Source organism: Phodopus roborovskii, unplaced genomic scaffold (assembly GCF_943737965.1).
Source record: "Phodopus roborovskii unplaced genomic scaffold, PHOROB, whole genome shotgun sequence".
Taxonomy (NCBI): domain Eukaryota; kingdom Metazoa; phylum Chordata; class Mammalia; order Rodentia; family Cricetidae; genus Phodopus; species Phodopus roborovskii.
Window position 1 is genome coordinate 33,125,564 of NW_026126517.1, and position 144,179 is coordinate 33,269,742.

The 144,179-nt window shown below is 42.0% G+C and overlaps 1 protein-coding gene across 1 annotated transcript; it reads left to right on the forward strand.

Annotated features, from left to right (window-relative positions):
- Positions 1-17,644: 17,644 nt before the first annotated feature.
- Positions 17,645-89,665, forward strand: Hmg20a (high mobility group 20A). Its single transcript, XM_051197522.1, has 10 exons — positions 17,645-17,955; positions 61,944-62,036; positions 69,846-69,993; positions 72,240-72,452; positions 76,305-76,437; positions 77,329-77,360; positions 82,902-82,977; positions 83,551-83,766; positions 85,008-85,150; positions 89,307-89,665. The coding sequence occupies exons 2-9, from the start codon at positions 61,948-61,950 to the stop codon at positions 85,142-85,144; spliced, it is 1,044 nt and encodes a 347-aa protein (XP_051053479.1). The 5' UTR covers positions 17,645-17,955; positions 61,944-61,947; the 3' UTR covers positions 85,145-85,150; positions 89,307-89,665.
- The last annotated feature ends 54,514 nt before the right edge of the window (positions 89,666-144,179 follow it).

Here is a 144,179-nt window from a genome sequence, read left to right on the forward strand (position 1 = left end):
ATTTCTTCCAAGATGCTACAACCAAAAAGAATTTTGCCTCTGTAGGGATAAGCTCAAATGTTTGCTAGGTCTGGATATGTAGCACAGGCCTTTCATCCAAGCATTCTAGAAGCAGAGATGAATGGATCTCTGTGAATTTGAGGCCAGCCTGTTCTACATAGAAAGTTCTACACCAGCCAGAGATGTATCATGAGACTCTGTCTCAAGTTTAAAAAAAAAAAAAAGTAGTAGTAATAGAAGTAATAGCTAGGACTGTGATGCTTCCCAGGCCACATCCACTTCAGTTTAATGTCATAAGGATCTTAGATCCTCAACCCCGCAGGCTCAGAAGACTCATTTATGACATTTCTCCTTATCCTTGGGTAAACTAAGTAGTAAGGATCCTCTTGGTAGTAAGCCTTACAGCAAATGACACTGCTTTTGAGTTAGCCCAGTCCTGGGCTGTCAGCATGGGACTACATAAAATCAGTATGACATAAATATGGAAATATAATCTCTTGATCCTAAACAAGATCTGTGCATTAAAAATCCAACCCTCACATATCATTCATTTAACAGCATTTACTGAAAATGTAACTATATACCAGCACAATTTTCTTTTTAAAGACATTTTCAAGTACCTCAGGCTGGCCTTTAACTTGCTGTGTAGTCAAGGATAACCTTGAACTTCTGTGTGCCACTACACCTGGTGTTTGCAATGCCAGGGAATAAAGCCAGCACTTCTTGCATGGCAAGCAAGTACTCTACCAACTGAGCAATGGAATCCATTCTACTATTCAAATGATGAAAAACAAACACCTTTGAAGAAGAAGCATGAAGCTCCTAAATTCCAACAAGTCAGGAAAAAAAGCCCTTATATTTTGAAAATGCAGTGGTCATTGGAAGTAGGTTGAGCACTATAACACACTCTATAACTCATTTATAATATATTTTATAGATTAACAATTTACAGTAATATTCTTTTTTAATAGTTTATTTTTATTTTTATTGGTGTTTTGCCTACATGTATGTCTGTGTGAGAGAGTCAGATTTTGGAGTTACAGTTGTGAGCTGCCATGTGGGTGCTGGGAATTGAACCTGGGTCCTCTGGAAATGCAGCCAATGCTCTTAACCTCTGAACCATCTCTCCAGCACAAATTACAGTAATATTCTTAAACAACAAACAACTATTAATTCACTGTCAACTTGACAGAACTTAGAATCATCTTGTGTGATGGCTGTTCTTAGTTGTCAACTTGATTAAATCAGGAAAACCCAAACTATTAGGTATACCCATGAGGGATTTTTCTTGATTGGATAATTTGAATTGGAAAGACCCACCATAAGTCTGAGCCACAACTTCTGGTAGCCTATACAAGGAATTCTTGGTCTTTGACTGCTTGCCCTCACTCTCACTGGCAAGTTCATTCACTTGTCAGCATTAGAGCATACTTCTTCAGGATTCTGAGGGATACTAATGACCAGCTGAGACATCTAGTCTTGTGGCCTGAACAACTATTATATTATTGGATTTGAGAAACATTGTTGGAATAATCAGGCTACAGCCTGTAAGACACTCTACTAAGTACTATTTAGATAGATAGATGGACGGATGTGCAAGAAGGTGGGTGGAAGCATGGATGGATGTGTGGATGGATGGATGGAATGAATATTCATCCTAGCAGTTCTGTCTCTCTAGAGAACCCTGATTAATACATCATGGAAACAAACTCTGGTCATACCTATAGAGTTTCTATATTGGATTAATTGGGGTGGGAAAATTCATTCTAAATGCAGGGTGGGGGGGAGCTAGATTGAACTAAAATGAAAAAAAAAAAAAAAAAAAGCTGAGCACCAGCATTTACTTCTCTCTGCTTTCTGAATTGGGCACACTGACACTACTTTGTAAGATTTACTTCACTCAAGACAGGTAAAAGCAAGCCACTTTATTAATTTTTTTTAAATCACTAACAAATGAGACAGATTCGGATTTTCAATTGCTGCAGATGACTCAGTGAGTAGGCAGTTATAAACCCTTCTAGCTGATGCTAGAAAAAGCTAATGTTTTCATGAACACTTTCAAATGTTGGTCTGGGTGGATATTATTATTGGCTCTGCATTAGGCTGTTTTTTTACTTTAAAGTATTTCTTATATTTCTGGTTGTGAGCCTAGCCTTTAACGGCTGAACCATCTCTCCAGCCCACTTTAAAGTATTTCTGAAGTGCTGCATACCTCACAGAGGAAAAAGACCATGCTTCTCTCATTATTATAGAAATAAGAAAGCTAATTCATGTTTGTGGCCTTTCTGAAGACTAGAATTATATTCTGAGTACTTATAATACTGCTACTCCAAAAGGCCTCCAATGAGTTTGTATGTTCCCTATAATAGAACAAACCACAGTTTATCAATGTTATAGGATTTTTATGCAACAAATTAAAAATTAAAAGCAAAGATTGTTTAATGCTCCTCTCTTGCCAGAAATGATAATGCATGCCTGTGATCCCAGTACTTGAAAAACTGAGGGCAGTTTGCAAAACTTCAAATGCAGCTTGGGTTACACAACAAGACTATATCTAAGTAAGAAAAAAAGATTAAAATAAACAAATTCTTTTCCATTATGAAATGCAACAGACAACAAATTTCTTTATAATGCTGAATTCAGTTTAATTTTTATATTTATTTATTTATGTTTATGGGTATTTTGTCTACATGTCTGTCTGGGCATTATGTCCATGTCTGGTACTTTCAGAGGCCAGAAGACTGGGTGAAATCCCCTGACACTATAGTTATAGCTGGTTATGAATCACCATGTGGGTGCTGAGAATTGAACCTGGATCCTCTGGAAGAGCAGCCAGTGCTCTTAACTGCTGAGCCATGTCTCCAGCCCCACTCAATTCAGTTTTTAAAAGAGAATTAATTTTTGCTTTTTGAGACATGATTTCAACATAGCAGAGCATGATCCTGAGCTTCTAGTCTGACCTCCACCTTGTAAGTGCTGAGATCACAGGCATGTACAATGCAGGAATTCACACAGAACTCTACCATCTGACCTACATTTCTAGCTGTAGTTGTTATTCTTATGATTAATAAGACTATGATGTGTGTGCATATAGAACTATGAAGCATGTGTAATATGTGTATGTGTACATTTACTACTTATTCCATGAAGGAATCCCCTCCAATGAAGGAGCCACAGCATTTATTTTCCTAAGGTATCAGCTAAAGGTGTACTATCAAACTTAGTTATGTGAATTCCTTGAAACTGAAATTCTCCTTACAGAATATTCTGAAAATTATAAATAGAATTTCCATTTGGCTTTTAAACAACTGCAACTTTAACACAGATGTGTGACATGAAGTTCTACAAATATGCAAATGTAAAATTTTATTGAGGCAAAGCTTTAAAAAAACCTCTCATGAGACACAAAAATGAGCATTCAGCATCCACAGGGCAACTTGACTTTGCTATTTTACTCTTATATAATCCTCCAGAGTACCTGTGAAGTGATGGTTTATTGCATATTATAGGAAAAATTATATGTTCTAGAACTGTGCTAACAGTACCCAAATGTGGCTACTTGGTACTTAAAATGCAGTTACCCTGAACTAAGATGGGCTGTATTTGAAAATATACAACAGAAATTAAAATCAAAATGTGGAAAAATTTTTATTAAGATGCATCATAAGCCTTTTTTAACCCTAGCACTTGGGAGGTACAGGCTATTGGATCTCTGTGAGTTCAAGGCCAGCCTGATGTACAGAGAGAGCTCCAGGCTACACAGAAAACCATGTCTTGAAAAAAAACTAAAAAAATAAAATAATTTTAAAGGGCTACTATTTTTTTAATATGTGGTATAATATAATGTTAAACTACACTTCAGCTCTTCAGGCAAAAGAATGGAGAGAATCAGAGGGAGGTCTTTGTGTACAGCAAGACTCAATCTGGCCTGGTCAGATAGTAAGTCCATAAAAATAAAGACAATGAAGAGCCAGAGGAGATAAGAGAGGATTAGCATTCAGTCCTTTGTAAATCCCTGTAGTTTTCGTTTGCAAAAGAATATAAAACATATGTTTCTGATGACAAGATTCTTTTGCTAGACATTTGGAATACAGAACTAGGGGAAGAACTACAACTTGCAATTATAATAGGAGAAAAATTCTGCTTACATATGTTTCATTAAAAAATACATAAAGTAAAATTAAAGAATTGAAAAGTTCAAATCCCTAAATTAGAAATTACTGTATTTATAGACTATTTTTGTGCTGCTATTGGTGTGGTTTACAGACTCCTAGACACTACCATTCTACAAGCTTCATTTGTAAGGAAAGATGCACAAAGAAGCAATTTAAATATGTTCTTAGCAACACAGATCAGAAACGAGGACAGGATCCTCCTCTCTCCCTCTTATCGCTCATTTCCTTGTGCTAATTTCCTTGTGCAGTCTGGAAACCCACAAACTCCTTTAACTTAGAGATGAACAGTTCAATTACAACCCAGGATTTCTTTTTTTTTTTTTTAAATATTTGGTTGTAAAGTTTACCACCATGGTTACCACAGTCCCCAAAAGGTAGAGATAAGAAATGGGTGGGTGGCATTTGCAAAATGCTTTCTATTGCCTCACTAATACCTTGAGTCTTCCTTCCTTCACACAAACTCCTACAATTCCACCTGCTCCCAACTCAAATAAAACCCCAAGTACTGTCCCACACTTGTAAGGAAAGCAGGTTTTCATCCTTTCAGATGTCCATTACTCCAGTATTTAAGAGTTATATCATGCTCTTCCCTTGTTATATAAGGTAACCAAATCTACTTTGAAAATTAAAGTGGAAGTCCTACCTTTAAACAATGAAAAGTGCTACAGCCAACTACATGTGAATGAAAATGGAAATATACTGGAAAAACTACAAAGTACCATTTATAAGTATAATACTTATACCATGTTTTATGTTATTTAACAAATACATGATACTAACTATACTTCCAATGGCAGCTCATTAAAAACCCTCTTGGCCCTTGAGTGGCTGCAGAAAAATAATCAGGACACAAAAGAAAACTGAGAAAATCATTTTCCCAAGGGCAGCTTACAAACAACAGACATAAGAATCAAATCTTGGCAATCCAGGCCCAGAATTCATCCATCTATAGCCACAATGCTATGCTTCCAGAGGACTCAGAAGCTGACCATTCACCAAAGCCCAGGTAAGCATTTAATAACAATCTGTTAAGCAAATGAAAGGAAGAGAATGGCAAGAACAAAAAGAAGTTAAAAAAAAAAAAAAAAAAAAAAAAAAAAAAGCCGGCACCTATGAATCTAGCACATCACTGTAATTGTATTGGGATAGATAGTTCCTATCAGTGTTTTCTTCTGGTACACAAATAGGGTGTCTTTTCCTTTAACTTAGTATGTGATTTTCTAAAAAACTAAAAACTTCTAAATTATTAGTCTCACTATCCATAGTACCAGTTTAAGTAACTTACATTTCAAGTATCCATTTCTGTGCGAACATACATGTTAATTTCATTCACAACCCCTACTGTATAGATGTGAACATTGCCACCATCTTTCAAATGCAGAGACTGAAGCATTGCTAGGAAACTAAGTTAAAGTCACATAATTAGCAAATAGCTAACTAAATCCAGGCAGGTTGACCTCTAAAATTAGAATCCAGATAGTAATTGTGTGTTTACAGGACCTAAAATGAGGGAGTTAATGCAGATTTATTTTATTTTGACCCAAGTCTGACTTGCAACTAGAGTTTTTAATATCTCATATTTTCTTGAACAAGATAACTAGATCTTCGTGTCTAAGCCCATAGGGTCAAGTATCTTATGAGATTCCTTCATTCAACAAGTAGTTATCTACCAAGTGCTAGGGACTGAGCTAACAGTCTGCACTCCAAACAGAGAAGTTCATTGCAGTCAATGCAGAAGTATGCTTAGGTTTCTCACAACTAATAAATCCAACAAAGTGGGATATAAAAACGAACAACAGCTTTGCCAACCATCCAGTGGTAGAAATAAGAATGTAGTCCTGTAATTACCTGCCTTATCCTACAAAGTACTTACATCTCTCATTTTTCTTATAGTTCCTCAAGAGTGACACACCTAAATAATTACCGGGTAGGTACTATTACCTTGCTTCAGGTGATGCCTCCTTTTAACAGCTGTCAATGAAGCCTACCCATTTTTACTAGAAAGAAACTGAAATTGAGATGTTTTACTGTAACTCCAGTTTACTAGACTGCATGCTTAAATTACATTTACATTTAATTCACACATTGACTTTAATAATCCAATGATAACTGTGAATATCTATGACTATCTTTAAAAGAAGCTACAATTTTTTTTAAATAAATAAGCTCAAAAGTTAAGAGTACCTGCTGCTCTTCCAGAGGACTCAGGTTCAATTCCCAGAGCCCATTTGGCAGCTCACAATTGTCTAACTCCTGTTTCAGAGAATTCAACATCCTCTTCTAGCCTCCACCAACACCAAGCACACAAGAGCTGCACAAAGATAAATGCAAGCAAGATACGCATACATATAAAGTTAAAAAAAAAAAAAAAAAAAGGCAAATGCAACAGAAACACTCCTAACCAACACAGTGCAATGAGTCTTAATTGAAAGCCTCTGATTATAGGTACAGTTATCAAGACAAAGACCTTATAACAGAAATGGAAAACAGAGAAGGACCTCAGGAGCCAAAGGCAGAATGCTATGCACTTTTTGCTGGCTGATAATTGCTAGTATCTACATGAAACCTTGATATATTTCTAAACTAACACATGTTTACACCAATGTTCAAATGGTGTTTGAGTTCATCCATTTGTCCTTCCTTTCTTCCTTTCCTCCTTCCCTTCTTCTTTCCTTCTAGAGACAGGGACTGAAACTTCCATCTATAATTAACCCCAAATACATCTCAGTATCTTGAAGATACTGAATACTGGGTAAGTATTTATTGATGATGGAAATGACATTCATCCTATTATGACTACATAGAGTCAAATGGCTCCTCCTCATCTCTTTGACTGAAACAATTCATAGGTAAGTCTTTGAACCTCTTCTTTAGCTACACATATCTTAGGTGATCTAATCTATACTGAGAACGCCCAAGTATAGCAGGCTTAGAATATTCGACAGTGAATTAATTCAACTGCTGAATTGCCATCTCTAATAGAATGTCTACTAAGCATTCTAAACACTTAGGTAATGTATGCCTTTTATCCCAGCACTCAAAGGCAGAGAAAGGCAGATACCTATGAATTGGAATCCAGCCTGGTCTACACAGTATTTTCAGGCAGCCAAGGGTACATAGTGAGACCTTGTCTCAAAACAAAACAAAACAACAATGAAACCCTTAACTAATCTGCAACAAAATTCCTGGGCTCTCCATAGGAACCTCCTCTGTTCTGCTCTGCACCATTTTTAGTATGAACACATGCAAGTTTTTATAGACAGAAATAAAAACAGACGTGAGACTTTATGCCTAGAGTTAAGAAAACTGAGAAAGCCTAGATGGAGTGACAGAACAGTAGCAATAAGCATACCTACCATTCAGATCTTGACTTCAAAATACCATTCTCCAATAAAAAAAGAACCAGGGCTCATTGAACAAATGACTGATTCTAAGACTATGGAAGAAAAACAAGATGAGTTTGAACTATCTAGTAGTGCCAAATCACATTTGCAAAGGCTAGGGGCATCAACCTGAAAGAGCTCCCAATGATATTAAATTATAACTGTAAGTATAAAATACTCAATGAATTAAAAAATGATATATATGATAAAGGACAGATGAACAAACCATCCTTACAGAATCCAAGTTAATAAATGTAGGAAAAATGATGGGCTGGAGAGACAGCTCAGCAGTTAAGAGCGCTGGCTGATCTTCCAAAGGACCTGGGATTTAATTCCCAGCACCCACATGGCAGTATATAACTGTCTATAACTCCAGTTCCACAGTTCAAATATCCATCCAGTTCTGGCCTCTGCAGACACCAGACACACACGATGCAGAGACATACATGTAAGCAAAACACCCATACACATAAAATGAATAAAAGTATTTAAAAGTAATAAATACATGTAGGAAAAAAAAAATCAAAGAAAATTTTACAAATGTATCTTTAAAACAACACAGCAATAACTATTACAAGCAAGGTCTACTGAAGAATGTTAGAATCAGTGCAGAAATAAGATAGTCAAAAAGTTTCCAGTCTAATCATGAAACCTGAGCATGATGGCGCACATCTTTAATTCCAGCACTTGGAAGTCAGAAGCAGATCTCTGTGAGTTTGAGGCCAATGTGGTCTACATAGTGAGTTTCAGGCCACCTGGGAAGTCACAGTGAGTCCCTATCATACATTCATTAATTAATTACCAGTCTAAGTATGGTAGGGAGTATCATAATTCAGGACCAGCTGCCTCATCAAGTAAAGGCACTTAGGGCCAAGCCTTATAACCTCAGTTCAATACCACATGGATCCCACATGGTAGAAAGAACTAACTCTCAAAAGTTGTCCTCTGGTGCTAAAGAGACACATGGTTCAATGGTTTAGAGCACTTGTTGTTACAGTAGAGTACCCAGGTTCAATCCGCAGTACCCACATGGTGGCTCACAACCATCTACAACTCCAACTTCTTCTGGCCTCTGTAGGCACCAGACATGTACATGGTACACATACATGTATGTAGGAAAATATATTTTAAAAATAAAAGTTGACCTCTGACCTCATATGCAAAGTGTGACAATGCAATTGTAGGTGTACACATACCTACATACACACAAACACACAAAATAAATTAAGGTGTAATAATTTTTTTAAAAGGAAAAACAACAGCAAATGTGAATTGTGGAAATTCTTTTAAAATACCTGGCCAAAATTCTGTGTGTGTGTGTGTGTGTGTGTGTGTGTGTGTGTAGAACCCAGAATTCAACATCAGGTTGTCTTCCTCCATTGCTTCTCTGCTTTATTTTTTTATAATAAATGTATGATTTTATACAAAAGGTAGTAAAAGCACAGTCAATGAAAGTAATACTGAGGAGTTAGAGTTAAGCATTACTGAAATTAAATCTACTGCTATGTAAAATCCACTACCTAGGTGACAAGATAAGCAATAATCTGAGAAAAATATTAGTAAGATATAGCTTCTGATAAAGAACTTTTATCCAACAAAAACTTAAAATTCAACTAGAAAAGGAATAATTCAATTGAAAATGGACAAAATAATCTGTACAGACAATTCATAGAAGGTGACCCTTGTTTTTGAGACAAAGTCTCTCAATGATCCTGAAGTTCACCAATTGAAGCAGGCTGGCTCACCAATGAGCTCCAAGAATCTGTCTGCTTTGCCCTCTGCCCTCTTTGCCAGGGTTACAGAGCCACATGCAGACTGGGCATGCCTGCCTTTTATTTATGTGGGTTCTGGAGATCCACACTCAGGCCCTCACTCTTATACAACAAGCATCTTACCAACTGTGCCATCCTCCTAGCCCTGATCAGTATTCTTTATAAGTATCAAGGTCATAAAAGACCAAGAAACTGTCATACAATAAAAGAGATAAATAACTGATAACTACACAAGATAGTTGAGGCATCATACCAATGTTAATTTCTTGGCTTGATAAAGTATTCTCTGAGTGTTTAAGATGTTAACGTCAGAGGAAACTAGGTGATAACTTATTTGTCAGTGGTTCATAATGGGAACAATTTTATCCACTGTCTAGAGATATTTCTGATTGTCACAAGTTGGAGAGATGATACTAACATTTAGGGGAAGAAATCTGGGATGCTGCTTAGCTCCTAGAATATACAGGACAAAGAATTATCCAGTCCAAAATATCAATAGTGCTAAAGTTGGCAAACATTAATAAAAAGGAATGAATCCATTTCTAATCACCTTTCATTAATTCCCTGGTAAGAGTAAGACACCACCATCTCTTAATTATTCCCTTTTAAGCAGTGCTGGAGATCAAACCCAGGACCTTGCATATGCTAGGCAAGCACACTACTACTGAGCTGTACCTCAAGCCCCAGTCCAATTAAAATTATGCTTGTTTTTGAAACAGGTCTCATTATGTAGCCTGAAACTAACCAGGCTGGCCTGAAACTCACAAGAGATCCTCCTGCCCCTGTCTTACTAGTGTGTTGGGATTAAAGGTGTGTACCACCAAACCCAGCTCATTAACCACACTTTTTAAAGAAAGCCTCCTCCTAGTTGCTCTATTTTGTCTTGTTTAGATGCCTATCACCACAGTAATCAAACAGAAATATTTAAAAACAGTAAGTCTAGTACATCAATCCTCTGCTCAGAGCTGTGTAAAAATTCTAAATTCTTCCTCTCCGGAAAAAAAAAAAAAAAAAAACCAAAAAACCTGAAGTCCTTGTAATGTCCTGCAGGCTCCATATGCCCAGGATCTAGTTTCTCTGACTGTACTTAGCTGTACTCTTGGATTCACACGGCTCTCCTAGGATCCTCGGACACAGCCAGCATACTTCTCCTGCACAAAACATGCACATTTCTTTTACTCTTTTAAACATCCATTCACTGTCACTATTCATTCTCTTTCCCAGACGTTTCTAAAAATGTACTCTCAGTCAGGTGAGATGGCTCGGTGGGTAAAGGTGCTTGTCACCAAGCCTGACAATACAAGTTCAGTCCCTAAGGACCACATTAATTAATTTTAATTAACTAACTACAAGTTTTGAAATATTTATAATGTACTTTCAAACTAGGCATGGTGGTACATGTCTTTAGCCAGTAGTCAGGAGGGTCAAGCAGGAGACACCATGAGCTCAAAGTCAGCCGAAGCAACCTATCAAAATATTTTCTCAAAGAAAAAAGTAAAAGCCTGCTCTCTTTGGCATCCCTATATTCCTTCTTTGCTTTATTTTTCTCGTGCATAGCCATCTTCTAATATAACAACTTCTGTCTAGTTCATTGTTATAATCTTGGTAGCTAGAACAGTAACCAGCATACTCAATGCTCCACAGACATTTTATAATGATATACCTCAAAAGTCTCAAATTAAGTGCTTCAGTGTTTTCCCTCTACTTTCTATGCACTATTAGGTTTTCCCTCTTGTCCCTTTACTTCACAAGAACATGGTTTGGAGAATAATGAGGCAGTCTCTGAATACTGGTCCCATTACTTGACAGTTTGCATTGGACATGTCATCTAACCTCTCTAATGCTCAGTTTCTTCATCTAAGGCAACGGTTCTCAACCTGTGGTTTTCGTCCCCTGTTGGTGTCACGTATCAGATATCCTGCATTTCAGATATTTGCATTATGATTTATAACAGTAGCAAAATTTCAGTTATGAAGTAGCAATGAAAATAATTTTATGGTGGGGGGGGTCACCATAACATGGGGAACTGTATTAAAGGGTCAAAGCATTAAGAAACCTGAGAACCACCGATTTAAGGGAATGACAAAGGCAAGCATATAAGAATCATAATACACAGTGTGGTTAGAATTAGGATTAGAATGTAGTACTAAAGTATACAGCAGATAACAGCTACTCTTACTATGCCTCATTACTAACTCTTCAGCTTTATGTTCATTCTATGCTTTCAGTGATTGGATTTAGGCTATCTGCTCATAATCCATCATGGTCTTCATAACTCTTCATACAACTCACAGTTCTGAGTATGCTATCTGTCCTAACTATCTTTAGGTATCTCTACCAAACTGTTAGCTATAAAGCAGCTGGTAATAATCCAGGCTCTGAAAGTTACCAGTAAGGTTTGAACTCTCAGTGTGCATCTTACAAACAAGGAGTACAATGATAAGAGTCTCATGAATATTGAATAGATTCTCCAGATATGATCAGAAATCCAACAGCCATGTCAATAATTCCAAGGTCTACAACCTCCTTCAGTTCCCTGGCCAATTGTCTATCTGCCTCTCTGTTCTTCAGTCTCTCTTGTAAATTGTTTTAAACTCACATATCCTTTCCAAGCTCTGTTCTACCAATTCCCTTTCATTCTTAGTAGCTAATTGAAATCACATAAGGCATGCTGTCAATTCTTTCCCTTCTATCAGTTTCAAACTTACTTACCCTGCCATCCATCAATCTTTACCTCCTCTTTTGCTTGATGAAAACTAATTCTTTCCATTTGTGATGGCAACTCTTGGTTGCCAACTTGACTACATCTGAAACTACTAAAACCCAAACAGGCTGAACAAGCCAATAAGCAGCACTCTTTCATGGCCTCTGCATCAGCTTCCCACCTCCAGCTTCTGACCTTTTTGAGTTCCTTCAGTAATGAACAGTGATGTGGAAGAGTAAGCTAAATAAACACTTTATTCCCCAAATTGCTTTGGTCATGGTGTTTATCACAACAGAAACCCTAAGACACCCAAAACCAAATTCTCTACCTATCCCTAAGATGTCAATTTCCTTCCTTCCTCTCTCCTTCTTCATTCCTTCCTCCCATTTTCCCTCTATGCTGACCTCTCCTCCCTCCCTCCCCCAGTCTTTTCTCTCTCATTGATTCTTCCAGTTCCACATAAGCATGCCCAAGACACTTAATTTATAAAAACATTTTAAGACAAACTTCTTTAAATCCTCAGCATCTGGCTTCCTTACATTTCTTTCAGAGTCCTTGGTTACAAACACTGTACTTGCTTGGCTTGGTGACAAACACTGGTGGTAATCCAAGTCCTGGGGAGGCAGAGGCAAGACCAAGAGTTCAAGGTCAGCTTTGGCAACAAAGCTAGTAAAAAGCAAGCCTGGGCTCCATGATGTCCCAGTCAAGAAAGCCAAAAAGAAAAACACTGTATCCTTCTCAATTAGCTAAACTTTTAGCTGTCTTGTACTCTTCAACCTCCTCAGTGAATTACAATGTAGCTAACTGCTTTAAATTACTCAGAGACTTCATTCAAACCTTTATTACTTGCCCTTTTCTTGGTAGGACACAGGTTGACAACTCCTAGTCCTTCAAATAATCTCTTAGCTTTCTGACAAACCTTTTCAGTTTTTCTGTGTGTGTGTGTGTGTGTGTGTGTGTGTGTGTGTGTGTGTGTGTGTGTGTGTGTTGTGCGCGCGCGCGCGCATCCTTGGTCTATCTGGCATAGATAATTGACTTTCCCCCTTAGCTATTGGTCCTATCTACCTAACACAAACACAGAAATCATCTTTAATCTTTAATATTTGTTTATTTATGAGAGGCATTATCCCTGCACACATTTGGAGAATAGAGGATAATTTGTAGCAGTGGATTCTCTACTATGTGCATCCCAGGAATGAAACTAAGTTGACAGCAAGGACCTTTACCCACTAAACCACCTCATGGGACCCAATCTTTTTCTATTCTATAATCTATTTGTCTTATTCTACTGATAATACTCCACAAATCTCTCCTACATCTCCTCCTCCTCTACACTCCATGATATTCCTCACCAGGAATAGCTTTTTAACTAACTGGTCTTGCTTGTAGTTGTCCCCATACCTAACACAGCTTTCATTTCTCTGACAAAATGATAGGTCTAAGCCAGCTCTGATTGTATTGCAAGATGGTGGTAGGTTATTTTGTTTTTGTTGTTTATTTTATGTGTGTAGGTGTTTTGCCTTCCGGTGTCCTCTGACACCAGAGGAGAGTGTGAGATCCCCTGAAACTAGGGCACCGTATAAGTGCCCAGAATTGAACCCAGGTCCTCTGGAAGTGCCATCTCTCCAGCCCTGCTTTCATTTTTCAACTAAAATTTCACAGCCTTCATGGTGAGGTTAAAATTCCTAAGCTTGGTTTACAAATAGTGATTTTACTTCATTTTCCTGTTATAAAGCTGTGTTGTTGATGTACAGAAGCGGGGCTAATCTTAATTGAAATATGCTAAAGTGTAAAAATACCACCACATTCTGAAGACTTTGTATGAAAAGGAGAATGTTAAATATCTTAGTATTACTGCTTTATATTGATCACATGGTGAGATATTATTTTTAAATGCTGGATTAATTTATATTATGAATCTCAATTTTATTTTTTCTTAAGCACAGCTACTAGAAATTTCAAAGTACATACATGGTTTGTTTTTCAATACAACAGCACGAGGATAAAATATGTTTCTTCTTTTTGAACTTAGTTGATTCATATATTATTCAAGATTAGCTTGAGTAACTCACTAAGATTCCAGAACATCCCTCTGAGCCAAGAATCCAAGTCTTGAATCAACAAGCCTTCCTCTGTACTTTCTTCCCTCAGAGGCACCTGTGCACACACCTGTCATATATCACGCCATGTGGTAATTACCAGGTACCAGATAGCTCTCCTCCTAAAGTACAAGCTCCTGACAAAAAAAAAAAAAAAAAAAAAAAAAGGATCATTCTACATATACTCAGGTCCTACCACCCTGCCTAACACTTTGAAAGACACTCAAATACTTGTGTTTGTCCAAATGTGAATTTGGCCTGAAAGTTACAAGAACATTCGAACTCTCCAAGGAAAACCAGCCAGCTGGGAAGAACCCTGTTCTAGAAGCTCTAATGATGGAAGGAATAGGGCATAGGAATCACAGTAAAAGACAAAGGAGAAAATAAAGTTCACATCCACACTTGCCTCTTACAGTGAAAATGGGGATTTGCAAAAGTGATATGGAACCTTGAACTCACACTTGGCGTGCCAGGGACCACAGTTTGATTCCTAAATTGCTTTAACAATCCATCCAACAAAAGAGTATGACTTGGCAGGTTACAACACAAACAGCTAGAGCCCAGCACCTGTTCCTCTTAAACAGCACATCATTACAGTTAAAAACAACAACAAATCTCTCTCATGCAGCAAATGCTAATCTCATGATGCTTCACCATGGAGCAGTTTAGAAGAGTTATTATATGAAATGTGCCAAAGCCTGAATTTATGGTTGGTGCTTATTTGGCAAATATGGTTGGCACTGTTAGCTGTTAAAAGGCATGTATGCAAATAAGCAAATAAAAGTTTTTAAGCTCTCAGACTTAAATATTTACATTACTGTAAATGTAAAAAGATAAATGTTTATATGCATACACATATAATGTATTTCAGGAACAAACCTTTTAATGTGACTGTCAGAAAACAGTTACAAAGTGGCATTATTTCTTTATGGGCCTCAGGATAGACTCTTAAAATGAATTCTGACAGAATGTTAATGGGGTACAAATACCCCAGCAGAAGTTCCTCTGCTGTTACTAGACAAAATGAATAGTCAGCATGATAAAAACTCAGAATAAGCTTATCTTTTCCTCTCACCAAAACACTTCGCACAACACTGGAAACCAGCCAATCATAAATGTCCGTCCCTACACATAAGGTGGGAGAAAGGAGGGCTGCAAATCAAAAGGCTTTAAAGAAATTTCCCCCACAGAACACAGTCATGTTACTCTCTCCAAAATAGACATGATAAAATATTTTCTCATCTTCCCCTCTGACATCTATGGGAAGGGGATGTTTGTTTTTTCACATAGTTTGTGAGCTGGTCATTGCCAGAACTTACTGGCAATGGTATGAACTCTGCTTCCACTGTTAACTGTTAATCTCTCTGATAAGGCTACTAACTCCTATCTTGGAAGCCAAGGAAATGTATCTCACCTGCAATTACAGTTTACTGAAAAAGCCACCAAAAAAGTGCCAGGCCCTCTGGAAAGTAATTAGGGTAGCCAGTGAATTGAAAGACCTAAACTGCTCTTGAGATTACAAAAGAAGCCATCATGAAGTGAGTATTCCAAGATTGCTCATGGAAAGTTTTACCCTTGTGGATAATTCAAGTTTGGGCTTTCGGGGTTTTATTTTTATTTTTTCCACTTTGCAGAGAGCAGTATGTGTTCTCTTGACTACACACTTCATTTAGCAGGGGAGGTAAAGGAGAGACGCTGTGGATGAACAAAAAAAAAAAAAAAAAAAAAACCACCAGGCCGCCAAACAGAATACTCAAAGGAATTTCAATTCAGGTGAAAAGGCTGTTCATGTACATCATCCAGTAACCTAAAAATAGTCTTTTATGTAAGTCGCCAAGTATTTAATTGAAAGTGTAATCTTACCACATTCAACAGAGGCAAAGAAAAATGTACTGGGTTTTCTATAGTAAGGCCAATAAAGATGAAATCATAATTTTCCTCTAACTCATCTCTATCCATCAACGCCAGCCTTCCAATAACTCCATTCCACAGCTCTGATTCCTACATTTGAGTCCTTTAAAAAGCGAACTGCAGAAATGAGACTGGGGGGGAGGGAGGGACGAGGACTCCTCTTTTCTATTGCTCTCAGCAGTCAGTCATTGATGTAGTCCAAGAACGAAATCGAGCTCTCTCACTGACGGTGCATAAGATGGGGGAAAAAACGAGAAGGGGACCCAGTTCAAATGGCAAGTCATCTTCGAAGGAGAAAAGGAAAGTCTCAAGAATCCTTAAGTCAAAGGGGAAAAAAAAAAAAAAAAAAAAAAAACTGTCTAACCCAACCTCTCAAAATCCCAAACCCCTAAGCAACCCAGTAAGTCCGGGCGCGTTAGGGGTTCGCCAGCCAGAGCGTGAAGAGATCAGGCACAGAGACAACGATTCCGTCCTGACTGATGCTACAGGGCTGAGCCCTACCCTCCAAGGTCTGGGAGCTGGATGACCGTACAGACTTGGCAGAAGTCCTTCCTGCCCCAGCCTCTCGCGTCCAGCTCCTCTAAGGCTTCACTTTCCCCTGGAGCCAAGCAGCCCAGCCCCGGGAAGTCCCTAGCCGCCAGGTTCCAACTTTCCCTCCTCTTGGGGGCGCCGCGCTACCGGGACCATCTCAGCCAGGGTAACGAGGCCTGGGCCGACGGGGGGCACGAAAGGGCTCACGGCGCCCGCGGGGCGCGTGGGTGGCCGGGACGCAGCAGCCCGCGCCCTGCAGGACGCACCGGCTGCCGAGCCCCTGCGGCGCCGCCCAGTCCAGATTCCCCTAGGTCCGCGCGTCCTCACCTCGCGGCGACCCTGGCCCCATAAGCCAACGCGCGTGGGAAAGGGACCGGGGGTACGTGGGCAACCCTGCCCCCGTTACCTGAGCGGAGCACACGCCGTTGCAAAGATCATCATTGCCGCCCGTCCCGTCCGCTTTCTGGTGATCGCAGCCGCCGCCACCGAGCAACTGACACAACTAACTAACTACTCGCGGCCGCGGAGTCCACAGCGCGCTCCCGGCCGCTCGCCGTCCACTCAGCCTACTAGTCTGCTCGCTCCTCCCAACCCCGCACGCCGCCCCGCCGCGCGCACCCTCGACCGCTTCAGTTCTTGAGATAGCGCGCGCGCGCACCAAAGCTCGGCGTGTCGGAGCTCTCCTCTCAGCCCCATGGGAGGAGCTGCCAAGAGGCCACGCCTCTCGGCGTGCCAATATCCGGAGAACAAGACCTAGAGAAGGTCTGATTGGTCGGGGGGCGTGCCCAAAACTAGGGGGCGGGGCAGCCGGGACCTTGAGCCCACGTGATGAAGAATTTGGGTTCAATTAAACGCCAGTGAAAACTAACAGCGCGGTTTTGGACCTTTTCGGGGCCTAATCATCTTATGTCAACCAGTGGTCAAGTACAGAATAAGTGTTCTCAAAGGCTCCAGTATATAAAAATTGCCAATTTAAGTTCCACTATTTTTTGAGAGCCTTAGGTATGACAAAAACTACATTTCCCAAAAACCTTCGCGAAAGTGAGTCTCACCTTGCGTAGTCACGTAGTCCTTCGCCGCATTGGACAAAATAATCCCTTCATTTCTCTGAAAATATCGGGTATAATATTTCATGTCTCTCCTCACCGGAGCAATTCTAAATACCACCACGATAAGAGAAGTTACGTATCTGGAGGTGACTAAGTGATTAGGTAAAGAGTAAGAAAAGACACCAAAATAAAGTACTGCGGAGGAATTTCTGTCAAGCTGTGAGACGACGGAGTGAAGAGTGAAGGCGATTGAGAGGGGCTGAGGGAATTGTCCTCTGTGCGAGGGACTTTCATTAGTCCCCAGGCCCCTGCCTGCTCCTACCGTCAGCAGGTTAGTAAGCAAGACGAGCATGGGGGTGGCCACAGTCGAGATGTCCTTCCCCCTCTGAAGATCAACCCTCTTTTGCTGCTGCTGTTATTGGTTTGTCTTGGTTTGAGGCCCACTGAATGGGGGCGCCTCACTTCCGGTTGGGGGAAGGGAGACATGTTGTCATAGGGGAGGGGGAAATATAACTCACTTCCTGTGGGGTAGAATGATGTTTGGGGGGTGTCCAAGCCACTTCCCGTGCTGATGAGAGCCAGAAAAGGTGTCGGTTTGTGCCATTCTCAAAGACAGTTCCTACAGCCTTGGGTTGTTTTCAGGTCACAAGTTCGGTTCTTCCCCCAAGTTGTTATAATCACCAGGCCACGATCAGAATTTATGTGTTTTGTCTATGTATTATATGGAAAATTTCTGCCCAGCAAGATCTTCTTAATGCTTTCTCCAAAGAATTCAAAACAGCTTGTTAAAATTCTCTGCAAGACTTCGTACTTTGTTGTGTGACTCCTGTGGTGCCCACCCTTGCACCCTAGTCAGGTGTGTCCTTAACTGAGTAAAGTAGTGTGGTCTCTGCCTGGACGTGGAAGCAGGAACTTTTTTACCCACTCTTTTGAAGAGGTAATTTATTAGTTAGGGGACCGAATGCCTCACATAAATTGTGAGGCATTTTCATGTTTGCAAATGGAGAGAATACCTTTGTGCAGTACTCAAATTTAATGTTACATTAATAGATGTAGGTAGTCAGTATGTTACATACTTACATCTGTTAATTTAGGGCTCAATGATTTGCCTGGGAACAGCATCATCAACCTAAATACTGTTTTTATGTAGCTTGTATGTGGTGTTTGTAAAAGATGCATTTTATTGCGTTTCCCCCCCCCTTTGTAATTTAATCGAATTTGTCACAGATTTCAAACTGAAGTCTATTTATAGCTTTAAGACATGGCACAAGGATGATGGGTTCAGCTCACATGCTGAATAAGGAGGAAATAATTCACAAAGAACAAAAGGTGAATAAGACAGAATTTTCTGTTTTCCTTTTCTTTTTTTACAAGAAGCGGTATCTAAAGTGGAAATAAATAACAATTTTGATTCCTTGGCATCTCTTGCCAAGCAATACAGCATATGAGTGTATGCATGCTGGCAGAATCAGTCTATTTGTACTTAATTTTGTAAAAATCTCAACCTATTTTTAAACTTGGGATATCTTGAACCTAAAATTGCACTGTCCAATATTAAGATGAATGTTGCTGGGCGTTGGTGGCACAGGCCTTTAATCCTAGCACTCGGGAGGCAGAGGCAGGTGGATCTCTGTGAGTTCAAGGCCACCCTGCTCTACAAAGCTAGCTCCAGGACAGGCTCCAAAACAATACAGAGAAACCCTGTCCTGGAAAAAAAGGAAAATAAAGAAAGAAAACAGAAAAGGATGAATGGATTTTAAACTAAACATGGAAGTGTTTTTTTACCTTAATGGGGACATGAAAAAAAAATGATTTTTAGTCCTAGAAACATATATCTAGCACACATATGAACTCACAGAGACTGTGACAGCTTGAGCAGGGCCTGCACAGGTCTGCACTAGATGGGGTCCTAGAGCTAAAAAGAGAAGTGGATACATGCCCCCATCCCTCCACAAGCTTTTTCCAGTTGATAGCCTGTTACAAATGAAAAATTAATTTTCTCTAAAGGTGTGTCACTGGGGAAACTAACCACTCGTAAGGATAAGCTCCATGCCCAGTAGTAGATGGCCAAAATAAAATGCACTCAGTACGTATTTATAGATTCAGTGCTTCCCCCCCACCACCACCACCACCTTTATACCTTAGAGGTCCTTTGTGTATATGTATATGTTATGGCTTCCAGTTTCAAGATTTTATGGGATTCCTATGTGTGTGTCTATGAGTTACTTGTTTTTATCCCCAACCCTTTGGTTCTGTTTCTTATTTTGTCCTATTCTGATATGTTATTGTATTTTATTATTAAGGGGGTAGATTCCTATGGGAGGGGAGGAACTTAAAGGACTTGGGAGGGGGAGGGGAAGTAATCAATTATGTATTTTAAAAAAATATTTTCAATGAAAGAAACAAATTATTATTAGACTGGAAGTATTACTAAATGATAGACCACTTGCCCACTATATATAATATGAGCCCCTAGATTTGGGGTCCTATCACCAGTCCTGACAGGAAAAAAATAAAAATAAAATCAGCCTAGCCAGGTAGGTTGATGTATCCCTTTAATCTCAGCACTCAGGAGGCACAGACAGGCAGATCTCAGTTGAGTTCCAGGCCAGCTAGACATACCCAGTGAGACCCCATCTCAAGAGTAAATAATAAATAAATTGGTCTGATGGGCCAGGGATGTAGCTGAGTGGTAGAGCATTTGCCTCATATGAAAGGGCTTCCATTTCGTCCCCAGAGCCACCAATAAACAAAAATTCTGAGATTCTAAAATCAGTTAAAATATTACAAAATTTTGTAGTAGTTAATTTTTTAAAGATTAGGCAAAACGTTATCTATGGTTATTGATAGAAAGTTAGGGACATGTAACACTGCACCAAGTGGATATTAATTGAATAGAGAGAAAGTATTCATTGTCTTCTACATAAATGTAATAATATACTAGATGTAACCACCCTGAAAAATTAACCGTAGTGTTCAGAATTGAAATATGGAAGGATGTTAGAACTAAATGAGAAAGAGGAAAGCTAATGTCATAGTATTAATTGAGGTACAGTATTGGTATTGCCTTTTGGGAACCGCTTTGGAAAGCATGGGAGTTTATTAAATTGATCCTGAAGATATTCATAGAAGATATGCTGTGTAATAGAATGAGACAAATTGCAATGGAGAGACTTGTGCAGCTTGACGAACTGTCTGTTGAGAAGAAAGCAATATAGAAAGTACGTATCAGGAAGATGTTTTGTGATAAGTGACAGTTATTCGTTGGTCCTATCAAAGAAGAAATATTAGATACATTGGTGAAAAATAGAGAAGGAAGCCTGTGCAGCTCAGTCCTCCTCTTTTTAAAGAAGTGTTTCTGTGGAAAGGCTTATCATCTTCTGAGGGATTGTCCCCCTTAATGCCTAGTGTTGCTCTTCCCCCCCCCCCTTACATATTCCTAGTGTCAAAATTAGGAAAATAAAAACCATTTGTAAGCATAATGTTAATAAATTTTAGATTTTAATTTCACTACTTGCCACCTGTGATACAGAAGGTGTTGATTATTTTTAGAGTATTTGGAGTAAGTAACCATTTTCCTTTTCTTAAAGCAGTCATTGCATGCACTGCTTAGAGCATTTTGAAACATTACAATGGTAAGCCAGTATTCTCAAGTCCATCATACTGCAATTTGATCATCCTCAGAAATGCTACATAACACAAACCCTCTTTTCAGCCTTTTGGTTACCCTGTCCTGTAAAACTGATATTAGTGTTGTATAACAGGCAGCTTTACTTGATACCTTGGTGGTGGTGGTTTTTTTGTTTGTTTCTGCTTTGTAGTTGAAAGCTAAAGGGGACAGTCTAGCAGTTTAAATGGTTTTACATTTATTGCTTGGCTGCAATTTATTTCTCAACTTTTGCATATATCAAATGAGAATTCCTTTTACATGGATTCTTGTGATTTCAACAAAAACTGAATACTGCTGTGTATCAGTCATGTTCTAATTTCAAGTACAAGAAATACAAATACCCATATTCTCTTGGAGATTCCTTCCTGATTGATGGATCAAAGCTAGAATTTTGCTTACTTGGTGTTCTTGGGTGAGATATATATTATAATCACTGTTCAAACTGGATTAAGGTGCATTCCTAAATTTGATATCTCTTGATCTTGATTTCTAAGCCATTCTAAAATTTATTTTTAATATTTCCTTTATTGTTACATGTATCATGGTTTTTCTGTTTTAATTTGCTTTGTACTCATTGTGCATGAACAGTAGGGAAAACTGGAGATCAGACTGGCCTAGATCAGAGCTAGTAGTTTATTATGAAGCAGTTAGCTTCTGTGAGTCCCTGTTCCCCTAATCTAAATATGACTCCTTGATGAAAGGACTAGGTGTAGTCCTGGTGGTAAGAATTTGAAGAATGCTATTATGTAACCTAGTGATTCTCAACCTTCCTAATGCTTTGACCCTTTAATAGAGTTCTTCATTATTCTGTTGCTACATCATAACTGTAATTTTGCTACTGTTGCACAGGATCTCTAATATCTGATCCCAGAGGGTTCAAGACCTAGAGGTTGAGAACCACTGCTTTGACCCTCAGGCCCACTTCAGCTATGCTGGCTATTGGGATTCACCCATTTTTCACTTTTAAGCTCACATATAGAAAACAGGGGTAGGTTCATTGACATTCTGCCTTCTGTCAGCATGCTCACTAAGTAGTCAACGTTTGTTTATTCTGAGAATGAAAAATAACACTAATCTCAACTGTTTTCTGAAATGTACTTAATAAAGAATCAATAAAGTACTTTAAATTGTTTTTGGAAGACTATCAATTCATTTTCCCAGATACTGAGGCCCCTTACACTATGACCATGTCTTTCTTTACATTTGAAATGGGATGATGTCTGAGAGGGTTAAATTCTGTAATATACCCAGCCTTTCTCACTTTGCTCTTGTTGTCCTCTGACATACTTCCACTTTTCCTGGGAATTCCCATGTAGTAAAGTCTTGCCCTGTGTTCTTTCTAAGTACCTTCAAGAAATATTTTCTGATATCTGTCCTTGTCTCCCTCTACTCCCAAATCATCTGTGTTCTGTCTATTAATCCTCCAGAGTTTTCTGTGCCTTTATTATTCACTTAATATCCATGTTCCTGATGTTTACTTTAGTTATTATTATTACATAGAGAAATGTCCTCCCAGAGAAGGCTGAATAAACTATATCCTGTTCATCTCTGGGTTTGCTGTCATACCTGGAACAATGTCACTCACAGGCTTTGATTTAATATTTATGGAGTTCAACTGGCACTACGGTTGTAGTGAAATTAAGATGTAACTTTTATATACTGTTTATGCTCAGCGTGAAGGATTATGGCCAGTATATAGTAGATATCTTAGATGTGTGGCTAAATCATCATTCTCCCATTTGTAAGCTTTTTGTGATGTTACTATCATATACTAAACACCTGACATGTGTTCATAACTATGAGAATTGATCTCTGCATCCAATGTAATTGATAAAAAGTAATTTGTAACTTACATGTGAACTCATCTAAGTGAGTGATGGGAAGGTCAGCACACATGGTATTGGGAGAGATTACATGCATGAAACACATGCATGTAAACATTTTGATTATATTTTCCCCCATTACCTTCTATTATCCTTTCTCCTGATCCCCTACCTCTTCCCCTTTTTATTCCCTTTTTATTGTCATGTATTCTCCTCACCTAAAATCTACATATGAAAAAAAATATGTGATACTTGCCTTTCTGGGTCTTGGTTTTTTTGTTTAACATAATGATCTCCAAGGTAAGCAACATGATTCTGTTCTTCCTTATTAATAAGTAATATTTCATTATAGATACTTAGAGAGAGAGAGAACCCAGGAGTGGTGTAGCTGAATTGTGTGGCAGTTCTGTTTGGGGGGGGAGGGTGTTGTTTATTTGTTTCATTGTTGTTTTTGAGCCAAGGTCTCACCATGTAGACCAGGCTGGCCTTGAATTCACAGATATGTACCTGCCTCTGCTTCCCAAGTGCTAGAATTAAAGATGTGTCCCACCGTAACATGCCGTCTTTTTGTTGTTGTTGGTTGGTTGGGGGGTTTTGTTTGTTTTTTGTTTTTGCTTTCTTCAGGATGGCTTTGCTGAGAAGGATGACATGGAATTTCTTTTACATTTCCCTGATGACTGAAGAGTTGAAGAATTTTTAGCATTGCTCTGATTTTCTTTATGCCTGAATAAAATTCCATTGTGTATATATACCACATTGTCTTCATTCATCAGTTGATGGCCATCTAGATTGGCTCCATTGTTTAGCTATTGTACATAGTGCAGCAATAAACATGGATGTACAAGCATTTTAATTGCATACCCAAGAATGGTATGGCCAAGTTGTGAAGTTTTTTTTTTTATTTTGTGTGTGAGGGGGGTAGGTGTGTGTGTGTGTGTGTGTGTGTGTACCCAGTGTCCCATTTGTGCATTTGTAGAGCCAGAGGTCAATATCAAGTGACTTCCTTTACCATTCTCCATTGTAAGGAGTAAGGTTTTTTCTGCCCGCCGCCGAGTCTTGTCCCGCCGCCACGCCAGCCCCAAGTAACACACAGAGACCCTGTATATGATATAATTCTGTTGACCAGTTACTAGTTTCTTATCGGCTAGCTCTGTGTTAATTATTAACCCATTTCTATGTATTTCCACGTGGTCTTACCAGCAAGAGGCAGCTGGTGGGTCTAGTCTCTCCAGACTCTCCATGTTGGCTCCTCCTTCCTATTTCCTCCTTGTCTCCTAGTCCCTCCTATCTTCCTTTCCTATTGGCCAACAGTGCTTTTATTCATTAACCAGTATGAGAAACATATACAGAATGACATCTCCCATCACTCCATCCTTTTTTTTAACCTGTATTTTATTTGAGAAGGTCTCTTACCACACTAGAGCTAGCTCACTATTTCAGGTAGTCAGCATGCCCCTGACCCACCTTTTTATATTCTTCCTACAAGACCACCACACTGGGCTTTTATGTGGATGCTGAGATAAGAAATTCATGCTTGCTTATCAACCACTTTATCCACTGAGCTCTCTTTTAGCTGCGTCTTGGTTTGCTGTGATAAAATACTCTGACAAAAACAACTTAAGTGAGAAAGGGTTTATATCCTGTTCACAGTTCCAAGTGACAGTCCATCATGGAACTCACAGTGGCAGGAGTTTGATAAAACTGCTCATAGCACATCCACAGTCAAAAGTAGAGAACACAAGTTAACACAGGCATTCTAGTGTTTCGCTTTTTCCACTCATATGCAATCAAGAAACTGCTGCTAATGCAATGATGGAAGGAATGCTTCTTGACAGGTCATATGTGTCTATGAGTTTATTAATTCTTCTAGATCTTCTAATTCTGCGGAATATAAGTTTTGAACTATTTCCTGATAATCTCTGGATTTCATTGTAGTCTGTTTTAGCTCCTCTTTTTCATCTCTAATCTTATTAATTTGGAATTTTCTGTTTCTTTTGGTTAGTTTAGCTATGGATATGTTAATATCTTTTCAAAGAACCAACTTCTTTTGTTTAATACTTGGAATTTTTAAAATTCCTTCTCTGGTTTCTTCAGTGACCCACTGACCTTTCAAGAGTGTATTGTTCAGATGTATTTGTGTAGTTTCCAAAGTTTTACTTGCTATTGGTTTTTAGATTTATTCTACTATGATAAGATCACAAAAAGAAGTTTTCTTTTTGTTAAGGTTTGTTTTATGATCTAGAATGTAATATATTTTAGGGAAAGTTTCATGAGCTGCTGAGAAAAATGTATATTATTTATATTTTAGATAGAATATTTTTTATATTATCTGTAGAGTCTATTTGATCCATGCTATTAAGTTTTTGTTTGGGTGTTGGTTGGTTGTCTAATTGAGGTATCCTTGGCTTACCTCAAACTCCTTCTGTAGTTCAGGATGACCTTGTATTCCTGATCTTTCTGCCTCTACCTTCCAATTGCTGAAGTTAATAGGCATGTTTTCCCACACCTGGTTTATCATGTGATGTAACTATGAACTTTCTTCATTTGTTTTGAATGCAGGTGACCTATATAAAAATGGAGTGTTAGAAGCCAGGCAAAATGGTGCCTACCTGTATTTTAGCCCTCAATACAATAGCTGAGACTCAATGATTGCTCTAAGTTTGAGGCCAGCCAAAGCTATGAAGTAAGAACTTGTGTCAAAAAACGTAGGTAAGTAGATAGATGGTAGGTAGAAAGAGAAAGAGAGAAAGCACTTTTTTTTTCTATTAGGGCCTATTATGTGATCTGTTTTGCTCATTAATGTTTGTGTTTCTGAAATTGGGACACCAATTTCTTATTCAGTTAGACCCTTTTTTAAATATGTGATGGCCTTCATTATCTCTTGAGACTAATATTTATTTTAAATACACTTTTCCAGCTACACTATCAGAATAGCAATGCTAGCCTGTTTTCATCTTCCATTTGTTTGACATTGATTCCCATCCTTTGGCTCTCCTGACCCATGGGTGTCTTTGCCAGTGAGGTGTTTTTTGGAGACAGCAGGTAGTTAGATTTTGCACCTCACTACCTTAGCCAAGCTCCTGCTATATAAACACCTTCCAGTTTAGTATCTGGCCCACTGCTGTACCTGTCTCCTTGGGATGTCTCTTACCCTGAGGCTATGTCAGGTCAGACTCCCTGGCTTGTGCTTGTTCCCTGTTCTTAGGTCCACAGAAGAACTCGGTTTTGAGCAATAGATTCCCTCCGAAGATGGTGGGAGCAATACATACAGAGCAATAAAATGGAATCACTGTCTAACCCAAACCTGCAGCTGGATCTAAGGCTCCTGTTGTTTGTTCTGAGGGTAGCATGACCCATCTCTTCTCAGCAGGCTGCCTGGCTTACCTCCCCATAACCAGGGAGCCACAACTGCAGCTGGGTCCAGCAGGACTTTCCTTGGCCATTTTCAGTTGCCCTACCACTCACTACCTTTGTGAAATTCAGAAGCTTTTCCTTCATCTCTTCAGAAGAGAGTCTGATCCTATTACTGACCCTTCTTAAACTGTTTGCAGCTTCTGTCCTGCAATCTTATAAGAGGCTGAAGAAAAAAATGATTTGACTTTTTTTTTCTTAATTCTTCCAGTGCCTTCAGTGTTTTACTCATGGTTCAAAAATGTGCTTGTTCAGTCTTCATGTTTCTAGAGTTTCCCTTGCTATTGAAGATTTTAAGTTTTATTCCTTTATGATGTGGTATTATAGAAGAGATTATTTTGATATTTTATGTTTGGTAAAGTATGATCTACTTTGGAGAAAGATCCATAAGCTGCTGAAAAGAAAGTGTTCTGTAGTTGTTAGAAGGAAAATTCTGTAGATGTCTGTAAGTCTGTTGACCTATAATATGGTCTTTGTGTTCTGAAGTTTCTGTATTCATTTTTTTCCTCTAAATCACCCAAAGTCCCACTTTGTTTTGTAGTGTTTGTATTATAAAATCGATAGCTGCCATTCATGTATATTTACAGTTATCTCTGTTGTTTGTTTTATGAAACAGAGTATTTCTGTGTATCCCTGACTGGACTGGAACTCACAGACCTACCTGCCTCTGTTCCTGGATGCTGGGATTAAAGGTGTGCACTACCACACTCAGCTCAAAATATAATAATTTCTTGATACATTGTTTCCTTTATCAATATAAAATGACCTCCTCTATCTCTTCTGATTTTGACTTAGTCTGCTTTATCAAATACTCCCTGCTTCTGAATCCTATTGCTTAGGATATCATTTTCTATTCTTTCACTCTTAGTTTGTCTATCTTTGCCAGTGAGGAGTTTTCCTTATACAGAGTGAACAGATCTTTTTTAAAAAATACATTCATCAGGCATTGGTGGCACATACCTTTAATCCCAGCACTCAGGAGGCAGAGGCAGGCCATCTCTGAGTTTGAGGCCAGCCTGATCTACACACTGAGTTCCAAGACAGCAGAGAAACCTTGTATGGGGGGAGGGGGTAAATAAATACATAAATAAATCCATCCAACCTGTGTCTTTTAATTGGAGAAATAAAAATGCTTACATTCAGAATTATGATGGAAAAACATGTACTAATCCTGTCATCTCATTTTTCTAAAATTTGATTCTTTCCTGTGTCTTCTGCAATCTGGTTTAATGGTCATTCCTAGGTTTATTTCTCCTTTGTTTTGGAATGGTAACATTGCTGGATATAGCAGCAGTGTGTTCTTTGAGGGCTTGAAATACTTCATTGTGAGAGTTCTTGGCCTTTAGCATTTTGTTGAAAAATCTTAGTCTGGGGAGTTTCCTTTGTAAGTGAGGTGGTGTTTTTTTCTACAGTTTTCAGTATTTCTTTTGTATGTATTCTTTGCATCTTAACTATAAAATGGGGATTCTGAATACCTCCTGTTCCTGGAAATACATATTTTTTTATCACCAAGATTTTTGTTATGTTTCCAAAATCACATTTTTAAATGAATTTCACATCCATATCCTGTATTAATTTCTTTAATTTGTTCTGTTGTGTCTCTGTATTTTCCTGGAATTTGTTGGTCTTTCAAAAAAGACTATTCTTTACATTCTTTATGTAGCATTTTGTTTATGTCTGGAGGGAGATAGGAATGACCTGTGTGCAGTCCCTCACTGATGCTGCCTACTGTTGTTGTTATCTCTTTGCTGTACGAGTAGACCGCCAGCAGTAGGTAAAATGAGACATAAAAATGAGAAAATTAAATATAGAAGAAAACAAATAGAAAAACTGTCATAGTGCATATTTCTGAAAGTGATATTTTCTGTATTATAATATGAAAGTTATTGGTATCAGGAACTTATAGGGGCTTGAAAGATGGCTCAGTGGTTAAGAGCACTGACTGCTCTTCCAGGGATCCAGGTTCAATTCCCAGCATTCACATGGCCCCTTACAACTGTCTGTAACTCCAGTTCCAGGGTACCCACACCCTCACACAGATATACGTGCAAGCAAAATATCAGTGCACATAAAATAAAAATAAATAACAAATTTTTTAAAAAAACAGTATTACAGAAAGCACTGTTACTTAAAAATACTGTTCTAGAGTTATATCCTAGCTGTACACTTACTAGTATTTGATCTTACAAAGGAAAGAGGTAGTAGTGGAGAGACACCTCAGTGGTAAAAGTTACTTAACAATAAGCCTGATGACCAGGACTCGATTCCCAGGACCCATCTGGTGGGGAGAACTAACTCCCAAAGTTTCTCTTTGACCTCTCTACATGTGTGCATCTCCCTCACACATACCGAGAGAGAGAGAGAGAGAGAGAGAGAGAGAGAGAGAGAGAGAGAGAGAGAGAGAGAGAATAAATTTTAAGAAAAATAAGGAGGTAATACTATGTCTGCGTTAAATTAATCTGAAGTATCTGTGCATAGTAATCCCTCCATAGTTTTGTTACCAGCCATCTTACATTTAATTTTCTTGTTCTCAAGAACTTTATTAGGCTGTTATTTTTTAAATATTTTAAGTGTTTTGTCAGATTGACAGAGGGTCTTTGCTTGAGGCAAAGAAGCTCTAGGTCTTGTGGAGATGGTATATTAGTTATTTTTCTTGTTGCAACAAAACTGACTAAAGCAATTTAAGGAAGGAAGGAAGGCTTTGACTGGGCTCACAGCTCCAGGATAGAGTCCATCATTTTAGGGAAGTCCTGGTGGCTGGAGCTTGAGGCTATCCTCCGATTGCATCCACATCAGGAAACCAAGAGAGACTAAAAAAAGCAAAATTTTTAAGTCTGTCTAGGACTTCCACCCATAGAACATACCTCCAGCATTAGTATAGGTCTTCCCAGCTCAGTTAACCTAATCTGGAAATTCCTTCAGGGGCATGCTAGAGATTTGTCTCATGTGATTCTAGAGCCTGTCAACTTTCAATATTAACCATCAGATGGATGGACATACAATGTAATAGAATATTACTTTAACTAGGCAAAGATGTGTTACTTTTGTTTATGCTACATTTGTTTAATTATGTAAAGAGGTGTTGTTGTTTCTGCCTTGCCTACCTAAGGCGATTGATTGGTGATTTAATAAAAACCTGAACTGCCACGTAGCTAGGCAGTAGAGTGATAGACAGGATTGGTGGGCAGAGAGAAGAAATAGGAAGAAGAATATAGGAATGAGAGAGAAGAGAAAATGAGTGGGAGAGAAAGGGTCCTGGGCCAGAAGTCAGGTAACCCACAGACAGACCTAGAGGAAACAGGAAAGTAAGATACACAGAATGAAAGAAAGGTAAAAAGCCCCAAGGCAAAACATAGATAAAGAGAAACAGATTAAAACAAGAGCTAAGGCAAAACTGAGCATTCATAACTAATAACAAGTCTTTGTATCATTATTTGGGAGCTGGAAAGCCTGCTACAATATGGAGTTTGCAGAAGGAATCCCAGATAATAAGGATTTAGAGGTTGAGCTCCCACAGAAAAGCATAAGAAACCAATAGTCTAAATTTGTTTTCTCCTCAAAGTATTTGTTGCATAGGGTCCAGAGCTATAAGAAAATTAACTCATGTTACTTTAAGCTAATAGTCTTAAACGATTTGTTAAAGCAGCTATACAAAACTATTGCATAGGTATAGGGAAAATAATGGGAAAGTCTAGAATAAATGTTAGTTGAGGGAGGAGAAAATTAGAGCACACTTATAACTAAATGATAATGAAGATACAACACCTCAAGCAACATGTAAAGTAGTTAGAGCTATTAGTAGGAATTTACAGCCTTGAATGTATATATTAGAGAAGAAAAATGTCAAAAAATTGTTGATTTAATTATGTCATGCGGGGAGATAGCAAACCAAACCCAAAGAGGTCAAAGAAAGGAAATAGTAAAAAGTAGAAATAAATTAAATAGAAGACAATGTACAGTATGTTATATACAAACCAGAAGTTGGTTCTTTGAAAAGATTCAGGAAATGTATAGACCTCTAGCAATACCAATGAGGGGGAGATTAAATTACCATTATCAGGAAAGAAAAGGAAATCATCTTTGTTTTCAGTTGTTGAGACAAGCATCACTATACCTCTATCCATGATCCTCAGAATTATAGACATGAGCCATGGGCTACCATATCTGGCTGAAAAAAAAAATGATATTCTTTTACAGATACTATAGCTATTCAAAAGGGTAAAGAGATAGGAACATCCTCATAGATTTTAAATTTTAGGTGAAATGAACAATTTTTTAAACACATGTCACCCAAATTAGTCCATGAAAAAAAATAGAATATCTGAATACTTATTTTTATCTGTTAAATTTAATCCATTTAAATTTTTCTGAAAAAATTCCAGCCTATCAGTGATTTTCTTTTCTCTTTTCCTAGAGGCAGTTAGTACACTGTGGTGATGGCTATATCAGTAAATTCTTTTAAAATGTTTAGGCCAGGCATGACAGCACATGCCTTTAATCCCAGCACTTGGGAGGGCAGGGGCAGGCAGATTTCTGTTAGTTTGAGGACAGCAAGGGCTATATAATAAAAATTTGTCTCAAAAAGCAAACAAAACATGTTTTAAAGAGAAATGAACAACCAGGCATTGGTGGTGCTCACCTTTAGTCCTAGCACTCAGGAGGCAGAGGCAGATAGATTTCTGTGAGTTTGAGGCCAGCATGGTCTACCAGGGTAGGTTCCAAAACAATACAAAACCAAAAAAAGAGAGAGAGAAAGAGAAATGAGCCCAGCTTGTTTTATCAGATTGACAAAGCCTTGATGCCAAAACTGGGCAGTGATGTTTTCAAGAAAACATAGGCCAATCTATTTATTATTATTATTATATTACTTGGGGGTTCAGGTATCCAAAAGACTTTACAGACAATTAAGCCAGTGAAGAACTTTAAGCATCTTAGAAATAGATATAAAAGGCAATCAGATTTCAAAATGACAAAATATTTTAATAAGCACTCCACAAAAGAAACTATTTAAAGGTTTATAAAGATCATATTTGTATCAGATAAATGTAGAGGTAAACTACAATGTAAAACCATTGCATACCCATTATTATAATGACTAAAATTAAAAAGACTGGTAATAGCTCAGTATGCTGATATATACCTATAATTCTGCCACTTAGAGGCTGGGTCAAAGGGATCCTTCCAAATTTGGGACCATCCTGTTCTACATAGTGACAGCCATGTTATGGCTATATAGTGAGAACTTGTCTCAAAAATCACCAATAAAAATAGACTGACAATTTCAAGAACAAGTGATGTGAACCAAATGCAGCTCATGCTTCTATAGGTTCATGAACTGTTCCAACCCATGTGGAAATCAGTTTGGCTATATATTCTAAAAGTTAATGCTGTCCTCCAGCCTCACTATCTCTTAGTGTACTAGTCAACAGAACCTATGTATACATTCACCAAAAGACAGGAATGAACAGCAATGTTCATAGGAGCAGCCTAAATGCCATGAAGGTAGAATGGGTTAGAACATACCTTCTTTAACAAAGTAGATGATTATTATGTGTATATGTGTACAAAAGAACCCAGACAAAAAATAACTACATACCATATGAATTCAGTTCAAAAACAAGCACAAACAAATCTGTAGTGTTAGGTGTCAGATGCTTACTTCTGCAAAGATAATGCAGAGGAGGGGCTTGTGGTGGGGAATTTCTGCCTTGTAATATTCTGTTTATCCTGGTGTGGCTGTAGGTTATACTGCATACACTCAGTCAAACTAAGTATGATTTCAATTGCTTAAATTTATATAGGTTTATTTAACCCTCTAATTGCTCAAGTGACTTTAAAGATTATTTTTCTATGCATTCCCTACCCACAAACAAAATAAGCATGCTTCAGCTCCCATTGCTCCATCAACAGACTCTGCTCTTAGAGTGCTAGTAACCTTTGTGTTGTCCACCAACATAAGCAGGCATCTTGCACAGTCTCATGTACTTAGTCAGAATCACGTGGGTTTCCTCTTTTTGTTTTTCTCCATTGAAATTGTGTAGCACCATTTCCTGCTCATCTGCCTACCTCTGTTCATGTCCTCTAGTTCACCTTTATAAGCTTCTCATTTATCTAACTGTTGAGTTCCTCAAGACACAATCCTCTTTTTCTTAATATGACTTTCATAAGTCATGCCTCAAGTTCACAATTTAAAGTTCTACCTGTCACTCTTAATGAAAATGCCTAAATGTCTTTTATCTCAAACATTTTTCTGAGCTCCTGTAAATGACCTCCAACTTGAAATTTTGTCTTAGAGTCATCTTAAAATAAATATATCAGATCTTAAACTCCTGGTTTTTCCTTATATTTCTAACAGCTTAAGCAACTAATATCCCAGTTAAAAATCCCAGGATCGGAGTCCTGAGATAGCCCATCAGGCAAAGGTGGTTGCTGCCAAGCCTGGCAACCCAAGTTCACTCCCTAGGACCCATATTGTGGAAGGAGAGAACCAAATCCCACAAGTTGTTCTCTGACCTCCACATGCCTGCTGTCATAAACCCCATGACAGACAGACAGACAGATATATAACCTAAATAACTTTGACTTATTAATTTATTTTTATTTTATGTGTATGGATATTTTGCCTGCATATATGTCTGTTTACCACTTGGGTGCCTGGTGCTCATGGAGGCCAGAAGAGAGCATTTAATCCTCTGGGCCTGGAGTTACAGACAGTTGTGAACTGCTATGGGTTGTCTGTGAGAGTTACCAGTGCTCTTAACCAATGGCCCATCTCTCCAATCCTCAAGGGCAGGCACGCATACCCCATCCATACTGCTGCAGAGTCGTATTGCTTCTGCTTCCTGACTGTCTCAGATCCATCCTCCTCTGCTCCATCTTCACTGCCATTGTCCTATTCTAAGCCACTATTATACTGTGGTAGGTTATTGCGGCAGCTGCCTGATGGTCTGTCTACATTCATTCTTACTCATCCACTGTTGACACTGAAATCAAAATAATCCTCTGAAAAGCATAATTGCCATGGAATCCCTGTGAAGGTGAGATTTAAATGAGGCAAGATGCCACTACACCCTTGTATTGGCTCCGTGGGTAAAGGTGCCTGCCACCAAGCCTGCTTGCTACCTTGAGTTTGGTCCTCAGAACCATCGTGGTGAAAGAAGAGAATAAATACAGCTCTTTAACGTAGCTCCATGTGTGCATGACTTGGTTCCTGACTATCTGTCTTTGTTATTTGCCTCTCCTGTGCATTTTCTCTCCAGCCTTTCTCTGGAGCACCAAATTCCCTCCACGTCAAGTCTTTTGAAGTGTTGGTTTGTTAACATGGGGTCTAATAAGCTTGTTCCTCAGTGTGGAAAAAGACCTACTTAAGCATTTGGCTCTCCGTGGTATGTTACTTTCTTCAGATGGGCCTCATTTAAATGACATCTACTATTGCCCAATAGCTTTCTATTCTTTTTCTTAATAGGATTTTCACAATTTTAAAATAATTTATTGACATATGCATTCAGTATATTACACCTCAAGTTGAAAGGCAGGTACTATTACTATCGTGTTCCTGGCATCTTATCCATGATTTGGTATAAATTATGTGTTAAAAACACATGGTAAACAAGAAAATGTATCATGGCACATTAAAGTACACTTTGGGGGGCATTTTACAGTTGTGTCCTGTGCCCTGATCATAAAGAGATTATTTCCTCTGGTTCAATCCTTTCCAGGAGTGCTCTCTGAAAAAGACACTGAGTAATCATTGTGACGCCTGGAGACAGTTTTTGATGATCAGCCAGTCTTACCAGTGCAGAGCTACATTGACAGTGTGGGCAGGTTTTATTTAAGCCTCCACAAAGGAGCATACGCTTGCCTGCATTTCTTAGAGTGGAGCTCTTTAAAAACTAAGGGCAGAGTTGAAGTCTCAGTAGCAATGTTGGCTCACTGATTTGTCTTTCTTTTCTAGAATGCAGTTCTTTAGAAAACGTAACAGCCCCGAAAAGAAAGGTGATCTAATGTATTTGTTTGCCACTAATTTTGACAGTATTGTTTATGTTAAGATTATTATAAATATACCATGATGCTACCATTTTAATTACATGGCATATCTTTTCATGAGATTAAAGCAAAAGTGACTGCATTTCACAATGGTAATGTCTTCATATATTTGTATGATACACAATTTTTTATAAAATAGCCCGCATTTTCTTAGATACTTTGTGTTTACATTCACTCTTTTTATCTTAGAGCTTTTTCTTTATCAATTTAATTATCCCATTGACACTTTCATGTATTGTATCATTATACACACAGCCCACCTTCCCTATCTACTCTTCTCACTTTGGTGGTGCTTTCATATCATATATATTGCTTCCCTCTTTCTCCTCTCTCACAGCCCCCTTCTTTTGTGTACACACACACACACACACACACACACACACACACACACTCACATAGGTGTTTATAAATTTCAATCTCATTTTTCCTATGAGAGAAGCATGGAGTATTTCTGAACCTGATCAGTTTGCTTAATGACCTCCAACTGATATGCAAATACCATGATTTCACTCTTAATAATTGAATAAAATTCTATCATGTATATGTACCACATGTTCGTCATCTACCTGCTGGTGAGCATCTAAGCTGGTTCCATATCTTAGCTGTTGTGAATAGTGCAGAAATAAACATGTGTGCAAGTGTCTCTGTGGTGTGCAGACGACTTAGAGTTCTTTGAGCATATACCAAAGAATGCTAGAGCCTTATCTATGTTAGTTCTAGTTTTAGTTGTTTGGAGTTGGGGGTAAGGCTCAGAGGTGCCCCATACTGATTTCCATAGTAGCTGCACCAGATTACATTCCCTCCAGCAGTATATAAAGGTTTCTTTCTCCACATGCTCCACATTTGTTGTTTTCTTGATGATACCCCTAATTGGAGATGAGGTAGAATCTCAAAGCAGTTTTAATTTGCAATTCCCTGGCGAATAAGGTTGTTGAACACTTTCAAATATTTAATGACCGTTTACATTTCTTCCTTGAGAACCATTAGACTAGTTTTAAATTAAATTACTATTTTTAAAGCTGGTCTCAGTAAAATGGAATGCTTAATTGTACATATGATAGGAAATCATGAATATAACAGTTTGAAATAACTTTGTGGCTACTAGCATCTCTCAAAATCCTTGGGGAAAAAAGATCAGTTTACTACCAGGGTGTTATTATTATTAATTTTTATTATTTTTTGCATATATATCTGAATGTCCACCACATGCTTTCTTGGTGCTTGCAGAGGTCAGAAGAGGGCATTGGCTCCCTTGGAACTGGAGTTACAGAAGGTTTTGAACCACCAAGTAGGTTCTTGAGATTGAATCTGGGTCCTCTGCAAGACAACAAGTGCTGTTAGCCACTGTTGTCTCAACCCTACTATGTTTGAAATGAAGTAAATTTCATTTCAAGAGGAAATGTTTGTTTTTTACTATATGTTTACTATTTATCATATATCTTAATGAACACAAATATTATATTCTTATTTATTCCTGGAATCTAGTATTGTACTTGGAAGCTGTCTGTAAAGGAGAAAACATGATCAATACTCCCTGACTATGAGCAGGTTTCTGGCTCTGGTGGGGAAGGAGGTAGAATGACAAGAATAACAATTTTGAGTGCCTAGGAAAAACACAGCTTTCTAACTTTAATATTATTCATCCTACCTTTAACAAAATTATTCTTCTCTCTGAATGAAATATTTTTAACATTTCATGTATTTATTGATATTTTCAAATTTACACGAGATTCATAACTGTTCTCAGGTAAGTAAAATTGGAAGCCCCTGAGTTTATAAATACCTGCTGCTGGGTATGACTAAATGAGTTTCTGGAACTCATAATCCTCTGGTTGCTACTGCAGGCTCTTTCTTTGGGTTTTTAAAATGTAAAATATTGACTCTGGAGCTGGTGAAGTTACATCTCTAATACTGTAGCAGTATACAAATGTGATCCATTTGGATTCCAGAGGGAGTGGGGGCTTTAGTAGAAAGCACTCTGTCATAGTTTTAAAATCTCCTTAAGTCAGTTGCCAATTTAAGCAATGAAATAGAGTGCTTTTGTGACCATTTCAAAGAAAAAGCAATCTTATTTTGTCAGAAATACAATGTTAACTGCTGATCATTTATTTACTAGCAAAATAACTACTTGCATAGGTCTCATTTGCAGATTTCTTCTCCCTGGTGTTTAATTAATGTATGTATGTATGTATGTATGTATGTATGTATGTATGTATATCTACATATATATATATATGCAACACATGATACTGAGAGTAGTGTATAAATTTATTTATTGTACAAGGGAAGAGTTGGGTCAATTATTTCTAGCTTTAATTTCAGCCTTTACTAATGACATGTCTTGTTATATTTTTTTAGCAACTTTGTCTAACAGCACCCTTATTGACCAAGAATAGATGGGTGTTATAATCTTTCTGTAATTATGTTCACATCAATAGAGTTGTTTTCTTCCTATAAAGGGTTTAATGTTGAGCCAGGTGTGGTGGCACACATCTTTAATCCCAGCATTTGGGAGACAAAAGCAGGTGAACTCTGTGAGTTCAGCCTGGTCTACATAGTGAATTCCAGGGATATGTAAAGAGATCCTGTCTCCAAAACAAAAAAGAAATAGAGAAAGAGAAAATTTAATGTTTACTTAAGTAAGTAAAAGCTTATTACAGCAGAAATTGCTACTCAAGATTTTTAAATGTTTTTGGTACTGGGAATTGAGCCTAACTCTTCACACATACTACTAGGCAAATGCCAACGAACACATCATCAGCCCTTTTAAAATTTTGAGACAAAATCTCACTAAATTGTTCAAGCTGGCCTTGAATTTGTGATAGTTCTGCCTCAGCCTCTGAGTAGTTCAGATTATAGGCTGTACCCACAGACTCAGCTGCAATTCAATTTTTGGTTGTAGCTTAGTGTCTGTCCTGTAATAAAATCATACTGATGTAAGTGATCTCTGTTTATACCTTGCTGTGGAGGGCTGACCTCTAGATGAGATGACTGTTGGTATTCCAAAGTGAAAGACTGGGAAACAACTAGTGTAATTGCATCCTTGTCATTAAAATTTAGAGAACTCTGGGCTGGTAAGATGGCTTGGAGGATTAAGGCACTTGTCATCATTCAGGCTGAGGAGATGTCAAGGATTTAAAGTGCTTGCTGCACATATAGAGGGCCTGAGTTTGGCTCTCATAAAACCAGATAAAAACCAGGCACTGGAGGACAAAGATAGGTAGTTCTGTAGAACTCATTGGCCAGCCAGCCCAGCCTGCCTAGACTAGCCATGTCAGTGAGCTCCAGACCCAGTGAGAGGCTCTGTCTCAGAAAATAAGGTAGAGTAGTGATTGAGGAAGACGTCCCTATTGACTCTGGCTTACACATACCTGCGCACACACCTGTACAAATTGTACACATACACACACCAATTATGTGAAATTCCAGATAGTTTTCAAATCAAGTTAAGTCTGTATGTGGAGCATTGTTTTATAAAGCAGTACATTTAGTATAAAAATTGTGAGAGGTTTTTCCCCTGATAAACTTAAATTGTTTATTAATTTGATTTTGGTTTTGTTTCTTTTTTTCAAACTCAGCTCCTATAGTGAAAACGGGCTTGAGTTTCAGGTGGTATATGAATTCTAAGCAATATTCCTATTTGTTATCTAGTATTTTATATTTCTAATAAAGATAAATCACAGCTACTGCTCTGAAACTACCCAGCTATGACCTATCACTGTCTTTTGTGCATTGTTCTCTTTGTCTTCCAAGCAGAGCACATCTCCCAGAAGTTAGAGCCCTATTTACCCCCATAGTGCTAACATGTTTGGAAAGTTAGTGGGAAGAAGGTTGAAACGTAGCTGCACTGTGAGATCTCAGTGGGTTTTACAGCTTTTTGACCATACTTGGTGACGCACGTGTAATAGTTCTGAGTGGCACTTGCTCTCCAGAGCTTTAAAGCCAACTGCAACTGAAATGTGTTAGAGAAGGAAGATAGATGTTATAATTAAGAGGTTGTAAGGGGGATCAGAAATAACTGGTAGCTGATAACCTGCTAATGTGAAGGCCCAAAACATATTTAAGTATGATTCTGTGGAAAATAATGTTCCTGGTATGAAAATGTAGAGTAAATCTGATCATAAGTGACTATATAAATTGATACTTAAATCTTACAATACTTGTCTTCTTAATAGTTGGGTTATTTTCTGAACATAAGATATTTGATATATTTTATTCTTTAGTTAAAGGGGGATCCGGTTGCAGGTTCTTTTAAGAAGGGTTTTTAAATTACTTTGTTCAGTGCACGCGTGCATGCATGTATGTACCAAACATGAAGCAGTATGCAAGTAGAGGTCAGAGGACATCATCTTTTGGGAGTCAGTTCTCTCCTTCACTGTGTGTTTCAATCCCTGACTAGGTTTGAAGGCAGGCATCTTCGACTACTGAGTCATCTCACCTGCCCGGGGCTGCATTTTGGTTTTCTTCTCTCTCCCTCCTTCATTATACTTTTTATTATTTAAAACAATTTTTAAATTTAAATATATTTTAGTCATATTCTTCTACTCCTCCCAGTTGTCAACATCCCCTCCCCTCCCTACACACCCAACTTTAAGTTCTTTCTCAAAAAAATACAAACCCCCCCAAACCAATAAAACAATACCTAAAAAGAAAAAGAATCAACAACAAAATACTAACTATAACCAAATAAATCACACACACAAAAAAAAAAAAAAAAAAAAAAAACTGTGGAGTCCATCATGTTTGTCAGCTGCTGAACATGAGACCTTGTCTTGGAGTGATTGATACACACAGTATCACTCCATTGGAAAAAACTGATTTTCCCTCTCCCAGCAGGTATAAGTGACAGTTCAATTGTTAATCTTTACCCTAGTAGCTAGGTTTTCATTCCTTTGTTTATTAATCCATTCATTCATTTTTAATAGAACAAAAAATATATATAAAACAAAAATCTCCATAAACAGAAGGGAAAGGGAACAAGAGACAACACAAGAATCAGATACCCACTCATTCACACATGCAAACTGGAAGCCATAATGTATATACAAAGGACTTGGCGCAGACCTGTGCAGGCCCTGTGCTTGCTGCTTCAGACTCTGTAAGTTCATGTGAGCTTTGCTCATGTTGGTCTAGGGCCTTGTTTTCTTGGTGTCTTCCATCCCTTCTGGCCCTTACATTCCTTCTGCCTCTTGTTCAGTAGGGGTCTCTGATTGCTGAGGGGAGGAATTTGATGGAGACATCCCATTTAGAGCTGAGTGTTCAAGGTCTCTCACACTCTTTGTAATGTCTGCCTATGGGTCTCTATATATTTGTTCCCATCTGATGCAGGAGGAAGCTTCTCTGCTGATGGCTGAACAAGGCAGTGATCTATAAGTGTAGCAGAATAGCATTAGGAGTCATTTTATCACTATGGTTTTTTTGTTTTGTTTTGTTTTGTTTTCTGTTTTTGGGTTTTTTGTTTGTTTGTTTGTTTGTTTGTTTTAGATCAGTATTACTTTGTTTTCCCCTAGGTCCCTAGGCTGTTTAGTCTTAGGTTCTTGATCACCCAAACAGTGTTGGATATGGGTTCCATCTTGTAGAATGCACCTTAAGTCAAATCAGTTATTGGTTGATTACTTCCACAAGCTTTGCCACCTTGCAGGCAGTACACTGTTGTAGATAAAAGGTTTGTGGCTGGCTTGGTGTTTACATTTCTCTTTAGATAATGTGACAGATACCTTCCAGTACCAAACACACTGGAACATAAGGGTGAAGGCTCTATGTGGGTACCTGCTCGACATCTCCATATTCAGTGAGGTGGAGGTGTTGTCTTCAGCAAAGAGGAATTACTGTCAGTTTGTGAAGAGCAATCTATAGTCTTGGCAATAGCCTGAATTGTTTTGGGATTTCTGGGGGGCCCCTTTGGTCAACAGCTCAATTGGATGTAACCTAACCCAGGTTCTGGAAGTTTTGTTTTATTTGGTGACAAGTTATGTCCTGTTGGGGCTCTGTTCCCACCATTATTGGGCAATTTCATTTATATTGTCTTCATTTATGTCTATGTTTTAGGAAGTTTCTACTGTATTGAGTTTCCATATTACTGTCCCTTAATTCTAGCTGTCTCTTTCCATATTCCCTCCCACAGCTCCCTTCCCTCCTCCTCCCCTCTTGATACTGTCATTTCAACCTTCCGCATCCATCCATAATTATTTATTCTATTTCCCTTTTGTTAGTACTCAGGCATCTGTACTGGCCTGCCCTTGGGGTTCTGGCAAAATACGCCCTCAGCTGCAGCCACTAAGAGCACCACCTGTGCACATTCACTGTGTTCTCTTTTAAAGGGGCCCTGCCCACCTCCCCTCCTTCTCTCTTTTCTCTGCCTCTCTCTATCTGTTCCCCTTCTCTCTCTCTCTTCTCTCTCCCCTCTCTCCTCTCCTGCTGCTCCTGTCTCTGGAGACTGGTCTCCCCACTTCCCTTTCTCCTTTTTATGATCCCTTTCCGTAATAAAACACAAAACAAAACCCTCTGCTTGAATCCTGTCCCATGGTGTCTTCCTCCCGCTCACTGCTTTTCTTAACTTATAACACCTTTCCTAACAAAATCTATCTGTTCCTTCTAGTCCCTTATTCTGTGGTTCTGTAGATTGTAGATGGGTATTCTTGACTTAACAGCTAATATCCACACATAAGCTAATACATACCAGGTTTGTCTTTCTGGGTCTGAGATGATTTTTTTTTTTTTAATTATTCTAGTTCCCTTCATTTGCCTACAGATTTCATGATGTCATTTTTAACAGCTGAGTAATACTCCATCCTGTAAATGCACCACATTTTCTTTATCCATCATTCTATTGAGAGACATCTAGGTTGTTTCCAGGTTATGGATATTATGGATAGAGCAATAGTGAACATGGTTGAACATGATTGTCTCTGTGGTAGGATGAAGCATCCTTTGAGTATGTCCGAGAGTGGTATATAGCTGGATCTTGAGTTAAATCAATTCCCATCTTCCTGAGGGACTACCACACTAATTTCTATAGTGTCTGTACAAGTTTGAACTCCCACCAGCAATGTATGAATGTGCCTCTTACCCCACATCTATGCCAGCATGAGCTGTCACTTGTTTTGTTGATCTTACCCATTCTGACAGATGTAAAATAAAATCTCAGAGTAGTTTTGATTTGCATTTCCCTGGTAGCTAAGGATGTTGAACATTGCTTTAAGTGTTTCTCAGCCGTTTGAGTTTCCTCTTTTGAAAATTCTCTATTAAATCTATACCCCATTTTTAATTAGGTTATTTGTCTTCTTGATATCTATTTTCTTGAGTTTTTATATATTTTGGATCTTAGCCCTCCATCGGATATGTAGTTGGTGAAAATCTTTTCCCATTTTGCAGCCTGCCGCTTTATCCTTGAAAACGGTGTCCTTTGCCTTATAGAAGCTTTTCAGTTTCATGAGGTCCTATTTATTCACTGTTGATCTGTCTATGCTAAGTGTCTTGTTTAGAAATTCTTTCCCTATGTCAACGAGTTCAAGGCTATCCCCCACTTTCTATCAGGTTCGGTGTATCTGATTTTATGTTGAGATCAATTTGGAGTTGAGTTTTGTGCAGGATGATAAATATGGATCTATTTGTTTTCTTGTGCATGCAGACATACAATTTGACCAGCATCATTTGTTGAAGCTGCTGTCTTTTTTTTTTTTTTTTTTTTTTTCAATGTTTATTTATGGTCTCGTTATCAAAAATCAGGTGTCCATAGCTGTGTGGATTTATATTTGAGTTTTTAATTTGATTCCATTTGATCATTGTGTCTGTTTTTATGCCAACACCATGCTGTTTTTATTACTATAGCTTTGTAATACAATTTAAAATCAGGGATGGTGATACTTCCAGCAGTTCTTTTAGTATTGAAGATTGTTTTTGATATCCTGGGATTTTTGTGTTTCCATATGAAGTTGAAAATTGTCATTTCAAGATCTGTAAAGAATTGTATTGGAATTTTAATGAGAATTTCATTGAATTTCTTTTAATAGGATGGTCATTTTTACTATACTTATTAGTAAACCAGCCAGATAGTACTTCCCAAAGGGATAGATTTGTGAGATTTTTTTACTCAAGAACAGATACAGGATACTGTAACGAGTATGGTTTTTCTGCCTGCTGCCCGGTCTTGTCCTGCTACCATGCCACCAGCCCCAAATAACACACAGAGACTCTGTATTTGATACAATACTGTTGGCCCGGTTACTTGTTACTTATCGGCTAGCTCTGCCTTTAATTATTAACCCATTTCTATGTATCTTCACATGGCCTTCTCTTACCGGGGAGGCGGCTGGCATCCAGCACTCTCCAGACTCTCCATCTTGACTCCTCCTTACTACTTCCTATTTCCTCCTTGTCTCCTAGTCCCTCCTATCTTCCTTTCCTATTGGCCAACAGTGCTTTATTATTAACCAGTATGAGAAACATATATACATAATGGCATCTCCCATCATCTCCTCTTTTCTGTTTAAATAAAAAGGGTTTTAACCTTAACATAGCAAAATAAATCACATAACAGTTATCAAATAAGAATCACAGTTAACACTATTTAGTCCATTAACATTTAGCAAGATTTGAAGAAAATATTCCATCATCTATCCTATCTTTGTGTGTCTAAAGTAACTTATCTTTAATACTAAGGAAAACTATAACTATAACTATCTGTCTTCAACTCCTTCAAAGACCACAGAAGGATAATATATAAGCTCTAGAAATGACAGAGACATCTTGCCTTTTCAGTCACCCGAAGTTCTTCTGTAATCTTCCATCTTCAGCCCATAGGCCATAGTGTGTCTGGCAGACTCTTTAGCAACACAGGAAACTTTAAACTGTCTTCTTGTATTGGCAGTTTGTCAGTCACTTTTCTCTGTGTCCTGCATACTGTCTCGAAGACTCTTCCATGAAGCAGGATCTCTGTAGCAATTCCATCTTGAATCAGCAGTCACTTTTCTGTGGGTCCTGCATGTCCAGTATATACAGCATAAAGTCAAACAGTCCAGACAAGAGCAGTATCTTGTCCAAATGGCTAGTCTTGCCATATTGGAAGTAAACTCCATAATGAGTTTCTTTAATGTCCATCTTCATCTTCCTTTCTGACGCATGTGGTGTTGCCAAGAGCAATTATGTCTCACTGTCACGAAAACACTAAACCATTTTAAATGCCATATTCTGTAGGTCTTTGAAAGGTTTGAAGAATGCCTATCTATCTCAAATACATCTCTGTTTATCTTGAAAACCTAACTAACTTAACTCTAAGCTTTGACTATCATAGGTAATTATCTATAATCTGTACTACATTATACATTACATTCCTAAATGAGCTATATAAACACAATACCTAAACAAGAAGAGAAATATACATATCACAACATTGACCTTAAATTGTATCAGTAAATGAAAATCCATTCCAATACAAAGTATCCATATCTATACCATAATTCCCTTTTTACCTTTAAAAAGAATATTGGTTGTGATCATTAACCATTTATAACCAAGTCCATTTAAATGAAAACAAACATTTATAAACAATATTTGGGAATTTGGGCGTCGTTCTTTCCAAACTACTTCCTGCTGACAGGGGGTGCTGTCATGGGGGATCCTGAGAAGACGCAGAAATCTTGGCTGTAGTCTGCAAGGCTGCTTTGTTCAGCAGTTTTGAATGTAGGATCACCAGCGACTCTGTTTCAGGGGGTCTGGCTTGATCAAACCACATTAGTATGGAAGGAATCCACAGCTTTTTATTTTCTGTGGAAACAAAAATAGAAATCCTTTTCCCCAGTAACTTGTCCTTGAACTTAAATGTTTGAGTCAAAGCATTTTTAAAATATATAAATTGAATTAATGTATCAGCATTTCCTTTATCCGTTGTTGTTATTTTCTCAGCAGTCAAACAATGCAGAGACAACACAATAGCATACAGTAACCAGATTCTCTCTGAGCTTTTCATCTTTATGTGGCTTTATTACTCTGTTTATTTTACTTTTATTTTTTTATTTTTTGACATAGGGTTTCACTGTGTAACTCTTATCTGTCCTGGAATTTACTCTGCATACCAGGTTTACTTTGCAAATCACAGAGATCTGCTTGCCTCTGTCTCCTGAGTGCTGGGATAAAGGCGTGTGCTACAACACCCAGTTCTTCTTTGTCTCTTTAAAACCATTTTTTTTTTCATGTCTACGTATATTTTAAAACACACTGTAAACCTTTAGAGGTTTTTCTTAATATGAATCTGTCTTTACTGTAAATATTTATCTTTGTCTGGCCACAAGTCTTTTATCTGGTAAACAACAACATTGCTAAAATGAAAGTCATAGCTGTGTCAGCCGCGGTTTACCAAAGATGGTGGCGGGTATTTTACCGCCAGCACGGAAAGCTGTGCTCACTGCCCTAGTCAATGCTGCCATCCAGCCGCATGTGCCGGCTTGGAGATGTGGTCACTGCCATTGCCATCTCTCATACATACCAATAAATTGTTAGCAGAGTTATTTAAAAGCTGTGCGGTTTTTTGCCCTTTATGCTGTCAGGAACCTTCCCTTAAAGGAGCCGCGCGAATATCTGCTTGTCTCTAGCAAGTCAGAGTCCAACCGAGAAAAGTGCTGTTACCAAGAAACCTTGCTTATTTCTGTTCTTTTGTTTCTAAAACCCTTTTTGAAGCTTTTGTTAAATTTTAAGTGGAAGTTCTTATTAACCACATGGGCGCCATTTGTAACGAGTATGGTTTTTCTGCCTGCTGCCCGGTCTTGTCCTGCTACCATGCCACCAGCCCCAAATAACACACAGAGACTCTGTATTTGATACAATACTGTTGGCCCGGTTACTTGTTACTTATCGGCTAGCTCTGCCTTTAATTATTAACCCATTTCTATGTATCTTCACATGGCCTTCTCTTACCGGGGAGGCGGCTGGCATCCAGCACTCTCCAGACTCTCCATCTTGACTCCTCCTTACTACTTCCTATTTCCTCCTTGTCTCCTAGTCCCTCCTATCTTCCTTTCCTATTGGCCAACAGTGCTTTATTATTAACCAGTATGAGAAACATATATACATAATGGCATCTCCCATCAGGATACCAAAGATGTGAATGTAGCAAGAGAAGATTTAGTTGTTGTTAATGTATTGCTTTAAACTTTTTATGCCAAGATTTCTTTTCTTTCTTTCCTTTTTTTTTAAATTATTTTTCTTGGTTCCAAAACTAATTTAAAGTTTCATAGGACCAAGTTAATATGGGACCAAGTTTGATTGATTATTCAAATGATAAAATAATACTTTAAAACATTCATACTTTAAACATTTTTAAAAAGCATAACATTTATGTTTTTAAACAGAGAAGTTTCAAAAGAAAGAGTAAAACTCTCACATAGGAAGCTAGACAGTTACTCTGGAAGCAAAGACAGGAAGATAGCACTTAGTGAGAGCCTTTCTCAAAAAGTAGGCAAAACAAAACAAAAGGGCTAGGAATTAATGTAACTCGGATATAGAGCATTTACCTAGCACATAAAGGCCCTCAGTTCAATACCCAGTATCAAAAAAAAAAGAAAAGAAAAGAAAAAAAAATATGATGGCAATTGATACTGGAATTAATACTAGAATGATTTTAAACAAGGAACCCTTGTTTTAATCATGGCATCCGTGATTACATTTGTATTTTAATATGGTCATTGAATGCTCTGTGGAAACAAATTAGAGGCAGGTAGGAGGCTGTTAGAGTAATCAGGGCAAGAAAAGGCTTTAAATATGACAATAGTGAGACCTAAAAGAGAAGGTCAATCATGAGGGTAGAGGGCTTGGTGAGTGATTGTTTATGATGGAAAGCTGAAGAAGTGTTGAAAAGGACTTCTGGGTTTCTTACCCTGAATAAAAGAAAGTACTCTCTAGAAGACATGGGCACTGGAACAGATTTGAACAGAAAGAATATGGGCTCCATTTTTTGTATGTTCATTGTGAGTTTCTGTAATACATCAAAGCTATACAATCCATTTCAATTTTTTTTTCCTCAGAATTTAAGAGATGGATTTACACATTAGCAATATAAGTTGCCGTCACTAGGAAAACATACAGAGAGAGATCAGAAAGGCTGAAATAATACTTAGAGAAGGGAACAAGCATGTTGATAAAAAGTATATAGGAGGGGACTGGAGAGATGGGTTAGTGGTTAAGAGCACTGTCTGCTCTTGGCAAAGGACCAGGGTTCAATTCCCAGCACCCACATGGCAGCTCGCAACTGTTTGTAGCTCTAGTTCCAGGGGATCCAACACCTTCACACAGACATTTATGCAAGCAAAACACCAATGCACATTAAAAAGGAGAAGTATATAGGAAATGTAAGTATACAAGAAATGGTGGGAAATGAATTTGAAGAGTCATTTACAACATCAAATGCCATTTAGACACTAGAGTAAAAGTTAAGTCTCATTGGACTAGGGAGATTAACTCACTTGGTACTGTACTAACTTGCAAGCATAAGGACCTAAGTTTGATACCCAGAATCCACAAAATTACAAAAGGGGTTGAGGGGACATAGAAGTGTAATCTTAGCTCTGGGGAAGCAACAATGGATTTCCTGGGGCTCACTGGATAGCCAGCCTAACAGTTTATTGGTGAATTCCAGCCCAGTAAGTGACCCTGTCTCAAAAATCAGAGGAATAGAAGCGTGCACTGGGGAAGTGACTCAGTCTCTTAAGTATGTTTCATCAAGAATAAAGACTGGAAAACGGATCCCCAGAACTCAAATAAAGTTAGATGAGGTAGAATTCATCTGTCATCCCATTTTGCCTACAACAAGATAGGAGGCAGAGACAGAAAAATCTTGGACACTAGTAGACCAGCTAGTTTGGTTTATGCACTGGTGATCAAGATACAGTGATTCAAATGAGGTGGGAAGTAAAGACTGACGCCCAAAATTGTCCTGTAATCTCCACATGCATGCACCATACTCGTATATACAAGTTCTTACACAAATGAATATGCATATATACACAACACAAATACACACCAACATACATTAAAAGAGTGTGATGGGATATGTCATTCTGTGAATATGTTTCTCTTATTGGTTAATGAATCAAGCACTGTTGGCAAATAGCAAAGCAAGATAGGCAGGACTAGGAGACAAGGAGGATTCTGGGAGATGTAGTAGGGGATTCAAGATGTAGAGACTTGAGAGAGCAGAGGTCCAAACCCTCTATCCAGTAAGATAAGACCACTTGGAAATACAGAGATGGGTTAATATTTAAGACAGAGCTAGCCAATAAGAAATGCTAGTAACTGGCCAACAACTTTATATCTAATACTATATATCTAATAATGTGTGTTATTTGGGGCTGACAGCGGCTGTGGGACCAGGCTAGTGGGAAAACTGCTCGTAACAAGAGTGTGCTGGGGAAATAGTTCAGGGATTAGGAACACTTGCTGCTCTTGCAAAGGACCAGGATTTGATTCCTAGCAGCCACTTGACAGCTCACAATCATTTAAAACTCCAGTTTCAGGAGGATCTGACTCTTCTTCTGGCCACAATGGGCAACATAGGTACATTGTGTACTTATATACATACAGGCAAAACACTCATATACATAAAATAAATAATTGATTTTTAATTATGTGTATATGTTTGTGTCTGTGTATATGAGTACAGGTGCCTGTGGAGGTCAGAGATATAGGATCCCCTAGAGCTAGAGTTACAGAGCTGTGAACCATCTAACATGAAAGCCAAACTTGGTTTCTGAGGAAGAGCAGCAAGTGCTCTTAACCTCTGAGCCATCACTCCACCCCCAAAATAAATAATCACAAAAAAGTAGACAGCACCTAAGGATTGTCCACACCCAGGTTTGTCCTCTGGCCTCCCCAGACACAGGCTGACATATGTATGCACACACAGGTGTCCATAGAAAGAAGCACTTCAGAGAATAACAGTACTTGAGACTATTCCATAAAGCCAGAAATAGAAACCTGGTCATTGTAGGTTTCAGATTGGATAGAAGCAATGCCTTTTTTTTTTTTTTTTAGTTTTTTTCCGTGTATGTGGGTGGGTGTGTACATGTGCATGCACGTGCAGGTACTTAGGGGGCCAGAAGAGGACAACAAATTCCCTGGAGCTGGAATAAAAGGTTGCTGTGACCTCAGCTTTTAGGAGATGGAAACAGAGCTCAGGTCCTCTGGAAAAGTAGCCAGTGTTTTTAACTTCTGAGTCATCTTAGTAAAAACGTAAAGGAGGAATTTTAGTTGTATGTTTATTCTTGAGATTTGATTTTGTTTGATTTGGGTGAAGCAGGGACATGGTGAGGCAGGGACTTGATATGTAGCTTGGGGTGACCTGAAACTAAATCTTTCTACCTCTGTGTCCTGTTTATGTCCATATTTCTAAGTGTATTTTCATAATGAATATGAAATTAAATTTTAATTTTAAAAATAATAATGCTTGGAGCTAGGGATTTAGCCCAGTTAGTGGTGTATTTGCCTAGTGTGCATGAAACCCTGACTCTGAACCCCAACACTACAAACTAATCACAGTGGTACACACTTATAAATGTGAAATATTAATGCATATTTACCAACCTTAGCTATGTTATAATTTTCAAAATTAAATATTTTAAGCAAATGCCAAATTCATTGTCATGGCCTGGTTTTCCATAATTGATTTTCTCCAAATTTTGAATTTTGGTATTTCCCAAACCTATAGTATGCTTTACTTTTCTCCCTGGCAATGGTAGGCAACCAGGCGAGGAACTGCTAATGAGCCATACCACCTGCTGTGACCTGTGATTCAAGGCCAGAATGTTTACTAGATTAAATGCACTGACTATAGTTTTTCTTTTAGGAAACACTGTTTCCCGTTGCCTTTTGTATTTGTTTGTTTGTATTGTTTGAGAATTTCATATTTCCATTTTGGTCAAATCCACCTAGATGGATTTTTTTTTTTTTAAACAGGATAATTTCAGTATATTTTCACTAGGGAGGAAGGCAGGAGAATCAAAAGTTCAAAATCTTATTAACTACATAATGAGTTGAAGACAAGCCTGCAGTATCCATGTGACCCCCATCTCAATAAATAAATAAATGAAGTCTCTAACTGTGATGGTAGTGTCAATCTTTCAATTTGCCGTTGAGTCGGGGTTCCTTCCTATAGCCCAGATTGACTTGAACTCAAAGCAGTCACTCAGCTGTAGCCTCCAGTTTGTTAGGATGACAAGCATGAACCATCTTAATTAACAACAGTAGTTCTGAAGATTAGAACATTAAAGACTGGAAATTAATTATTCATAATTCTGTCACCTAATTTAACTTGTTGGGAACATTCTGGTGCTTGTTCTGATCTTTTTTCTTATGTATCTTTAAGTAGTTTTTGTGTTCTTGTTTACAGAACATATGAACTATTTTATTTCATTTTCACAACATCCCTTTGAGGACAATAGCCCGTTTTACATTTGGGGGTGAGAGACACAGATAGTCCTCTGTAAATCCTCTCTTTGAAACCACAGTAGATTTCAATTTGTGGCAAAAAGACATGTTAACACAAGCAAATGGTATGTTTAATGTAGAAAGAAGAGCTAGACAAACCATTCTGCTGCCTCCAGTCCTGGTTAGACAACTCCAAAAATACATATTCTATCAGATTTTAGTAAATATGGAAATATGAAGAATCCTGAAGTAACCAAATTAGTCCTGTTATTCTTTTGTTAGAGTTAAAGCTAATGTGGTTTTAATCTTTTTCCTAAAATCCATATCTTATAAACCAGAGAGATTCCATCTATGGGAAAAGTGAGGCCTCAGGACAGGCAAACAAATATTCTAGGGAACTGGTCCCTAGATTTGAATTTTGTCTCTATTTAGTCACTTGTCTTTTTAGGATTTGAAAGCAAAAAAACTAGCAGAAGTAATTGAGGGCATTTCTACCTGTTTATGCTATTAAATACATTGCATTTGTGCCTGTTTGGTGTTTTGGGTTTTGTTGTTGTTGTTATTGTTTGGGTGTTTTTCTTTCTATCTTTTTTTGTTTGTTTTTTGTTTTTGTTTTTCAAGGCAGGGTTTCTCTGTATGGCTTTGGAACCTGTCCTGGAACTAGCTCTGTAGACCAGGCTGGCCTTGAACTCAGAGATCCACCTGCCCATGCCTCCCGAGTGCTGGGACTAAAGGCCTAAGCCACCAATGCGGGGTGGGCCTGTTTGGTTTTGAAAAAAAAAAAAAAAAAAAAAAAAAAAAACCTTTTTATTATAGTGGTATTGAACACAGTTACTGTTGCCTCCTTGTTGCTAAGTTTGTTTCTTTATCTTTTGGCTGAGGAAATCCATATTACCTACCCCATGTCCTCTAGAATGTTTTTTAGGTTGTTGTTTTGTTTTGTGACAGAGTTTTGTGTATCCCAGGCTGGCCTCAAAACTCACTATGTAGACAAGAATTACCATGAACTTCTGCTTCTTGTGTAGCTATTACTAAATGCTGGGATTACAGGCATAAACTGGCACACCCGGTTATGAAGTGCCTGAGATTGAATCAAGAGGTTCACGCATGCTCGACAGTCACTCTACCAGCTGAGCCATATTCCCAGCCCTGAATTGGCTTTTGAAAGAGGAAAAGCATTAGAATTCCCTGTCTATACAAGAGACATTTTCCTGCTCTTCATTTCAGTTTTCACAGCTCCAGAGCTAAGCTGGTGAGTGTAGGCCTAGACAGAAGACAGAGGAGCATGCTCTTTGCACCTGCCAACACCTTAGCCTAGAACTCCGGCGGTTTTTACTCGGACCTGTGTTGCTTCTGCTTTCTTGGGTGTTGCCTTCCTAAGACCCCAGCCTTGAACCATATTGTTTGTTTTGGTGCTATCTACCTTAGCACAACTGGATTTCTTGATAATTAAGTGCTCCAGGCTAACTATTCCTTGTCAGATAGTTTGCTTAGTTATTCTTCATATTCTTCAACTTTTCAGTGCATCCGTAAATGCACTGTGATAATTAAAGGTCACCTTAGCTATTTACCTTAGTCATTGGATTCATCTACATCTCTATATCTTATCCCTGCTATGCTTGTATACTTAAAAATATACCTTTCCATACATGAGCTGCTAACACCTTTCCACATACTTTTTAGCTATTTGCCTATCTCTAAATTATGAAGTAAACTATAAAAAGACATGTTTGTTAGTATTTTTATTGTATTTACCTCTGCCATGTTACAGTATATGCTAGCTGTGACCAAATATCTGAGAAAATCGAATGTAAAGTAGAATGATTTTTTTTCTTATGGTTTTGGAGGATCATGGTTGCTTTAGCTCCATCACTTGGGGCTGAGATAAGCTGGGTTTAATGGTAGAGAACGTGAGTAAAGCACAGCTGCTCACCAAAGAAGACAAGGATGAGGACCAGGAAGAGAAGAAAAAGAACCAGGGAAAAATGCCCTCTCAGGTTATACCCTCAATAACTAGGCCTCGCCTGGTAATGTTCCCTGCCACAAACCAGTCCTTCAGCCTATGAGTTTTTGGTGGAATATTCCAGACCCAACCATAGTGCCAAACAGTGAGATATGATAAACTACGACACTATTTTATAGCTTTTTACAGATCTTATCATATTCCCTTTTGATAATTATAAATGCCCCCTCCTGTTTTAAATTGAGTTTCTGTAGACAGAGGTTCTGTCCCTCCAGACCCCATAGTCCTTTAGTCCCAAATGAATACACAAAAGCCTCAAACCCACTATGTAACTTATCTTCGACCCTCTTCCTCCTAAATGCTAGAGTTACAGATGTGTACCATGCTCAACTTTAGACACCCTGATTCTGATAAACCTTCCTTAAGAACCACCAAGAAGAGGGGCTGAAGAGATAGATGACTCAAAGGTGAGGAGTTCTTGCTGCTCTTCTAGAGGTCCCAGGTTTAATTTGCAGCATCTACAGGACAGCTCAAACATCTGTAACTACAGTTCCAGGGGTCCTGTACCTTCTGCTGCCTCTGCTGGCACTACACACATGGCACAGCACCCATGCATATAAAATACAAATAAATATTTTTAAAAATGAAAAATATTAAGAAGGGAGTGAAAATACACATAGCTTCACCAAATAAAAATATTGAATTTTTGTGCTTTGTGTAATTAAAAGGTTTGTTCTTTTTTTTTTTTTTTCTGAATCTAAAATCAAATATCACTGAAAATGTTGTACATAGGTATTTAGTTACTTGTGGCTCAAACACAGTGTTTGCCTAGCATTGATGAAGCCCTGGTTTAATCCCCACCTCTACCAAAGAGGCAGAAAAGGTAGGTGTGTGTGTGTGTGTGTGTGAGAGAGAGAGAGAGAGAGAGAGAGAGAGAGAGAGAGAGAGAGAGAGATATCACATGATCTTCTATAGGCAATATGGCTTTACCAGCATCCTCCTCCTCCTCCTTTCCTTTTTTTTTTTTCTTCCTCATTTTTCTAGGGTTGTTTGTTTAGTTCCTTGGTTTGGGGGCTTTTAATTTTTTTGTTTTGAGATAGTGTTTCATGTAATCTTGGCTAGCCTTGAACTTGCTGTGTTTACAGACAAGAGTGACCTTGAGTTTCTAATCTACCTACCTCCACCTCCCAAGTGCTGAGATTATACCCTCCTGTGCTCAGTTTATGTATGGTAAATTCTAGACCAGAACTCTATGCATGCTAAGTAACCAGTGTCTCAACTGAGCTACATCCTGCCCTCACATTACCTTTTTACTGCTTTAGTATACCAGGAAATAAGGAAGGTACTCCACACTGAGGGAGGGATGCCAAGTTTTACCGGATTACTGTGAGTCCAATTGGTCTTGGGCATTTACTTCCTTGTTTACTGCTAATAAAAGCAGTATTTAGATAGGCTGTGTAGGCAGTGCAATTTGAGACTAACAGAAACCATAAAACAAACAGACAAATGGACCATAACCTCCAAAGACAATAGCATGTTATAAATGATAAATTTTGCTTTGACAGAGGAAAGTGGTAATTTTATTTACTCTGTTATCACAGTGCCTTACATAAAACTGATACAAAACACTGCTTCTTTACTTTTGTGGGGTTATTTTTTCTTCTAGTACAATTTTGTGTCTTAATAGTAACAAGGTTTCACTAAAGAGGGTTCATGTTCATGTACAGGAATTCACCTGTCTAAAAAGAAACTGAGAGTGTGGAGTTTCTTATGATTATGTAGTACCTTCATAGTTTTTTAGAAAATATTTGATTCCTACATTGGCAAAACTGTTACTTCATAAACATCCTAAACAAGATGGCAGCTTTATATTTGTTTCTAACTCTGGCCCCTTATTTCCCTTTTTTGATTTTAAAGAACAACATCTCTAACCTGAGAGAGACTGTATAGTGTAAAATGCTGTAAAGCAGAGCTGCCTGCTGTTGGCAGCAAGCACAGTCTTGATCTGGTAGTGAATAGATGCAACACAGGCTTGTAAATGCATGAGCTACAGGCATTGTAGATGGCAACTGAGTTGTTTCTTTTGTAGCAAAATACCTGGTCTGCCTTCAGAAACATTATAAGTAATGTATTTTCAGTACAGCCCACTCTTTATCAGACCATGGTTAATGTATATACAGGTCACAGTTTATAGATTTTATTCCTAATTGGTTTGGGTTTGTTTTAAATTTCCAGGCTGGCTGCACCTTCACAATATGTCAAGAATCTTAACCACTGCACACCTATACTAATATTTCCTTGTAAGTCTCTATTACCTTTCTGGATCTTCTAGAAGCTTCCTACATGATCTCTACCCCTTTCCCTCCACCTACCCACAGCCAGTGTGATCCCATAAAAACATTAGATCTCATGCCCCATTTACTTATAGTAGCTTCCTTTCTCAGAATAAAAGCCAAAGCTTTTAATATAACCTTCACAGCTTGGTATTAGTTAGCTCTCAAACTACTGCTTCTTGCCTCTGGCTCAATTCAGCCCTGACTGGAATTCTAGAAATAAAGAACCCTATTTTTTTTTTTTTTTTTTTTTTTAACCTGTTCTACCCACCCTCCATCTTTTTGTTGTAGGCTTTGGTTTGGTTTGGTTTGGTTTTGGTTTCTCAAGACATAGTTTCTCTGTGTAACAGTCCTGGCTATCCTGGAACTTGCTTTGTAGACCAGGCTGGCCTTGAACTCATAGAGATCCACCTACCTCTGTCTCCTGAGTGCTGGGATTAAAGGTGTATGCTGATGACAGAGTTTCTGTCCCACCCAGTCCCGTAGCCATTTAGTCCCAAATAAACACAGAGGCTTATATTAATTATAAACTATTTGGTCAATTGCTCAGGCTTCTTATTACCTAGCTCTCTCTTAATTATTAACCCATTTCTATTAAATTGTATATTACCATAAGACTGTGTCTTACCCATAATGTTCCAGCATGTTGCTCCTTTGGTGGCTACATGGCATTTCTCTACAAGCTCCCTCTCTGCATTCCCAGAATTCTCCTAGTCTGGTAGCCCCACCTATGTATACTTCCTGCCTGGCTACATCCTTCCTGTCCATTGGGCAAAACAGCTTTATTCATCAACCAATAAGAGAAAAGTCTTATATGTAACTTACTTTTCATCATAACTAAGGAAAACCATAATCATAACTATCTGTCTTAAGGACCTCCTCCATCAATGCACTACTACACCCAGTTTATTTTAATTTTTTTGAGGCAAGATCTCTCTGTGCAGCTCAAACTACATATATAGCTGAGGTTGGCCTTGAACTATTGGTCCTACAGCTGCCACCTCCCAATTTCTGAGAGGTGTAGTACACCTGTCTCTGTTTTGTGAGTTTTTGTTTTATTTTTGTTTGTTTTAATGTTTGTGAGTGTTATATGTCTGTTCACCATATATGTATGCCTGGTGCCCACAGAGGTCAGAAGAGGGCATCAGATCCTCTGGTGCTGAATTATAGATATTGTAAGCTGCAGTATGGGTGCTAGGAATCAAACCTGGATCCTCTGCAAACAAGTGCTCTTAACCACTGAGCCATCTCTCTAGCACACCCTCCTCCCCCAGCCTCTCAAGTGCTGGGATTAGCAGCATGTCCACCACACCTAATTATGCCATCTCACTCTTTCTCTGTCCTTTTTTCTCTTTTTAACTCAGGGCCTTTGATATTCTCAGCAAACCATCACCTACTGAGGTCCAAGGCCTGCTATGCATAGCTCTCAGAGCATCATTTCAGCACTTTACATACCGATTGCCTCCTTCACCTTGCCCCTGCCCCAGACTATCTATTCCTATCTTTTTTTCTTCTCATCTTCATTTAAAAGCCCACAATAAAAGAGTTCTTTACTGAATTTCATTTAACTCAGCCCCAGTTAACTTGCAAGTAGGATTAGCAGTGTTCTCATCTCCACCATAAAACATACTGATTAATGCCTACAGCCTACTGAATGTTCCTAGCTAAATGCTCACAGCTGGTAGAGGATGCTGTAGCAAGCCTTTGTAATTTCACTTCCACTTAAATGTGTATGCATACAAAGTCAGTTGTATTTATGCCCAACCTGGTTATGTGCCAAAAAAATATATAAATTATGTAATTGTTAAATACAGTATTTTTTTAAATGAATGAACTTTTTTTTTAAGCAGCTTTAGGCCTACAGGAAAGATGAGACAAGTAGAATTCTATGTACTCACTATCCCCATACATCCACAGCTAACCCCACTGTCACCATCCTGCTCAGAATGGCACATTTGTTGCAATCAGTCCCAAATTAGCACATCACCCTAGTTCACACCAAGGTTACTTTTGGTGGTATGCATTCTGCGAGTTTTGACAGATGTATAATGATATTCCCCCACCACCACCACCACCACTGAATTACCCTACAGGATAGTCTCAAATCCCTAAAAGTCCTTTGCATTCATTGTTTCCCACACCAAACCCCGGCAGCAACTACTTGTTTTTACTTCATAAGGTATCAGTAGGTAGACTCATGCAGTATGTATGTATGTAGCCTTTTCATAGTAATATGTATTGTTTCCTCCCCACCTTGTTATGGCTTGCTAGCTCATTCTGTTTCCTTTTGATTTTTTTTTTTTTTTTTTTTTTTTTTTTTGAGACAAGGTTTCTCTGTGTAGGCCTAGCTGTCCTGGAACTCACTATGTAGACCAGGCTGGTCTTGAACTCAGAGATCCACCTGCCTCTGCCTCCTGAGTGCTGGAATAAAGGCATTAGCCACCATGCCCAGCCTCATGCTTTATATTATTGAATAATGTGCTGTTGTCTAGCTACACAATGCTTTTTACCAACTGAAGGACATTTTGATTATATCCAGGCTTGGCAGCTGTAAATAAAGCTACTGTAAATATGCCCATGTCTAACAGGTTATGTATGGACATAGTTTTTAATTCAATTAGCCAAATACCAAAGATCATAAATGCAGGATCATATAGTAAGGGTATATTTACTTTTGTAAAAAAACTTAAATTTTCTTCCAAGTCTACCATTTTACATTCCCATTAACAATTGAAGTTATTGCTCCATGTTCTTGCCAGCACTTAGTTTAGTCTGCGCTTTGGATTGTGGCCACTAATATTTAGTAGTAGTTTTAATTTGCAGTTATTTAATGACATATGACATTGAATAACATATGTACTTATTTGACATCTGTCTATCTTCTTTGATAAGGTTCTATTCTGACAGTTTTGGTCCATTTTTAAATGTTCTTTTATTTTTGTTTTTTACAATGTGTGTTTTTGCAAATATTTACAAATTTCTCTCAATTTAAAACCTGCTTTTCATTCCTTTGGCATTTTCTTTTGCAGAGCAAACATTTTTAATCTAGAATTATTATTGTTACTTCTGCTTCCTTTTGATCACTGTTAGCATGGTTTATCTTTCTCTACTCCTTTCATTTTATATGTCTCTTTATATTTGAAGTGGTTTTCTTTGAAGGTAATACATAGTTGAGATTTTTTTTTCTTTTTTATTATATGTGTTTCTTTAGGAACAGTGAGGATATGGATATGAGTACATGTGTAGAAGTCACAGAACAACTTTTGAAGTTTGCACTTTCCATCTTATGAGACAGTCTCACATTGTTTCAGCCACCCTGCATACTCCTGGTTAGCTAGCCAATAAGCTTCCAGGGATTTCTGCTTCTCCATCTCCCATCTATCTTTGTGAAGGAATGCTGGGGTTATGGATGTACAGCAATGGGTCTGGCTTTTTGTGGGTTCTGGGAAATCTAACCCAGGTCATCAATGCTGTGTGAACCCTCACTTTTGCCCTTCTGGTGCATATGTTCACATCATGCATGTGGAAGTCAGAGAACAACCTTAAGGAGTTCTGCAGGGGCAGTTCTGTCTTTCCCATGGGTTCTAGGATTGAACTCATGTCATCAGAGTTGCTTGGCAAGTACTGTTAAATGCTGAGCCTCTCCCAGGTCCAAGGAACATTTTTAAAACTTCACCCAATTTCCTTTGTTGCTGTCCTTTATTACCAAAGCCACATTGCTCTTACTATTGTGTGTGGTGTGGTGTGGTGTGGTGTTTTGTCGTGTGGTGTTTGTGCCTGATTGCATGTGTGTGTAAGTGTCCATGTACATGTGGAAGCCTAAACTTGACTTTAGGTGCTTGCTCGTGCTCGCTCTCTCTCTCTCTCTCTCTCTCTCTCTCTCTCTCTCTCTCTCTCTCTCTCTCTCTCTCTAAATTGAGACAGACAGTGTCAGTTAAACCAGATCTCACTGTTTGAATTAGTCTCAGCTTCAGCTTGCCCCAGGAATCTGTCTCTTCCTCCCAAGTGCTGGGACTACAGGCAGCTGCCACATCTGCTAGCTTTTTATATAGATCCTCACTCTTGGTGGGAAAAGTGCTATATCCCCTAAGTTATAAAAGGATGAAGAAATAGATAGGCATGGTGGAGCACTGGAGAGGTAGAGGCAGGCGGATCTCTGTAAGTTCAAGGCCATCCTGGTCTACAGAATGAGCTCCAGGACAGCCAGGTCTGTTAACACAGAGAAACCAGATGCCCCCAAACCATGTTTTCATTATGACTTGATTCCCCAACTTATTACACAGAGAGAATGTGTATTTTGGTTAGTTAGTATGATTGATATAATTGTATATCAGTTATTAAGAATATCTTAAATTAGCTCTTGGCTAAGTAAGTAGTGTTATAGAGAAATTTTAGCCTTCCAATGCTAAGGTGCAGACTTAGTTCAAAGCATAAACCTCAAAATAATAGTTTTTAGGACTAGAGCCAGAAGACTTGGGTAGGTCCAGTCCCTCTGCCAGGAAGTATCTTGCATGATATTTATGTAAACTTCAGCAAAGAAGCAAATTCATGTATTTACTTTGCCTTTGTATACAGTTCCTTCTCCTTCCAGAGTAGCATTCATTAAATGTCTCAAATGTCTTGCATGGGATTTTAAAGTTCACTGTGACCTCTGTACTGGTCCATTATCAGGCACAGATGATGCATGCACTTGAAGCGCTTTTGGCATTGAGTGTCTTAGTGGCCATGATTCAGTTTGAGTCACCCCCTCCCTCATGGACCAGATGAAAGCTCATTCCCATGGGATCTGAGCCATGTTCTTGAGAATCATTTTATTTTCTAACTTACTGAAGTACTTTAGAGACCTCTGGGTTTCTCTGGGCTTTTCTTCATTTCCTTCTTTTGTTGATCTTGGCCCCTTTATCTTCCACCCACTTTATTACTCATTTCTTAGGGGCCTGACTGCTCAGGCTTCATAAAATGCATCTGAAGCCATATGGGTTGAGTAATTCAAACTTAAGTGAGTGGGGGGAAAAGAAGAAATGTGTGTTCTCTGAACTTCCTTTGTTTATGTGGTCTGTTTATATGTTGTTAAGGTTGTGTTATCCAGCTGTCTCCCTACATTTCAAAAATGGCTAAAGATAACTGGTGAACACTCTTAAGAGGGCCATGTTGACATAGTGAACGAAAAAACACTTCATTTGTTCCCTACCAAATAACAACTCTCCTTTTGAGATGAGGGAACAAATGCCAAAAGCTTCAGATGCCCACTTTCAAAGTTGAGAGGTCAATGACTTCTAGGGACACTTTTAGAAATAAAAGTTGGTTGGAGGCTATGTGATTGTTCAGTACAGCTAGGCTGTGGTATCTAACTCTCTTTTTGTGGGGAAGGAACCAGATAAAATGAGCATTAACATTGGTGTTAGTAACCCTGAAAGCCCATGCTCTCAGCTGGTCTCATATGAGTTAAAATTTAAGTACATTTGAGTTAGGATCATTCTAGAAAACAAGTGGAATGCTATAGTATGTGTGTCAGAACCATTCCACTTTAAGTACTTTGTCTTGAAGAAGCTGAAAATGGTTCTCAAGCCTTCCTGCACATTCCATGAGTGAAGAAGGCCTTCCTGGCCCTCCATACCATACGTAATTCAGTAATTCATAAGATAAACACAGAGAGATTTTTTGTTTGTTTGTTTGATTTTGGGGTTTTTTTTTTGTCACATTCAACTATTTATGGATCTTGGTTTGCTAAATAATAAACTTAGAAGTGAATTTAGAAGTGAAAGTAAATAAGAACAAAAATAAAGCATTGGTTTTAGTGTAAACTATTGAACATTGAGAATGCAGGTCTGTGTCGCCTGCAGTTTCTTCCTGTTTCCTCCTGAGCGGGATGAACACTGGCTCACTATGGCTGCTGTGCTGGCCTTTAATGGCCCCTCACTAGAGCCCCTTAACAGCAGCACTGAGAGGACTGCCAAGGGCCTCCTCAGTGAATTCGCATCATTTACTTCTCAATTCACCCACTGATTGAGGCCTTCTCTCTTGAGTGCTTTGCAGTTCCACTTAAGTGGCTGGTGTTTGGGGTCACTATTGAATGTTTTGTGTGAATATCACTTTCATGATGAATTGGCTGCTGCTGCTTTTAGCTGTATGGGGTGAAGCCCTTGGTGGTAAACCTTGAAAGGGAAAAATCCTTCTCTGTAGAGATATGCTAAATAAAATTACTCTCTTTATCACTTTGTCCTTTTATCCTTGCAGTCCGATAACCTCGGGTTCCTGTGATTTATTTGTTTTCTTCAATTAAGCTGAGCTGTTTCCTGTACCCAGGTGCATGCTCTTTATGTTGTGGGTTACTACAGAGAAGTGGTGCATGTTTCTGACCTGGAAGTGTGGTTTCTTTGACTCAGAACCACCTCAGTATGCCTTCCATCCTCTACTTCCTTTGCACTATTTCCTTTTCGAAGGGCTTGGTTTGGCACCATTTAATCCAAACACGATATAATGTATAAATAGTAATACTCAAAACACTTTCTGTCATAGCCTTTCTCTGTTTATGAAGTACTTTCAGCTTACTCCCTCTCAATAACCCTGTAAGTCAATCAGTTTTGTCTGTGTCTGTGCTGATGAAATTTTAGCTTGAAGTGGCTAATTAAATATCTTGCTCAAGGTTGCATTGCTTCTGGGTCACTCCACCTAAAATTCCCCACAGGAAACGAATACTTTTGATGGGCTGGGGAGATGGTGCAGTTGATATAAGTACTTGCTGTGCAGGTCTTACAGTTGACCCACAGTGGAAGGAGAGCTTCTGACCTCCACATGCAAACCATGGCATGTGCGCACGTGCTCATGCACACATAATAACAATAAATTAAAAGTTGTTTTACAGCCAGGTGGTGGTGATACCTGCCTTTAATCCCAGCACTTGGGAGGCAGAGACAGGTGGATCTCTGTGATTTTGAGGCCTGCCTGGTCTACTGAGTGAGTTCCAGGACAGCCTCCAAAGCTACAAAGAAACCCTGTCTCAGGGGGGGAAAAATTGTTTTACTTTCTTAAAGAACACTTTAGAGGATGAATAAAAGGTTTTCCAAAGCATGTTCGGTTTGTTAAAACTGGACTTGTTTTTATTTTGTATGTGTACTGTATGTATGTGTGGGGTATACATATTTATATGCATGTACACACCATATTTGCATGCAGAGACCAGAGAAGACCATCAGGTGTCCAATTCTGTCACTTTCTAACATATTCCATTATAAGACAGGGCTTTTCACTGAACCTGGAGCTCACTGTTTCAGCTAGTGTGGCAGACCAGTAAGCCCTGTGACTTTCCTGCCTGCCCCCTCTCCCAACACTAGGTTTATAGGTACACCGCTGGACCGTACCTAGCCCTGTACGTGAGTGCTAAAGGTTAAACACTGGTCCTCTTACTTACCCACTGAGCCATTTTCATAGCCCCCCCAACTTGTTTCTAGTCTGGTTAGTTGATAAAGACAGAGGTTAAAACCCCATTAACCACAGAGTTTAAATTGATGTGTCCAAGTCAGGAAAACAAACGTTTAGGTCATTTTCTATTCTGTTGCTGATGTAATAAAGCTAAGAAAGGCAGGCCCTTAAATTAGTGGAACTTGAACCATAAGTAATTAAACCATTAATTTTTTTATGATTATCTTTTCCTTTCAGGGAGATGGAAAGCTTGATGACTAGTTCTACCCTGCCGTCCCTTTTTGCAGATGAAGATGGCTCCAAGGAGAGTAATGATCTGGCTGCAACTGGGTAAGCAGCTGTTCTGGGACATTGGACTTTTGCAGAGGCTTCAAAACAGTTTCTGACAAAGTATGAAGTGCTAACGAGGCAGTTTCATTCCATAAGAGTAGAGGGTGCATTTATTGGGCTTTTCAGAGAGAGCTGTTATAAACCACTTTGTAACGTGCCTTCAGCTGCCTGCCAGTGCTTGGATCCCTGTATACTGGTGCAGCAGCGCTGTGGGCCTAGTGCAGGGAATACCTATCCCAGGGACACGCCAAAAGTCAAATGTGCTTTCTCTGTCAGCTGCCACATTTACTATTTTTTTTCCTCAGAGATTAGTCTTGTGTGTGGTTTGTGCATGCATGTGAGTGGGTGGAAGTGAGGGGTGCATGGGCTTTTGTTCTAGGGAGTTCACCAGCAAGCCCCAGTGATCTTCCTGGCGCCACTTCCTCCAGTGCTGGGGTCACAGGTCTGCGCAGGGCTGTTCCCAGCATCTACATGGTCCTCAAGCATCATAACCACTGAGCAATCTCTTCAGCCCAAGTTCTAGCTCTTTAATAGGATTCTTTGTTCAAGGTGTTTAGAAACTGAGGCAGGAAAGGTGGCTTACTGGCCAAGAGCACTGGCTGCTCCTTCTGAACACCTGGGTTCAGTTCCCAGCACTTGCATTCCCAGCACAACCACCTTCTGCAACTCCAGCTCCAGCAGGTCTTTGCCTTCTTCTGGCCTCAGATGCATTATGTATATGTGGTACACAGACATACATATAGGCACAGCCACCCAGTCACATAAAAATAAATAATTAATTAAAAAAAAAAAAAAAAGATGCTCCTCCCTGTTAGCCAACTTCTTCTTGTTTCTCCTATCACTTTTTCATGGAACTGTTGAACAAACCTGTAAAGGAATTTAGAGAAGTTAATAGCAGCACCTACCACTTACCTTGAAATTCTGTTCTACTGGGGCAGGGGAGGGGAGCGTGTTTTGTTTTGATTTGGGTTTTTTTGGTTTTTGATTTTTGGATTATTTGGCTGGTTGGTTTGGATTTTCAAGACAGGGTCACTCTATGTAGCCATGGCTATCCTGGAACTCACTATGTAGACCAGGCTGACCTCAAATTCAGATCCACCTGCCTTTGTCTCTTGAGTGCTGGGATCAAAGGTGCATGCCACCAATCCTGGCTTTACTTGAGATTTTTTTTTTTTTTATTATTAATGTTTAGAAGCTGTTTGCCAAAGAAGAAATATATTCACTTCTAGATTCAAGTGCTAGCTAATCTCTAAGATGAATTATTTTAATATTCTTTAAAGCCTTTTAAAAAGTAACCCCTATTATATAACTCTGTTTTCATCCTTCACATTAATTCTCAACCTTATTAATATCTCTGCTTTTTGATCTCACTGCTTAAATGAAATTGTTCCCCAGGACTTTTCTAAAGGCTTCCTGGTTACTAGATTGTTCATTTAGGAAAAGTGTTCAGTGTGGCCAGGCAAGGTTGTGCATGCCTTTAAGGTCAACATTGGGAGGCCAAGGCAGGCAGAGCTCTGTGAATTCAGCAAGGGCTACATAGTGAGATCATGTCTTAGAACCACAGCATTTTCCCCCAGTTGTATACCAAAGGTCAAAAGAAACAACAAACTTAGTCTTTTCATTTTATTTTTTACTTTGGATTGACAGTATCTCACTCCAGGCTAGCCTGGAACTCACTCTGTACACCAGGCTATCCTCAAACTTGAGGCACTGTTTCTGCCTCCTGGGTGCTGGAATTACAAGCATGGGCCACTTTTTTTTTTTTTTTTTTTTTTTTTTTTTTAGTTTGGTTTGGTTTGGTTTTTGGAGACAGGGTTTCTCTGTATTAACAGCTCTGGTTGTCATGGGACTCACTCTGTAAACCAGGCTAGCATTAAACTCAGAGAGATTTGCCTGCTCTGCCTCCCGAGTGCTGAGATTAAAGGCGTGCACCACCATGACCGTCTGTTTCTTCATCCTTTTATAGCTCAAATTTTGACAGAAAAATGGTATACTAAACAGGATAAGTCAGTAGAATGCCTGTCATGTGGATAGGAACTATGGATTGAGAAATAAAGTAGGAAGGAGCAACTAGGAAGATTTAGAGGTGCAGTTTTAGACAGTAGCCAAGAAAGCACTTAATGAGAACGTGACTTGAAAAATGTGCTCCCTCCCCAAAAGAAGTCAGGTCACTCCAGTGTTATTATCTAGGGGAAGAATTTTATGGACAGAGGAAGCAATCAAGGCAAAAGCCTGGAAGTAAGGATGTCTCTTGCTTTGCAGACATGCCCAGAAAGACAGTGTGACTAAAGCAGCAGATTGAAGGGTGAGGGGAAGCAGAGGACTCTGTGGGTGCTTCTTTAATGTACCAGTGAATTGCCTAGACATCCCATTAAAGTGCAGATTCTCATTTAGAAAATCTAGGTAGGGCAGAGGTTCTGTTTCTAACAAGCTTGCAGGTAATGCTGTAGACACTGACAGGCCCGTATTCTGGGTGGGAAGGACTGTAAGGTCCTGAAACCTCCTGAACACTGGAGGTTTGATTGAACAGAATGGTAAGATCTGACTGATTCTTAATAATCTGACTGTTGTGCTGCCAGTGGGCAGAAGGGAGCTGGAGCAAGGAGACATGAGGACCTGAGAAGCATCACTCGTAGCCTTTAATCCCAGCACTTGGGAGGCAGAGGCAGGTGGAGCTCCATGAGTTTGAGGCCAGCCTGATCTACAGAGCAAGTGCCAGGAGAGGCTTCAAAGCCACACAGAGAAACTCTGTCTTGGGGTGGGGGGAACCACACATTGTGGGAATGGAGCTAGTGAGAAGTATAGAATTCTATATGTATTTTGATAGTAAACCAAACAGGATTTAGCTATGAGACCAGAGGAGTAATGTGAAAAGAGAGAAAAGAACAAAGACAGTTTCAAAGTTTTGGCATCACCTAGCTGGAAAGATGGAGTCACCGCTTACTGAGCGGTGGGGGAACTAACAGTTAGTGAAAGGAAACTTAATCAAGAAACTATAAAATGGAGATGCTTGTTAGAACTCTTAAGCTGGGATGTCAGTCGGGCAGTGTCATGCCAAGTTCTGATGTTGTAGGAGGTTTAGGCCAGAAAGTAAAAGTTGAGATTATCAGTGTCTAGCTAGTGTTAATGCCATGAGACTAGATAAAATCACCAAAGGAATGCTCACTGTGCGGAAAAGGGAGGAGGAAAACACCTAAAGAGCCTGAGCTCTGGGAGACTCTAACACTTAAAGGCAAACAGAGAAGGAACAGCCAAAATCACAGTGAGAGCTGAGAGGCAGCAGAATAATATTACAGACACACAAGGGGCCTAGAAACTGATGGCTGTCCCAGTTCCTTCTGGTAGGTTGGATGAGGACTGAGAAATGACATTGGATTTCACAGGATGTTTACTGGTGGCCTAGATAAGGATTGTAAACTTGCATCTCCTCTGAAATGCATTTCAGAGAGGATGGGAGAAAATTTAATTCAGCAAGTATGACCTGCTCTTTCTAGGGTGTTAGCTGTTTTTTTGTCTTTTTTGTTTGTTTGTTTTTGTTTTTGAGACAGGGTTTCTCTGTATTGCTTTGGAGCCTGTCCTGGAACTAGCTCTGTAGACCAGGCTGGCCTTGAAGTCACAGAGATCCTCCTGCCTCTGCCTCCTGAGAGCTGGGATTAAAGGCATGTGCTCCCAACACCCAGCTGGGTGTTAGCTGTTGATAGCAGGAACAGATGAAGACCTTCACTGGGAGTTATGTAGAGACTGTCTTTGTTTTGTTTCCTTTTGCTTTAAGAACTATACAAGCATATTCTCAACAGAGTATTCCAATTGTATAGAAAGAACTGGTGATGTCACACAGGGTAGAACTGCTGAAAATCTGGCCTTGAGTAGCCAGGGGAGTGAGGTCAAGGGTGAAGGCTCGTTGGCTATAGCTAGGAGTATGCACAGTGGGCACCTGTGACTACTCCCTTCAAATAGCTGCCCATGTCTGTCATGAATGTGTGTAACTGTTATTCTTTCCCAACCTGAATTGTATATTTTGCTGAAAGAAAAATGTTTGAAACTTAGGAAGCTTTAAACTGTTGATGTTTGAAATGAGTGATGGTTAAAGCAAGAGCAGCCTAAAACAGCCAGGTTAATTGAAATATTTGCAAAATAATGCCTACTGGGATCAGACTAGATCTCAGGAATACTTCTTCTTCTTCTTATGTATATATTTCATGTGTATAAGTGTTTTGACTACATGTATGTAAGTGCACCACATGCATGCTTGGTGCCTGGGGAGATCAGAAGAGGGCATTTAATACCCTGAAACTGGAGTTAAGCATGATTATGAGCCACCATGTTGTTGCTGGTAATTGAACCTGGGTCCTCTGTAAAAGCACAAGTGTTCTAAACCACTGGGCCATCTCTCCAGCCCTAGGGGCACTGCATTTTAAGGAGCAGTTAATATTGACTTCATAGCTGCTTGTTTAACATACACTAATTAAAGGACCTCAGCAGTCTAGAAACCTCCTATATAAATCATTGGTATGTCCTAGAAAAAGTCAGAAAAGTATCGTTTCTTTCAACTACAGTAGTCTGCCTCTGTTTTCTTTCATTGTTCCATCCACTATAATCGATATTTGTTCCCTTAATTCCACTGAAACTATATTCCCCTAAAGCTACCTAACCTTTAAGGATCCAAATTTAGCAGACTGTTTTTAGCATATCTATTTGTTGGTTTCTTTATTTTGTTTTCTTAACAGTGTCTTAATTGGTAGCCTGGCTGACTTAGAACTTTCTATTATAGACCAGACTGGCCTTGAACTCACAGAAATCCACTTGCCTTGTCTCCCAAGTGCTGGGATTAAAGTCATGCCCCTCCTCACCAGCTAGCCTATCTTATTTGACCTTAACACTTTTTTTTTTTTTTTCCTTTCTTTCTTTTCTTAATTTTTTTTTTTTTTTTGGTTTGGTTTGGTTTGGTTTTTCAAGATAGTGTTTCTCTCTGGCTTTGGAAATTGTCCTGGAACTAGCTCTTGTAGACCAGGCTGGTCTCGAACGCACAGAGATCTGCCTGCCTCTGCCTCCTGAGTGCTGGGACTAAAGGCATATGCCACCATTGCCCAGTTTAACACCTTTTTTCTTGGTTTCTGTTCTTTCTTTTTTAAAGTCTCCCTGTCCTTTCTCGAGTAGCATTCACCTAATTCTTGAGTCTCCTTTCCTAATATTTCTAACACTTGCTTTTAAAATGCTATCATCTTGACCATGTTCTATGGAACCTCTCTTCTCAGTGCCTTTTTGGAGAATACCTAGCAATCATTTCCCTAGACGGCTGCCTTCCAGCTCTTGTATCTTTTATATATATTGTTCTTTCATACACTACATCCCAACCACAGTTTCCCCTCATCCACTCCTTCCAGCGCCCAACCCCCAACACACACACACACACACACACACACACACACACACACACACACACACTTATCCACTATTCCTCCATTTCCCTTCAGAAAAGAGAAGGCTTTCCAGGGATATTAAGCGAACATACAAGTTACAAAAAGACCAGACACAAACTTTCATGTCAAGGCTGGACAAGGCAATCCAGTAAGAGAAAATGGGTCCCAAGAGCAGGAAAAAGATTCATAGACACACCCACTCTCACTGTTAGGGGTCCCACAAAAACACCAAGCTACACAACCATAATATATGCAGAGGACATAGCTCAGACCCTTACAGGCTTCATGATTGTCCATTCAGATTCAGTGAGTCATGTTCTTCTGGTGTCCTCCTTCCCCTCTTCTGTAGGGTTCCCCAAGGTCCACCTAATGTTTGGCTGTGGGTCTCTGCATCTGCTCCCATCAGTTGCTGGATGGATTCTCTCTGACAATGATTGGACTAAGTTCTGATCTTTACGTATAACAGAATATTGTTAGGAATCTTTTTTTTTTTTAACCAGTTATGTTTAGGTCTAGCCTAGGTCCCTGGGCCATCCAGTTAGTGTCAGGCATGGGCTCCCTCTCGTAGTGTGGGCCTCAAATTGGACCAGTCATTTGTTGGCAACTCCCACACATTCTATGGCCACTATTACCCCATTATATCTTGCAGCAAGACAAACTGAAAGTCAAAGGAGGATGCTACAAGTTGTTTTCCGGCCAGCCTGGCCCCAGAGCCACTGTCAGCCCCAAATAACACAGAGACACTGTATTAGATATAAAACTGTTGACCTGTTACTAGCATTTCTTATTGGCTAGCTCTGTCTTAAATATTAACCCATTTCTATCAATCTAAGTGTTTCCATGTGGTCTTATCTTACTGGAGAGAGGGTCTGGACCTCTGCTCTCTGGGTCCTTCATGTTGACTCTCCTCCTACCTCTCCCCGAATCCTCCTTGTCTCCTAGTCCCACCTATCTTGCTTTCCTATTGGCCAACAGTACTTTATTCATTAACCAATACGAGAAATATATGTACAGAATGATATCTCACATTAGGAGGGTTTTATGGCTTGGTTGGTGTCCCAATCTCACCTTGTCTGGTTACAGAAAGATGGCCAGTGCAGGCTCTGTGTCCTTACTTCTGTATCTCAGGTAGTGAATTCAGTGGTCCATTGGAGCTCTCCACTTAATTATCATCTCATTCATATACCCTGTTTTGTCCATAATTAATAGTAATTCCTAATCCCCTGCTGGAAGCCTCAGAATTACCTTGGACTATTAATTTTCCTTTACTGTTTATGCTCATTCATTCATTAAGTTCTCTCCAGTTTCCACCTTTTGTGTCTCTTAGCTTTTGCTCCTCTGTTCTTTGTTCTGCTTGTGTTTACTTTCCTCCATGTGTTGCATAGCTCTTAATTGGACTTTCTTCTTTTAGACCTTGTTCTTTCTGCATAGGATGATGATGTCTACCTGATCAGTGCCTATTCATCTTTTAAGACCTCCTTTGTGAAATCTTTCTTAGCAGCCTCTCCACATACAGAAAATTCATTTGACCCTCTCCATTGCCTCTTAGAACACTTTTTGTAAACATCGATTGCAGTACTTGCATTGCATTACAATTAGTGCTGATTGTCTTGTGGGGTGCATATTCTTTCAGAGTAATAATAAAATATTACTCTATTGTCCATTTTCCTGCCTCTCTTACCTTTCCAGTACCCCTTTAAAAAAGAAATAAATAACTTACTAGTTCATGCAAATCTCAACCATCTGTACCTCCTTGTCTACTTCTTAGAAGAATTTACTAGGCATGGATTATTGGAAGGAGAATAGTGTACCTGCCTGACTAACAATTTATACTTGGACTATGGTTGTAGCTCATCACAGAACACTTGTCTAGCATGTGTAAGGCTCTGGCCTTGATCTCCAACACTTTGCAAAAAAGTGTATTTAAACTTACTGTACTACATAGTCAAGTAATCAGGTTGTTACTCAATATATAATCTTAAGAAATTATAGCCTATATTATATTCCATAAGAGTTATTCCTACGCTCTTTAAGAAATGGCTGTTTTATGGTAGGGTCGAAGTACCTGGACAGCTCCTACTCCTATTCATCTGGTCCATTACTAGTGTTTCCTCCATCCCACTGCAAACACATGAAAGGTAACATATAATAGCCAAGCTCTGTAGCATGCTAAGAGCTAAAGAGAGATCATTGTTTTGGACAGAAATTAGAGTTGGTTTTGCTAGGAAATGTCTACGAAAACATCATTATATTTTATAGAGATTGTGGTGCTGGAAGTACTTCAAGTACTGATATGTGCTTTTGCTGGTAGGAAAGTTTGCCTTCAGCTTGATAAGAGAAGCTTTGCTACTGTCCATACTAAACTTCTATACTTCTGCCTATTACTCAGGTTAACACATCCTGAGGGTCCATACGGCAGCACAGCCACATCATCCACCAACAACCCAGAATTTGTGGAAGACCTCTCCCAAGGCCAACTGCTCCAGAGTGAGTCTTCCACTGCTGTGGAAGGCAATGAGCAGAGGCATGAAGATGAGGTAAGCTAAAACCCCCTGTCACAGTCCTAAAACTTCCAAAGCAGCAGGCACACAAGGGGTTGTTGAGTGAAGTGACTGGGCTGACACTTGCCCAGTTTTCTCACATCTGTCTTTAGTTATTCTAGAAGTTTTTCTAGAAGTTATTCTAGAAGTTTTTATCCGTGGTTTTAATGACACAGAGACAAATGACTGTGTCCTCAATCTAACTAGCTACCTTTTATGAAATGGTCCACAGTGTGCAGGAGTTGTTTTGTTATTTTTGTTTTTAATTTATTGCTGTTATTGCTGTTTTAATACAGGGTCTCAGGTCAGCCAAGCTGCATGCTAGTAATACATATGTGCCCACCATGCTCAGCCTTGACAGATACTTGTTTTGTGAATGAATGATTTAATTAGTAACTACTGAGAGGTCTTCATGCCCTTGGTCATGGCTATACTCTGCTCACAAGCCCTAGAGCACAAAGTCACATGAGCCAAAGGATTCATTCCATTTAATGACACCGTCTCCCTCCCATAGGGTCCGTCTCTCTCTGAATCACACAAAGGTTCAGTATGGGCATGAGCAGTCATGTCCTTGTTGAACCTCCAGACTTCCTTATAGATAACTGATCACATTGTACTTTTTAAGACAAAAAAGAATAGCGTCACCGATTTTTGTCTTTTATGTGAAATAACTAGTTTGTTCATTTACCCCATTAGCATTCTTAAAGATAATAATGAATGTTAGCAGCTTTTCATTGACTGATGTATTTGTTGTGGGTGTAGGTGTGTAATGCTGGGGGCTCATGCTAAGCATATTCTCACTGAGCTACATCTCTTGGCTCCTTAGTAGCTTCTTGTTCCTAGGTTTCCAAAAAATAAACAAAACTGGATACCTAATCTCTAATATACTATTTGCCAAATGGAGGACTATCACTATTCACATATATTTGGAGGAGTACAGTACTATAATTAATACATAGATGTTTTATTTCATTTTTGAATCTTGTTTACCTTTTTCTTCTCTTGAAATAAGAATTCCTGTAACCATAATACATTAACTGATAGACTATATGTTTACTGAATTACGGAGCAAAAATATGATAGGCTTAGGTCTCATTTAGAAGGCCAAGAAGAAAGGCTGTGGTAAAATATCAGTGATACTGCAGTATTGTTTTTTTTTTTTCTTTTTAAGCATTTCAAAAGTTGGTTTGATCTAAACTCAGTACATAAAGACTTCTATCTCAAAAAAAAAAAAATAACAACAACAAAAAGCCTTACAACTTTATAAAACATACATTTAAGGAACAAATCATCAGGCCAAAGAACTTGTCTTCACTTTGGATATGTTACTGATATTGTCCTGGGACCTAAATATTAATTTGAATATCTGTATGCTGTTTGCTATGGGAAATTAACTGGTGACAGGGAGGAACACTTTCATGAATTATTTTTAATCCCCTTATTGCAGCTCTTCTTTCGCTTGGTGCATGTGACATCTTATTCTGGTCTCCTGTGACAGCGTCTGCTTCTCTGGCACAGTGCTGAGTGTGTTGCTGAATTTCTCATGTAGAAATCCCTGTCAGGATGCGTAGAATAAGGCCAAAGCTTGCATGATCACAGTACCCCATTCTCATCTTCTGGGATTAGCACAAAGAATGGTGATGCATGCCTAAAATCCCAGCACTCAAGAGGCTGAGGCAGTAGGATCACCATGAATTTGAGGGTGCCCTACATACATAATGAGTTTGAGGCCAGCTTATGCTACCTAGAGAAACCCTGTTTTCAAAAATTTTAATAACTCTTTCTTTTCCTAGTTTGTAGCATGATGCCTTAAAGCAATGGTTCCCAACTTTCCTAATCCTGTAACACTCTAACACAGCTCCTCATGTCATGGTGACCCCAACCATAAAATTATTTTCATTGTTATTTCATAACTGTAATGTTGCTACTGTAAACATCTGATATGCAGGCTATCTGTTATGCCATCCCTGTGAAAAAGTTCTTCGACTTCCAGAAGGGACTCTCCCCACAGATTGAGAACTGCTGCCTTAAAGGGTCTATAGTTGAAACATGTGAAACTCCTTACTTAACTTTGTAGTCTTGTACCTTACTGATCTGGGGAGCTTTGAATATCCAGGGCTTTATAGGAAAATGCACCTCAGATCCGGATCCTCTTTTGATGTTGGTGTTTGTTATTATGGTTGGTGGGTTACTGGAGTGATTACTGTTTGGGTTTTGTTTTACATTTTTGCTTTGTTTTATAGCAAAGAAGTAAACGAGGAGGTTGGTCCAAAGGGAGAAAAAGGAAGAAACCTCTCCGAGACAGCAATGCACCCAAATCCCCCCTTACAGGCTATGTTCGATTCATGAATGAGCGTAGGGAACAGCTTCGGGCAAAGAGACCAGAGGTCCCATTTCCAGAAATCACAAGGATGTTGGGCAATGAGTGGAGTAAACTTCCTCCTGAGGAAAAGCAGGTGATTGTTCTTGCTTTTGGTCCTTTGCTTGTTTTTATTATATCTCAGAAACAATTTGGAGGCTGGAAAGATGGTGCAGTGGTTAAGGAAGATATTGAAACCTAGAGTAGTAAAGCAGGTTAAACAGTGCCACGTGCTGGCCTCATGTACTGGGGTTGAGAGAATGTACCCAAAAAAATATGTCGGCAGTCTCAGAACAGGGCCTTTGCAAATGTAATTAACTAAGGATATGTCAGACTGGTTCAGATTGGACCTGACCCAGTGACATGTTCATAGAGGGAGAGAATGAAGACAGGCATCCATGGAGAGGGCCATATAAAGAAGGAGGCAGAAATAGGAATTAAGTTTCTATAAAGCCAGGAACAACAAAACCACCAGAAACTCAATGGGGAAGGAGAAGAAGACCAGAATAGCAGAATCCTTGTGGTTCTTCTTTCTAGTTCAGTGAGTAGATTTATTGGAGGGTTATTAGCTAAAAGGACTCTAGAATCCACCCCCAACTAAAGCAACTACATTTTATTTAATGTGTTTACTGAGTTCACAGAAGAATGTTTTGAAAGTGGTTCAATATTAAGAAATTAAGAAATCTATCAAAGTAATGTATTCCATTGAGCTAAATGAAAATAATGAATAAAAATGAGGGAAAAAATCATTTGCCAAAATTCTTCAATTCACATAAGAATTTTATCTAAGAAAAAGATCTTATTGCTTTACCGATTGTTTTAACTAGAGTTCTAGCAAATTTAACCGCTACAGAAAATAAAGCAGAACTACTTGATCTCTCTCCTCTAAGACAGAAACTAACTGTATTGCTAAAGTGAAATGAGAGTCCCTTTGTTAGAGAGAGTGGAGGGGAGTTAAGCATAAGATGGCCATGCACTGTGTGAAAGGCCACTGCAACAAGGGATGATGGTCACTGAGGCTGACGGGCTTTGCACTAAAAGCCCCACTTCCCAGCATCTGAAAGATCTATATTTCTTTTATGTCTTAAACTCTTTTATGGCTTGCACTCTTTAAAATGGATTCCAGAAAGACTAAAACTAAATTGAAAAAAAAAAAAAACTATCTTGGGAATTAATTGAATTCAAAATTTTTCAAAGAAATGAGATTAAATTTTAATTTGAAGCCTTGTGTTTGTGGTAAGCAAGCTAATTAGGAAACAGTTTGTAACAAGGGAATCATCAGCTGGACATGCCAGGTTATTATTTTCTTTTTTTATCTTTATTTCAAAGTTAATACATGCTCAAGGTTCATTTTTTCTGTTAATAGCAAGTGTGTAAACAGAAAGCAGAAGTAACAGTAGTTCTCTCATGATAATCACTGCTGGCTGATTAGGACAAGGTTTTGTATGTGTTTGATCAACTTTTTATTTTTAAATAGTTTCAAATACACAAAAAATTACAAATACAGAAATAGTACAAAGAACATCCAGAAATCCTAAAACAGCTTCTCCTGTTGCTAACACATTGTATTGTGTCCCTTTTCTCCATTAACATGTATTTGCTCTTTAATACACACACACACTACACACAATTTTTTTCCTAAATCATTTAAAGTTAAATTACATATATCCTGACCCTTATCCCTAGAATGCTTTTGTACTTCCTAATAATAGAGATCCTCTGTTACATAGCTGATAAAGTCATCAAGTTCATAATTTTGTGTTAACATATTGCCATACTGTACACTCAGATACTAAAGTGATGCTGTTCCTGCTAACAACATTCCTTCATACAGATGTTAAGCTAACAACAAGCTGTGTTTATTTGTAATTTTTTTCAGGCTGTTGCCACAGCATTGCTTTGCCTTCCTAAGTTATGCTTTGATGTTCTTAGAGACTATGAACTTTCTCTCTCCCCAAATCAGACCCCTCCTTTCCCCATACCCCATGTGTGGTTTTTGTTTGTTTGCCTGTTTGTTACTTTTGAGGAAACATTCTTCATTTTCTGCTTGTCTGGTATTTCCTTGTGATTAGGATGATGTTCTGCATTTTTTTGTCAGAATAGATGATATGTACTACTCAGAGTATCACGTATGTAGGCATACCATGCCGTTTATTACTTGTTTATAATGCTAATCTTATTGTCTTGGTGAATATTTCATTACCAGTCTATGGAAAGATATTTTAAAGACAAGAGTAATTTGTTTCACATCAAAAAAATTCCATATTGCTAGAATTGGAAGCCTTTAATCCCAGCACTCAGGCAAGTGGTGCTCTTAAAAGTTCAGAACCATCTACATAGTGAATTCCAGGCCAGCAAGGCTACACAGTGAGACCTTGTCTCAAAAAAGAAAAGAAAAGGAAGCTGGGCGGTAGTGCACGCCTTTAATCCCAGCACTCAGGAGGCAGAGGCAGGGGGATCTCTGTGAGTTCAAGGCCAACCTGGGCTTCAAAGCTACACAGAAAAACCTTGTCTTGAAAAAAAAAAAAAAAGAAGAAGAAGGAAAAAGAAGAAAAGAAAAGGAGAAAGATCTATATGATCTGAAGAGAAACCAGAGCCAGGCATGGTGGTATATGCCTTTAATTCCAGCACTTGGGAAGCAGAGGCAGGAGGATCTCTGTGTATTCAAGCCCAGCTTGGTTTACATAATGAGTTCTAGAATACCCAAGTCTATGTAAAAAGACCCTGTCTCAAGAAAAAAAAAGAAAAGCATTTCCCCTATACTTAATATCTACAGATAAGTTTCACCTTATCTAATCTTTATCATTATGCTTACAAAATGATAATTTTCCCCACTCTAACACTCCTCACAGTTACAAATTGACCCTCAGCTTTCCAATCTATGCAGGGGCCTTATTCTTCCCTCCTCTTAACACTTGCTTATATCGTTTGTTATTGGTATGATCATAAATAATTCATATAATCAACTTATGGTATAAATGTCTTTTTTCTAGCAGTTTATAATTTATTACCATATTTAATTATTTGTTCCTTAAATCACCCCAGATTTGGCCAGTCCCTTATATCTGCTGTTGGGGGGCAAGAGTTCTAACCTCTGAATCTGGTTTGTTCATTTGCAGGCAGCACCTTTTATACTTTTTTCTACCTAATTTGATGAATGAAATGGACAAGGCATTAAGCAAAACAATTCTGGAGATCAATGGACTTGTTTAAATAATTAATAGCACAAAATGATTAAAGCATACAGCTAAAGCTCTCTTAGAGTAGTCTCTTTTAGGCCGTAGTATGAGATCATTCTTTTCATGTTCTCCAGCTTTAGTGTTCCACTCATCTGGCTTTTTAAAAGGCCAATGGATGTATGAGATCATTCCCTCAAAGTGAGCTGATAGTACAAAAACACACTAATATTCCTTCCCTTCCCCTGGGAACATGTGCCTATATGGGGTTCAGACCTCTGAAGAACTCTAGTGGCCATGTTGAAATTCTATCTGTAAGGCTAGGGAGATTGTTGACTGTAATCTTCATGAATGTTTTATGATGGTGCTCTCGATAGATCCTACCTTCATTAAACTAGGAAAGGCAACACACAGTCTAGAAATTCAATCACTCATTTATTCTCTAAATGTTGTATTTTGTTTATTTTATGTGTGCAAAGTCAGGACAACTTTCAGACACTAGTTGTTTCCATCAACCAGGTGGGTTCCTGGGATCAAACTGAAGTTGTCAGGATGGCAGCAATCATCTTTACCTAATGATCTACCTCAACAGCCCTTGTTCATTTTATGATTGAAAATTTTTATTCTATACTATGACTGCTTTCAGATTCTCCTACAACATACTGACTGTATACTTTTTTTCATGTTTTAGTTGATCCTTTTCTTTAAAAGGCTAATTGATATTTCACCTAACATCTCAGTTTCTTGAAAATAATCCCACACTTCTTTCCTAGCGCTACCTTGATGAAGCAGACAGAGATAAGGAACGTTACATGAAGGAACTGGAGCAGTATCAGAAGACCGAGGCCTACAAGGTCTTCAGTAGGAAAACCCAGGACCGTCAGAAAGGCAAATCTCATAGGCAAGGTATCAGAACCAAGTGCATACATGGTGGAATGTTATGAATCCAACTGTTGAGGTGGCAAATATGAAAGATATGTTTCTGTCATCTATTATCCTGTATTCACTTAACAGATGTCACCCTAGAATTTTACCAAAATCACATCATTCTCCTTTTCCATATCTGAGATCAACAGATTGTTGATCTGTTTCATGGTCCACAACTATTACTACCTACCTGCCTTTCTTTGTGTAGTTTCCAAGTTAGGCATTTCTCTACTTTAAATGTCTGTCTGCTACACCATGCAACTAACTTGTCCTAAGACTTTTCTGTGCTATTCCTCTCGGCCTCCATGATCCCCTTCATTCAATAATTTATTCATGCATGAATTCAAAAGGAGATCTATTGAGCTTCTGTTAAGTGCCAGACTCTCTTCTAGGCATTGAGGGAATGATAGTGAATGAGACGGCATCTATGTCTTCACGGGATCTTTTTTCTCTGTTGAAATCGTACATCACATCCTCACCAGTCTTGCTCCAGTTCCCCTCTCCAGGAAACACTGCCAAAGGCATACCACCCACACTGGTCTGTCATCCCTTAGCCACAGCATCTTCTCCACACTTGCACATCTAGGCTGCTAAAACCTTTGGCATGTGTTTCCTACCTACTCTCACACCCTCTTCTCTCAAAGGTAAGAACTGTCTGCTGTTTTCTTGTGCTAATTGTGTGATCTGTAGATGTGGGGTTCCATTTAGCTTTTGTTGACTGACAGTTCATAATGTCATGAATAAAAATATCATATGTTGTGAAAGTCCGCAGATACCAGCAAGCTTTGTGGTTGGCACAGTCATATACTCGGGCTTTGCTACTGTTTTCTTTTTCAATTTAATGTTTTCTTTATTCTTTCATATTTTTAGATGCAGCCCGACAGGCCACTCATGATCATGAGGTAATTGCCTTTTATCTGCATTCACATATATATTTATAGTAATATTGCTGTTTGAAATGCTGTTATTTCTTTTTTTCTTTTCATGAATGGTAGTTTTTTTTTTTTTTTTTTTTTTTTTTTTATCCCATAATTCAGACTAAGTTGCTTTGGCTCATGGGTTCTTAACATATGGTAGACACTTATGTCATGAATCTGCCTTTGAACTACAGTCCCTAACCCCAATCTGTTCCTGTAGTCTAAGAATTTTATTAGTTTTAAATGCCAAGAAATGGCTGGAATTCATAGTTAGACACAGAAATGGAAGCCAGCTAGGGGCTGCAACTTGGGCGAGTTTATCATCAACAAATGCTGCCGTCCCACTTCAGAAAGGTGATACTTGAGAACTCCAGCATTTGGTTAAAATGATCCTCAGTGTCACACAGCTGACTGACGCTCAGTACCTGGACATCCTTCCCTGTCCTCACCTCATGGGCATGTGCTTGTTTATTGACCTTTGCCCTCTAATTTGCTTTAACCCTGACAGTAGGATTTAAGCCTGTGTTTTGTGTGTGTGTGTCTAATACATAAGCTTGTATGTTTGACTATGCTGCTTTTATATGTTTCAGATGTAGATCTAGGCTGTTAAATGTGGTTACAAAAAAAAAAAAATCTTTGGTCATTCTGTGCTTTAAAATGTCAGGGACTCAAAATAATTAATTAATTAATTAAAATAAATAAATAAATAAAATGTCAGGGACTCATCTTTGCTCACCAAATCATATTCAAACACAGCAGTCAGGGTCATCCTTAGTCCCAGCTTCTCATTCAAACACCTTAAAATACTTACTGCTCACCACCCTCCAGGTGCTGTTTGTTCTCCTTTGCCTTCTGTCTGTCTTCCGCCTGTTCTCTTCACAAGATAATCTCCTTCTTATACTCTCCATCTTCCTATTTCTGCTTCTCAAAGTTAAAGGCATCCTTCAAGCCCTATTGAGTCTCATTTCCTCCTTGGCTCCTTTTATTTTTTCCAGCTTGCTTTAACCTTTAAAGTTGCTATACTTCTCCCGTATTGTTAGATGAGCTGGCCTGGTCTAGACTCTACCAAGCACTTCTCTTGTTCACATTCTGGATTAGGTATGGTCTCCCTGAGAGGGCATACCTGATCTAGTTTCTACCTTTCTACCCAATGCCATGCCACCTAGCGTGATGCTCTTGCATGGAGAAGGTGTTCTGTAAAAACTTATTTTCCCATGAGAATTCAAAAATGATTGAAAAGCAGTGGGAATTTAAAAAACAAAAAACAAGAAAATGGGTTTTCAAACTAGGAGATGGCTGGGTCCGTAAAGTACTCACATGCAAACATGAGGGCCTGAGTCAGATCCCCAGCACCCTTGTCAAACACTGTCAAGTGGAGATAGGGGAGGTAGAGATGGATGGATCTCTGGGTAATGATAGCCACCGAGCCTAACCTAATTGGAAGTCCCAAGCCAAAGAGAAGCGTGCCTTTAATCCCAGAGACTCGGGAGGCGGAGACAAGCAGATTTCTGTGAGTTTGAGGCTGACCTGGTCTACTTAGTGAGTTCCAGGACAGGCTTCAAAGCTACAGAGAAACCCTGTCTCAAAAAACCAAAACAAACAAAACACAAAACAACAACAACAAAAAAAAAATGTAGTAACTGGCAACATTAGGAATAACACCCAAGGTTGGCCTCTGGCATTCACATGTGCTATGGTATTTGGAATATTTCAGCAGATGTATGAGTGAGTTAATTAAAAAAAAAAAAAAAAGAAAAAGATTATATCTTATAAAATACCTAAAACAGCCAGGCGGTGGTGGCACACGCCTTTGATCCCAGCACTTGGGAGGCAGAGACAAGTGGATCTCTGTGAGTTCGAGACCAGCCTGGTCTACAAGAGCTAGTTCCAGGACAGCCTCTAAAACCACAGAGAAACCTTGTCTCGAAAAACAAAAAACAAAACAAAATAAAATAGCTAAAACATCATGGATTCTAAATACGTACTTATTTCTCTTATGAGGAGTGTAATAGTGTAATTCCAGTAGAACAAGCTTCCAGTCTGTCCTAGAATACTGAGATCTCAGACATATTCTCTGGTGCCCCATTTTGCCAGTAAGGGGGGTGACTTGCCTACAATAAGAGAGTTTATTCAACTTAAGTTAGAAGGGGTGGAGGGATGGCTCAGCAATAAGAGCACTGGATGCTCTTGCAGAGGGCCTGGCTTCAATTCCCAGCACCTACATGGCTACATGGCAGCTCACAACTGTCTGTAACTCTGGTCCCAGAAGAGCCCTCCTCTGGCCTCTGTAGATCCCAGGCACACATGTAGCACACAGCATACATGTAAGAAAAACCACCCGTACACATAAAAATAAACTAAATTTAAAGAAATAAAAATTTAAGTTAGAGGCAGTAGAGTAGCTTCTGCATCCCAGTTAGCCAATACTGACAACACAGTGGCATGCTACATGTTGAAAGTAAACACTGTTGAAAGTAAACCTGGGATGTCAGTCTGATGCTACTGAAGACAGATTTACCAGTTTCCATATAGTAAAGAAGCTGATTTTATTTCTGAATTGACTGAGATTCCCTAAGTCATTGTTGCCTGGACAGAAGCAACAGAGTACATCTGAGAGCTGACAAATGCACTCCTGGAAGCCATTCTGCATAGCAGAAGGCACTGCATTCAGGCTCATGAGAATAAGAATGGTCCTCAAGTAAAACGCACTTGAGAGATGTGTGGCATATTCTCTGTAGTCCTGGCCCTAAGTCACCTTTTCCTTTCACTCTGAGTGTACAGAATGGAAATCCAAAGAGAAGAACATTCTTGTCTTCTCAGTTCAAAAACCAGTGGTGGCACACACCTTTGATCCCAGTACTCAGGAGGCAGAGGCTGGTGGATCTCTGAGTTTGGGGCTAGCTGGGTCTACAGAACTAGCTGTAGGACAGACAGGGCTACACAGAGAAACCCTCTGTCTTGAAAAAAAAAAAAAAAAAAAAAAAAAAAGGCCCACTAGGTATAGGAGACAGTGAGCTTTACTCTCTAAAAAATGTCTTCATCTTATATGAATACTGAGCTAGAAACAATAATTTTGTTTAATTTATGAAAAATGACAAAATGACACTCAGCATGAACAAATTAGACCCTTCAATAAGGAGGTAATCAAATCCTTATGCTTTTAATCCCTTGAGCAATCCTTAGAGCGCTAAGTATATCCAAGCCCCCAGGAGGAGCCTCTCAGTGCCGAGTAATGTACTCAGTAATGGAGGAGTGCTGGTGGTTTTTATTACCACTCTTCCTTTAAGTAGAATGTCTCTGTTGCATTCAGAGACTGAACAGTTTTGTTTAATTTCTTTAATGTTTCTTATTTTGTACTCTAAGAATCTCTACCAAGAGGCAGTGGATATTGCACCTGACTGCTGCTAGCCTCTGCCCTTATATAATGAGTTAGTTTGGACTGTTCAGGCAAGGAATAGAATGGAATTACCATTCTGGGGAAAGTAAAGACCTTGAGAAAGGCGTTTTGTGCCCTAGTCATGGGAACCAAGCAACCCCTTATCATTCTGAATGGCAAATACTGGGACCCATGGTGAGGTCACTGTGCAACTGAGTAGGAAATTGAACAAGGTAAGAGAACTAAAGTTACAAGGCTCTGTTCTAAGGCGCTTATAGATTTAGAATTGGACCTATGGGACTGTGTGCATGTTGGGACTGTGTGTGATGCATTTCTTGTCACAACCAGGTAATAAAGTTAAAGCATACAGTAAGCCTGCAGTCTGTAGATAGCTACTGGAAATGTGGCTAAGATCCCTTTAGGAACCAATCTCTTTTGACCATACATTAATTAGTTCTCATTGGAATCCATTGGGAACTGTCTTGGGGGAGAGGTGTGCATGTCACAATGTGTCACTTTTGATGGTAACCCTGCTGTTTATTTTTAAATTGTTGTAGGAAAAGTTGCTTTCCTCCATGAGGAAAACAAAAGAATGTGGTAAAAAAAAAAAAATTAAGTACTCTGAAGTGAAATGTTCCTCAAGTAAAGACATAATTTTTCAGATTTCCATCCATTTTTTTAGAAAGATCTCACAAATGCTGTGATTACCTATCTTGGTCAGTTCCCATCAATAGGCAGTTCCTCCAGTCAGTCCCCTTCCTAGGCAAACACCAATGGGAGACAGGATCTCTGCTCTCAGCTTTCCTCCCAACTGAACTGCTTAGCTTTTCTGCTGGGCATCAAGTCATTTCTTTATTTAAAGATAAAAGTTATTGATAACAAGTAGAAACATTTTTTTTTTTTTTTTTTTTTGGTATTTTTGTAGACAGGTTATAAAGCCCCAACTGGCCTGGAACTCAGAAATCCACCAGAGCCACCACACCTAGCAAAAGGATACACTTTATCCTTTATTTTATACATTTTACCTTTTACCTTAACATGTTTTTATAGAAATAAATTCTGGGCTTTTCTTTACTGCTTTCTTATTGAGAGGTTTTAGAATCTTCAGATTTCACAATAGTTTCCTCATTTCCTACTCTTTATGTTATGCAGTATTTGCATATAAAATATCTATAGTTTATATGTCAGCCAAAAGAAGTTGAAATATTGGCTCTGTTATTTTGATGTTGTTCTTTTTAATTATTTATTTTTATTTTATATACATTGATGTTTTACCTACATGTATGTCTGTGTGAGGGTGTCGGATCCCCTCAATAGGAGTTGCAGACAGCTGTGAGCTACCATGTCGGTGCTGGGTATTGAACCTGGGCCCTCTGGAAGTGTAGCCAGTGCTCTTAACCACTGAGCCATCTCTCCAGCCTCTTGACTCTGTTCTTAAGGCTCGTGGCTAAATATATTGTACAGTAGTTTATGATTCTTAATGGTTTGTAGGTGGATTAATTGTGGCTTTGTTTCCATTTCTGTCTCACATAATCTTTAGATTTCTTATTTGTAGAGACTGATTATTTCTGGCTTCTTGGGTTTGTTTGTTTTTCCTGTGTCTTAAAGAAAAGTCTACAGGAGCCCCAAATATAAACTTCCCCTTCATAAATAGATAGAAGTACCAGCAGAATGCCATTATTATTGTTCATTGCTGGCACATAGATCTCTGCTTAGAATTTCTATTCTCCATTCATCAAATTTTGATTGCATACTCCCATCTCACATAGTGTTTAAATACATAGCCAATAAGAACAACTAAAATACCCTTTTTCAATTCCTGACCCAGGCATATTCACAACTCTCTACTATAGACTATTCAAAGCCCAGTGCTAGGAATGGGCTTTTCTTGTCTTCATTAATGAAATGCATGTGGGTTTGTTTTAAAGTCTTTCACTACCTAGTAGTCATATACCTAAGAGATCTGATATTAATTGCTCCAGTTCTGAAGTTCATTTTAATGAGTGAATATATACCTTCCCCCCCCCACCCCCAGGCCCTCCTGGTATGACTTCTGCTCACTGTTTCTCTGAGGAAGACATGATCCTTGTGCCTTGGGCACTATTATTTAATTTAACTTCTAAGAACTAACTTTTGTTCTTGATTCATAGAAAGAAACAGAAGTAAAGGAACGCTCTGTTTTTGACATCCCTATATTTACAGAAGAATTCCTGAACCACAGCAAAGGTGATTACTGAAGTGTTTTTCTATGTACCTTGGGTCTTTGACAGAGGATTTAGTTCTCAGGAGTTCATAGCTCATTGCTAACAGCCCTCCTTAGGACTGGAAAGGACTCTGCTGCAAAGAATGTCTGTTTTGAGAGAGAGAGAGAGAGAGAGAGAGAGAGAGAGAGAGAGAGAGAGAGAGAGAGAGAGAGAGGACAAGAAAAGAAAAGAAATTACAAAGCTGATCCCATTGCGGGACAGATGGGTATCCATAGCCAGTCTTCCTGGATACCCCTGTGAAGACCTTCAGGCTTCCTCACTGCACAATTTTAAAAGCAGATTTTAGCAAAATGATGGGAATTGCCAGTTTGTTGCAATCTTGTATATAGAATGTGTTGCTTTAAGAATTAAAATAGCTCTGGGGAGCCAGGCGTTTCATTGCTGAAATTGCTATCTGGAGTGTCATAAAGAGAATTGGGAGCCGAGAAGGGAGCTAATGAGAGACAGCTAAGCAGAACTTCCTTAGGAGCGTTACCGAGGCTCCTCAGAGGCGCCTTCTCTTAGCACATGTGTTCTGGGGTGCATGTGTCCTCAGCTCGTGAGGCAGAGCTGCGGCAGCTTCGTAAATCCAACATGGAGTTTGAAGAAAGGAATGCAGCCCTACAAAAGCATGTGGAGAGCATGCGCACAGCAGTGGAGAAGCTGGAGGTGGATGTGATTCAGGAGCGCAGCCGTAACACTGTCCTTCAGCAGCACCTGGAGACCCTGCGACAGATGCTGACCAGCAGCTTTGCCAGCATGCCCTTGCCTGGTAATGTCATCCTCTCCATACTCTTCCCATGGCAGGGAGAGTGGGTCGGTGTGGGGATGGGGAAGACTTTCTTTTTATTTACCCCTCCAGACAGGGTTTGTCTGTGTAATAGCCCTGACTGTTCTGGAACTCACTCTATATAGACCAGGCTTGCTTGGAACTCAGAGGTGTCTGCCTGTGCTACCCAAGGATCAATGGAAGATAGGCAGGGCATGGTGATTCACACCTCTAATCTTAACACTTGGGAAGCAGAGGCAGGAGGATCTCTGTGAGTTCAAAGCCAACCTGATCTACATAGTGAGTTCTGGGATACCTAGGGCTACATAGTGAGACCCTGTCTCCAAAAAAAGTAGTATTTGTAGTATTTCTTACCTACACTCTCATTTTAATTATGGTCATGGCAAAAATCATAGTATTATTGTCATTCCTGCTTCATAACTGTATTTTTGCTACTGTTGAGTCATAATGTAAATATCAGTGTTTTTCAATGATCTTAGGTGACCTCTGTGAAAGAACCAAAGAATCAAAACCCATAGGTTGAAAACCACTGGTTTAGAATATGTATTAGTTGTTTGTTGCTGTGATAAAACATCATGACCAAAAGAGACTTACAGAAGAAATAGCTTATTTTGGCTTATGGTTCCAGAGGGGTTAGAGTCCATCTTGTTGGGGAAGTGTGGCAGTGGATGGCAGGCAAAGTAGCCAGAGCAGGAAGCTGAGAGATGGCATCTTCTACCAAAAACGCCAGGCAGAGAGAGCTCACCGGAAGTGGGACACAGCTGTAGACTCACAAAGCCCTCCAACTAGCCTCTACCTGGTTCCATGCCCTCCCAAAACAGTGCCATCAACCAGGAACCAAGTGCTGACATATGTAAGTGCTGGGTGGTGGTGGCTCTTTAATCCTAGCTCTTGGGAAGCAGAGGCAGGTGGAGCTCAGAGAGTTCATGGCCAACCTCTACAAATCAAGTTCCAGGACAGCCAGTGCTGTTGCACAGAGAAACCCTGCCTTGGGAGTAAAAATAATAATAAGCCTATATTTCTCATCTAAATCACCACAGACTATGAAGATTAGCATCCTATCTTTGAGGTCTAAAAGTCTCTCCTATGCAATTAAAATCTGTCTCTTTAAGCAAACCACATTAGTGTCAAGATTTTTTTTTTTTTTTTAACATGGATTTGTTAAATGTCATGTAGCCAAACTGCATGGGGAAAGTTTTCTTTGTCTTTTTATCTCACTTCAGGAAGTGGAGAAATGCCAACAGTGGACACCATTGACTCATATATGAACAGACTGCACAGTATAATTTTAGCTAATCCCCAAGACAATGAAAACTTCATTGCTACAGTCCGAGAGGTTGTGAACAGGCTTGATCGTTAAGCACTGGTGAGTGCACCCTGATAGGATACTTGCATGCCAGCCAATCTTCAAAAGTGGGTTGTCCTCAGACATCAAGATTGCTAAAATATGGAACTGCACTAAGTGACCGATATAGAAACTTGATTTAGGTTCCCTTTGTGTAATTGAGATATCTTTCTCACTAATATAAAAACAGACTCAAGATGGTTTCTCATATATGTGTAATGCTTGCTTAATGGAAGCAACATGGTTTTCTTGTTGGAACTCAGCTCTAGCCTTACCGCTTACTACATCCAAAAGGGTCTTGAAGACTCTGGGAAAGTTTAATGGAAATCACCCACAAAATAGTTCTCAGAACAAAATAAATAGCATTTGTCTGGTTATCTGTCTTTTCCATGATGAATATTAGTGCTAATTTATAAGTTAATAGGAACTTGTATATTTAATCCTATAGAAGTAAGAATTGTTCTTATTCACCACTCAGTAATAGTGTGACTGTTATATGTTATATATTGATATAAACTAAACTTCAGTGAAGCAGTTTATGTCTTAATTTTAAAAAAAGTTTTAATAAAAGCAAGACAGTAGCACACACCTGAGGTCCCAGCCCTTGTGAGGCTGAGGCAGGAGGATTGTGAGTTCAAGATCAACATGGTAGATGGTTCCTGAGAAATGACAGCCTTGAATGTCCTCTAGTCTGCATGTGCATTTGCACAAACACCCACATACTCACATGTATACACACATACAATAAAACAAAAAAGCTAGGCATGTAATCCCAGCACTTAGGAGATAAAAGCAGGAGAGTCAGCGTTCCAGATCACCTGATCTTCATAGTAAGTTCCAAGGCTAACATACCAAGACCCCCATCTTTTAAAAAAATTTAAAAGGTGGCTCATGCCTTTAATCCCAGCAGAGACAGGGGAATTTCTGTGAGTTCAAGGCCAGCCTGGTCTACATAGTGAATTCCAGGATACCAGGATTACATAGAAAGACCCTGTCTCAAAAAAAAGTAGAGGGGGGTGGGGAGGATAACTAGGAAGATGACTCAGTAGTTAAGAGTACTTGATATTCTCCAGAGGACCCAAGTTCAGTTCCCATCACCCACATGGCAGCTCACGACTGCCTATAACTCAAGCTCCAAGGGATCTGATGTCCTCTTCTGGCCTCTGTGAACATGTACATACATGCACACACACACACACACACACGCACACGCACACACGCACGCACGCACGCACTTGTATATGAATGAAAAGTCAACAAATGAGTAGCAGCAAGTGTTCTATCCTGTTGGGGGGGGGCCAGAAAGTACATTTCCAAAAGAAAACTGCCCATGCCCATGAAGACTTTTTGGAACTAATGGGCTGTCATCAGATACCATTGCTTTCTAAGACAGAGTCTCAGTGTTTAGCCCTTGCTGATTCAGGACTTGCAATGTAAACCAGGCTAGCCTCAAATTCATAGAGCACCTCCTGCCTCTAATTCCCAAATGTTTAGATTAAAGTTGTCTTGTATTGCTACATCTGGCCAGATAATATTTCTTAAATGAAAGTGTGTTTTGTTTTCCTTGATAGGGTATTCTTGTAACATACCATCTCCTGGTGTGTTGATTAAATTGTTTCTTACCTACCTACTATAATCCGGGTGGACATTTTAGGGTTGGACCACATAGTAATATAGCCATGTATTAAAACACAAGTGAATAGCAGAATGCTCCCTAGGAGTAGCATGAGTTCGAATCTCTGTCCTCCAGGTACAGGAGCCCCTTCATCTGCATAACCTGGACTCTGGCTTGGTTTAGAGTTTGAGCAACACATGTGAGACTACCTAAGGCCTCTATTTCTCTATCTAATGAGGCAGCATTTGCTAGCAGAAACAAAGACATTAGTCTTTATCCATCTTGTTTGAGCCTCTGAATGGCAACCGTAAAAGACAATTCATTATACTTTAGCTTTGGTCATGCTTAGATGAGAACAAGATTATCGTCCTAGCGAGCAGCCAGATGGAATGGACTTACTTGTAAGAGATGGCTGGACTCCCTACAGGATGAAGAAGTGGCATGGCTGCCGCTTATGAAGGGAACAGCTTGTAAATCTAGGCCTGGGATTCTCAGGAGCTCATCTTCCTTCTCACATAGTGTTTTCAATTAGCACTCTTGTAGGCTTAAAAAGAGAGAGCTGGGAGACTCAGCATGGAAGATTACGAAAGAAATCAGTAATTGATAACATGGAGTCTCCTCACCTAAGGAGAGGGCAATGAATTCGGGTATGAAGCCAAAAGTGGCTTTTTACTTTGAGCATATGCCAGTGAGGCTCTCCTAAAGCTGTCTACCATAAGGCTATAAACTGTAGTGGCTCCTCTCTGAAGAGTCTTTGAGAAACCTAGGCCATTACCAGTCTACTTGATTTTAACCAAAAATATTTTGTCCTTGAAGGAAAAAAAGAAAGAAGAAGAAAAAAAAAAAAAAAAAAGCCTGAAAATGTGAACTGTTCTATTACTACAGATTCTTACAATTTGGTTATGCAAGCATAACCAAGCCCCACCCCACGCCCAAGGCTGTCAAATAAAACAATTAGAACGACTGTGATTAATACTGGCTAAGTCTCATTATACAGATATGTATAGACAGACAGCTAAGCCTGATGTCCCCGGCACTCATGGTACAATTAATTACTCTGACACGAACTTGGCAAAGGCTACATTCCACTGTCAGGAGCCAGAGAATAAAGTGAAGCTAGTAGCCACAAGTTTACAAGTTTTTAGAGAACATATCACATATCAGAGCTAGAAAAGACCTTTAGAACTCCAACTCTGTGTGTGTGTGTGTGTGTGTGTGTGTGTGTGTGTGTGTGTGTGTGTGTGTGTGTTATGGATATATGTGCACTCTTCTATGTGTGCACATGTGATAGCCACAGATCAGTACCTGGGATCATCCTGTCACCCTAGATTATTAGCAGGCCAGTGAGCTGTAACAGTCTACCTGTCTCTGGTTCAGCAGCACTGGGGTTGTACATGTGTACCACCATATCCAGCTTTTTATGTGGGTCCTAGGAATCCAAATTCCTATCCTTATGCCTGCAGAGCAAGAACTTTATCTGCTGGGCCGTTTCCCCATCTCAGAAACCCAGCATTTTGTTGTACAGAAACTGGACCCTAAAGAGGTGAATTGTAGCATTTGACGATACCTGAGTAAATGACTTCAGAAGCCAGAGCTAAACATGGCTGTCTGAACTGTCATTCAAGGGCTTCGGAAGTATAGCCCTAAGGTGACAAGGCTGGAAGCTGGGCTAAGGTACTCAAAACTTACAACAAAGCATTAAGGTAAATACAGTGATTATGATGTTAGTGACTTTTGACCAGCCATTTTGAATTTCTTTTATAGATATACAATAGAAAAGTTACCCTAGCTGTCACCTTTCTGTGGCTAACTAGCACCTAGAGACAAAAGTGAAACCAGGAGGATGTTCCTGTTCGGAGTTGATCACTTTTGTGACTGTCAATCTGTGTATTGCCCAGTTTCTATTGAACTACATAACTTGGCTGTTTGAAGATTGAAAATATTTTTTTAATGTATTGCATTTTCTTTACATTTGTGTGTGTCTATCTGTGTGTATGCTTGTGAACGTATACATGCCACACTGGGTGTGGAGATTAGAAAACAACTTATGGGAACTGGTTCTCCCACTATGTGGATCCTAGAAATTGAACTCAGGTCACTGGGCTTGACAGCCTTACCCACTGAGCCATCTTGCTGGGCCAATGACTGTATTTTTAATCAGTAAAAACAAAAACAAACAAAAAAAAGTGTTGATAGAATACATAAACACATTTCCTGCACAGGCAGATATCCTTGGTTTTATTCTTAAAGAAAACTAGTTTTTGTTAGCCTCACATTCTGTGGACTAAAATAAGTCGCTAGTCACTAATTTCCCTCATGGATTTGTCTGCTTGTTGCTTTTTGATGACAGCTGCTGGATCTAGGACTAGTGCAGGCCATATTTCTCATTGAAATGTTATCTGGAACATCTCACTAATGCCTGCCTGCAGCTTTATGAATACTGTGTTTCATATTTTCCCTGTTATAACCCTCTCAAAAATCAAAGTATTTTAAGTCTGTAACCCTGACTCCTTCTGATCAGCAGTTTCCTTTTTGGTGTCCCTTCCTACCCCCATTCTACAGATCTTAGTGCTCCAAGATGCAGTGTTTGCACTTGTGCAGAATGAGAAGCCATCCATGAACATTTGAACTACAGATCCCTCCCTGTGAAAGAATTGTCATTTAAGTGAAATGCCTTCACCCCAGGAAGCTGTGTGAGGAGCAGCAAAGACGGAAGTGTGAACTCTATAGAAACCACGCCCTGTGTGAAGCTTTGAGAGTGTACAGCCCCTCACCGACTTCCAGCTCTTCTTAGATTCCTCTCATTTCCATTTCTGCTGAAGTGGATCTGCATACATTCCTCTGACAGTGGTGACCCTGAAACTGACACCTTCCTTCCCTCTGCAGCAGAAAGGAAGATTTCTCATTGTTACAATTCCACTCCACTTTTCTTACCTAGATATCACTTTAAAAAAAAAAAAAAAAAAAAAAAAAAAAAAAAAAAACTCTCTGGGGCTTCCCTTCACTCCCACCAGGTTATACATCTCCATTTTCTGACCTCTGGGCTTTGTTGCTCAGCAGGGCTCTGGAAGAGAATTCTCATTGGATGGGCCCGGTCTTCTCCCATCACTGCCCTACTGTGACTCGAAAGAAGGGAGCTTCTTGTTGACGGTACCCTGTGGAGTGAGGCTGTGTTTCACACCCCACATGGTGCTCAGTAGGTGCCAGCCCTCAGCAGGCTCTGTGATTGCTGCCCTGAAGGACAACGCTGGCTCCTTCCTTCCTGGACCTGCCTGCTGTTCTCTGAGCATCGCTCCTGCTTAGACTTGGAGTCCCAGCCCCAGCAAGGCTCTTCAGTCCCATCTGCTGACAGTGTCTTGTGGAGCCCTTTGGCTGAGGAAAAGGTCACTGGTAAAGAGGGAGGAAGGGAAAGGAGCACACGGTTGGAAAGCAGCCCGTTTAACTAAGTGGAAACTTTGCAACTCTGCCTTCATTGTACAGATCCTGTGCATTAAGCTGATGGAAACTTCTTTGGAAGTAGTCTCTTGAGCTAACAAAAGGGCACAGTGGAATCCTCTTGTGTTTTGTCTTCCTTCTATAGCCGCTAACTGCCAAATCCATGGAGTCTATGTGGAAAAGACAGACTTCCTTCCTTCCCTCTCCTTAGTAAGGGATTTTTGTTTAACTGAAAAAAACAAACAGGTTCTGTTTCTCTCCTCAGGGTTGGTTTTGAATTTGGGGTTTTGCTTTGGTTTAGTCTTTGGTTTTTCTTTTATGCTCTAGAGCACAAGGCTAAAAGTGGCAGCTGAGATCTCTGGAAGCAAAGCAGTGTGCACACTGAGCCCATTCTGCAAGAACTCCAAAGGCAGGGGTGAAGGGTGGGCTCTCACAGAGAGAGCACCCAGCCTGTGGCTGCACCATCCTGTCCTCTCGGCACTATGTTCTCGTCTGTGTGCTTTATTATTAGACAGTCCAAAGGAAACAGCAGTAGTAACAGTAGTGAGTTGTGTGAACATATCAACCTTATGCACTGAAGCCCACATACCACTCCTTTAGGAAAAGATCCTTTCATTATTGCTGCACAGCCCACCAGCTCTGCTGCCCGTGTGCTATCCTGGTTCCCTGCCCTCATCTCCTGTTTTTGCCATTTAGATTTCTTGCCTACTAAGCCCATGTGGAAATCACTGTCTGTGGCAGAAGGACAGCAAGCTGGTTCTGGAAGTTTGTGTCTGCCTTCTGCCAGATGCTTCCTGTCCTTTCTTCCTTCCTTCTCATATTGCTGTTTCTCTTTGTGTGCAGTTCTGTACCGCTCCCATAGCACTGATTTTATGGCCAGATAAGGCTATGACTTGGTCCAAAGATCATCATTCCCATCTTACTAGATGTGATACCTCATCTTGTCTAGACACATTTGCATAACCAGAATTCAAGAGGACAGCAAGAGAATCTACTGGATGGGATCCCTGTCAAAGCAGTAGCTTGCTTTCAAATACTGCCTCTCCCAGTCGCTTGACACCTGCCTGGAGGGTGGCTGGGGTTCAGTCGGTTTGTGTAGAGCTGGCCTGTGCTACCTTCTCTCACCTCTAGGCTCAACACAGAGGAGGTGGGAAAGGTGTAGGGTGGCACAAGGATTTATTTTCCAGTAGGTTCATAGTTGATTCTGCACCTACATGTCCTCCTCCAGAAATAAGCAGTTACCTATTGAGTGTTACACATTTCCTTCTTGCTTTTTATTAAAACACAGGAGCAGCTGGGGAGGGGAGATGAGGGGTTTTATTTCTGACGAGTTTTAGAAAAATATTGTGTACATGTGTTTGGAATTGTTGAATTGCCAGGTTTCTGTACAAGTGTTTTGTAATTAAACTTTTAGATTTTCTTTAAGAAATTGATATGCTTGCTTGACATTTGTCTCATTAAAACTTTTCTATGTTGAATCCATGTGACCAGTTTGCTTGGATCATAACAAAAAAGTTCTACTTCTGCCTTTCCTCTGAAAGACTTCGTCAACTCTCCATTAATCAAGGCTGCTAGGCTTTTAGAACAGTCACACATTCATTTCACTAATTGCTTATTCAGAAAATGTCTTCACCTGTTTGACAGTGCAGCTCTTTCAATGTGCATTAGAACAATACAGTGAGTTCTAATTCATTGTATATGGCAGTAGCATTCTGGAGACAACTTGAAGGATGTTTTTAAGTCAGTGACTCTGAAGTCCCTTGTTAGTTGATCTTTTGACTGAAGAAATGTTGTGCTTAAATTCCTGGCTTTTAAAAATAACCACACTTACCAATCAAAATATTTTCAAAGGAGATTTGTGAATTTCTACCATGCTTTTGAAATCTTCAGGATGAGGCAGCCATGGCTTCCAGAGCCCACCCTCCTCCCGGGGCCCAGGCGGGTGGGTGTGGCACTGGGCAAGTCTTGAATTGTGTTACCTCAGGTTTACCCTCCTGACATCACAGTGCTTCTGCTTTCTTACAGTGTCTTTAGAAGGCAAGAATTAGGTAAGAGAAATCACCACCATACTTTGAAAAGTGCCAAGGCTCCTCACAGCATCAGAGTTAGGACTGGGTTGGTTACATTTAACAGAATCCCAAGTCAACGGTGGCTTAAATAGAAGTGTGTATCTCTCATAAAGCAGTATGCCAAAAGAAGCCAGCCCAAGACTGACAACAGAGGTTCCTGTCTGTACCACAACATAGTGTATCTCTCAAGGTCACCTTGTGTTCCAGCATAGCTGCTTGGCCAGCAGCCATCCCTTTGAAATTCTTGGCAGCGTGAGGAGGGAGGCAAGGACAAACCAGCAAGCCTGATTTCCCCATCTTCCCTGGAAATCACACTCCACACTTCCAGTCACATCATTATAGCTGGCTATTAAAGAATCCTAGCAATGCCATCACTTTGTGGACGTTATTGCTCGATGATAGGAATTTTAGTAAGGGAGAAGAAGAAATGAACATAATAGAGTGAACAACAAATTCATATATTAATAGAGGATACATTGTTTGTCCTTTGTTTCTTCACTACTAGAAAATAACAGTAGACTTCTTAGAACTGTATTGGTTTTTCTAAACAGCTGGGAAACAAACATTTCACTGTGAGTGGGCATTTCCTGTTCACACCTTAGCTTCTCTCCCAGCTTCAGCAGCTGGTGGCCATGCTTGGTAAAAGTCAACAGACACAGGTGGTAATGCTTGTCCAGATAGAACACTTCTCTAACTGCTCTGCACCAGGATGTTGGCTCCCTGAGGGTGGGGATAATGAAGAATTGTTTGGTGGAAAAGCTAGAACTACTTCCTGCTCTCTGAAATATTTCCTGCTGTACCACCAGGACTTCCAAGTTGGGGCCTTTTTCTTTGAGTTGTTTTCCTTTTTCACAAAACCTGCACTCAGATGTAAACTTTAAAATGCCTACAGATATAAACATTAGCTCACATGCCAGCTCGTGGAAGAGGGACTGAGAGTCAGAATTATCAGATGAACACGAACTAGAAATGCTCTCATGGGAACACGTGTCTGTGGAGAGACTATGGCCAGAAACAGGAATGACAGTTCCGAAGAGGAGCCGAGGACATAGGTATGGAAATTAAGAGCAGACAGTGCAGATTCCTGAAGATTTTTCTGAATGTCTGCAATGCTGGATCAATGGGAAGCTGTGAAACTGTTATGACTGTTCTACATGTGACCCAAACACTACATCCAACTCACAAGAGCATCTCCCCACTTGACTTTAATTTATTGTGTAGGGCTACAGAAGTGTTCGTAAGGTGTGCTTCTGGGCTTGGAAAGATGGCTCAGTGGTTAATAGCACACACTTGCTGCTCTTCCAGAAGGGTTAGATTCCTAGCACCCACACACCACACAGTGGCTTACATCTATCTGTAACCCCAGTTCCAGGTGACCTGACATCTGGCTTCCTCAACACAAGGCATTCAAGTAGTACACAGATATACATGCAGGTGAAACACATGGTCACATAATAAAAATTAAAATAGATGTCTACATGTATGTGTGGTAAAGACTAGTACTTAAGTAGCTCTGCATAGGGCATCTCAAATTAAGAGTTTCAAATGAAGTAACTGTGTGTGTGTGTGTGTGAGAGAGAGAGAGAGAGAGAGAGAGAGAGAGAGAGAGAGAAGACCAGAGGTCCTCTACTGCTTTCTATCTTTTTCTTTCTTGCTTTTTTTTTTTTTTTAATAGGACCTATCTCTTCCTGAGCCCAGAACTCACTAATTGGTTGGTTGGTTGGATTGGATTGGATTCAACAAAATGAAGTCAACAGTGACTTAAATAAGATAGATGTGTGTGTCTGATTTAAAAAGAGAGGGAGAGAAAAGTATTCCAAAAGAAGCCAGTCCAAGGCAGACATGGAAGCCCTGTCTATATCACAATTTACTGTCTTTCTCAGGATCATGCTGGGTTCCAACATAGCAGCTTGGCCAGCATGCTCTGAATATACTTGTTTTTCCCCTCTTCCCAAAGCTAAGGTCCCAGACATGCCCATCACACCAGTGCTTGTACATGGTGCTAGGAATGTGGGCACAGGTCCTCATGCAGGTATTTTACCAACTGAAACATCTCCCCAGCCCTGAGATAACTATTCACCTTTAAACTCTCAGACCATTTAGAGAGATAGATCAGTGGCAAAGAGCATTGGCTGCTTTTCCATAAGACCCTAGTTTAGCTCCCAACACCCACATGGTGGCTCACAACCACCTATCACTCTAGTCTCAGGGAATCTGACACCTTCTGATCTTGAGCAACAGCCATGGAGCTGATGCAGAGACATACATGGAGAGAAAACATCTGTACACAAGAAATTGATTTTTTTTTCTTTTTTGGTTTTTTTGAGGCAGGATTTCTCTGTATTGCTTTGGAACCTGTCCTGGAACTCACTCTGTGGACAAGGCTGACCTCGAACTTACAGAGATCCACCTGCCTCTGCCTCCCAAGTGCTGGGACTAAAGGTGTGCACCACCACCACCTAGCAAGTAATTGATTTCTTCTTTGAAAATTGTATATAAATCTAGAATACAATTCAGTCACTTTCACCCGGATGCACTCTCATCCCTCCCACTCACTCTTCTTCCTGAACCTGTTCTTCTCAACATGTCCCCTCTCAGGCACACTAGACTAACCTTTACTGCTGAGCTGCCTCTCAGCCTCGTGTTTATTTTCTTTGCTTGTTGTGGAATGATTTTCAAGTTTCTGTGTCACCCCTTGCACAGGGGCCCTACTCTCGATGTTCTGTTCCCATTATAATATACGTGCTGCTAACATGTAAACCGTAGAGTTTTTATGTGGGTTAAACTAGTTATCCATATACAACATTTAGAATAGGGCCTGTCATAGAATACAGGACACTCAGGCAAAAGAGAAACAGCAGCTAGACACACTATAAGCAAAGTAAGCAGTCTGTTCCACTTTCCATATGAATTTTATCATTTAATTCCTACCACAATTTTATATTATAGCCATTTTATAGTTAAGTAAATGAAGACTGGGGGGTTGGGATAATAAGTTATTTGCATAGTTGTGCAACTAGAATTAAGGTTTTTTTTTTTTTTTTTTTTTTTTTTTTTTTGTTATTTTTGTAGGGGTTTTTTGTTTTGAGACAGAATCTCATTATATAGCCTTGAATTTACCTGCCTCCTGAGTGCTGGGATTCCAGGCCTGTGCAGCCACATCAGCCCAAGTCTTTTGTTTTGTCACAGGGTTTCTCTGTGTAGCCTTGGACATCCTGGAACTTGCTCTGTAGACCAGGCTGGCCTCATACTTAGATATTGACCTATTTCTGCCTCTACTTCCAACATTCAAGTTGTGAGGTTTTTTTTTTTTTTTAATGACTTAAATAGGAGTTTATACATATTTAATTCTAACTCCACATTCCACCATACCCACACTGTTACTGAGATTTTTTTTTTAAGTGTTTTTTTAGGGGGTTAGTTTGTTTTGAGTCAGAGTGTCATGTAGCCCAGGCTGCCTAGCAAGGGTGATCCTAGGCTGCCTAGCAAGGGTGATCCTAGGCTTATGAGAACTGGAACTGTAGGGGTTCCACCATGCTGGACTGTTCCAGAGATACTTAATGAGAACAGCATGAATTCAGGGCAGCATCAGAGCCTGCTGGATCTGAGAACTGGACATGATGTTGCATGTTTGTGTCACCAGTTGTTCCAGGTCCCAGACCCCTGGGTTTATCTGCCACTGGGAGGAGAGGTCTGTAAAGTACCCAGCCACGGGCCAAGGATGAGAAGTGATAGGAACTATGGGAGAGGAAAAGTCTCAAAAACTGTCTTCTGGAGAAAAACTGATTTTGAAGGAGCCAGTAAGACTGTGAGAATCAAAAGGCCCCAATTCTGAGACAGGAAAGAAGAAGGAAAGAAGCAGTTTGGCTGGGTCAGTCGGTGTGAGGCACATTGACTGTGGAGCCCACAGTCGTGCAGAAACCCGTGAGGAGAGGCTAAGACCTTCAACTTGAATGTAAGCATCATGAGGCCAGATTTCAGCACGCATGAGGAGCCGATGTATTTTTAAGGGTTCTTCACTGTTGTGAGGAGAATTTCAAGGAAGCAAGGGAAGAATCAGGAGCCTAGTTAGAAAACCCACACAGAGACGGGAAGTAGCAGTACACACCCTTCTTTATTCCCAGCCCTTGGAAGCCAGCATGGTCTACAGAGTGAGTTATAGAACAGTCTGAGCTATTTAGTGAAATCCTGTCTCAAAAAGAGAAAGGGAAAGAAAACTGGCACAGAAGTCCATCAGCTATGGCACTGGAGGTGGACAAGAGTCAATGGATTGAATTTAGCTTAGAATTATAATGGACCAAAGGTGCTAAGTAATTGTATATAAATTAAAAAAAAAAAAGAAAAAAGAAAAAAGAAAGTATTCCATGGGTGTGACTCAGTAGTAAAGTATTTGCTTAACATGCACAAGCCCTGAGTTTGAACCCCAGCAATACCCATATATACATGCACATGTGTATTTGTCACACACACACACACACACACACACACACACACACACACACAAATTCATAACTTTGGGGTTTTAGCAGTCAGGCCAAGGACAGGGTGCTATTGCCTGAGATGGGGCAGCCTTAGAGACAAAATACTGTGGAGGAAAGATCAAGAATTCTGTTTTGAGACTAGGGGTGTAGCTCAGTTGGTTGAGCACTTGCCTAGTGCATGAAGTTCTGGGCTCCATCCCAGCACCACATAAACTGTAATCCCAGCTCTCTGCATGTTGTAGCAAAAGGACCAGAGTTCAAGGTCATCCTTGACTAGAAAGAGTTTGAGGTCAGCCTGGTAAATTATATAGTGAGACACTGTTTTTAAAACAAAACAAAAAAGTTTGTTTTAGACTAGCTAAACTTGAGATTAGTCCTGAGCAGCTGGCTTAAATCTCTGCTATCAGTTGAAAAAAATTCCTTTCAGCTCTTACAAGCCTGTGGTTTCCCTGAGCTTCTAGCTTCAGGTCACTATTTGCTAGCATTCCTTCCATGCTCAGTACCAACAGGCACGTAGGCTCACTTGAGCTGCTCACTGAACTATGAAATTAAGGAATGGTCTCCTTTTTAATTCCTCAAGCTCCTTAGGAAAAGAAATTTTAAAACCTTGCGTCTGCCTTTGTTTAAGATTGGCCAAAAGCAGCTGAGTGTTGTAGGATATAAAAACCATACCATAAGCTGATGGCTAGAAAAGGCTGGGAAGCGTGTGCCAGGGAGACTGGCCAGAAATATATTTGGCATTATTGAAAGAAGGGTAATACGAGAAGACATGGGTGTGCAGCCCAGAGCAAATGGCTGCTGAGATCAGTGGAATGTGAGATGATAACCTATTTGTCTCCAGGCTGGTGGATGCTGTAAGTAGCCTTCTATTTATGAAAAGAAGTTCTCCTTTTTTTTTTTTTTTTGTTTTGTTTTGTTTATTTGATTTTTTGATTTTTTGTTTATTTGTTTGTTTGTTTTGGCAGACTAACATGGATTTCACTCACCACTTGGGACAACGAATGATTTAGGTAGTCATTCATTCATTCCAACATTTCTCTGTGCTCTGGGTGAAAAGTGGAGGAAGTCCCTCTCCTCTGGGAGCTAGTTCATAGTACAACAATAAATTAAGGAAAAAGAGAAAGAAGAAAGAAAGGCCAAGGCTAACTACAATGGGGTCCTATAAGTGATCAAACAGCTGTGAACCAAGCTTTCTGAAAAATACAAAGGAAGGGTTCAATGGTTGTCCAAAAAATACCAGTGTAAGAACTTTAAGCTGGGTACTACAGCAAGATAGTTTTATTGTTCTTGTTTTTAAAGAAACTAGAAACAGCCAGGTAGCTCTGTGATAGAGCACTTGCATAGCACTGTGCAAGGCCCTGAGTACTTCCCAGGTACTGCAGACAGTGAAGTGTTGGCAAGTAGGTTGTAATGAGCATCAGATGCCATGCTAAGGGACTTGACTTTTAATTTGTAGCAGGGGAAAAACAACCACAGCTGTTTTTGCAAAGCAGTAACATCAGAAGATAATAAACTTCCGGTGAAGGCTATGAAGCAGCCCTTCTAAAAAAAAAAAAAAAAAAAAAAAAAAAAAAAAAAACAGCCAGGCATGGTAGCATGTCTTTAATCCCAGCGCTCACTCAGGAGGCAGAGGCAAGCAGATCTTTCTGAGTTTGAGGCCAGTCTGGCTTACAAAGTGAGTTTCCAGCCTGCCAGGGCTACATACATAGTAAGACCCTGTCTCAAAACAACAACAAGAAGTTAAGAAATCCACTATATAGAAATATTGCTATCAAAATACTAAAAATGTGTAATACAGACATGATTGTACTTCCTAACAAAGCCCTAAATAACATGATTAAGACGGTCATAGTGGAGAATGCCTGTAATCCCAAATAAAAGTAAAGGAAGAACAAAATGGAGCATGAGTTAGATGTGGGAGAGATGGAAAAAGACACTTTGACGGGTAGGGTCCACCTGTGGAGCTGGAAAGCTTAGAGGAAGGCAGGGTGGGTCAGGTGGAAGTGGCTGGAAGTGAGGAGTCTTTGTGCATGTTAAGGAGGCATCTCTGTTAATGGACTAGAGCTGGAAAGGTAAGTTGGGACATGGGATGACATGCGGTTGACTTAGACAAAGCTTAGGCAAAATCACCTACAAAGATTTCATGTTCTATGCTTTGCCTTGCTGCCAACCTTGACTATTTCCCCCTTTTCTTGACTCCAGAAGAGCATGTGGACCAAGGCAGCTTTTCTACTTTAGGCTTAAATCAGCCGGCATCTCTGCAGTGGTTACAGAATGTACTTGCATAGGTTTCCTGCCAAAGATTGAGCAAGGGAACCGTGCATCTAGAAAGAACACACTAGACTTCCTTCTGGCATGGCAGTATCTGTTCAATCTTGACTGATTTTATAGAAAATATGATTGGGATATTTACTGTTGGTCTGTAACAACTTGATGAAAAGCTGGGCATGGTGGCACAGGTTTTAATGCCAACATTTAAGAGGCAGAAGCAGGATGATCTCTGAGTTCAAAGCCAACCTGGTCTCCATAATGAGTTCTAGGCCAGCAGGACTACAGAGTGAGACCCTGTCTCAGAATAGAAAAGGACTAGATGAATATAACAGGACAAACCAAGCACACTGCAACAACTAAACACTAACAACACAGAGGAAAGGCTAGAGACTACAAAGCAGATTATCAACTGTGGACCTGCAAAGAGGGGTCCCACTCTCTGAGGACTTGACCCTTAACTAAATGGGGCCAAGATTAATCATTCCTTAATCTTCCCTCTAAACCAAAGGATATTTCCTGATGATCATGCCTATTAAGGCACTAAAGACTGCTGCAGGATATGCGGTAATGAGCTCCAGGTATTTAACCAGAGGCAAGTACTGTTGCTGCAAGCACAAGCATTCACTGCCTCATCTGAAAACGAAGAGCACCAGCTTGCTCTGCAAAAGGAGGCCCCATTGAGTCCTCACATTGAAGAGGGTGGAGAGGAAGCTCCCATTTTGAGATTCTGTGTTGCTGGGAAACACAAAATCTTCTGGGAAAGGCCTTTGCTTTTGTTTTAATTAGGTAAAGATTTTACATGCAGGGAGCAAGTAGCTGACTCCGGGCTCTGAGCTGTCTCCAGAGGAAGAAAAGTTTAAAAAAAAAAAAAAAAATCAATGTGAAGGAACAAACAAAGACATCTGATAGCGGTAGGCCTCTTTCCCAGTTACTGCCTCACCTGAAAGCAACTGCCTGATCCAAAAAGAACACCTAGAAGGGAGCAGCCCACTTCCCTCTGGTCCATGTTTGTCAGCTTCCAGGTGTCCCTCTCTTCTGCGCCAGCACCTTGTCTGAATTCAGCAGCAAAGGCCAGATGCAACCCTGGCCCTCTCCTCACTTGACAGGAGGAGGCCTTGACCTGCTTACGGATGCTGCCTCACATCTGGGCCCTCATCACTGGTTCCTGCTTTGCTCTAGTTTCTTCTTACAATCCCAAGAGACAAGACGACTGCGGAGCCAGGAAGGGACCCAATCCCAGTCTTCCAGGAAGAACCCTTTTGGAATACCTGAGCCTCAACTTGTCTGCTCCTGTCTTAAACTCATGCAGCACAAAACAAGCCAGTTCATTGTGTTCTCGGATATAAATATTGATTCTGGGTGATGTTAACATTCTGTCCATAAAAGAATGTAACATATTTCTCCCACACCATATTAGACTGATGTGTTGTTTGGCCAAGAGAAGTGGAGATTTCTGGCTCCTGCAGAAAATGTGGACATTTAAATGCATGCAGCTTTCAGAAGTCTGGGGTGCAGTCTCAGAATAGCAACTAGAGCTTTTGGCTGGCTTCAGCCCCATACTCCTCCGTCCCTGGCCTGTCACTTTGGCATTCCTAATCTCTTGTAATTAGGAAGACCCTGTCTTGGACTTCCACATCTGCTTTCATCAGGAAGGCCTATAAGGTCAGCGCTGAACATTTTTTAAATTTCTTCCCTTGAGGAAAAGATCTGGGAGGTCTCCTGTTTTTCTTCCCCACTCCACGTGGGAGGGGAAGGCAACGGCTTCAGACCAGAGGTGGTCCATCCAAGCATTTCAACCCCAGGCCAGACAAGCCCAAGAATAGGATGTGCTGGCCGTCTTGGCAAGGAAAATTCCCCACATTCCACAAGCACTCTTCACGGGAAATCTAACTCATGAGAAAGTGGAATTTGTGATGTGTATGCGTGCGCACTCGGGTGCCAGGACATCTCACACAGACAGATCCCCCGCTCTCTGGTATTTCGTAAGAGTGGTAGAGCCCATTTCCAGATGTGGGAAGGCTGCCCGGGTCGCAGTGCTGTCAGAGGAGGGAGCGCCCTCTGCCGTCCCAACAGGAAGCACCTTGGTGGAAGGAAAGGACCCGAGGGGTCTGGAAAGCTGGTCTCTGTTAAAACTTCAGTGGGCTCACCATAGCGTGCTGGAGGCCTGCACCTCTTTACTCTTCCCACTGCGAGCCTGCAAGCACTGGCTGCTCTCAGACTAGCTGATTCTTTTGATGTTCTGTAGCTGTGAGCTAGCCAAAAATGAGGATTTGCAATAAAACTCCAGCCTCCCGTATCATCTGCTGAGCTAGTTCCGAGGTGAGCGGCAGTGGCGCTGACTTCTGCCTGCGAACATGGCCAGCAGCCCCAAGCCAGGCGAGACAATAGGGGCAGCTTGCCCACGAGGAGGCCTCCGGCCGAGAGGCAGCCCTGCGGCCTCACTGTGCCCTGGAAGGAGCTGGCAAAGGCCTGGCTGCCTCCGAGGCTTCCAGCAGAGTGGAATCTGCCGTGGCTCAGCTCAGGCGTCCTGGCATCTCCACTGCCCGGAGTTGGCAACCCAGACACAGGGGGCCCCGCCCCTCTGCCCTGTTTCCTGCCAAGAAGGAGGCTCTGCAACACTGCCAGAGCCTATTCGCTGTGTGTTAGGGGGGAAAGGGGGGTAGAAAGAGAGAGGGGAAGGGAGAGAAAAAGAGGGAGAGAGATGTACAAAGGGGAAGGAGAAGGAGTAGGAAATGGGAGAGAGAAAAGGGGGAGGGAGAGAAAGGAAGAGAGAGAAGGGAGAGGGTTGAGTTGTGTGGTGAGAGAGAGGGAGTGGTGTGTGTGTGTGTGTGTGTGTGTGTGTGTGTGTGTGTGTGTGTGTGTGTGTGTGTGTGTGTTCCTGAAAAACCAGGTGCAGACTGAAGCAAACTTATTGGACAACCTTTCAGTTTGCAAGAGAAAAAAGAAGGCATAAGACAACCAGTTTCTGTTTTGAGGGGAAGGTTTTTATTTATTTATATTTGGCAAACTGAGCTCCTCTCTGGTGGGAGAACTGAAAACCAATCCACCAAGCAGCCCCTAACAACAATGCCCTTTTCTCTCTCTGGGACCAATTTCCAGACAGCACAGCAGTCCTGACAAGGTCAACAAGCCGAAGCTGTGAGCGCAAGATCTTTATCTACGTGGGAAATAAGAAAATCATTTGACTGATAAAAGGAAATACAATAAATAGCATCTAAATTCCTGGCTGTGTTCCCCCGAGCCCCTCCTCTGCAAGAGAAAGTGCCAGGGCAGGAATACAACTGCCACTACAGCAGGTTTAAAAATAGCACACTGCACACAGCCCTTCCTACCTTCCAGAAAGACTTCATTACCAGGTCCTCAGCCCTGAGCCTGCAGAGCCGCTGCCGGCGCTTTCTTACCCCTGCTCTGGATTTTTCTTCTTTGGAAGCTTGAAGGCAGCGGGTGTGATACATTTCCCTCCCGCTCGGCTAGTTTCAGTCCTAGCACGTCTGGCGCACACAGCGGAAGTCCATTGTATTTAATGGGGTGTTAACTCTGTTTATTCTCTAGGACTTGTGCGGTAATTTTACACTCTGCAAAACTAGCAACTTGAACCTGAAGTGCTTTTCCTCCCTCCTGTGCCACTCCAGTGGGCCTCTGCTCCAGGTTCCTTTGCAGGCCCAGAGTTCCCCAGCTGGGACAACCCGAGTTCTAAACATTTTGGAAGCTGCTTCCCAGTGTTAACACTCCTGTGGGCTGAGACAGGCTTGCCTCTCTTACAGACTTGTTTTTGCCATCTATTAAATACGGATTTGGATCTGCCTTGTGTACCTAGAGAAGCTGTTGGCACTGGTCCTCTGGTTCCCAGCTGGTAGGTCACATGTGCATCTATCTCCTTGAAAGATGGATCCCTGCTAGCCCTAATCTCTGAGTCTCCATCAAAACAGACAAAGCAGGGGCTGGAGAGATGGCTCAGGAGGTAAGAGCACTTGCTGTTCTTGCAGAGGATCCATTTGGCTTCCAGCTCAGCAGCTGCCTGTGACTCCAGTTCCACAGGATCCCACGTCTTCTGACCTCTAAGAGCACTGCACACACATGGTGCACATACATGTACAGAGGCAACATCAATACACATAAAAATATAGATACAGAAGTTTAAAAATAAATAAAGCATGTGTTGTAGCAATAAATGTTGCTAGCTATATATGAGTTCTACCTTTTATTATACTCAGAGCTGCTGACTCACAAATTCAGGCCTTATGGACCATCTGGGGCTCCAACAATGGGGACATCATCTGGACCACCCAGCTTCTCCTCCCAGGTGTGGACATCCTGGATCTGCCTCTCTGGAGTTCATAATCTATTCCTGTCTCCTCAGGCCTTTTCCATCTGTTGTCCTGGAGACTCCTCAATTCAGTTTGTTCAAAGCTGAGAACAAAGTCTCCCTAAACCCACATCTTTTCCTAGATCTGAGAGCCTAGTGAAGAGTGCCACTGTCCACCGGTGCTGGAGAGCCAACAGTCCCTATGCACACTTTCCCCTGCCTGCATAGGTTCTTTCAAAAGGAGTCCTCCCACACAGCCCTTCCTCCTCCCCATCCCGTGCTCCACCCACTCCTCCACCCCCACTGTTAGATCAGGCTGTGAACTCACAGACAGATCTGCCTAGCAAGTGCTGGGATTAAAAGTGTACACCACCACCCACCTGTTAGAATCTTCAGGCCTCTGGCTCTCACAGTCTCCATTGTTGTTTCCATTAACTCTGCAGTTGACTCGTAGCTAACTTTGGGTTTGGGCTCTTCTCTTCCCTCCTCAGACCCTTGACAATGCCTTGTATATTATTAAAAGGAAACATTTTCAGTTTTACCCTTTGAGACAGAGTCTCTCTTTAGTCCAAACTTGATGCCAATTCATAATCCTCCTGTCTCACACTTCTAAGTGTTGGCATTACAGGTATACATACAAGCTCACAGCAATTTTTTTTCTTTAAAAAAATTTTTCAACATTTATTTATTTTGTGTGGAGTCAGGGGCATGCACAAACTATAGTGTGTATGTGGAGATCAGAGGACAACTTCTAGGAGTCTTTCTGTTATGTGGGACCCTGTAGTTGGGTTTTGTTGTTGTTTGTTTTGTTTTTGTTTGTTTGTTATTTTAATACTCTTTGACTCTAGGAGGCCTGTCTCCCAGTTCCCAAATAAATACAGGAAATAGTACAGACTTATTCTTATTCATGAATACCCAGCCTTAGCTTGGCTTGTTTCTAGCCAGCTTTTCTTAAATTATTCTATCTGCTTTTTGCCTCTGGGTTTTTGCCTTTCTCTATTCTGTATGTCTTTCTTATTTCTTACTCTGTTGCTGGCTGTGTGGCTGTGTGGCTAGGTGGCTGATTAGCTGGGTGGCTGGGTGGCTGTGTGATTGTGTGGTTGTGTGGCTGGATGGATGTGTGACTGTGTAGCTGAGTGGTTATGTGGCTGCGTGATTATTGGCTGTGTGGCTGGGTGGCAGTGTGTTTGTGTGGCTGTGTAGCTGGATGGTTATGTGGCTGTGTGGCTGTGCAGCTGTGTGGCTGTGTGGCTGGCCCCTGGCATCCTCCTCTCCTCCTTTTTCACTCCTCCAGGTCTCCCTTTCTGCCTGCCAACCCTGCCTATTTCTCTCTCCTGCCCCTTTATTGGTCATTCAGCTCTTTATTAGACCAATCAGGTGTTTTAGACAGCCAAAGTAACACAGCTTCACAGAGTTAAACAAATGTAACATAAAAGAATACAACACATCTTTGCATCATTAAACATATTCCACAGCATAAACAAATGTAACAAGCACATCTTCCACTAATATTCCCCAACAGGACCCTACTATCAAACTCAAGTCACTGGGCTAAGATGCCTTCAAATATCATTCTGCTTCAGATAAGATAATAGTTGTGGCTTTTGTTTTTACTTTTTTCTCCTGTGCTGGACATGGAACCCTCAGCTTTGCTCATACTAAAACGCAGCCCTGATTTTACCTTTGCCATTGCATTTAAGCCTTTGGAAAATTCTATGTTGTGCGGATGAACTGAAACTGGGTTACACTAAAGGAGCCAAGGCCGCTCAAGCAATCATACCTTACAGATACAGACTCCAGTCTATCTTATAATTCAGACATGTATTCAAAAATATTTAAGAAGCACCAGCACTGAGGAGACTGAGGCAGGAGGATCAAGAATTTGAGGTCAACTCTGACTACATAGCGAAACAATATCTCAAAACAAACAAGTGTTTAAGGTAGTGATCTCAGTACTTGGGATGCAATTGGTGAATTCATGCTGTTTTCCATGTATTCCTCCCTTTAGAAATCTCTCTCTCTCTCCCTCTCTCTGTCTCTCCTTCCCTTTCCTCCCTTCATTTCCACCTCCCACCACACCCTAAACACACTTGCTCCACAGGGTTTTGTGTAGCCCTAGCTAGCCTCACTAGCTGAAGATGACTTTGAATTCCTGACCCTCCTGCTTCTGCTTCCCAAGTCCTGGAAAAACAAGGGTACACAACTACACTCAGCTAGAAGTGTTACTGTAGAACAGTGATTCTCAAGCTGTGGGTCACGACCCCTTTTGGGGTAGCACATCAGATACTTATATTATGGTTCTGATAACAGTACAAAATTACAGTTATGAAGTAGCAACAACAATAATTTTTGGTCGGGGTCACCACAACATGAGGAACTGTGTTAAGGGTCACAGCATTAGGACAGTTGAGAGCCACTGCTCTAGAACAAAGTACAAAGGCTCTCAGGCCAAAGCGGGTGGCAGTTTTACTCCTCCGATTCATCTTCCATAGCTCCCTTCTCCCCTGTGAGGCCACATTCAACCACAATCTATTTCTAGCGCCCTCTTTTCTTTTACAACTTTGTGACTTTTGGAAGCCTCTGTCCCACTGCTGAGCAAGGCTTGTCTTTATCTCTCCATATCTGCAAGCACGGGGTGCCAGGGTACCAACTCTGTGCTCTGGTCCTGAGCCATATGCTCTGGCATCCTTGCTGCTGACCCACCTGTTGTCTATGCCTTTCTGGGCTAAGTGTATTGGAGTGTGGTCATTTAGGCCTGTCTGCCCGGCTTCGCATTCTTGGACCTTAGCATTGTGCCTGGGACACAGTAGGCACTCGGTACAAATTTGTTTAGTTCCATCCCTCATCTTTATGACTAATGCTTCATTTCAACCATTATGCAAAGGTTAGAATATCTCTGAAGACTTGCTGATGCCACCTCTTTCATTTGCCACTGAAGCTGCTGATAGTGAGGCCACTAGTGTCCTCCATGTGACCGGATCTCCAAGCACCCTGCCCCCAGGGCTGGGCACAGTTAACCCCCTCCTAAAATGACACCTTCCTCCTGGCTTTCAGCAAGCAGCCTGCGGTCTGTGTCCCCAGCTTCTCTGGCTCTCTTGATCCTCTGTGTGAGGCTCAGCTTCTCCTGCCTCTACATTCCTTCCTGAACTGACTTGACTAATCTGCTGTTTAAAATACCTCTTCCAGCTTCAGCTTCAGCTCAAGGTCCAGATGTCAGTCGGAGCTACTTCACATCTCACTTAACTGTCTTTTAGGTAGCTCAAGCTCCACCCTTCACCCCACCCCCAGACTTTCCTCCCTCAGTCCTTCCCTTTTAGTAAAAGCACACAGCCTCCCTGGGGTCTTGATAGCCCCCAGGGCTGGAAGAGGGATCCAGTCTAGAGCTATCCAAATATTATAGATCCCAGGAGATAGGGGCATGTCTTCTTTGCCTCACAAGCCTAAGAACCAGAATTCAGATCCCCAACACATACCTAAATGCTAGGTAGACATGGCAGCCCTCCTGTAAGCCCAGCACTCAGGAGGCAGTGACGAGAACTCTGGAACAAGCTGGCCAGATGACTAGGTCAAATTGGCAAACCCTGGGTTCAGGTGAGAGATCCTGCCTCATTATATAAGGTGAAATGCAATTGAGAAAGATAACCAATGTCAACCTCTGGCCTACACACACACACACACACACACACACACACACACACAATATTATAGATTCAAACCTCTGGTTTGGATTAAAAAAAATAGATTTTTTTTTAATACTGGACTTAGGTGCCCAGAAGGGTCTAGCCTCAGCCTACCCCCCAGACCAGCTTCTATTTTGCCCCTAGGTCAGTAATGGGCAAGAGAGGTTTCCTGAACCAGATCTGGCTACCTGTTCTCTATAACTCACAAGCAGAGACTGATTCTTCTTTATTTATCTTTAGTTTTCTTTTCTAGTTTGTTGTTATTTGTTTGTTTGAGACAGAGCATCACTATATAGCCCAGGCTGGCCTGAAGCTCCAACTCTTTCAGCCTCTGAGTGCTGGGATTATAGGTGTGCACCATGATGCCACTTGAGTTTTCTGCATTCTTCTTGATTCTTTAAGAGATTGGAAAAATGACAAAAAAAAAAGATACTATTTTGTGACACATAAAATTATGAGATTTGACATTCCAATGTATGGAACATAGCCTTGGCCATTTGTTTACTCCCTGCAAAGTCCAAACTAGTTGATCCGCTTTAGAAAAAGCTTCCAAGCCCTTCTTGAGCACATTCAGAATCTTAATTCTTTCTCTTTCAATCCAAATCTCTTCAGCATCTTCTAGAATCCTCTACTGCACTGTCCAGCAGTTCCTCATGCTTATCTATGCCCCTCTAGTACCCTCGGGGCCTTGTCCTGGTTGTTGTCTGCTTTTCTGGTACATGTCACATAACCTCTCTAGCTTGGGACCAATGTGAGGACAGGGCTGGTGTCTTATGGTCCCATAACTGGAATATATCATCACATACTGCAGGGCCCATCACAATGGGTAGCCACACCACTTAGAAAAGCATTCCCAGCCCAGTAGTGGTGGCACAGGCCTTTAATCCCAACACTTGGGAGGTAGAGGCTGGTGAATCTCTAAATTTGAGGTCAGCCTGGTCTACAGAGCTAGTTCCAGGGCAGCCAAGGCTATAGAAACAAAAAAGGAAGAAGGGAGGGGAAGGGACGGAGGGAGGAAGGGAGGGAGGGAGGGGAACATGGAGGAAGGGAGGAAAGGAGGGAGGGAAGCAGATAGAGAGGGAGGGAGGGAGAGAGGGAGGGAGGCAGTAGAGAGGGAGGGAGGGAAGCAGATAGAGAGGGAGGGAGAGAGGGAGGGAGGCAGTAGAGAGGGAGGGAGGGAAGCAGATAGAGAGGGAGGGAGGGAGAGAGGGAGGGAGGGAGGCAGTAGAGAGGGAGGGAGGGAAGCAGATAGAGAGGGAGGGAGGCAGATAGAGGGAGGGAGGGAAGCAGATAGAGAGGGAGGGAGAGAGGGAGGGAGGGAGGCAGGCAGACAGGCAAGCATTCCTTTCTGAATGCTGATGTTGTCTTCCAGCATGGCCTTAGGTCTCAGAAGGGGCTGCCCCAAACAGCATCTGTATAGAATCTACTTGCATATTGTGTTCCTAACTTTTGCTTTTGCTTCATTGTTTTCTTTTTTGAGACAAAGTCTTACTCTTTAGCCTGGGACAGCCTGGAATTCACTCTGTAGCCCAGGAACTCATGGTGATCCCCCTGCTTTAGCCTTCCAAGGGCGGGGATTACTTGTGTGAGCCACCATGTCCAGTTTAGGTGTTCTATTTCAAGGAAGATTCTATTTTGAGGTTTTGTTCAAGCTCCCTCTATTTTGTCCCTACAGGGTGCTGAAGACAAGACAGAGGCAGGTAAATTGCAAGGACAGTTTTGTAAATCTGCAGGGGACTGATGGGAATGAAGACTAGCAGGCCAGACCTGGCTGGGTTCTTATTGACATCAGCTTTGCTATTTCAGTTCTCTTCCTTGAGTTTATCTGTAAAACTATTGAGTGAGAGTTGGTATCTGGGGCTGGAGAGATGGCTCAGTGGTTAAGAGCACCCAGCTGCTCTTCCAGAGGACCTGGGTTTGATTCCTCCTACCCACATGGCAGCTCACATCTGTCTTGTGCCATCTTCTGGCCTCTGTGGATATCAGTACATGCATGGTGGACAGACACATATGCAAGCAAAACACACACACACATACATAAAATAAATGTTTTTAAATTAAGAAAAAAAAAAAAAGGGTACCTACTTGATGCACTAAGATCCTTTCCAGATCTGCAGTCTAAGGGCGTCTTGGGGTCAGGAGGAGTGCAGGGCTCACCTCCCAGGGGGAGCGGCTTTGTCAACCCTAGCCAGCTCCTCTGAGCTTCCAAAAGAGGCAGTGTCAACCAGGCCTCTTCAACCCAGCCTTATCTGAGAGACAGGCTTTGTTACTTCCATTTGACAGGCAGAGAAATAAGAGCCAGAGAAAAGTGACTTTTCCCAGGATTACAGGGGAGCCACCACACCATGGCCCTAGGGTGATAATATTTCAGTGATTCTGAAACTCTGAAAGTCTTATTCGGTCCCTCTGGGGTAGGAAGGAGGTTCTACACTAGGTGATATGGGTACTGCTATCCTTAGACCCCACTCTTAATAGCTGGATAGTGGACAGTCTGTGCAGCCATCCATGTAACACACACATCTCAGAAGCAGCAAATGTGAGACTTCAATTTAGGTCTTTGGACTCTAGTGCTGTATTTACAAAGCTGAGCTAGGACTTGTCTAAAAGTGCCTCCCCGGTGGGAGTGCTTTGAAGGGGAAAATTTACTGCTGGCCAGGCAGGCATCCTCAGCTACTGATCTTTGGATCAGATACAAGGAGACATCCCAGCAGCTTGGGGTCCTATGGAGGCCAAAGGTCCACATGCTTAGCTTCCTCCCAAAGGAATGAGGAAAGGCATCTAAGCTCCTGGTGTACAGCTTCCAGAGTGGCTAATGAGTATTGTCCTCTCTCAGGCTAAGACAGGATGATGCTGTGAAAAGAGATGCAAAGCCGAGCCTGGGAGGCCTTAATCCCAGTTCCCCAGTGGCCACATCTGAGCAGACTCAGGACCTGTTTCTGTTTGATTGGAACAGTCTGACATTTTACCAGAAACCCTTAACACTCAGAGATGCCTTCTGGCATTGACTAAGAGGTGCAGGTGCTCCTGTTTGGGGCTGAAGTCACAGTTGGGGAAGTCAGCATGACAAGACATATTGTGGATGGTGTTGTATATCACAGGATGCTGTGCAAATGTCAGGGTTCTGGGGTAGAAAAGGGGCCTGCAGTGAGGGGCAGCTCTAGTGAGGTGCTGGAGGGCCATCTGCAAAAGGAAAAGTTTTGCTGGAGGAGCATGAGAGGCTTTCGGGGAACTAGCAGCAGAGAGCTGGGCATTGCAGACAGAGGGGGTGGGGAAGACAGCAAACTTGCAAGTAGAAACCTGGGCCCAAGTTGGCCCTACTGCTCATCAGCCAGAAACACTTCTGCAGCCCCTTTTTCCTGTTGTCTCACAAGTATGTGGTATAGTGAAGTTAGGACATCTCTGCTGGTTTATTATGAGGTTTGAGTGTACTTGGAAGTTCTTTATACTGTGTGTTTGATTCTCTGGAGCTCAAGGTCATATGTGTATACCTTTAGTCAGGAGATGGGAGCCCTTACTTGGCCTTGAAGTCTGAACTAGGGGCCTTGTTTACTCCATATGATGAGTAAACAGAGTTGGAGGGAGAAACCACACTATCTTAACACAGTAAGTGGATGGATGGATAGATAGATAGATAGATAGATAGATAGATAGATAGATAGATTTAATTAAATAATTTTTTTTAGGCAATCCTGACTAGCCTGGGAATTGCTATTTATTGAATCAGCCTAGCCCCAAACTCACAAGATCCATCTGCCTCTTCCTCCCAAGTACTGGGATTTTAAAGGTATGTACCACCATGTCTGGCAACACGTTTTTTTTTTAAAGATGAAATTTGGGGGCTAGAGAAATGGCTCAGTGGTTACGAGCACTTACTCTGTCTGGCAGAGGACCAGGGTTTTGGTTCCCAGCACCCATATCAGGTAGCTCACAATTGCCTGTAACTCCAGTCCCAGGGGATCCAATGGCCTCTGGCATCCTAAGGCGGATGCACACACACACATAAATTAAAAGAAAATCCTGTTTTTAAAAATGAAAGTCAGCTTCAACTGGGTGTCTGGTATTTTATCTTGGAATTCTAACCATCCCTCCCCCAGTCAACCTCTGTCTAGGAAGAACTGCCAAAGGCTCAAGAAGGAAGGTGACAGAACCTCACATCTTACCCCCCCCCCACTTTTTTGTTTATTTGTTTTGTTTTTTGGGACCTCACTATGTAGCCAAGACTAGCCTGGAACTCATTCTATAATCCAGGCTGACCTTGGATTCAGGCAACTCTGCTGCCGTTTGTGCTGTGAGTGTATATGTATGTAAGATGTCTCCTAGTGCTATGACTACAGACATGTGCCACCACAGTAGATATGTGTCCTTCACAGGCAGTCCTGACAGCCACCATTCCTCCCTGGCACCCGGCATAGCATGTACTCCAGACAGTTGGTTCCCTGGCTGTGAGGGCAGGCTCACCCTCTTGACTTCTGTCGGTGCTATTCATTATGGCCACTTGGCCTCTTTGCCTTTGCTGATGAGCACCTAATGTGGTTTATTCTTCTCTAGATCCCAAAGCAGGAAGAAAGCCAGTCTGGGCAGAGCTGCTGAAAGGCGGAGCCCAGCTTGGGAGGGTTCCCGCCTGCCAAGGGCACTGAGTCCTGTTTTTCACACCTGTGGAACGGATTTGTGCTGGGATAGTGTGGAGACAGCGTGTGGAGGGACAGCAGTGACCAAGGCTGTGAGCTGGTTACCTAAACATTTCACTTGCAGGGACTACAGGTGCCCAGACGCTTGACTGAGCACTGCTGCTAGGTGTGTTTGGGAAGTTAGCACTTGACTGGGTACCTGGGTAGAGCCAAAGCCTTCCTTGGGGTAGACGGGCCCAGGGACAGGGGAAGGCCTGGAAAGACTAACTAAAGCAGGACCACACAATCTGCTCGTCTTCCTGCTGGAGTGGTGGACTTCTTTTACCCTCATTCTCAACTCTTAGACCACAATTTCCTTAGGACCTTATTTTGCCTCCATAATCTTGACAGCCAGTTTCTCTCTCTCTCTCTCTCTCTCTCTCTCTCTCTCTCTCTCATGTGTGTGTTACTAGGCTTGAACCCAGGGCCTTTCACGTACTTGGCAAGTGCTCTGCTATGAACCTGCATCTCCAGGTCTTGGTATTTTGAAACAGGGGTCTCACTGTACAGCCCCAGTTCCCGCCTCCACTTTCCTAGTGCTGGGATTACAGCATGTGCTCCAGTAATTTCTAATAAAGATATCTCTGTGTTTATGTATATGATTCTGGATATCTCTGACTAACTCAGGCTCTTCCCTTCCCTCCACCTTCCTTCAATGTCCCCAGTAGTCTTCCAGACACCTCCCTCCTCCACCTTACCTGGTCCTGTGGTTGGGGTAGGTCAATGCTCCTGAAACAGACCGAAATTTTTACTAAGAAGCTGAAAGGAGGCAGGCATTGGTGACACATGCCTTTAATCTCAGCACTCAGGAGACAGGCAGGCAGATCTCTGTAAGTTCAAGGATAGCCTGGTCTACAGAGTGAGTGCCAGGACAGCCTCCAAAACAATACAGAGAAACCCTGTCTCCAAAAAAAAAAAAAAAAAGCAAGAAAGAAAGAAGCTAAAAGGAGGCTGGGCAATGGTGGCACATGCCTTTAGTCCCAGCACTCAGGAGACAGAGAGAGGCAGATCCCTGTGAGATTGAGGCCAGCCTGGTCTACAGAACAAGTTCCAGGAAAGCCAGGGCTACACAGAGAAACCCTGTCTCAAGAAGAAGAAAAGGAGGATGAGGAGGAGGAGGAGGAGAAGGAGGGAAAGGGGGAGGGGAAGAAGGAGGAGGAGGAAGAGGAAGAGGAAGAAGAAGAAGAAGAAAAGAAGAAGAAGAAGTCGCTGTAAGGGAAAAAGATAGCAGAAGATAGGGAAGTAGAAGTAAGCAAAGAGGAAACATTCCAGCCAAGGGTGAGGCATCAAACAAAACAGCAGGAAGAGTGGCTTTGTCCTTATGACACAGGGAAGCCCAGCCACTTAGAGATGCTATCATCAGAGGTAAGGCTGGGTCACTTAGCCTTCTACCTTCCCAGCCACAGGGACATACTCTGCTTGGAGCAGGCAGAGTGGTTCTGACTATCTGAACTGTCCTCTCACAGAGACACAAGGGCTAGTTAATGGAAAGATACAGAGATAGACAAAGGCAGAGGACATGAGGAGGGGCTTAGACCGGGCAGGGATATGCTGGGGTATAGCTCAGGAGAACAAGGGAGAGCATGCTGGGAGGTATTGCCTTTGAGCGACCCACTCCAAACACACCTCTTCGAGTCTGAGTTCCCCTCAAGAAAAAAAAAATAGGCTCCCTAAAACTGTGTCAGGATATGCCCATTCCATCCCTGCCAGTCTGCAGTCCCAAGTTATTTTTGTCTTGCTCTAGTAACAATAAACCCATTGTGCATACTTCCTGACTAATCCCCAGGGTGGCCAGAGGAGGGAGAGGCAGATCCAGGGATGGAGGGCTGAACCTGGGCCAAGAATTAAGGCTGAGCCACTGAGCCAAACCAGGGGTGGGAAAGACTATGACTCCCACGCCAGCCACTGTGTCCTTAGCCCATCTGGTGACTCCCAGGGTTCTGCTCTGCAAGGCACACAGAAGCTAAGGTCCTGGAGGGCACCCAGACAGCAGGTGCTCCAAGCCATCACTGGGCACCACATTCCAATTTTGTGTGCCCCACTCCATTTCTTCACATGGCAAGCCTGTGCCCTGTGTGCCCATAAAGCAATGGCTGGGAACCTGTTTATTCAGACAAGAAAAAAACTGAGGCACAGGGAGTAAGTGCCTGATCCTAATGTCTACAGCAGAGGATAAGAAGGGGTAAGTGGCAGATGTCCTGCTCAGAGCCAAGCCTGTAAAGCCCTATCCCTGAAGATCTTTCTGCTCCTCTGAGAGCTTGTACCCTAGGATCCACACTGGGATTGATAAGAGCTGGTAACATCAACTCGAGCTGGGATGGGTCATTGGACAGGCTATGCATGTGTTCTGGTGTCAGCAAAACAGGGCACACCCTGAATGAGACATTTGGAGAAATGACCCATCTTGAAAAAAAAAAATCTCTGCCGAGTCATAACGGAAAAACTTTGAACATTATAAGGTTGGCTTCATCTTATTTGTGGTTCAGGCCTAGCTTTGTTTTGATTTCATTATGGTCACTAGGTGTGCCTTATTTGCTTCCAGGTTTATTGCCCTGCCCAACTATGGCTCACAGGAGGACTCCATGGAGGGGCTGTTACTTCTGGCCAGGCTCACTCTTTTTAACTTAGTAAAGATGAGTTGCAAGCTTTCCATCAGCCAGGTCCTATGCATCTTAAGAAGAGGTTGGCATATGCCCTTGCAATTGTTCTTGGAGATCGCATCTACAGACAAGCACTGTGGACTGTAAGATGCTGAGCACTTTGATCTATGAAGTTGAACACCTTTTCCAAGACAGTTGGAAGCCCAGGGATGACAACACTGCTGAGTGGTTGGTCACCTTCTTCCAAGTATGATATGGCCCACCTCTGAAGACATGAGCCTTGGGTGACACTCTATCATCAAACTCCGCCATTGGGATGATTAGAACACAAACATGCATATATGTGGCCTGACATATAATTTGTGTGGTGGTGGTGGGGTGCCCCAATGAGTAGAAGTCAAAGGACAGGCTGGGGTGTTGCTCCTTTGGAGCTGTCCACCTTGCTTTTTGAGACAGGCTTTCTCATTGGCTTGGAGCTCCCCAGTTCAGCTAGGCTGGCTGGCCAGTGAAGCCCAAAGAGCCCCTTGTCTCTGCCTCCCCAGTACTAGGATTAAAAGGATGCTCTTTTCGCTGGTGCTGTGGCTGAAACTCAGGCCTCCACACTTACAACAGTGTCTTCCCAACCTGCCAGACATACAACTAAAGTTAATGTCTCTTTCCCTTATGCAATCTTCCTCCTCCCTTCCCCAATTTTTTATTTGTCTTACGTGCTTATTATGCTCTGTTTCTGCTGGAGACGGGTATAAAGAAGACATTTTGCCTGCCCTTAAGAGCTCAAGGAAAGCAGAAAATGAGCAGAATTCCAAACTCTGCAGGAACTGCTCAGCACTGCTCCACTGGCCAAGGACTTCTCTGGGCGAGGATGGAGGCGACATGCCTGAGTGGACTAAGAAACTTGTGCTTCAAGTCTTACTCCAAGGTTGTCTACCTAATTTTGTGTTCAAACTTGGTGTTTTCCCTTTTTACTTCCTTCTTTCCTCCCTTTCGGTCACTGGGGGGGGGGGTGTCGGGAGGAGTAGGGGGCTCACTATCTAACCCTGGCTGGCCTGGAATTCATCCTGTAGACTAGCTGCCCTCCAACTCACAGAGATCTGCCTCCTGAGTGCTGGGGTTGCAGATGTAATAGACCATACCCAGACTTCCTCCAATCACAAGGCACCCAGCAGCCTTCTAGATCTGACCTGCCTCCCTGGAAGATCTCTACCCAGGTTTCTGTCATTAGCCCCCCTGCTTCCAATTTCTCCAGGGGCTTCTGAGTTGGTCATGCTCCATCAGAGAAGGGCATCTTCAGTGTGTAGGACTCTGTTCCCTACCTGAATAGGACTTGGCGGTCCTAGAAGGCCCGGCCTGTGAGTTCTCTGTGGCTGGGACTCAGAGTTTGGTTAGTAAAGTGCTTGCTGCAGACCAACTTTGATCCCCAGAATCCAAGTAAAAAGCCAGGCATGTTGGCCCACACTTGTAATCTTGGCACTGAGGAGTTAGAGACAAATGGATCCCTGGAGCTCATGGCCAGCCAACCTAGCTTAATCAGCATGCCCCAGGTCTCTCTCTCAAAAAAGCAGGGTGGATGGTACCCAAGAAAGAACAACATCCAGGGTTGTCCTCTGGCCTCCATACAGACACAGACACACAGACATGTATAGGAACATGTATGCACATATATGTACCACATATGTAAGAATATGCATGTATGAACATGTGTATACCCAGACATGTGCACCACATAGACAGGCACATGCCTATATGTATGTATAGAAATATGCATGCACATATCGCGGTTAAATAAGGATCAGGATAAACAAATAAGCGGAATAGATGTTTATTCAGGGAGAAATAACTTACAACCTAGACAGATGAACACCAGGAAATTCAACCCGATGCTCTCCTGTCCGAGTAATGCCAGCAAGAGAGCTTTTCCTGGCTCTCCCTCTGAACTCCTTCCACAGGTCACTTCCGCCCATGGCTCCACCCCCAATGGGCGTGGTCAGTGCCACAGAAGGACTATCTCACTACAATTCCCTTTTTAGTCTAAAGAAAAGATTTAGGTTTAATACAAAACTATATACAAAACAGTGAATAACAAGTGTGCTCTAAGAAAAGGAAAATCGAGAACAAAATGACCTACATATCTAGTCCTAGGGTGAAGGCATAATGGAGTTTACAATAGAGTTGTCCTAAGCTGGAAAACGTAAGTCTAGTACCTAATATATCTAACTAGGAAGAGAGAATAATAGTTGTGATAGTTTAATCTTCAACCTCATCAAGACCTGAGAAGGAAATTAACAATACTAGAGTAGACAGGAAATGCGGATGGACAACTTCCAAAAGGTGCAGCAAGGACAGAAACAGCAAGCCACCTGGACAGTCACCCTAGGTCTCACAGCAATGTTGGTACACCCAGTTTTGGCTAAGGCCAAGAGAACTTGACAGACCACAACAACAGCAGGGAGGTAGAATGGCTGTCTTACCCTGACTTGGCAAGGTCCAGCGGTCTTCTATATTTGTCTCCTGCAAGCACATAGGACCGCATGTCCAAATCAGTGGTCAAGGTGGGGGCAATTCTTTGCCCAACAGGCCATTAGCTGAGGCTAGAATGAACTCCAGCAGGAGCAACAACAGTGTCCAACATATTTTCGGGAAAGTGCACGGTGCTGTCAGGAGCTACAGTGTCTCATGTCAATGGAGTACTAATATTAAAACATTTAAATGCCATGTTCTGCATGTCTATGAAGTGATTGAAGATTAAGCATCTATATCTGACTAATCTCATAGGTACAGGAAACATGAATGAAGATAATCTGTAATACTCAGGAACTTAGCTAAAAGACTGATTAAAACTTCCCTGAGTAAAGCAGGAACAAATACTTAAACAATATAACTATTTACATAAACATACATGTAAATCCCTAAAATAGAGGTAGAGTATAAATGTCAAGAAAAGAGGTAGAACTATAAAGGGCAGCATGATAAATGCACACACATACATATATGTATACCACAGATACAGGAGCATTCATACATGTGCACACACATGTACCCCACATGTACAGGAACATGCATGCATGTGTGCACACATGTACTCCATATGCACAGTAATATGCACACACACATAGGTGTGTATCACATGTACAATAGTATACATATATGCACATGCATGTAAACACACACTAGTGTGAATAAAAAAGCTCTCAGGGAAAAATGCAAACTAATAAATACAGAAAAAATAAAAGTAGAAAAAATTAGGTTCTTTGCAATTACAGAAATACTTGATTCAAGCTAGAATCATTAGTGTTCATTATGGTTTGAATTTGAAATGTCCCCCAGAAGGCTCATGTGTTGAAGAGCTGATTGCCAGCTGAGGGGGTCTTGAGAAGTGACTGGGTCATGAGGGCTTTGGCTTCATCAGTCAGTTCATCCACTGAAGAGTGCATGATTTGATGGTATTTCTGGGAAGGGACAGAGGAAGCAGGGCAAGAGATATGATTTTCAAATGTATATTCTGCCCTTCACCCCTCCTTTTCTCAATCGCTCACTGTTTCCTATCTTACAGGAGCTACCATGTCCTCCCATCCCACTGTTCTGCCTAGCCACAAGCCAGGCCAGCAAAGAGTGGGCCAGTGACCCCAGATGGGAACCCTGGAAATGGTGAGTCCTTAACGTTATTTTTCTCAGCATTGTGTCGCACAAGAAATGACTTACACAGATGTGAAGGCTGTTAGGTGATGTTGTGGTGGGAAACAGAATATTTACATAATCTCAACTATCTTCTACAAAATTCTTATTAATTACTTACAAATTGATAAGTGCAAAATGCTTAATAGGCAATTGTGGTGAAACTCGAATGCACTATCTTAACCAAAGGATAAAAGTTCACATGACAGGGCTGGAGAGATGCTGCTCTTCCTCCAGAGGACTCAAGTTCAAGTCCCAGCACCCACATAGTGGCCCACAACAGGCTGTAGCTCCAGTTCTAGAGCATCTGTGCCCTCTTGTTGCTTCCCAGGGCACACTCACGATGCACAGACACAGATGCAGACAAAACACCCATATACACAAAATAAAAATAAAACAAATCTTTTTTAAAAAGTCAGTATCAGGCCAGGGGTGGGAGCACATAGGCATTTAATCCTGGCACTTGGAAACAGAGGCAGGTAGATCTCTGTGAGTTTGAAGCCAGCCTGTTCTACATAGTGAATTCCAGGAGAGTCATGGCTACATGGAGAGACCCCGTCTCAAAATAAACGAACAAACAAATATAAAAACTCAGCACCACCACTAACAATGGGGAGGCTGAACACATGCATCCCAGCAACCTCAGTGAGGAGGACATCGCCTCACTTCCTCTGAACCACACAGAATCAGAAAAACTCAAATGGAGAGACAGAGAACAAAAGAGCCAGCCTGTAATCTCTACAAGTGTCAAGGTCACAAAAGTAAAAATTGAGAAACTGCCAGGGACTGAAGCCGACTAAAGACACCTGACAACTAAATCAAGGTGTGATCAAAGGGGAGCCTTCCCAGGGAAAGACCATTATGGTGGAATTGAAAAGGGGTCTATGGATTAGATGCTGTTAGGAACACAGTGACAGTGTCCTTCCTCATTTCATTTGGTCCTCCTGCTACTCCCTCCCATGTCTGCCTTGTGGTGTACTCCTAGAGACATATGCAACAGAAAGATGCAGTCTTTTAGGAGGACATTCTAAAGTAGTTTTGCTTGTCACGGCCCCCAAGGTCTACCTGTGCTGCCCTAATAGACTGCCACAGACTTCTTGTTCTCATGTTTCTGGAGGCTCAAGTCCAAGATCAAAGGGCCAACTTAGTTTCTGATGACACCTTTCTTCCCAGTCAAGTCACGATGCTTCTTCCGGGGGGGGGGGGCTCGCAGGACCTAACTCTGGATGTGTGCACCCTGGGTCTTTTCCTCTTTTGATAAGGACACTCACTCATGATACCCTTTAACCTCGATTAACTCCTTAAACGTCCATCTCCAAATATAGTTACCTGGATATAAGAGCTTCATTATACAAACTGTGAGAGGCCACAACACAGTCAGTAGGATGACTCAAATATCCAGTGATAGTGAATTTCAGGAACAATGGTGTGTCTATGCAAGGGTCCACTAAACCACAAGTAGCTGGAATGAACTACTGAGCCTTGACAGATATGGACAAAGTTTCCCACAGATTCCTGAGCAAAGAATCCAGACTAAATAAAAACCTCAAATACCATATGATTTCACTGGTATGCGTATGACCAGAGTTTTTAAGGTTACAACGTGGTCCTTCAGAGCCTTTACAAGCCAGCCTTGGCCACTCATTCTCAACACTCCAGTTAAAGAGACAACAGTGAAAGGCAGAGGGAGGAGATGTATTCAATGTGGCCACTCTGGACAAAGGGGGGACAAATAAAGAGGTGCAGTCACCCCAAAATCCTGACAAGAAAATTAGGTTTAAATAGAGGGTAAGAGGTAGCCATAGCTAAGCAGTCCGGCTCAAGGTGTGGTCCTGGCCCTCTTGACCCAGACTTTCCTGAAAGGTGATCTGGTAAGTGGTCAGAACTGCATGGAATCTTCCTGGGAGACAACTTCCTCCCCTGGCTACCACCATACTTCAGTCCCTTCCCTTCCCCAGGCATGAATTTCCTGGGGAAATTCTAATTCTTTGGAGACCTTTGCTTTGATGGTATCATAGCCAGTAAGTGACTCTGAGGATTGTGTGTGGCTGGGTCATCCAGGGAGGCTCCAGGAAGGGTAGTGTCCATGGGCCTCTGCCGGTTTTTACCCATTTCTCACAGTTAAGACTCTTTGGGGCACTGCAGGGTCATTCCCACACTATTACTGCATGTCTCACTCATGGCTTCACCACAGTTACAGACTAGTGAGGTGACAGAAGGTGTCACTCCTGGGGAGGCAGGTTGGAGCTGATGCTTACAGGCTACTTTTGTTGTAAAGTATCAGTTCATCCCTAGGGCCCACAAGGTAGCCAAGAGCAGGTAAAAGGCTGGCCTTCTTGCCCTCAGTGTGTGTCTGTCTCCTTCACTGCAGCTCAGATTCCTGCTTGACTCTGCAAACATGATAATCACTAGGGATGACTGCCTGCTCAGCCTGTCTTATCCCTCTTCAAGGCTGAAGGCCCAAAGAGTCGTTGTCCTAAACCTACAGTCACCTTGGGTTTCAGGACCAGCAAAACACCTTATATCCTGACAGTTACTTCTGATGATGAGGCTATACCCTGGAGCAAACCATCTGTAGAAACCAGATTGTCCCCTCCTCCCATGACAGCCACTCACAACTTCTCAACTTCTTGTGTGACCACCTTGCAGGATCTGAGCGGGGACAATGATGAATAAGGAACACCCTTGAGACTGCTTAATGATGCATGCCTCTTGCCCTCTGCCCCAATTCTTCATCTACATAACCTAAAGCTTGCATCTGTACCTTGGAGAACTTGCATATGGAACTTGGAGAACACTGAACCCACTTATATTTCTCTTTTCAGTTCACTGTAATTAGATCTTTCTCTGCTTTCCACCATGCTTTGTCTGTCTGTATGTGCATCTATGTGCATGCACCTGTGTATGCGTGTGTGTTTATGGGTGCATTCAAGACAGACAGACAGACAGACAGAGCGCTCCCACCTAAGCTGTGGCTGCCACATCTACCCTGCTAGTTCATAGCAGTGCCTCCACCTGGCACGCCAGCCTCAAATTAGAGTGTAGTGGGATGGTGTATGCACACACACAGTAGGCCTAAGGACAACCTTCCGTGTCATTCCTCAAGAACAGCCACTGCTTTAATGAATTAGCTCATTTGAAGGAATGGTTTTTTATTTATTTTTTTAAAGACATGATTACTCGCTAACTCATAGCTAGGCTAGCTAAGCTGGATGTCCAGAGAGTCCTGGGAATCTGCCTGGCTCCACCTCTCCAGCTCTGAGATTACAAATGTAGGTAAACCACACCAGATTAATTTAAAATTCTTATTTTAGACAAGCTCTAACCACTTGGCCCTGGTTAGCCTGGAACTTGCTGTGTAGACCAAGCTGGCCTCAAACTCACAGAGTATGTCACCATACCCGGCCTTAGGCTTTCTTCACACGGGTTCTGAAAGCTGACCTCAGGTTCTTGTATTTTCAAGGCAAGTACTTCAGTAACTAAGCCATTTCCCCAGGCCCCTTGTCTCATGTCTTCTTAGTTGAGAGTCTTGGCCTTTAATAGCCGCAGCATCTTTCCAGCCCAAAGCCTGTAGGTTTTGTTTTATATTTGGCTGAGTTTGTATTCCCCTAATGAGCATTAGTAAGCCTGTGTATTCAGCAAATCCCTTGGGAAGTAGCCTTTATTATAGTATCAACTTTCCAAGTGTTTACTAATTTTTTTACATTTTTATTCTACTGGGGAAGGTGCACATTCACCATGGTGTGTTTGTGTGTGTGTGTGTGTGTGTGTGTGTGTGTGTGTGTGTGTAATCTGTGGGACCAGGTTCTTTTCCTCCTCCACGTGAGTTGCAAGGATTGAACCCAGGTCCTCAAATGTAGACACAGATGCTTTTTACCTGAGAGCCATCTGGCTGGCCCCAGGCATGGTAGCTTTGGGAGACAGGTAGAGGAACAAGAATGTAGACGACCTAGAACATATATCCTCTAGTCACTATGCAATGTCTTCTAGCCAGTAGAAAGATATTTAGTAAATTCCCTTACAATAAGATGCTGATAGCCAGAGCTAAGAACACCTGAGCAGAAATAGCTGACAGCCTCAGGCATTCCCAGAGAAGACCCTGTCAGGGTCAGGAACTTTCTCTCTTGCAAACATGAAAGCCTATGGCTTTTTCCTCCTGTGCATGTAGGCAAGAGGTCAAGGGCAGAACTGGTTAGTGTGTCACTAGAGGTAAGCAGAGGATATCACAAAACAGGCCCACATCAGGGCTTTCTAAAAAACATCGATAGGCCTAGATGGCTTAGTGTGTAAATGCACTTGCAGCCAAGCTTGACAACCTGAGTTTGATCCTATGATTGGCATGACAGCAAGAAGGAAATAACTCTCAAAACTTTGACTTCCACATATATAGTCACTTTACACACACATACACACACTAAATAAAAAGATATACCTTTTTAAAATTTAAGTAATATCAAGCCGGGCGGTGGTGGCGCACGCCTTTAATCCCAGCACTCAGGAGGCAGATACAGGTCTACAAGAGCTATTTCCAGGACAGTCTCCAAAGCCACAGAGAAACCCTATCTTGAAAAACAAAAAACAAACAAACAAAAAAAAATAGGGGTTGGGATATAGCTCAGTTTTAGAGTTTGCTTAACATGTGAGAAGCCCCATAAAATAAGGCTTAGAGAGATGGCTCAATGGTTAAGAGGATTTGTTCTTGCAGAGGACTTGAGATTGATTCTCAGCACCCTCATGGCAGCTTACAACCATCTATATTTCCTGTCCCAGAGGAACTGACACCCTTTTCTGACCTCCGAGGACACCAGGCACACACGATGCACAGACAGACATAATTTCAAGCAAAACACACATATGAATAATGTAAAAGACGTGAATTTTAAAGAACCCAAAATAACTAATTAATTAATATATGTATATCATACATATATTTATTTAATTAGTTTGTTTGTTTTTGTGACAGGATCTTTCCCTGTAGTTCTGACTGTCCTGGAGCTTACTGTGTAGATCAAACTCACAGAGATCCTCTGGCTTCAGCCTCCTGAGTGCTGGGATTAATGGTGTACTCCACTGCACCCGGCTTTAGTCTAGTTTTAGTTTAGTTAAAATGACTAAACCATGGAGACAACTCTGCAATCCTGGATAAACTGTGGGCAACCACACAGTACTGTGTGACACTGTGCAGGAAGGGGCTGGGCTTTGAATGCCCTTGGCCTGACTTGGGTGTGGACCCAGGAAGGTAAGACACCAACCAGTGTGAAGTTGGCCTCTGATTCTTGCCAGGGCTGATGTGTAGTATGGGTTAGGAGTGGAGTAAGTTATCTTAGGTCTGGGTGACACCAGGAGCCTGGAGCATGGCCCATAGTGTCTGTTCTAGTTTGCTTTCTGTTGCTGTGATAAAAATACTCTGAACAAAGACTGGAGAGATGGCTCGGCGGTTTAAAAGCACTTGCTGATTTTGCACAGGACCAGGGTTCAGTTCCTAGAAGCTATAAATTAGCTCCCAACTGCCAGTCATTACAGTTCTAGGGGACCCAACACCTTCTTCTGGTTTCTGCCTGGCTCCAAGCATTCACATGGTACACTCAGATACACAAAAGCAAAACACTCATATATATAAAATAAAATCTCTAAAAAAAACTCTGGCCGGGTGTTGGTGTACGCCTTTAATCTTTTAATCCCAGCACTCAGGAGGCAGAGGCAGGTGGATCTCTTTGAGTTTGAGGCTAGCCTGGTGTACAGATCAAGTTCCAGGACAGGCTCCAAAGCTACAGAGAAATCCTGTCTCTAAACCCCCCCCCCAAAAAAAAAAAAAAAAAAAAAAAAACCGAACAAAAAATTCTGAGCAATGTGTGTGGGGGGTTGTTTGTTTGTTTGTTTTGTAGGGTAGGGGTTTTGTCTTTTATTTTTTAATCTTACACTCTCAGGTCTATCATAGAGGGAGCCTGGCAGGAACGTGGAGGCAGGAACCGAAGCAGAAGTCATGGAGAAATGCTGTTTACTGACTTCTCCCTGGCTGGTAGTCAGGTCTTACACAGCACAGGCCCACTGCTGGGGGATGGTACTGCCCATAGTGGGCTGGACTCTCCTACATCAAACAGCAATCAAGAAAATGTCCACAAGCCAATCTGATGCAAGCAACTCCTCCACTGAGGAGCTATCTTCCCAGATGTGCTGACTTGACAGCCAAGACTAGTCACCACAGGACAGGATTATATCCCTAGGGCAACAGACCTTAGGACTCAAGAGAGGCTTGATTTGGGGCCAAACTAAGCCAGCTGCCAACCTGGAAGGCCTGACCCTGTCTCTCATTCGAACTCCCTTCTTTAGGGAATCCAAAAACTATCCTACTTCAGTGGACCCTCCCAAAGTTAAAACCAAAGAACAATTCAAACCTTGTTGGGGGTCAGCTGCTCAGCCCAGCATCCTTAGCCTGATTCCAGAGACATGGTCTTTTGTGAGGGAGGACCAGACTAGGCAGGAGAGACTCCACACTCTACTGAAATGGTGAAGTAATGTTTCCACCTTTGTCCCAGCCAGGGACACTGGACACATTTGATGAAAGGGGACAGATTCATTCTGGAAATGGTCACTAGCCATCGGCTACAAGCCTTACACTGTGCTATGGTTGGGGAACACAGAAGTGAATGAAACCTACCTGGACCCATGAGATGCTCAGAGGCAGACAATCTAAGGATTAGGGAGTTATTAATCAGGCTCAGGATAATCTGGGATTAACTCCTTAGTAACAGAGTGGCAAGAGGGGCCATAGGTCCCCATGGATGATTCAGGGAGTTGGGGGCCTTCAAGAGACAAATAGTCTCCTGGAATGAAGGTAAAATGGTGGGTGGGGACTGGAGTGCCCTGGACAGTGAGGGTGGAGAGAGAGGCATGACTCTCTGCAGTCACTTCTTGCTTGATCTGTGTCTGCCCTGCTAGCACAGTCACTCCCTTGTCTGGCACTGCAGCCTTATCCACCTTTATTCTACCCCACTGACATACACCTTTAACTGGTGGCTCCCCACCATGCAAAGCCACCTTACTTCCAGGCCTCTCTGTTCATGCCTCCTCTCTTCCAGCAGGTGCCTACTCCATCTCTTCTATTCCTGTAAAGGGTTCAGTGTTCAGCTCCGCCCTCCTCTCCTTCTCACAGACCCCACCCCGCCCCCACAGGAGCTTCTCACACTATGGCTCAGCAGGCTATAACACTTGCTGCCAAGCCTGACAGCCTGGGACCAACATGAAGAGAACCAATTATTGCAAATTGTCCTCTGACTTCTACACACACACACACACACACACACACACACACACACACACCATGGAACATGTGTGTGCATGTGTGTGCATGCTCACATGTACACTACACAGGCACATAGATAGACACACACACATACACACACTGTAATTTCAAAAAAAAAAAAAATGGTTGTGTTCCAACAGTTCCCACAGTCTAGGCTGTATTACCTGACCCAATACACTGATTTTAAGAGACAGGTGGGGACCAGAGAAACAGCTCAGCTGTTCACCTGGGTCTCTGTATCCCTGAACCTCCCAGGGTACCCGAGCTTGCATGGGGTAGCCAGGGCCATGTGTGTGGCCAAAATGACCAGCTGCATTGGTCCTCTGAGCATCTTCCTAGATCAGTGGCTAAGCCAATTTGCGCCTCACTTCCTCCCTTAGAGGCAGAGGATGGATTCTATGGGCTTTGTATAAAGGGATTAAGGCTTTAGCTTGCTCCACAGAGAGAAGGGCTGTAGATTCTGAGTCCTGTGGCAGCATGACCATATTTCCATGTGGCCATGTGGACTGCAGTAATCCCGATTTACAGGGCAACATGGGCTGAGGCTGGAAGGGCGAGGTACTATGTAAGGAGCTGGTACACAGCCATGCCACACAGGCCTTCTGCGCCAAATGATGCTTCAAGGGGCAGGAGGAGGTGGGCAACACCAGAGGAACATCTGACACCAGATAGGCATGGCAGTGATGTCAGACAGTGGCCTGAAGCCCAGGGAGGATCGCCCCACATGCCACTTCACAGACAGACCCAAGCCCAGAGAGGTTACAACTTGCTAACAGTCACACAGCAAGACAGCCCAGGCTCAATTCTTGATGGCTCCAGCAGAACCTGATTGTTGGCAGGACCCTGCTCTGTCTAATCCATTTAATGTCTTTTCCCCCTGCCTCTCAGCCCCAAAGAGTCCTGCTGATGAGGGAGTCTGTGACCCTTCACATGAATCTGCTCATCTGGACAGGGGTGCATAGGGAGATGGAGTGGGTTTCAGCTACAACCCACATGGGGATCCCGACAGATCTGGCCATGTGTCATGGGACACAGGATGTCCTCAGGCATCCTTTTTTGGTAAGGGTCTTTTGGTCTAGATGTGAGATAGCTTTTTAAAAGCCCATCAGGAGAATAAACTAGTATGGATATAAAGAGATATTCTGGGTCTGTCTGGGGCAAAACTGGTTTTTGTCCGATTTTACAGACTGTGCAAGGCCTATATTGGGAAGAAGTACAGGCAGAGGGGTCTTTAGATCATAGAGGAACATGTCTTCACTTAGCTGTGTTTTTAGAACCTACATTGTAATTTTGAGAATGGATGGACACAAAGCTCTTTGGGCAGAGATTAGAGGGATGGAGAGAGACACATGCTGTCTGTTTCCAGTCCTCTTCAGCTCCCTACCCCTTGCCAGAAGACAGGCCCATGCTGAGACCTGATCAGACCCTGCAGAAAGCATAGAGACTAGCTGGTCACAGTACCAGCCTCTGGCCTGCCAGCCCCTTCCTCCAGGCCCTGGGCTCCAAACCCTGTGGATGTGCACAAGTTCTGATTTTGAGTGGCTGGCCTAGAAAGGGCCCCAGTCAGCTGCAGAGTGACACATATGGAGGTAAAGGGAGAAGCCTCTGAGGCAGGGTGGCAGCCTACTGTCCTCAGCTGTCCTTCAACTGATCATTGTGTCCCATATTCTAGGGTCAAGTTCTTCACTTGGGAAAGACCTTAGGATAAGAAAGACTGGGCCAGTGAGTGGCTCAGTGGCTAAAGGAACTTGTCACCAAATCTGATGACTTGAATTAGATACCTGGGAATACAAGGTAGAAGGAGAGGACTCCTACAAGTTGTTCTCCAACTTTTACATGCACATAGGGATACTCTCTCTCTCTCTCTCTCTCTCTCTCTCTCTCTCTCACACACACACACACACACACTCTCTCTCTCTCTCAAAATATAAAATAAAAAAAAAATTTTTGTGGTTTTGTTTTTAGATAGGACCTCACTATGCAAACCTAGTTGACCTGGAACTCAATTGCTATTTAGAGGAGGTTGGCCTTGAACTAACACTAACAGAGGTCCGCCAGCCTCTACTTCTGGAGTGCTTATTATAATGAACAGTTTCTTAAAAATACAAAGTAAATAGACCATAGGAGACAGCAACTGCCCGGTATTTGTGGGGGCAGTGAGGACAAGGAGAAGGACATGCCTGCAGAAGGGCTCCTGGTGCTGTCCATAATGCCTGTCTACAGCTCTGTCCATTGGTGTTGGGGAGAGGGAGGCAGGAAGCAGTCAGCTATCCTTTGGGGCCCCGGGCTAGTCTAGATAGGCTGGGCAAGAATCTGTTCATCACAGCTGCCTTCCCAGAACTGCTTTATGTCCCCTAGAAGTCTTGGGGACATGGCTTTGGTTTACTTCCCAGCTGTCTTATGTGGACACTAGGTGAACTGGTTGGTTTGGGGTCTACAACTTAAGGCTAGGAGCCACAGCCCTTTTCCTGACCTCCAGGTCTGTGGGGGAGGACTCAACTCATCAGCTACTGTTTTGGAGTGCATCAGCCTAGGGTGGCTAGTTGGCTAGGGTGCCAGCCAGAGCCACCTTCTAGTCTGAACTCTTCACGGCCAGTTGCTCAGATGGAGAAACTGAGACAGAGATCACAATGACTTGTGCCAGGCATTTCCTGGACAACAGGGGTGCTTAAAGTAGGCCAAGGTACCTGGTCCTTAGCTCAGGGCTGACAGTGGACCTGAAGTCCCTTGCCCCTCTGGGCTTCCCTGAGTTGGGGTAGACTTTGGGAGACTCTGGGCCTCAAGTTTCCCAGGACATCTCTCTGGGATGAAATAAACAGAATAGATAGAAAAGGGTGTGGCCTTTCCACTGTGGCCTGATGGAATCCATGCTCCTTTAGTCCCTGAGAACCTGACCCAGAAGAGAAGCCCAAGGCTCCTCCCTAAGTCATCTTGGTTGCACTCAGGTCTGGGAATCAGATGTGGCTGGCCAGCTGAACAGCCACTGGAAAGCCATGCCAGTTCTCCATCTCAGCCCTCCATCTGTGAAATGGGCTCATAACACCCCACCCTGGCCCACAGAGGGAGCTGTGACATCCACCTGCCCAAGCTGCAGCTGAGCAGAATCCATATGTCTCTGGATAGGTAGCCTCAGCCAGGAGGGGCTACTGAGTGCTGTGTGCTCTCTAGGAGATGCTGGGTATGGGTGGTCTGGCTGGTAGCCCCCACATCGCAAGACCCTGTGTCTTTAGTCTTTATAGGAACTGCCCAGACTTTTATCCATTCACAGGACAAAGGAAATAGCAGGTCCTTCCAAGACAGGCTAGTGGGTGGTGGGAAGAGCCATCATTTATCTTTCCAGCCAGCCAGTCTGTTCCATGCCTCATGCCTTTTTTTTTTTTTTTTTTTTTTTTTTTGTCAGTGACAAAGAAATGTGTGTGTGTGTGTGGGGGGGTTGACTCTGTCATTGTTCCCAGCATGATTTTTACCCTCATCCCCAGTCTGCCTCTTTAAGTCATTAAACACCTCTTCTTGTTTTTTTCCCTCTTCTTTTCTCTCTCTCTCTCTCTCTCTCTCTCTCTCTCTCTCTCTCTCTCTCTCTCTCTCTCTCTCTCTTTTTTCCTAAATGCTTTTCCTCAGCTTAGGCCCCTAGGGCCTCCTTGACAAGCTGAAAAGGAAAGGCACTCATGGTCTCCCCATCCCATCAGCCCCTGGGCTGTTCCCTGTCAGCGACAGGCTTCAAGGTCAGGCTGAAGCTAGGTGACCTTGAAAGCTTCCTGCAGCCCCTGGTGCGCCTCCTCTCCCCAGGCTCACTGAGCTCCATCACATTAAGAAACTGTTAAAAGTGCATGTCTGGTTGGCTGCCTCCGTGGCTGGCGATCGATGGATGGCGGATCTGGAGGGCTGGTTCAGTTCAGGGACAAGCCTCTGTAACAGGAGTGGATCTACCCAGAGGACCCAGGCCCGGGGGACCACCTGGCAGCTTCTCATCCGTACATCTCAACACAAGGATGGCTATGGGAGGAAGACAAACTGGTCAGGGTAGAGAGGCTCTGCACTGCACACTATCTCTTGAAAGGTTCCTCCTGCTGTTGTGCTGTTGAGTATGCACCGTAAAAATCGCACTGAGCCAGGACCAGGCATGAGTCCAAGTGAGCCAGGTGGATGAACTCACTTAATGTCTTCACAGCAGCTGTACAGGGCTACTACCAATCTTGTGTTGTAGCTGGGGAAACGAGGCACAGAGAGGTTAAATAGCTTATCCCAGGCCACACAGCTGGGTAAAGAGCAATAGAACCCAGGAAGTAGCTGGGGAGGGCTGCAGCTGCTCCCTGGGAAGAGCCAAAGGTAACATCTTCATGGCAATGCCAGAGAGGGAGAGAGTCATCTTTATGATAAATAAAAGAACTAAGGGGTCAGAACGGTTATGACGGGACTCTACAGGCACACAGTAAATGGTAGAGGAAGTCAGGGGCAGCAGGTAGACAGCCCAACACTGCCACCAGAAGTGGGAAGAGGGACCCTCTTAGGTACCTCCCACTCATACTACATTCTTGAGAAAAGATTTCCAAGATGAGAGGAGGTGAGGCAAAGTCAGTACGTTTATAAAGATAAGACACAGTGTGTGTTAGGCTTTGGGTGGGGACGGTGGTTCAGGATCACTGGGCATTCCTAAGTTTATTAGACGGATTAATACTATGGGCAGTCAGGGCAAAGGTGTGGCGGGGACTAGAGACAGCCAGCATGGCAGGGCCTCGGAAGGGAGTCAGAGCCCATGGGGCAGAGGAAGCTTCTTAGACCTTTTGGGACGAGGGAGGTTCCCAGCAAAAGCCTGGAGGCAGACTCTGGAATTCCCAGAGAAGGGGGCAGGATTTGGTACCCTTGGATGTACATTCACTTTCAGGGTCAGATGTCCTTGCACCAGCAAGTGGACTAACTCAGAGACACACACATGGCGGCCTGGCAGAGTGATGTCAGTAGCTGTGTGAAAGCTGGAGCACAGGCTGAGATCTAACATCACAGGTTTTAGATTTAGATCTAAGCACGGGGGAGGGGCTTCTGAAGAGAGACATCCTTAGGTGTCTCCATAGTGGCTATAATGTATATGATTCCGTGTTTTGGTTTTCCTTTTTCTTTTGTTAGGGTCTCCCGTATCTCAGGCTGACCTCAAACTTTCTATGTAGCCAGGAACGAGCCCGAAGTCCTGTCCTTCCTTCATCTACCTCCAGAGTTGGTGGGATCAGTCTTCGCTCGACTTTCTCCTCCTCACAAGAGCCTGCCCCAGCGGCTGTACTTCACACTGCTCCCTCTCAACCTCCAGTCCTCAATCCCTACTCTGTTGTATTCCGCAGATGTGGCCCTCTTTGACTCTTTAAAATGAGCTCGCTTACCCTGTGTCTCTCTTCTCCACTGAAGTCTAACTTTAGGAGGCTTGGGACCTCACCGCCTTGCTCAACATGGACTCTCCCAGCATGGAACCTGTGATGCCTAACTAACACAGTAGGTGCCTAATACAAATCTGAGCGGTAAATGGAAGAGACGGCTTCTGGGAGTCTCAAAGCAGAATACACTAGCCTTTTCTTGAGGGTCAGAAAACAAAGTGTGGGAAGACATAGGTCAAAGCCTCATGTTGTCCTTGTGAGGCTGAAAGCAGGCCACAGGCTCTCACAGGCTTAGCTTCCCCGTTGTTCCTACATCCTGTCCTCTTCATCAACTACAGTGTTAGAAGATATGTTTCTGTAGCCAAGATAGGTAGATGGTGCATCCTCAAGATGCACCTGCCTTGTCCAGCCCTCCATAGCTCCCTCTACAGATGGAGCCTGTGTGAACAAACTAGCATGTGGCATTGTGCTTAGGACATGGCCTCCTTCACTCACGTTCTAGCCTTGGACTGTCCTTGACCAGATCTTAGGGAGGAGGAAGAGACCACCCAAGCAGAGGTCCATTGTGACAGCAGGAACCTTGGAGGCCCAGAAAGGGAAAGGAGCCTATTTGACAGTGTAAAGACTCTAAGTCCTCTACCCAGCACCTACCATCCAGACATGTTTCTGGATGGTTCTGTCATATGGCTCTCTGTGTGTCCTGAGGAGATGACTGTTCTGTCCCAAGTCTGCGCTGGAGTACCAGAGATTTTGTGCACACATGCACATTCATTCATCTTCACCCTATGGAATGGGGTACACATAGGGAAAGCACTGGTCTCCCACTCATAGTGAAGAATCAGGCACAGTGTCAGTCACTTTAGTCATTGTGACAAAATCTCTGAGCAAATCAACATGAAGAAGGAAGGGTTAGTTTTGCCTCATGATTTCAACACATGGTTAGCAGGTGCAGTTGCTTGGTGAGCAGAGCCTCACAGCAGGAGGGTGTTGTGAGGAAAACCTGTTTGTCTTATGGTGGGGATCATGGTGTACAGAAAAGAACAGGGATAAGTATATCCCTCTAGGTCATAACCCCAATGTCATGATTTACTTCCTCAATGAGACCCCACCTCCTAGTTCCCACAACCTTCCAGTGATACCATCAAGATATGAAGCAGTCAACAGAATAATATATTGATTAGGTTAGAGTTCTCATGATCCTCAACTCTCAACATTGCATGGGAACCAGCCAGTTGGATTTGGGGGAACACTTCATAGAAAACCGTCATAACAGTCCCTGGGTACACACAGCAAAGAAGTAAAAGCCAGGATTTGATTGGCTTCTGATAGCCCCCAGGGTCTACGTCCTTCCCAATAGGAAGAAAATTCTCTATTTAATTAGAAGTTGTTGTCTCCAGATGTAATATCAGGTAAGCTAGAGACCCAGACCCATGAGGAGGGACAGTGAGTATCGGATATATGCAGGAATATGAATATTGGTGGATAGGAATGGGAACTAAAAGTTTTGGAACACTTTCTAGGAGCCAGCATCATGCCCAATGTTTGGTGGGGTTCATCTCCAACATTTGAGAGTGTCAGCACTGGAATATATACACCCACATTTTTTACTGATTGTTAGGATTTAGCATTTTGAAAGAAGAGACTTTGAGCTGAGAGATAAGGCTGTGTTCTGGCTGAACCTTTGTCCCTGGCCACTAGAGATTGTCTGTGTCTAACCTGGGTAAGTGCCACCGAGCCACGACTAAGGTTGGCCCCAGCAAGCTAAGCAGACAGATTGTAGACCCCACTCCTAAAATATTCTAGAATTATATTCTTAGTGCCTTTTCTGAACTTTACTTTCCCTTCCCTTTTATCGGATTATCTTGAATGTCTCAGGACAGAATGATCTTTTGTGGTTCAGGTGCCTAAAACTGAGTAAAAGTCTGCTGTCTCTGGGGCTGCAAAAAATAGCTGGAGAGGCAGGTGCTGGAAGTAAGCCCTCAGCCATAGTCAAAGAGAGAAATCACCCAGAATGGAGAACAGCCTTCCAAAGTGGATACTTGTGCTGGGAGGGGGACTTAAGGGAGGGGAACCCGGGAGATGGAGCAGTCTCCCCCACACAGCGCACTAAATAGCAAAATAATCAGATAAATGATGATATCAACAAAAGCATTGGAGGTTGGCAGAGAGAGAGAGAGACCGTCAATCCAGCCACATCACTGCACTTTGGTCCTCAGTTTCTCTTTTGAGAGCAGAGGGAGCTGGCCCTTCAGCTTGGTGAGGATTTTCATTTCTGGATGGCTTCCTAGAGGGAAAGATGAAAGTGGATCTTTCTTTCCTTCCCTAGAGTCTGGATTGGTGTCACCAACTCCCCCCTCCCATCCCCCACCTCAGCCTGAAGTTATTAGTTTAGGTTCATTTAGGATGAGCTTAGCAACCTCACACCCCTGGAACCTGGAAGCTTGGAACGCAAGCTGTCTGGCAAATGGAAATTCAATTGCTTTAATATACAGACTATTTTGCTGCAGCCGAACTCGAGCCTCTTATTAAGAATCTGATGGAATTTCTAAACAGGGAGAGAGGCCCTGAGGAGGGGGCATCGCCCAGCGCACACCAACATTGCTCTTGACATATTTATGGCTCCAATAAAATCTCCCATCTGGTATATTTTAAAATAAAATTGAAAATTTATCACTTTCCCGGAGTCGGTTTGTCGTTCTCCCCAGGAGGAGATAGCCAGCTCGAGATTACAGGCGGGTGGCTGCGGGCAGGCGGTGAGAGGTTAGACTGGGCTTGGATTTAAATTTCAATACTTTCCCTATTACAGCTGTCTGCACTGGGAAAATTACTAGGGAGAAGCTGACCAGCTCCTTCTGTTTCTCAAAGCATCCGCTTGACTCTGGCCGTCAATGGGTTTGCTCTTCTGCCCTGCTCTGCTAGATCTGCAGGAACTCAGCTGGAAACTCAACCTTGTCCATACAAGCAATCAGTGCAAGAGTTCAGAAGTTCAGAAGTCGTGGATCTCCTCGTTAGGGAGAGAGAGCAGGGTCAGAGCTTAGACTGGTCCAGGAGAGGGAGTCAAAGTTCGTTCTAAAACTAAGATCAAATCAGGTGTAGTGGTGCATGCCTATAACTTGGGAGGTGGAGGCAGGAAGACTGGTTCAAGATCATCCTCGGCCACGGATCAAATTCAAGGCGAGTCAAGCTACACAAGACCCTATCTCAAAAATGAACGAATGAACAAATGAATGAATGAATGACTAAATACATAAATATGTCTGACCTGGGCATGGTGGCTCACGCCTTTAATTCCAGAGCTGAGGAAACAGGTCTCTGCAAGTTTGAGGCTAGCCTGGCCTACATACTGAGTTCTACAACATAAGTTACATAGAGACCCTGTCTCAAAACCAACCAAACAAACAAAAATAGATCTGGAGAAATTACTCAGTGAGGACTCAAGTTCTGTTTCCTGCGCTCATATCAGGTGTCTTACAACTGTCTGTAACTTCAGGTGGGGTGATCTGACACCTTCTTATGGCCTGCAAGTGTGTATACACTTGTATACACACAGAGATACTTAAAAATAGATAAATAAAATAAACGAATTTCTGAAAAAGGAAATGATATAATTGAGGTCTAATGTGTATCTCATGTCAGGTTCATGGCTCCATCTGTGAGCAACAACAGGTCTCAGGCATGGCCTGGGATCAAGTTCAGCTCATGAACAAAACAAATCTCACATTCTATCATTGTAAAAGGCAATCCGTGTTTCTGAACCCATTTCTTCTCCAGTTGAACTGTGTTACTTGTCTGCCGCTTGACACACATTTGACCCTCACCATAGTCACCATATATAATAGTATATATATAACAGTATATAATAAAAAAATACATATATATGTGTATATATTTGAGTTGGGCTCTTATGTGTCCCATGCTGGCCTCCAACTCACTAAATAGCCTAAAATGCCTTTGAATTCCTGAACAGTCTGCTTTTATTTTCCAAGAGCTGGGAATGTAGGCACCTCACTATAAAAGCAAGAACATTGCAGAAGTTAGGGAACTGTCCAACCTTGGGTTGGGGTTACTCATGATTCCAACCAGTTCCCAGGTTCCCGCAGAATGAGGAAGCAATGACAGACTGCCCTCTCTGGGGTTAGAATCCAGACTAGAGGCCGCTCACACCATGCCACCCACCCTACAACGAAGGTGTCTCTTTCCTCTCACAGCAGATTCTGTTTATAGGCACCGGGCTACCGGATCCTGTGAACGGTCACACCGCAGACCACAGATTCATATTATCTAAGTGGGTCACTTCTCACACGCCAACCCCACCCTCAAGGCCAACCAGTCTTTTCTTGAAATGTAAGGCCCTTCTTTTCCCAGGCTGTTCAGCCTGATTGCAGCCTGTCCTTATGGATCAGCCATGTGGGATAGAAGCCATCTTCCTCTGAAGGGACCTCCTGTCTTCCATGTGAGCCTCAATGCTTCTCAGCACCCCCACCATCCCAATGTTTGTTTGTTGTGCTGCCATCTCACCCAGAAGACAATCTGCTTCAGTGTCCTCCTTGAATGCCAAGTCTGAAACCCTTCATCTAGGCCTCTGTTCTTTTTTAACTTTGGTATCTGTTTTAGCCAGTGCTCTCTTGCTGGGAAGAGACACCATGACCATGGCAACTCTGATTAAAAAAAAAAAAAGCATTTAATTGGGGCTGGCTGACACTTTCAGAGGTTCAGTCCATTATCAGCATGGCAGGAAGCAGGGCTGCACTCAGACAGACATGGTGCTAGAGAAGTAGCTGAACGTTCTACATCCAGATCTGCAGGCAGCAGGAAGAGTGCTTAGGCCCTTGAAACCTCAAAGCCCACCCCCAGTGACACACTTGCTCCAAGGCCACACCTCCAATCTTTTCAAATAGTGCCACTCCCTGGTGGCCAAGCCTTCAAATCTATGAGCCCTTCTTATTCAAAACACCATCAGAGTGCTAAATTTATTCTAATGGCAACTGACCTGGCTAAAAGACTATACCTCCCCAGCTTCCCTTGAAGCCAGACAAGGTCTGGAGATACTTGCAAAGGAACTGATTGGATAGGGCTCCTTGGTGGGGGTGGAAGGGGGGCATTCTGCACGAGGGAGACAGATAAAGAACATGGGGTCTTTCTACTTTCCAGCTTCTTGCTGATTCCCTAGTGCAATATGAATAATAAAAACCCAGATTAGGGTTTAAGCTGAAGATCAGAAAAGCAAAGCAGCCAAACACTATAGAGTTCTCACCACTGCCAAGGCTGGGGCAATTTTGTTCTTACTGTGGCTGGAGATGGAATGCCTTGAGACAGAATGTCAAATCCAAACTGAGACCCTGAGCTCCTGTCTTATATACAGTTGTGCCCAAATTCTGAACCCCCCAAATCACCAAGAGACCTAACCCGTTCCAATGCAAAAGCAATGAGCCTTTTATTGTTGTTTAAGGAGCTAACTGCATTAACTCGGGCTCTTTGTCCATCCAATGTGGTGGCTGGCGCAGGAAGGACCAGGAGAACCCATGAGGTGGGGAACTTATTGGGCAGAATAAGGGGAGTGTCAAGGGATATGAAACAGTCTCAGGATTCGTGCACTTTTGGGCTCGAGCGACCTGTCCTATGTTGATTGGTCAACTGAATGTTATGGCCTATAGGTCCTCCCAGGGCAGTTGCTATCACTATTATGCCACTTTTACCGCAATGCATACCCAGAGCCATAAAGCACATCCAGAGTCCTGCCAGCTAATTTCTGATTGATTCCTTGCCATGAGGAGGTATCTAACCTCCTAGTGACTAGGGCAGGCCCAGCTAGGTCAGACATGTGCTGAGTCAGAGGACTACATGTCTTTTCTGCAACCTATCATGGCTGTTAAAGTGGGGTGGGGGAGGGGTAAGAGGGGGGGAGTGGGGGTAGGGGGGCTGGGTTAAGGGTCTGGTCCCTTTACTACCTCTCTAGTGTTGGAATTAAAGGTGTACACCAATACCACCTGTCCTCTATGACTGTAGCTAGCTTTGTATTATCTTCAGGCAAGCTTTATTAGATCATAAGCAATATGTCAGCACACCCTGGAATGAAGACAGGCTGGGTCCTCGCAGCCATTTTGGAAAATGACATGACACTGAAGACAACCATATGTAGAGAATAATGCTACTGGAAATTTCAGGGAGCCTTACTTTGGGGCTCATATTACCCGGATTCTCTCTTTGGATTCTAAGACTCATTAATAAAAGAATTTAAGAATAGACTCAAAAGGAATCTCAAAGACAGTTTTACTAGAGTTTCAAAGAAAAACCCTTTGCCAGGCATAGTGGCACATGCCTTTAACTCCAGCACTCCAGAGGAAGAGGCAGGAAGATTATCTGAGTTCAAGCATAGCCTGGTCTACATAGAGAGCTCTAGGACAGCCAAGACTATATAGAGACACCTTGTCTCGGAAAACCAAAAGCCAAAACCAAACCAACCAACCAACCAAACAAACCCAGATCTCAAAACTGCTCAGAAAAGGAAGATGGGAAAGAAGAGAGAAAGCCATGCCATCTCTCTCTCTCTCTCTCTCTCTCTCTCTCTCTCTCTCTCTCTCTCTCTCTGTGTGTGTGTGTGTGTGTGTGTGTGTGTGTGTGTATAAGTGAGGTGGATAACTTCATAGAACAAAGTGTGAAAAATCCCAAAGTATCAGAGCAAATGTACTCAAGCTGTTGCCAGCATCTGAAAGAAAGAGGTAGAAAATGAGAAAAGAAATGTTATGCCTACTGAGTTGTGAAGACCTAACAGAACCTCATGACAACCTTGTAGAAATCGCGCAGAGGGCAAGGACTCTGGCTAAGAAAAACATATTATCTCATTAAAGGGACATGCATTCTTTCCCATGTCTTTAGCATGGCTCAGGGCCAATCTGATACCCGAGTTGTAGCCGGTTGGCCTGGTGACTGACTTGCCAACTGGATTAATTCTCAGGGAAGGAGACAATGTCTCCACCAGGAGGTAGATTCCAATCTTTAGGCTAAGAGGAAAAAGAAAGCTATTGTGCTGGACAATGTAACCATGACCCCATCCTAGACCCCCCACCTTCCTTTCCTCCGCCCAGTTTCAAGGGAACAGTTTCTGAGCGGCCTGGCACCAGCTGTTGAGTGGCTGCTCTTGGCTGTGGCTTTGCTGTCCAAGGAGACCACCTTCTGAAAAAGGAATGGGATGTAATAGTGAAACCCAACTACTCGGTTTGGGTGGCCAAGGGTGGACCTCTGCCCCCAGCAGGCCAATCTAAACTAAATGCCCTGGTGCTCTAGAGCACAGGCTAGCACTCAGGATTTCAGTCTCTGAGTATAAGGGAGGGAGTGCTAGGCGGGGAAGGGCTAATTTGGGGACAAAGCCAGGAAAATTGTCTGAGAAAAGAGGAGATCCTAGAGACAGCTAGGGCCTTTGTGGGTGGGACTTGGCTCACAAAGATAAGGCTGCCACATGAAGCCCTTCTCATAAGATGTGGGGATTGGGGCTGAGGATTGCTCAGTGAGTAAAGTGCTTGCTGCATAACATGACCTAAGATCAGTTGCTCACTACCCAGTTTATATAAACCCCTGCTATAAGACAGTAGAGGCAGGAAGGCCCTTTCAGCTCCCTAGCTAGCCAGTCTAACTGAAGCAGCAGGTTTCAGGTTTAGCAGTTTAGCAAGAGACCCTGTCTCAAAAACTACACATGGTAGTGCATGCCTTTAATAGCAGCACCTGGGAGGGAGAAGTAGATGAATATCTGTGAATTCAAGGCCAGCTAGGGCTGTTTAGTGAAACCTACACATATGCCTATGAATTTGCATGCATGTGCTTGGACATGTACACACCACACGAATATAGACACACACACACACACACAGAGTTTGCAAGCAGCCCCGTCCCTCCCTTCAGTTGTGTAGAAGCTCCTTAACCTTCAGTCATAAAAAGTCCCAGGTGAGGGCCTTCTTTCTCTTCTCGGGTCCCCATAGTTTTCCCTTTCCGTTCTTCCTCTTGTTTCCAGCCATTCTGAGATTCAGAAAACAATGGCAGCCTCAGAGGCAGCGGCTGCTGTTCTGTTCACTGCATCCTATAAGGGACTGTTACTGCCTTGCAAAGGGCAAAGTTTCATGGTCTATATTTGAAAGGAGATGGTTACTGGAGATGGAACCAGGCCTCTTCTTACAAGATAAGCAAGTGTTCTCCCACTGAGTGACACCTTGGTATCCATTGCTTTTTCATAAGAAGTCCTCCCTCTAGCCCAGAACCTGGCCCGGTATGAGGGATGGCTGGGTGGATGAGTCCCCCAGAGCCGCAGTGCAGGAAACTGATGAAAATCCCCCTCCTCCTACCGTGGTACTGAAGAAATGCAACATCCCAGCTCCAGAGTGGTCACAAGCTCAGGCCAAGTCTTTGCCTGAGTCTTTTAAGTGGCGATCCTCTGGGCTTGCCAGGGGCCTGTTTGCACACTGTGTGGAAGCCCAGGTGGTCCCCACAAAAAACTAGAAACTGTCTACTGGGGCTTTAGGAGGATCAATCTGTAATGCTGATGAAGCATCTGAGAAAGGAGAATGAAAACAGGGTTTGATTTTCACAAAGGCCAATTCAGAGGCACATTTCCTGTCCAGCCCAGGGTGCCAGCATCTGTGTGGGAGATCCTGGTTCTCAGCTGGCCAGAGACCACACAGGTCCTGCCAAAGTCAGAAGGGTGCACATACATGTCTACCAGCAAACTCCCTGTATACATGTGTGCATATCCACACTCAGATAGACGGTCCAGTCTGTGTCTATATCTGAGTCAGGAAAATGCATCTATTCTGTGAGACTACTGAAGGGGGTAGGGAAGGTAGAATGGCAAAAGGACCCACAGGCCAGTGGGGAGTAATGTATCCTGAAAGAGGGGCTACTAGCCCAGTCTTGGGAGGTCAGGAAGGGTTTCCTGGAACAGAAAACACCTCATAGGGTGGCACAATCCAGTGTAGTAGCTACCAGCCATATGTACCCATTTACATTCAAATCAATGAAATATAAGCTACAAATTCAGCTCCTCAGGCTAGGGAGGGGGTTCCATGGGTAAAGTGCTTGCTGTACAGGCATGGTGACCCAAGTTCAATCCCCAGCATCCATGTGAAAACACAGGCTCAGCAGTGCATATGTGTACTGTCAGTGCTGGGGAGGTAGAGGGGATGTGTGGAGTTCACCGGCAAGCCTGTCGAGCTGAATGGGTGAGTTCCAGGTTCAGTGAGAAACCCTGTCTCAAAAAACAAGGTGAAATGCAATAGAGGAAGGTATCAGATGTTAACCTCTGACTTTTACACACGCACGCACACACACACACACACACACACGTATACACTTTTCATCTTCTCAGCCACTAAATGGCCAGTGGCTACCTCACTAGATAGTGAGAGGTAGAATGTGACCCATGCCACAGAAAAGCTTAGCAGTTGGTTACATGAGGTCATGGAAAGTTGTTCCTGTCCCAGGGAACAGCTTCAAGGTTTAGAGGGGTTGGAATCCTCAAGGCAGGTGTGAAGAGGGTGGTGGCACAGAGCTCCACAGTGAGAACTCAGATGATAGAGGCAAGCAAGGCAAGGTCAGATTTCCATGTTTGAAGTGCCTACTTGGAAAAATGGCTTTGCAAGGCTGGAGGATGGTACCTACTGGAAGGGTGCAGCTGCTAGCATCTAGGGCAGTCAATGCAAGAGGAGGGCCTGGCTTGGGGTTATGCTGGGAGGGTCTGTGCATGAGAGCCCAGGGCTCTGGCTTGAGTGGGGGCGTGGTTAGGTGGTTCCTGTGGAGAGAAGAAGGTATGAGGCTGGCCTGGGCTGGTAGAAAGGGGAGGAGCTCTGTTGGGGTTGTGCTGGGTATAAAGGGAGATGGAAAGCCATATACCTGGTCCTCTGGGGCAAGTTGGGGCTGGAGCTACTGACTGTAGTCATCAGAAAGAGATGGGGAGGGGGAGCAATTTCTGCAATGCTAAGCTTCACTGAGTTCTCAGCAAGACTACAGATCACGCTGGAAAGCAAAGGCCAGTGGGCAGGACAGCCATGTATGCAAAAGAGAGGAACAAATGCCCCTCTCCCCAGAGACATAGTGAATGTGCCTTGGGTTCTGTCCCTTGGGATGTGGGAACTATGGCTGTCAGTCTAGGCAAGGTTGCTGTAGGACACAGGACAATGTCTGGGCACAGAGGCGTCAGGGCTTGGGGAAGAAGGAAATGAATGTGTCAGTGAAAGAAGGAACAGGGCCACAACCGCCACTCCTGCCCCCAGTCCCACAGGCTCCTCAACAAGTGTGGCCTTGTTCCTTTTTCCTGGACATATGGGTCTGTATCTCTCTTGAAAGTTTTGGGCAGGCTGCAGGGGTGTCACATGGTTTCTGAGGGCAGGCCATAAATGCACTACTGTGGCTTCTGCCTTAACTGGGACACTTCCCTTGGAGTCCAGCATTCAGTACTTACTAGAACAAAGCCCTGTGCCCCGAGTAAGTCAGGGCTGGGTACAGAGAGAGGCCTTAGGCAGATTTTCTGGAGGATCAAGTTTCTGCATGATCTTGATCCCAGCCACTGAGGCCCCAGACGTCCCACAGCAGAATAAACTGTCCCTTCTGTGACCTACAGAATACAGGAGCACAAGGAAAGGAGCACCGGTACACCACTGTGTTTTGGGCTGCAGTGACTAGGTAACAGGCAGGAAGCAAACAGGCCAGTCTGTGGTCAGTAGTGGGACCTAGCATTAACTGCATGTGGGGTGGAGACTCACAATCCTGGGTGGGGGAGGGGGAGGAGTGATCAGGCAGATGAATGGATCAGGTTTAGCAGGCCCTGATGCTCAGGGACTGGGCATATGAGGGTAGGGGTTTGGGTGATGCTTGGATGTTGGAGGAGCTCTGGTAGGGATGAGAATCTACCCAAAGGCTCTGGCGGTGTGTGTGTGTGTGTGTGTGTGTGTGTGTGTGTGTGTGTGTGTGTGTGCGTGCATGTGCGCACCTGCACGCACATGCATGTGTACAAGTGTGAGCAGACTCCCAGCTCCCTCCTCTTAGCCAGCTGTCTTTAAGCCTTGGTTTGCAGATCTAGAAAGCAGTACCTACTTCTCCCTGCTTTGCAGCAAATGCCAGGGCAAAATAACATCTTTTCACCATTTTGCTCCAGTTTTATTCTTTTTTTAAATTAGATTTTTAAAAAATGTATGTGTATTGGTGTTTTACCTGTATGTCTGCATGAAGGTATCAGGTACCCTGGAACTAGAGTTACAGACAGTTGTGAACTGCCAAGTAGGTGCTGGGAATTGAACCTTAGTCCTCTGGAAGAGCAGCCAGTGCTCTTAACCATTGAGCTGTCTCTCCAGTCCCATGAGAACTGTTTTCATTCTCTTCTCCACATGTTGTCGTAACCTGTGTCCTCTAGGAAGAACAGCTAAGCCATCTCTGCAGCCCCAATTTTATTCTCTTAACAAGGAACCCTTCTGTGTGTATGATTTAAGTGTTGATCAGTTTTAATAAGGGACAAGATCATTTGTATCACTCTGGAGACAGAGAGTGAAGTGGGAAAGGTCTGGGAGGAACCAAGGCCTCAGAGGACTGATTTCTGTGTGTGTCTCTAAGTCTCTCTCCTGGATCTGAGCAGTTAGGAGGGCTGGCATGCTGGGACTCAGGCTGCAGTCTGGTGTGGACCTGTGCTGGGTCAAGCATGCTTCCCCAGCTCTAGCTCCTCAGCAACCTCTTGAATTCTAGAGACCCAAGGACACTGTAGTCCTGACAGCAAGAGCAGCTGTGAGTGAGGACCTTACAATGTGGAGGGGACACTGGAAATACCTGCCCTGGGTCAGAACAGTACTCAAGAGCTCCCACCAACACACACACACACCACATATCATACCATATACACACTCACATCACATACCACACCACACACATATACATACACGACATACAATACCATATACACACTCATACACACATCCCACATACACTCACAGCACACTACACACAAACACCACACACACATATACCACACACTCCACATATCATACTATAACACACACACACACACACACACACACACACACACACACACACACACAAACACACCCTAGCCTCTTCCTCTGCTTTTGGCTGCATGCTCACCCTTCAACCCCAAGCCTGCAGAGCCTTGGATCTGCTGCCCTCAGCATCTGGTTCCTCCTCAGGATGCAATGCTGTTGCCCCTAGCAACTGAGTTCCAGGCCCAGCCTGATCCTCCTCCCCCTCTCCTCTGGACTTCTGCTTTTCTCTTCCTCTCTGCCCCCAACCTTGGAGCCAGTGCCCAGACCCAGAGCTCCCGCAAAAGATCATGTACCAGCTGGGTGACCCAGCCAAGCTCTCTGTCCTCCCTGGTTTGCTAGGTGACCAATGAATGTGGTCAACACTCTACTGAACCAACAGTCTTGGAGTTTGGCAAGCAGGAGATTGCTGGAGGTACCAAGGGTGTACTAGACTTTCAAGTAGAGCTCTCTGCACACCCCAGGCACAGAGTCAGCAACCAGAGAGAAGGGAGGTGATTCCAGAGGTAAAGAGAGCTATTTGAGAGTGAGCTCCCTAGGGCGGGAGGTATGCAAGAGGAGGCTTTATGACGGTGGTGGTGTGGCCCAGAGCAGTAAGACCCACTGCTCTGTACTGCCTGGCTGTCTCTCTTAGTCGTAGTTTTTATTTCTTTTCTGTCCCCACAGCTCCCCCTTTCTTCACTCTATCCCCTTCCAGAGGCTCCACATATCCCAGATGAGTCCCAGAGAAGACAGCATTAGGGAGAGGCTCTTGGAGAAAATGACATCATGGGCCTCGACCTCAGGGCAAGTCCAATGCTGGGCACAGGGAGACATAGCAGGGCTCTGCAAGGCAGTGGCCACCAGACTCAGTGTTTTCCTGATCAGCTCCTTTATCTTGAGATAGCCATAGCTACCCTGCAGCCCCGCCCCACTCTCCTGCCTCAGGTTTCCTGAATGGTCTATGATGTCCAGCTGTTTCTCTGTTGCCCTCAATTCCTCCCACTCTTGCCTGGGCCTCTGCACTCCCTGTTCCTCCCCTGGGGAATGCTCTTCTCTGCTTTTCACTAGGATTCCGCTGAGAGGTGTCTCCTCCAGGAAACCTTCCTTGACTGCCCAGGTTGCCTACGGTATGCCTCTGCTAGCTTCTTGCCCCAAACTGGCTGTCTGGCAACTTTCTCAACCTGCTCAGGAGTCACAGCTTATTTACAATTTCCTCCTAAGGGCACCTGGAAGGTCCTCAGGCCAGGAATTTTGTGTCTCGTGTTTGCTAACAAAAAACTAAACAGGAAGACTAGCTTAACAACACCCTGGGTCTGTTTCCCCATCTGGAATGTGAAGGAGCTGGGCCAGGGCCTGTGGTTCCTATTAAATAGCAAGGGTGACCAAGTCTGGGCTGTTAGCAGGGTCAGAAGACTGTCTGACTCAGCTTCCTGTCCAAGTCCCAGAACTGAGCAATGGGATCTTGAACAGTGAGAAACAAGCAAAAACTATGGGGTCTGGAACAGCCTGAGCAGGCCAGCCTTGGGCTCTGGGGTCCCTGGGACTCTGCTGCCCTCCAGTGGCTGGAGGCCCTTGGGCACTTA

What these genes read in the sequence shown, in the direction of transcription:
- Hmg20a (XM_051197522.1), top strand. Translation starts at nt 61,948, where the DNA reads ATGGAAAGCTTGATGACTAGTTCTACCCTGCCGTCCCTTTTTGCAGAT. An exon ending in AGCAGAGGCATGAAGATGAG is followed by an intron (nt 69,994 to 72,239) that starts GTAAGCTAAAAC and finishes TTTGTTTTATAG; the next exon opens with CAAAGAAGTAAACGAGGAGG. An exon ending in TTCCTCCTGAGGAAAAGCAG is followed by an intron (nt 72,453 to 76,304) that starts GTGATTGTTCTT and finishes CTTCTTTCCTAG; the next exon opens with CGCTACCTTGATGAAGCAGA.